The sequence below is a fragment of the Mus caroli genome, unplaced genomic scaffold, assembly GCF_978045245.1.
Source record: "Mus caroli unplaced genomic scaffold, Mus_caroli_1 scaffold_2, whole genome shotgun sequence".
Taxonomy (NCBI): Eukaryota; Metazoa; Chordata; class Mammalia; order Rodentia; family Muridae; genus Mus; species Mus caroli.
The window spans coordinates 169165458-169309636 of record NW_028227257.1 but is presented as its reverse complement, the minus strand read 5'-3'; the positions used below and the strand labels follow the sequence as shown (position 1 = coordinate 169309636).

At 41.7% G+C, this 144179-nt stretch overlaps 2 protein-coding genes across 2 annotated transcripts in view; both read left to right on the top strand.

Annotated features, from left to right (window-relative positions):
• The window catches only part of LOC147005968 (TBC1 domain family member 1-like), a 42636-nt gene extending 163 nt beyond the window's left edge, over nt 1–42473 (top strand). The window contains exons 1-6 of the mRNA XM_085835187.1: nt 1–2; nt 17227–17666; nt 29140–29228; nt 31062–31194; nt 38720–38811; nt 42339–42473. The exon at nt 1–2 is cut by the window's left edge and continues 163 nt beyond it. Of these exons, the coding sequence (XP_085691313.1) occupies nt 17331–17666; nt 29140–29228; nt 31062–31077 (441 nt within the window). The 5' untranslated portion in view covers nt 1–2; nt 17227–17330 and the 3' untranslated portion in view covers nt 31078–31194; nt 38720–38811; nt 42339–42473. The remainder of the gene's footprint in view (nt 3–17226; nt 17667–29139; nt 29229–31061; nt 31195–38719; nt 38812–42338) is intronic.
• A 17151-nt stretch (nt 42474–59624) lies between these two features.
• LOC110308162 (uncharacterized) lies at nt 59625–136194 on the top strand. The gene is made up of 19 exons (XM_085828685.1): nt 59625–59860; nt 65343–65457; nt 65612–65785; nt 67215–67321; nt 70661–70694; nt 71538–71727; nt 77104–77296; nt 82352–82430; nt 85921–86003; nt 89292–89415; nt 90968–91258; nt 92068–92270; nt 98552–98779; nt 103225–103452; nt 104460–104687; nt 105702–105929; nt 106937–107164; nt 108905–109904; nt 135457–136194. Exons 1-18 carry the CDS (start codon nt 59625–59627, stop codon nt 108936–108938), a joined length of 3003 nt encoding a protein of 1000 aa, XP_085684811.1. The 3' UTR covers nt 108939–109904; nt 135457–136194.
• The last annotated feature ends 7985 nt before the right edge of the window (nt 136195–144179 follow it).

The following is a 144179-nucleotide window of genomic DNA, read 5'->3' as shown; positions in this document are numbered from 1 at the left end:
AGGTATGCGGCGGCGGACTAGAGCTACCGTGGGCGGGCGCTCCAACTGCGGGATCGCGGCGCGGGGTGGGGGGAGGCGGACACCAGGCCGTTGGAGCGAGCGCCGAGCCACTTTTCATTCTTTCCTCCTCTCGGACCGCGAGCCAGCCTCCCAGAAGGCGTCGCGCCTGTTTCCCAGGCTGGGGAGACTGAGGCACAGCCCCAGGACCAGGTGTAGTCCCAGACTGTGGGACCGACCTTGCTATCCAGGATCCTCTTTGCTTGGGGCGGCTGGAGTGGGTCGCCGAGGATGTTGCCTGCCTTTTAGGTTTTAACCTGCTGCTTTCAGAGGACAAGCTCCGAGATCACGGTGTATGAAAATGTAAGTTTCTGTCTGCACAAAGTTTTATGACAGCAACACTCGCGCTTTCAGAGCCGAGCCTTAGAGATCCAGGCCTGCGCACAGTGGCTTAACCTGAAAAAGTTGCTGGAGTTGCCAAGATTCCCTCCAGCCTTACCTGGGTTCTGTGTGTTTTCACTTTTTGACTGATGGCTTTTCTCCAGCCATGAAAGATGCCCAGTTCCTTTTGTGGGGTCTCAGTCTGTCTGTCTGCCTGTCTGTCTGTCTCTGTCTCTGTCTCTGTCTCTGTCTCTCTCTCTGTCTCTCTCTCTGTCTCTCTCTCTCTCTGTGTGTGTGTGTGTGTATGTGTCTGTAGTTTAACTTAAACCTGTTAGCTTGTCTCTAACTCTTTATAGGTAATTAAGTAGGGGTTATAGATCCAGTTATGTGAGACGTTCAGTGTGTGTGTGTGTGTGTGTGTGTGTGTGTGTGTGGTGTGTTTTCCTAATTACATTTCTCTGAATGTAATGGGGGCAGATGTGGTTTCTTCGCCTTTCATTAGGGTAACAACGTGGAGACGGAAACTAGATAAGTGTTAGTTATGAGATGACACCAAGAAGCATCATTCCAACCCCGAGTCCTCACCAGGATCACTTCCAGAAGCTGTGGTTATACTTTATGTACAAGGTCAAAATTAAATACAACCTAGATGGGAAAGGTTTCCTAGGGTTTTTTTTTAAACAAACACACCATTGCTGTGCTTTTAGTGAGACATGAATTAGAGCGTTGGTACCAGTATGCATTGACTAAAAGGTGGGGCAGGGCTTTGAGGACAGTTTCTTCATGAATCTTCCTAGGGACACTTGTCTCCCGTCCCCCATACAAACGTACAAAGGACCGTCTCAAGCCTCATCATTTTTAGACTAAACCTGCAGACATTCCCCCAGCCAACAGCTTTGAGCTTGTCTGATGATTGACTCTTTGCCTCTGGGTATCTGTTGGTGAAAGCTGACCTCAGAAAACCTGCCTGCCCATAAGGAATGTGCCTTGGGCTGTTGCTAGTGTCACAGGATGTTGAGTATATGTGTATATAGCAGTTGACAAATGAAAATGGCAAGTGGCATATAAAAATGTAGGCAGGTTTGCTGTGTCTTAAATTCAAGCTCTTTCCATATGGGTTTGTGTCGTGTATTACTTTTCAGGTCCTGTGGTTTATTCAGAGAGTATGTGTTGGGTACTCTCTGTGTCCCAGGCTGTACTCATGCACTAGAGGTTCATTTCACACAACAGGTTTGTCCTTAAAAATCTGTGCACATTGAAGATTTTCATTTTTGTTTTTCTTTGAGACAAAGTGTCACCATATAGTCTTGACTGGCCTCAAACTTGTGATCTCCCTGCCTCTGCCTTCTGAAGTATGTGTGTTACGGGATGGAGGGGGGCGGGGCGAGGAGGTTGCACGTGTCTCTGTGCGTGTGTGTGTGTGTGTGTGTGTGTGTGTGCGTGTGTGTGTGTGTGTGTGTGGCAGGGCAGTTGTGTTTATAAACACAAGGAGATCCTCCTGCCTCTTCCTCCTATGTGTTTGGATTAAAGACATACACCACAATTGGCAGCTCACACCTAGTTTTATAAGGCAAATATTTTAAAATGCTTTAGGAAAGGGATAATTTTTTAAATATGTAATTGAATGCAAATTAATAAAACCAAGCTTTTTACATTTTGTCTTTGTCAATAGGCTCTTTTTTTTTTTTTTTTTTTTTTTGGTTTTTTGAGACAGGGTTTCTCTGTATAGCCCTGGCTGTCCTGGAACTCACTTTGTAGACCAGGCTGGCTTCGAACTCAGAAATCTGCCTGCCTCTGCCTCCGAGTGCTGGGATTAAAGGTGTGCGCCACCATGCCCGGCGTTGATAGGCTCTTAACATGTACTTAAGAGTGCATCTGCTGTATTCTAGGCTGTTGTGAGGAGCTGGGGTGGGGGGGGCGCTGTTCAATGGCAGAGAGGTAGGCCAGCTCCCTGTTTTTGTGGTCTTTCTAATCCAGAGAGACAGAGAAGCAAATGATAACCAAAGTAGTTTTAGTTGGTGGTCAGTGCTAGGAAGAGAAGTAGAGAAAGAAATGTGAGGACTGGCTGGGGTGGGGCCCAGCAGCAGGGAGCTGGTGCAGAGAGGTCCCTCCAGGTCATGAAGGGGATTGTAGGCAGGCCCTGCTAATGAGAGGTCTAAAGACTAGGCTGGGTGTGGACTTGCTGTTAATTACAGTAAGGAGCCATAGATGGTGGAAAGGAGCGGTGCTGTCCACTGCTGCTTGCTGTGGATAGGGTTTCTTGGGCTGTGCTCTGGGCTGCAGTGTCTCTGTTAGGAGGTGGTGGTGTTAGCCTAGACTTGGGTAGTGAGGAAGGAAGGCCACATTGTTCTTTCTCGGCATTTGAAATGATCTGTCTTGCTGGCTGTGCTCAGTCTGCTTTCCTGGAGCGATTTGTTGTTCAAGAGTACAAGTGTGTCTTGTTCTTTAATCAGCTGCTCCTAACCACAGCCTTCAGGCAAGTCCTGTCCTGGCTCCCAGCCTGTATTTGTTCACTGCAGAAGTGCTCTGTGGGCTGGAGTAGCCCACGTTGGGTGCCAGGGGTCAACTGGACTTGCTCTTCAGGTTAATAGAGCACAGCACGGCCACTTTCAGAGTCCCTTTCCTGGGAGGGGTCCACCTGTCTGCTGCCAATGTTTCTATAGGCAATGTTGCAGTCTTGCTTGAAGTCAGTCCTGTGTTGGTTTGTCCATGAGATATAGCCTTAAAGCACAGGCTCTTTCTTTATATTTATCCATGCTACATTTCATTAGTGGCTGCTTAAGTTTTTTTTTTAGGTATTTTCTATATTTACATTTCCAGTGCTATTCCCTAAAGTCCCCCATACCACCCCCCCAACTTCCCTACCCACCCACTCCCACTTCTTGGCCCTGGCGTTCCCCTGTACTGAGGCATATAAAGTCTGCACAACCAATGGGCCTCTCTTTCCACTGATGGCCAACTAGGCTATCTTCTGATCTATATGCAGCTAGAGACACAAGCTCCGGGGGGTACTGGGTAGTTCAAATTGTTGTTCCACCTATAGGGTTGCAGATCCCCCCAGCTCCTTGGGTACTTTCTCTAGCTCCTCCATTGGGGGCCCTGTGATCCATTCAATAGCTAACTGTGAGCATCTACTTTTGTGTTTGCTAGGCCCTGGCATAGTCTCACAAGAGACAGCTATATCAGGGTCCTTTCAGCAAAATCTTGCCAGTGTATGCAATGGTGTCAGCATATGGAGGCTGATTATGGGACGGATCGCCGGGTATGGCAGTCTCTAGATGGTCCATCCTTTTGTCTCAGCTCCAAACTTTGTCTCTGTAACTCCTTCCATGGGTGTCTTGTTCCCAGTTCTAAGAAGGGGCAAAGTGTCCACACGTTGGTCTTTGTTCTTCTTGAGTTTTATGAGTTTGACAAATTGTATCTTATATCTTGGGTATTCTAAGTATCTGGGCTAATATCCACTTATCAGTGAGTACATATCATGTGAGTTCTTTTGTGATTGGGTTACCTCACTCAGGATGATGCCCTCCAGGTTCATCCATTTGCCTAGGAATTTCATAAATTCATTCTTTTTATTAGCTGAGTAATACTCCATTGTATAAATGTACCACATTTCATTGAGAAGAGTGTTGTTCAGTTTCCACGTGAATGTTGGCTTTCTATTATTTATGTTGTTATTGAAGATCAGTCTTAGTCCATGGTGGTCTGATAGAATGCATGGGATAATTTCAATATTTTTGTATCTCTTGAGGCCTGTTTTGTGACCAATTATATGGTCAGTTTTGGAGAAGGTACCATGAGGTGCTGAGAAGAAGGTATATCCTTTTGTTTTAGGATAAAATGTTCTGCAGATATCTGTTAGATCCATTTGTTTCATAACTTCTGTTAATTTCACCATGTCCCTGTTTAGTTTCTGTTACCACGATCTGTCCATTGATGAAAGTGTTGTGTCGATGTCTCCCACTATTATTGTGTGAGGTGTAATGTGTTCTTTGAGCTTTACTAAAGTTTCTTTAATGAATGTTGCTGCCCTTGCATTAAGAGCATAGATATTCAGAATTGAGAGTTCCTCTTGGAGGATTTTACCTTTGATGAGTATGAAGTGTCCCTCCTTGTCTTTTTTGATAACTTTGGGCTGGAAGTCGATTTTATTCGATATTAGAATGGCTACTTCAGCTTGTTTCTTCAGACTATTTGATTGCAAAATTGTTTTCCAGCCTTTCATTCTGAGGTAGTGTCTGTCTTTTTCCCTGAGATGGGTTTCCTGTAAGTAGCAAAATGTTGGGTCCTGTTTGTGTAGCAGCCTGTTAGTCTATGTCTTTTTTATAGGTGAATTGAGTCCATTGATATAAAGAGATATTAAGGAAAAGTAATTGTTGCTTCCTATTATTTTTGTTGTTAGAGTTGGCATTCTGTTCTTGTGGCTGTCTTCTTTTTGGTTTGTTGAGGGATTACTTTCTTGCTTTTTCTAGGGCGTGGTTTTCATCCTTGCATTGATTTTTTTTCTGCTATTATCCTTTGAACGGCTAGATAATGTGTGAATTTGGTTTTGTTGTGGAATACTTTGGTTTTTCCATCTATGGTAACTGAGAGTTTTGTTGGCTAGAGTAGCCTGGGTGGCATATGTGTTCTCTTAGGGTCTGTATAACATCTGTCCAGGCTCTTCTGGCTTTCATAGTCTCTGGTGAGTAGTCTGGTGTAATTCTAACAGTTCTGCCTTTATATGTTACTTGACCTTTTTCCCCTTACTGCTTTTAATATTCTATCTTTATTTAGTGCTTTTGTTGTTCTGATGTGTCAGAAGGAATTTCTTTTCTGGTCCAGTGTATTTGGAGTTCTGCAGGCTTCTTGTATGTTCATGGGCATCTCTTTCTTTAGGTTTGGGAAGTTTTCTTCTATCATTTTGTTGAAAATATTTGCTGGCCCTTTAAGTTGAAAATCTTCATTTCCATCTACTCTTATTATTTGTAGGTTTGGTCTTCTCATTGTGTCCTGGATTTCCTGGATGTTTTGAGTTAGGATCTTTTTGCATTTTGCATTTTCTTTGATTGTTGTGCCGATGTTCTCTATGGAATCTTCTGCACCTGAGATTCTCTCTTCCATCTGTTGTATTCTGTTGCTGATGCTAGCTCGCATCTATGGTTCCAGATTTCTTTCTTAGGGTTTCTATTTCCAGTGTTGCCTCACTTTGGGTTTTCTTTATTGTGTCTACTTCTCTTTTTAGGTCTAGTATTGTTTTGATCATTTCCATCACCTGTTTGGGTGTGTTTTCCTGTTTTTCTTTAAGGACTTATAACTCTGTAGCAGTGTTCTCCTGTATTTCTTTAAGTGAGTTGTTAAAGTCCTTCTTGATGTCCTCCACCATCATCATGAGATATGCTTTTAAATCCGGGTCTAGCTTGTCAGGTGTGTTGAGGGTGCCCAGGACTGGGCAAGGTGGGAGTGCTGTGTTCTGATGATGGTGAGTGGTCTTGGTTTCTATTAGTAAGATTTTTATGTTTGCCTTTCACCATCTGGTAATCTCTGGAGTTAGTTGTTATAGTTGTCTCTGGTTAGAGATTGTTCCTCTCATGATTCTGTTAGCCTCTATCAGCAGACCTGGGAAACAGGCTCTCTCCTCTTGAGTTTCAGTGGTCAGAGCACTCTCTGCAGGCACACTCTCCTCTTACAGGGAAGGTACACAGATATCTGGCGTTCAGACCTCCCTCCTAGCACAAGATGAAGCCTGAAACAAGACCTGTCTCAGAAGCTGTGTTGCTCCGGCCTGTCACACAAGCTGTTAGCTTCTGTAGTCCAACACTCTCACCTGCACAGACTAGTCTCGGAGGGATCTGGGAACCAAGTTGGCTCCTCCAGGTGCTCCAGCAAAGCCCTCCCGGGCAGGGCAGACCCCTCTCCTCTGGCAGGGAAGGTGCCGGGATGTCTGGAGCCTGAAAGGGGGTCTGTCTCAGAAGCTGTCCTCTAGGGACCTTGGGGGTGTCTGCTGACTCCGCGCCCAAGGTGACCCGGTGCTGGCTCCGACCAGAAGGGCTGCTTAAGTTTAATAAAGAGCGAAGAACTCCTTAATAGTAGTCAAGCCATCCCTTGAACTTGGGAAATGTGCTGCCTCTGCTAAGCACAGCTAGAGTAAGCCATGCTTAGGTAGACCTGTGGGGGAGACTTTATCTCTGCCTGTAGTGATGTAGATTGTCTTGGGCTAATAACTCAAGCATAGGCTGTTCTTATGAAGAGAGAATGAAGAAATGCCGGAGTGGAAGACAGTCTCCAGCAGAATATAGCCCAGAGCAGGCCTCATCATGACAACAAGGTTAATCATACTCTGTTCCTTGTATGAGTTCACTAACTCATCTTAGACTGTGTGACTTACCCTAGTATTCCCCTTCTGTCAAAACCCTTCCACTCTGCCCTTTTCCCGGGGCATCTCTGATTAATCATTCGTTGGGTAAGTAGAGAATAAGGGGAAGGGTGGGGCAGGGCTCGGTTTGTCAGAATTGCCCAGGGAAAGCCTGGAGTATGTATGGTGTGGGGACTGCAGTCTCTTGTAGGTGGGGGACACTGGGCATCAGCTCAGGTGAGACTGGATAGGTGACCTGTGAAATGTGGCCTCCTTCAGAAAAGCTTTTATCCCAGGACAGTGGGGATCCTGTAGAGACCATAGCTTATCTTCCCTCAAATTGTAAGCTGTTGGTCCATTGTGTGAGGCGCCTTGTGTTGTAGTTATTAAATATTGTAGCTCTTCTGCTAGTCTGAAATCACTGTGAAAACCAGCATGGGGGGCTTTATTCGAGTGTGTATGAGTCACATGGGTGTCCCAGGTAATGTGGCTGTGGTTTTCTTGGTCTCAATGGGAATACTTCTAATGAGTGACTGGGTGATGTGGCTGGTCTGGGGACTGCACTATGAGAAACAAGGCTCTCATTTTCTTTAAAACATATGCCATGCCAGGCAGTGGTGGCACATGCCTTTAATTCAGCACTTGGGAGGCAGAGGTAGGCGAATTTCTTCCCTCACCAGCCACGACCCTGTGTGACCATGGTGTGAGGAATAACACCGTGTCATAAATTTGGCTTCTGTTTTAAGATGGTGTTCACAGAGCAGAGTGAAGAATAGTTGGTCACATTTCCCCCCAAACTATAGGGAAAGCTAGAAGTTGAAGCCTTTCTGTTATTTGTTTCCATTTTAACCTACAGTGTTTACCTGTAGCACACTGGAGCATTTTCAGGTATCTCTGTGAATTGAAGTGAATTGTTATATTTTCCATTTTATACATGTAAGGTAGAAAAACTAAAAGGTGCCATTCTTGTGCCATATATGTTAAAGGGCATCTGCAGGGTCCATGGAGACAAAGCAAGCAGGACGTGATCTCCAGTACAACATCTGTGGTGAGATGGAGACTTGAAGGGAGTTGATGGGAAAGCATTCTAGAGTGAGAGTTTCTTGCCTGACTCTCAGATGTGAACCACAACCAAACAGCAGACTCTTGAAGGGAGGTTGCAAAGATTCCAGCTGTCAGAGATGACACACAAGGCTGACAGTTGAAAATGCACAAAATCCTGCCAATTCTGTGTTGGATTAAGTTATGTACAAGGACTAACTGGACAATGAAGTGTAAATTGTTAAATTGTTACTTGTAACATTTGGAACAAGGTGTAATGTGCTTGCATTGATGAATTTATAGCATATGGAAGCCAATTTTGGTACTATAACTAATAAATACTTGAGTTTTGTTCACAATTTACTTTCTTCAGGAATTACATTTTGTCCTTTTAAGTGAGAGACTTTAGTTATAGCTTTCCATTTCGGCTGACTTTGGGATGGCAGGGATGGCTTTGGTCATACATATACTTATAACACACACACACACACACACACACACACACACACACACCATGGTTCAAAGGGAGATGAATGGTGGGTTATGGCACTGATAGGCACAACTTAACATTGTTGATCATATACCCTAGGTTCTCTGCACAGGTGCAGAATAAAACTTTGAGAATGTCAGTACAAAGCAAAGTGTTCAGTAAAGCAAGCAGGGAAGTTAAGTAAAACGATGGTGTTTCAGAAAACTGGAGTATTCTCTTCAGAAGACATGAAGAGATATCAAGAGAATCAGATCTTGGGGGTTTTTAAATAGCACTTTAATGGGCTAAAGTTAATGGAATCAGGGAATTATTTTTGACTATTGTTGGTTGGATGATGGGGGAAATTCTAGGAATGGAAGGCTTTTCTGTCTCTAAACATGTTTTTCCCAGATATATCTTAAGTCAGATGCATGATGTGAGCAGACAGTTTTGTAAAGCTAAGGACATGGAGATGTCATTATAAATACAACAAAGGACCTTATTGCTAAGACCTCTGGAGATTTTAGTCAGCCATGTTGTTCCTAGCTAGTTTTGAGTTGTCTTGCTGTACAGGGAGTATGTGGTTGTATCAGCCTCCAGGTCCCTTGTTCCTTGCCCCCCAGCCCTTGAGTCTATCCAGCCTTCTTTTGTCAGATTCTTTCCTGGGGTAATTCTCTCCTGGACTCCTTCAGTTCAGTGGTCATTAATCTGGGCTCAGAGGATAAGAGGTTGGATACATGCAGTTGGATGGGGAAAACAGTATATTACATCTCTATTTTCATCAACTTCCAACTAAAATCTACATTATTCCTTTGATTGTTAATGAACTTAGTAAGATTCATTAGCAGCTCCTGTAATCGTATTAACAAAACCACAGTACTATGATCTACTCTCAACATTTTTTTTTCTATGCGGTGTATGTGTAGGCCAGAGGTCAATACAGCTTCTATGTCTTTCTACTTTGTTTTTTTGAGACAGTTTCTCTCTGAGCCCGGAGCTCATCAGTTGGCTAGACTAACTTGCCAGGGAGTTCTAGGATTCCCCCTGTCTACATATATATTTCCATCTTCACCCAGTGCTGGGGTGAAAGGAGTTCACTGCCATGTCCAATTTTGCTAAGACACTGGATAGAGACTCAGTCTTCCTGCTTGGGTGGCAAGCACTTTACTACCTGAGCCACCCCCTGAGCACTGTATGCACTGCAGGCTGAGTCTCACAGCACTGTATGCACTGCAGGCTGAGTCTCACAGCACTGTATGCACTGCAGGGCTGAATCCCACAGCACTGTATGCACTGCAGGCTGAGTCCCACAGCACTGTATGCACTGCAGGGCTGAATCTCACAGCACTGTATGCACTGCAGGGCTGAGTCCCACAGCACTGTATGCACTGCAGGGCTGAGTCCCACAGCACTGTATGCACTGCAGGCTGAGTCCCACAGCACTGTATGCACTGCAGGGCTGAGTCTCACAGCACTGTATCTACTGCAGGCTGAGTCCCACAGCACTGTATGCACTGCAGGGCTGAGTCCCACAGCACTGTATGCACTGCAGGGCTGAATCCCACAGTAATGTATGCCCTACAGGGCTGAGTCCTACAGCACTGTATGCACTGCAGGGCTCAGTCCCACAGCACTGTATGCACTGCAGGGCTGAATCCCACAGTACTGTATGCCCTACAGGGCTGAGTCCTACAGCACTGTATGCACTGCAGGGCTCAGTCCTACAGCACTGTATGCCCCTCAGGGCCCAGTCCCACAGCACTATATCCACTGCACGGCCATTTGTAAGCCCCAGGATTCCCTTCTAACCACTACCATCAGGTTCACTCCCACCTATTCTGTATTCAGTGAATTGCTAGTGGCACATGCAGTTCAGAAAATTCTTTTCTTATATTTTCCCGTTTAACAAAGATGCATCTGGGGAGGAGCCAGATGGAAGAAATAAATAGACCAAGGTTTCCATTAGGGAAGAGACTGTTCTGTCCCACGTGCCTGGGTTCCCATGCCCTTTGGATGTTCCATCTCTGTGTTCACCAAATGGGGAGCCTCTGGAACCATTGTTTTGGGGGAAATTTTTGTAGGTTATATTAATAAAGTGTTACTAGTTCATTAATTAACTTGGTTGCAACCTTTGCCCAGTTAAGAGGTTATGATGGAACCAAATTTCTTTCCTTCCTTCCTTCCTTCCCCTCTCTCTCTCTCTCTCTCTCTCTCTCTCTCTCTCTTTGTTTCTTTCTAAAAAGAAACTATTTATTATAGGTTCTAGGACAGAAGATAAAATATTTATTGGGTTTATACAAAACTTTACCAATAACTATGTTATAGTTTTACACCTTTAGTGAACCTGTGGAGCTGTTACAGGTGAGGGATGTTTAGCCAGATAATTACTCCTAGTAGATATGCATGTAAACAGAACCAAATTTCTAAACCTCATATCATTCTATTGGTTCTGGCTTTCTGGGGACCCACCCTGAATCACTTATTAGCATAACTGTAGGTATGGGCAAGTGTCATATTATGAGTAACTAAGGACTTACCACTTGCCACTCAGCAAGTCCCAAGAATTCTGTATCATGAACCTCTTGCCTGGAGCCAGTTCCATCCCTCACTCTGTATTCTGTTATCTTGAGTCCTTGCCTGGAGCCACTGCCCTCCCTCACTCTGTATTCTGTTATCTTGAGTCCTTGCCTGGAGCCACTGCCGTCCCTCACTCTGTTAGCATTTTCACCCTGTACTACAGATGATACATTTTTGAAAATGCTCTGTGCATCATTATTTTGAGTGATATTAATTACAGTAGAATGTGACTCACCAGTGAGTATTGTTAAATATGGTAACAAAATGTTGTATCAAAATTATTTTTATTAGAATATCAAATTCCTCCTATTCCCTAGGCTACCATTTTTTATATACTGTAAAACTTAATTTTGAGAAGAGATAGGCTTCACCAGTCTTTGAAAAAAATAAAACTCAAGACTCAGTTTTTGTTTTTCGTGGGTTGTGTGTGTGTGTGTAGAAAATTACCTTGAGATATAGGCAGTGAGCCACATGGAGGAAAGAAGCCCTGTTACCTGTTTCTGGGCTTGGATTGTGGCTGATGTTCCAGGGCTTCTCTTCTCTGTGAAGATGCATTAAATGTGGATCATCTTTGGGGGTGTGGTCGCATATGCCTCTAGTCTCTCTTAGCACTCAAAAGGCAGAGGCAGGAGGATCTCTGTGAGTTTGAGGCCAGCCTGATCTACAGAGCAAGGTCCAGGACAGCCAGGGCTACACAGAGAAACCCTGTCTTCACCTCTGCCTCCTCCAGCCCCCCCCCCTTTTTAAAGGATGGATTATTGAAAAATGACAATGATTTTGTTTGTTTCTTTCTTGGTTCTTGAGAATTCTCGTGGCCCATGGTGCCCACCTTGGTCAGTTATTCTCCTGGGCTCAGTCTTCTCCCTGTGTAGCTCTTGGTAGCTCTGTCACTGACAGTTTGCCCACGTCTGTGAAATGTGGTTGGAACTCAACGCACAGTGTGGTTGGGGACCCACCTTGCAGTGTGGCTGCTTTTGCCCCATTCATCCTTGGCTGAAGTCTCAAATAAATTGATTGGCTTAGCCTTGCACAGAGGAGACGTTCCTGTGACGGAAAAGCCTCACCTTAGGGTCAGCCAGTCAGGCCCAGTCATAGGCACATGCTGCCATACCTGCTGTTTGCACAGGAGTTGGGGATCTAAACTCAGGTGTGATTGTATAGTGAGCACTTTACCACTAAATTGTCTCCCCTGGCCCACACTTAACTTTACTGAGTCACCTGTAGCCACAGTTTGTTTTTTGTTGTTGTTGTTTTTCGTTTTGGTTTTGGTTTTTCGAGACAGGGCTTCTCTGTGTAGCCCTGGCTGTCCTGGAACTCACTTTGTAGACCAGGCTGGCCTGGAATTCAGAAATCCGCCTGCTGCTGCCTCCCAAGTGCTGGGATTAAAGGCGTGCACCATCATCTCCCGGCTGTAGCCACACATTTACCTCATAAATGGTACATTTTACTCTTCTTTTTCATAACTCCGACTTCTTAGGAGACAGCCATTAAAGTGTTTCTCATCTCTCGTTTATAAGTTTGAGGGCCAGTGTTGGCGTGGTGGACAGTTGCCGAGAACTTCCCTGACATTTTTTTTTTTAATGACTCTGGGTTTTCTGTTTGTACAAACATATTCTGCATCTTCCTGGGATGTAGAAGCTACTGATAGAATTTGCCATTTCAAAAGTAGGAACGCTGAGTACTGTTTCTCTTTCACATGTGACAAAAGACAAAGGTGTTGGGGATAGAAAGATAAGGCAGCTATAAATGAGGGTACATGGCTCTGGGTTGAGGTGCACTCATTATCATTATCCCTGCCACATGCTTCTGGCCAGCCAGTGAGCTTGCTTAGACTCGTTTGGGAGATGGACTGAGTCCTTTGGTTAATGCTAAGCACTGAGGTACTGATTGACCCGGGGAAGCGGGGACAGACAGGATGGCCCTAACATCGGATCACTCTCTGTGCTATGTAGCAGTTAGCTTTGTGTTGTGGTATCTAGCTAGAGATAACATATGTGCATCTTATTTCCCTGGCTGGGAGCCCCGTAGGGTCACAGGGAGTCGCTGGAGGAGGTGTATTGAGGCCTTTGTAGTTGGGTTTCATAGTGTGAGCAGGAACTAGTGCACAAGGTGAACGGTCATGTTTGTTATGTATGGAGAGTGGTAGCTGGTGTTGGTTTTCCTGTTAAATAATTTATGGAGACCTGAGAAGATGCTGTCAGCAGTTTTGTTTGAAATGAAAGACATAGAGGGTGTGGTGAGGGAGAACTTGATTTAATGTAGATTCTCCCTTATGATCAACAAACAATCACTAAGCTAATTCTTACTATCAGCAGACTGTTTTTCTATTACTTTTTTTTAACAATATGAAACATTTCCTCTGAGGGACAAAGCATTATTTCCTGTCTCCTTTTTTGCAGTTTCAAAGTGGTTTCCCTGTTATGTAATTGGGAAAGTCATTATTGTTTTAAATAGAGACAGTAATGGCTTTTTTTTTTTCTAAACCAACTTTTAGCTGTGCTTATTTTATGCTGGATTCATTTCAGTGTTGTAAGTTTTTGTTTCTTCTGGGTGTCTTTGTCTCTTCCTTCTGTGCAGCCTCCTCTTCTAGGTTTGGAGCAGTTTATTCTTTCCAGGGAGGACCATCTCTGTGGCAGGGCAACTCATGTGTGGGTAACTCTGTCCCTGGGCTCTGAGTTCATTGGAGTGTCTCAGGTGCCTGTTCACCTCAAGTAAATCCTTAAGGCCAACAGTACTTACTTAGGCATGTACAGCAGAAATTCGGCAACCCTGTACCAGCCCCACTGAGCCCACCTACATCATCCCACTGGAATGACACATTGCTTCTTTAAAGTGACTTTGTTCAGTTACTTGCTGGCTTTTTGGACATATATACACTTCATAGCCTGGGTAGTTTTGTGGGTGTTCATAAAGTGAACACAGAGGTTTGAACCTCTTGACTTTCAGGATTTTGTAGGGTTTTTTGGCTAAGAGAGGAGGGATCCATCTTCACTGGTCACTGCAGGCCGTGTACAGGAAGCAGACGCTGGAGACTTTAGATTTTTAAAGAGTTGTTAAATAGCTATATGTTAACAGCCAGCAAACCGGTAATGCAAAATAAAAGTGCCTTTTCTTTATTCTAAAGATGATTTCAGAAGTGCCTTCCTAAATCTTTGTGAAAAAAATTACAGTTACAGTGTGCTTATAATCCCTTAAAATCCCCAAATCCTTCCAAAGCCGACCCAAGTGCTAGAATAGGGGCTTTATTTACAGAAGTATCGCTGATTCTTGAATATAGTTTTCCCTCTCTATGAATTAGTACTGACTTGTGCCTGCACCAAAACCTGCCTTTACTGTGCAGCCATTAGTATGAGGATCCTCTACACCTAAACAGGCCTGCTTCCTTAATTTGGGACAATTGTCTTAATTTCCTAACATTTTTGTCGTGGTTCCCATAGTATCAGAAACTCCAACCAAACCCAAATCTTTGTTAGATTTATTTATTCCGGGGAAACATTCTCAGCTCCTTTCCTCGGCTCTGTTAGTTGGATTTGCTCTATCGGCTTATCTGCAAACAGGAATGAAGTAGCTCTTAGCCCTCTGACTGAACTAGGCAAGATTTTCATTCAAAGTACCAGATCTTATCAGAGGGAATAATTCTCCAGTTCATTTGTCCCAAAAAGGTCTTTGTTTGTTTTGGCAGGAGTCATTGTCACGTGATATATATGTTCCTATAGCCCATACAGGCTGTTTTTTGGTTGTGTTTATTGTGGGCTTAATATAGACAACCCTCCTTTTACGTATCTGTGAGCTTCAAGCTCCAACCGGCCTACTTTCATGTGACTGGTCTCCCTGCCTTTAAGACATCTTCACTTCACCCTTGCCTTGCCTCCGTCCTGCCTCACTGTCTGCTCTTCTCTAGTCCCTTCAGTCTTCCAGGACCCCTTTGTTCCCTTCTGTTGCACCCCTCCCTGCATCCCACCTCCAGCTCCCCTCAACCCCTTCTCCTGCAGGAGCTGGTCTACTTTACTTCCATTGTACATGTACCTTCCTGATGTTGAGTGGCAGGAGGCTTGAGAGTAAATTGATGTCTAAATAGTGAGGCCCACCAGAGCAAGGAGAGATGGGCCTTGGTCTTTGAGTGAAGTCTCTCTGTCTTTTATTCTAATCAAATCACTGGAGAAATGTGTAGTTAGGAAAACAGTGGCAGCCTGAACTCTGACCAGGGTGTGGTGTGCTCCTCAGCTCCTTCTGACCCCGGAATGAAGGGGTCACTTGAGTGCCTTGGTCTGTATCTGTTCCATTCATTGCTGAGTTGCTGTTAGTTCATATGGCTTCATACACTTTCCCCCTCTTTGAAACACGATGAAAAACATCATTGCATTCTTGAGGTATTGGAAGGTGTAATGTATGGAAAAATTGGATATTTTTGCAGACTTCAGAAGATGGAATAAGCTGCATTTTTCTGCTCAGAAAGAACAGTTAATTGGGAAATATGTGACTCCTATAAAATAGTCTCACACCATCACTAAGAAAGTGGTAATACTTCCAAAGTATAATTCGGCAATTTTGATTTGAAGGAGCACCATTTTTACTGTGCAGAACTAACTTTTCCCTAGGAAATCTTGGGTGTTTCTGATCCTGTAAGCCTCTCTTCCCCAGAGAGAAGCCATGGCTTTTGTTTTTTGCTTTGATCCTGTGAGTCATTAGCAACGTTGTGGCTGTAGCTTAGACTTCCCACTGTTTCTTTTCTTTGTAATATCTTCTCTCCATAGCCGTTTCTAGGCTGCCACAGGATGTACACAGTGATTTGCAGTCTGGAATGAGCTATAGGAAGAGCATGTAAAGTCCTCATGCAGACAGGATTACCAGGCAAAACCTCGGCCTTGGACTATCAAGATGGCTCAGCTGGTGTGGACACCTGCTGACAAAGCTAAGGGCTTGAGTTCTGTCCCTGGGTCACTTGATGGAGAGAAAGAACTGAGGCCACAGGTTGTCTCTGACCTCCACGTGCACAGCAAAGAATGTACCCAGCGCCCCCTGCACTTGCACCCTATTTTAAAATCTAGCCATTTGTTTGTTTGTTTGCTTTTGAGGCAGTATCTCTGTGTACTCCTGGTTGTTCTGGCACCCTATGTAGATGAGGCTGGCCTAAAAGTTACAGAGACCCACCTGTGTCTCTCTCCGCAGTGCTGGGATTAAAGGCCTCTGCTACCGTGACCAGCAAAAAATACAGCTTTTAAATATTTAAATCTGTGTTTCAGTAATTATTTTTTTTAAAAAAGATTGTGTGTGTGTGTGTTTCCTACACATATGCTTGTGTACTTCATGCATGTAGTACCCAAGGAGACCAGAAGAGAGTTATTATAGATGGTGGTCAGCCACCATGATGCTGCTGGGAATTGAACCCTGGTTTTCTGAAAGAGCATAAGTGCCCTTACCTGCTGAGCCAACTCTCCAGACTTGGAATCATATTTTAAAAATATATCTCTGAAGATAACTTTGACTCTTCAGCGGGTCTTTGTGGCACAGAATACAAGCTTGCTTTCAAATGAACTGGAGTCATCTTTCTTTACAGTGCACACTGGTTGGAATTTTTACCTGAATTGGAAAAAGGGATTGGAATTTTCTGGTTAGGATGTTAAATAAACAGGGGCCTATAGGTGTTTGGGCATCAACCGGAAGCCTTAGACATAGAAAAATGGGAAATACTGGTCCAAATATATGTCCAGTCAAAGCAGAAACTGGCCCGGCAGTCAGAAGATTAAGCCCATGCCAACAAGTCCAGGGTTCTTGCAAACCATGACGCAAGTGCTGTGGCTGCTGGTCACTTGGCTCGGGTTGATTCCCTGTGGTGTCCCACCCCTCTTATATCTGAAGCTGCTGAGGAGAACCTAGCATAAGTGGACAAGATGGAGTAGCAGGGATGCCAAAGGGTGGGAGAGCCTCTCCTCTGAGATGTTTACATTGGGAAAGCAAAGCTGTTTGTGAGAAGCCTCAGTGGTTTACTGTGGCAGTAGGCATGGGTTCTCTGTCATTTTATCAATCCACATTAGGAAATACAGGATCAAGTCATAACTTGTTAGTTGCCAAGGAAAAGAACATTGGTGCTGTAATTTCAGTAAGTGTAAGAGCCTTTTGCCTCACCACATACTGAGGAAGGCTTTTCTAAGGACATTAGACTCTTCAGAGTGAGCTAGTATGTTTAGGTAACTGTATCAGAGACAAAGCCCAGTGGAGATGCCTTGAGGATCTTAGGGGTTACAATGTAAGCCCGCCCTGGGGCTGGTCATTTAACCTTAGAGAGTGCTGTGATCTGTGAGCCAGTACAGCCCAGCCCCTCTGTCAGCCAGGGTTCCCTGCTCTGGAAGCTGTGGTTCTGAGTTGTGACCTTGGTGTTTGGTCCCACTGCTGCCAGGTGTCTCTAACCACACCCTCTTTTGCACAGGTGCCTGAGATCATCATCTCCATCCAACAGGCCTGGAAGATTGCCTGCCAGGAAGAGCTGTGTTCCCCTCCGAGTTAGATGACACCTTTGCCAAAAAGTTGGAGATGCTCTTCTGTGGCCCGGTGACCGTGACTCACAAGAAGGCCCCACCCGCACTGATCGAGGAGTGTATCCAGGAGTTCAACCATGTGAGATGCGGTCGCAGAATGGACTGGGAAGAGCCCACCTGGCAGGCATCATCGCCTGGCCCCAGGCCCATGCGCAAATCCTTCTCACAGCCTGGACTTCGCTCGCTGGCCTTCAGGAAGGAGTTCCAGGACGCTAGCCTCCGCAGTAGCACCTTTAGCTCCTTTAACAATGACATTGAGAACCACCTCATCGGTGGGCACAAAGTGGTTCAGCCCACAGACATGGAGGAGAACCGAACTATGCTGTTCACGGTAAAATCTGTCGGTTTTTTGCAGCTTGAGGTCTGAAAAATCTGTCTTACACATCCATGTTTGTAGACACCCTTTCGTTGCAGAATATAGTTATATAAAAGAGGTTCAAAGAGGTTCAAGAGGGATGTTAAAGCAATATGTTTCAACACAATTTTAAGTAGGAAATTGTCCCGCGCTAATTTTCCCGCCAGCAAGAAACAACGCGGCACACAAACAGGATCCTTCTGTGGCAAGCTTTAATGCGTCTTGAGAGGGAGAGCATCAGCTTCTCAAGGCGGAGACCCCAAGCCCGAAAACCGCCTCCCTTAAATAGGAGATTTCTCTCGCCTCGGACGTGGCGATTCCCTATAGGCCAAATTCTTGTCACCCGAGGTGACGTTGTCAGGCGGGCACCTGGCACCATGAACGGTTAATGCCAGCACATGCGCGGATCACTTGTTCATCTCCAGAGGCAGGCGATGTCGGCGCCATCTTATAATGGCGACGATGTGGGGTGGCGCCCCACATCTCCCCCTTTTCTATACAAAGGCAAGCCAGCCACCCATTCAAGGAGGGCGGAAGTAGAGGCCGAATCCCCAAAGATAATTTAAAAACAAAAGATATGTGCAGGGGTCTTGTCTAGGCTCTAGGTGGGACCCGACATACTCCTGACCGATCTCTCTGTCGTTTTTCTTGAGGAAGGGACACTAGGACAGGCAACCCTTTTCAAGACGGCATGCTTCCCAGAGAGAGCGGGGGTATCTCTCTGTGCGATGCTTAGCTCAACAACCCTCATGGGCTGCTCAAACGGGGCACTCATCCTCGTGCGACGCATAGAGATGCTGAGGGTGCAAGAGCTGCCTGGCCGGCGACCGGCTGCTAACATCTACTGCCGTTTTAGTGCCGCAAGCCAGACTTCCGCTGACCTTCCATGCTCTAAGGCCATGAGTGCCTGAGTTATCATAATTTTTTCTCTCTATAAATTTTGCAAATTAGCCAAAGCATAAAGCCCAGTCCGAGGCAGAAAAATGCTCCAAACATTCCCACCCCCACCCACTCTTTAAAATAAGAAAATGCTGAAGAAATCCAGGAGGCGAGGCCTTTGGTGAGGGACAGGTCTAGGCGGGTGGAGTTGATTTGTAATATCGCTGTTCGGAGTTCCCGCAGGGTCTGGTCAAATTCAACTGTCCAATTCTGTAACAAATGCTGGGATAAAGCTTTAGAAAGATTAGCAGCCCGTGTGAAATTGTCATACTGTACAGAGGTCACACAAAGACCTGGCAATCTTCTTTCGCACCCTAATTGGGCAACTTGCCACAAAACATCTAATTGCTCTTGGACTAAATCTATGCGTTGATTCACTAGCAATAACCTGCCTTGAATCTAGGTATAAGCTAGATGTCCAGCCTCCATGGCCGTGGTCACCGTAGAGGACAATTTATTTATGGTGGCAGCCGACTGCACCGTGCCCGAAAGGGTCAGGGCCGAAGCAGTAACCGATGCTGTTACAGCGGTGGCTGCGATGATGCCCACAATTACGGCAGAAATTCCAAAATCTCTCCTTTCTCTGAATAATGCCATTGAACTTGGGGCCTCCACAGGAACAGGCACAAATCGGGGCAGGCGTGCTACCAGGGCCAAGGGGAACTCAGAAGCATTCCAGCACAGAACATAATAACATGGCTGCATCATACAATCAAGCTTATCGGAATTACTTGGCAAGGAAGCATTACTAACAATCTAAAGAAAAGGGGGCCATACGCATATTGGTGCGGGGGAATAGGATATAATAGGTTTGCGGATTATTGTGCTCTGAATGCCATGCTTATTGGATTTATTTAAGGGGAAGCTCAGACTTCCCTTTTCTACCTTCCCTCCCAGAAGCATGGATACAGGAGACAAGTCTGTGCAACTACCATTAATGCCACACAAGATCCAAAGGTCAAAAGGGCTCCCCGAAGAACCCAAGTTTTCTTCTTCATTGATGCTTACAACATTTCCTGTGTTATCTAATAAGGGTGGGGAAATGGAAAAATAATCTCTAATTTTTCCCACCATTCGAGATTGGCATCCTGACCAAGGCAAAGGGGAATGCGAGTCCTCCTTTGCATGGCAGAACGGGGCCAACTTTGGTTGTCTGAGACCTTCAGAATAATTAGCCCGGGGCCAGGTTCCAAATAATTCTGTAAAATTCCCGCCCCAATGTGTAGCATTTGTCCATCCATTAATAATATTTGACATAGATTGAGTATGTAACCCAATATAACTGGGCACCGTCCCATTGATGCTAAAGCATAGGCTACCCAGAAGGTAGTGAGTTCTATTATCCACTACTCGTTCTATTTGAGAATCCCAGGGCAAAAACGGAAGGCCTAATTCTTTATCAGTAGTAAACAAGCGAGGGAAAACTTGGGCGTTATACATCACCGGCATTGGAAGTGGGAAGGTTGACATGATTCCCCATCGAAACTCATGTGTCCTTATTGTTGGCGCTAGGGTTATCCACAGAAAGGTCAGGAGAATGATCATCTTCTTGGTTTATACTTCGTGTTAGCCGCTCCGGGATCCAAAAAGGATTTTGTTCACTCTGTGGAAAGACACAAACAGCTCCCCTGGATCTTATTAGGATAGGATCCGGGCCTTTCCATTGATTTGTTAACACATCCTTCCATTTTACCAATTCTTTTGGTCTCTTTGGTTCCGAGCAGTGGCGCTCTGCAGCGCTCCTTCCTGCATCGTCCAGGTTTAAGAAATTTAGAGTAAAGAGTGCCATGGATAGTGCCACTCTTGGGCCAGGGGGCAACTCTGTTATCGCTCCCCCTTTCTGTTTAAATAAATAGGATTTGAGCGTTCGATGAGCTCTTTCAATGATGCCTTGTCCTTGAGGGTTATAAGGAAGTCCAGTGATATGGGTCACCTGCATTTGTGCACAGAATTGTTTGAAGTTATTTGAGGTATAAGCAGGTCCATTGTCTGTCTTAAGACATTTTGGTCTACCCCAGGCACTCCAGGCCTCGAGGCAATGTTGAATTACATGAGATGTCCTTTCTCCTGAAAGTGGAGTTGCAAATAACACACCAGAACAAGTGTCAATAGACACATGAACGTATTGCGTCTTACCAAAAGATGCGATATGAGTGACATCCATCTGCCAAACTTGTAGGGGGGAGAGTCCCCTCGGATTGACACCATAATGAGGTGTGGGCAGAAACTGACAACAGTTTTGGCACTGTGTGACTATCTCGCGGGCTTCTTTCCTTGTTAAAGAGAAGCGCCGGCGAAGTGTTTCAGAGGTAACATGAAACTTACTATGAAAATTTTTGGCGGCCTCTAGTGGTGAGGATAGTGCTGTGGCCACAAGTCACGTAGCCTGATCTGTCAGCTCATTACCCTCTGTCATGGGGCCAGGGAGTCCAGAATGGGCTCTCATATGTACGATATAAAAGGGATGTTTTCTTTGTAATAGAAGGTTTCTAATCTGTTCAAAGGTTTGTGCTACCCTACTAGAAGGTTTTATTAGGCCCGCAGTTTCTAGCAGGCGAACTGCATTAACCACATACAAGGAATCAGAAATAATATTGAGCGGGCAATCAAATTGCTGTAAAACTTCTAATACTATCAAACACTCAACAATTTGAGGGGAAACCTCCGAATATTGTCTGATATGGGTAATGTTATTAACTACATAGGCCCCTTGCCCGGTTTTGGAGCCATCTGTATAAATTACAAGACCATTTTTAAGTGGGGAATGACTTGTTACTTTGGGAAAAACTAATGGATGGGTCAGGGCAAAGTGTAACAATGGGTGCTTTGGATAATGATTATCAAATTTTCCACTAAATGTGACACATAGAATGGACCAATCATTAGAAGCAGCAGCTAACACCTGTATTTGATTAGGGGTATAGGGAATGACAATGATATTAGGTTCAAGGCCGAAGTATTTGATTGTCATTTTTAATCCCTTTAATGCTAATTGTGCTACTGCGGCCGGATACCAATTGATAATCTTTGCAGGGGAGGCTTGTGGATGAACCCAGCATAGGGGCCCCTCTTGCCAAATGACAGCAGTTGGTAAGCCTCGAGTGTCCAAGATACATAACAAAACCGGCTTGGAATAATCTATTCTAACAAGCTGCGCTTGACTTATTGCTTTTTCTACTTTATTAAGTGCCTCCACTGCCAAAGGATTCAATTTTCTAGGAGAGGTGATATGAGAATCCCCTTCCAAGATATCAAACAGGGGTTTCAATTCTGTTGAAGGGATTTTTAAAAAAGGTCTAAGCCAATTGATATCTCCCAACAATTTTTGAAAGTCATTTAAAGTATGTAAATTATCCATCCTGATTTCTATTTTTTGTGGCTTAATAATGTTGGGCTGTATAAAAGAACCTAGAAACTGTCCAGAGTCTGCCAATTGCACCTTTTCAGTGGCTATATGTAGCCCCCATTGCTCTAATGTTTTCTGTAACACAGGAAAAACCTGTTGCAGTACAGATGGATTCTTATGGCAAAGCAGGACGTCATCCATGTAATGGATAGACACTATTTGTGGAAATTGTCTCTTTATCGGGGCGAGTGCTTGGTCTACATACAGTTGGCAGATAGTAGGGCTATTGGCCATCCCTTGGGGCAAGACTCTCCATTGATACCTCTTATCTGGCTCTGTATGATTGATAGAGGGGACACTAAAGGCAAAGCGAGGTCTATCCGCAGTGTGTAACGGTATGGAAAAAAAGCAATCTCTGATGTCTATAATGAGGATGTTCCAGCCCTTAGGAAGGGCGGACAGCATAGGTAATCCTCTCTGTACAGGCCCTAACAGGGACATCTGTCCATTTATAGCTCTTAAATCATGTAACAGACGCCATTTGCCAGACTTTTTCTTTATTACAAATATGGGGGTGTTCCAGGGGGAAGTAGAGGGTTCAATATGGCCGAGTTTTAGTTGTTCTGCAATAATTTGTGTTACAACGCTCAATTTCTCGGAGGTTAGCGGCCACTGAGGAACCCACACAGGATCCTCCGTTTTCCATGGTATAGGTCGTACTGCCTCAGTGGCGCCTAGGAAAAACCCAGGCCTGCTCTGTCCTTATTGGCCTTGTGTGAGATTGGGTGCGGTTCGCCTTGTTCATGGCGTCCCAAACCCTGGCCTTCTTGATAACCCATTTTCTCCATCATTTCTCTAAGACGTAATGAATAATCATTGGTCAGAGTCAGTCCTAAATCTGTCATGACATCTCTCCCCCAGAGATTTACAGGTAGGGGTAGAACGTAGGGGGAAAAGCATCCTTTTAAACCCTCTGGTGACGTCCAGACCAGCCGGTTGGTACTAATGTCTGGACTGGATTGATACCCCAGGCCTTGTAAAGAATGAGAAGATTTTGTCACTGGCCAAGCTTTAGGCCACCAATGTGTGGAAATAATACTCTTATCAGCTCCGGTGTCAAGAATGCCCTCAAAATTTTTACCATTTATGTTAAGGATTAATTTCGGGCGCGAATCAAGTGACAATGTCAAATAGGCCGAATCCATTTCTGAAGATCCCATAAGTTTTTTATCTTGATTGGGTAATTCTCCCAGCAGCGGGAGGAGGAGGAGCTGAGCAATCCTGTCCCCTTTTTTAATAGAAAATACACCATGAGGGCTGGAGCATAGAATCTGCATATTTGGGATGTGTTGATTATCTGTTATGCCTGGATGGACTATTAGTCCGCATGCGGTAAGGGCACCACGGCCAATGATAAGTCCCACCGCGTTGTCCGGTATGGGAGGCCCTAAGGGCATGGCAGGGACAGGTTGAACCCCCATCTGAGGTGTTAATAAGATTGAGGTGGTGGCGCACAAGTCCATTCTTGTGCCTTGGCTTGATCTGCCTCCTCGCTCAGGGAACTGGTCCCAGCGAATTGGGTCCCGTATTTTTGAGGGCCCCGGGGCCGGAGGCCCGCAGGCCCGTTTTTTGGCTCCTGTCTAACAGGGATAGCAGGCGGGAGGAGGTTGCCTTTAATGTCTCTAGTTGATCTGCATTGACTGACTGGATGGTAAGCCTTTCCACATCGGGAACATAGGGTAAGAGTTCTCTGGTTTTGCTTAGGTGCCCGGCAATCTTTTGCGAGATGCCCTGATTTCCCACAGTTGAAGCAGGTGCGACTGCTGCCCCCCGTAGGGGGAGGTCGCCTTTGTGCCTGTAAAATGGCTGCGGCGAGCCCAGAGTTACTCAACGGTCCACCAATCTCTCTACATATTCTAAGCCATTCTGACAATCCCTTGTTTTTCCTCGGCGCTATTGCACTTCTGCACTCCTGAGTGGCTTGTTCAAAGATTAATTGCTCTATAAAGGGTCCGGCACAATCAGGATCCCCGAAAATCTTTCCTGCTACCTCCATCATCCTGGCCACATAGTCTGAGAATGGTTCCTGAGGTCCCTGTATAATCTTGGTGAGCTGATTACTAGTTTCTCCTTTACGGTTGAGTGATTTCCATGCCCGTATAGCAGTACTGGATATTTGGGCATAAGCTCCCCAATGATAATTGACCTGATCTGCTGCATAAGGACCCTGTCCTGTAAGGAGTTCAAAGGTCCAGTCTCGTTGCTCTGGGGTCAGGGCTGCGGCATTAGTCCTAGCCTGGGCCTGTGCCGCCTCATGCCATAGGGCCTTCCATTCCATGTATTGTCCCATGCTTGGTAGCACAGCTTTCGCCACTGTTTGCCAGTCACTGAGCGTCAGGGCGGTTAATGCCAGTCGATCTAACTGCATTAGAGTAAAACTGGCATTTGCTCCAAACTTTCTAACTGATTCTGCAAGCTCCTTTATTTGGTTATAATCAACAGGAGCATATACTCTCCCACCATCTTGCTCATAGACAGGGTAAGCGAGCCTGAGCTTGCGATGCACCTTTTCAGGTAACAATGAGAAAGCTTTAGGGCGTATCTCATAAGGTGGTGGGGCAGAGGGAACTGTCTGTACGGGATTCCTGGGTAAAGCATTAGGTTTTGTTGAAATGGCAGGTTTAGAGGTCCGTTTATTTAACGGCCTCTCATCAGGATAATACCTCTCTCTCTCTCATATCTGGTTGCTTCCTCATCAAGTTCTTCCTCTTCCTCTGTATCTAGTCTCCCACTCTCTGCTCCGGATGACTCTTCAGAGCTTTGAATATTGAGTGCTTCAAGCTCTTGGGTTGGGTACAACCCAGGCTTAGATATAGGTTGAAAAATCGGTACTCCCTCGGAGTCCGATTCCTCATGTGGGGAGGCAGGTATACTGCTTGTTCCCCTCTCTCCCGCCCTCTTAGGCTTCCTGGGAGGTCCTTTTTCACTTTTATTCTTTGGGATCCTCTTCCTAGTTTGTGCACGTGCACCCATCCTCTCACTACGCTCAGATTCTGACATGCCATCCTGAACGGTCTCCAACGCTATTTGTCCCTTTTTTCTGACTTCCTCACATGTTTCATCCTCAAGGCAGTTTTTGATCATCTTCCAAACTGCTTTGGTGCCCATACGTAAGTCGGGGCACAAATCAAGATCCTTCCCCAATTTTTTCCATGAGGCCAAGGTCAAGGAGCCAGAAACGGCATACCAAGGGGCAACTCTATCTACCTCCTCAACAAAGTGCTTAAGAACCTTGTCCCCTAGCTTTAGGTCTCTTTTCTTAAGGAGATTTTCAAGTGATGTTTGGATTGACTGTGACGACCCCATAACGGGTCAAAAGTAACTGCAGCTTATCTACGTCCGCCTTAAGTCACTTTTAGAATCAAAAAGATGTCTTGGCGCGGCCCACGGCTTATCTACGTCCGACTTACGGCAACAGCAAGAAACCGAAAGTATGGCTCGCCTTTCTGCTCTTTTATTTACCAGAGACTAATTTGGCGCCGCAATGGAGTGCAACGCCGCTTATCTACAACGGACTGATATGCTGTTGGAAACTTGTTAACACCACCGCCTATGTTCACAGATATAACTGGCCAGGAGGAAGAGTAGAAGAGCTAAAATAACGATGATAATGGCCTCTGGAAATCCAAACCACAATCCGGACAAACCCAATGCCTGGGAAAGAGTTAAAGAAAAGAGTTCATGTTCAGGCATACCTTTCCGATGCGTAGTCTAGCCACAGTTCTGAACCCTCCCCGTCGCCGAGGGGTCTCCGAAGGTGCTGACGATGGTCTGGTCACAATTCCCGGGTTTTTCGGCACCAAATGTCCCGCGCTAATTTTCCCGCCAGCAAGAAACAACGCGGCACACAAATAGGATCCTTCTGTGGCAAGCTTTAATGCGTCTTGAGAGGGAGAGCATCAGCTTCTCAAGGCGGAGACCCCAAGCCCGAAAACCGCCTCCCTTAAATAGGAGATTTCTCTCGCCTCGGACGTGGCGATTCCCTATAGGCCAAATTCTTGTCACCCGAGGTGACGTTGTCAGGCGGGCACCTGGCACCATGAACGGTTAATGCCAGCACATGCGCGGATCACTTGTTCATCTCCAGAGGCAGGCGATGTGGCGCCATCTTATAATGGCGACGATGTGGGGTGGCGCCCCACAGGAAATGTTAATTTATAAAACACCCTTTGTTAATCAAGGTAACAGGATTTTTAAAAATAACCTGATATTTAAAACTTACGACCAAACTAAAACCCTAGTTTAGTTGCTTTGTTGTTTGTTGTTTGTTTTGTTTTTTAAACAGAAAATCGTTAAACTGATAGCCACAGGGAAGGAAAGGAATGGATAAGCCATACCCAGTCAGCTAAGGGGTTGCATGCTGGCTTGCGGTTTTCTGGATGGGTGATTTTCCTGGGTGGGAGTTGATAGGACTCTGCCCTTCCCTAAAGTGAGCTGTATGTCACCTTTCCCCTGGTGTCTTTCTGCCTCTTCTCACCTTAATAAAGGAAGTGAACAGAGCTGCCTTAGATGTAGTGTATAGCCTTACTGTGCTTAAGCTAAGGCAGTGAAATGGCCCAGGACTAGGGAAGCAGACACAGGTTAGTGTGGTGTGGATACAGCGGGCTTTAAAAGTCCAGATGCTGGATCTGGAGAGATGGCTCAGCCTCTAAGAGCACATCCTGCCCTTACAGAGGAACTGAGTTTGGTTCCCAGCATCCACATCAGGCAGCTTGCAACTGCTTATAATTTCACATGCACCCGTGTCCACACGCACGTGCGTGTATACACACACACACACACACACACACACACACACACACACAGAGTTAAAATATAATAAATTAATCTTTAAGAAGTCCAGATGCTATGTCAGGGTAATCTACACTAAGATGCTATGTCACTAATCTACACCAGATGCTATGTCAGGGTAATCTACACTAAGAATGCTGGGTGGGTGTAGCACTTGGGCTGCACACAGTGATCTGTGTGCTCTTCCCCAGACACTGCAGTGTTGTTGAGAAAGCTGCTCAGTGCATCTAAGTGGCTACAATCTGCTAGAAATGCATCTGCAAATAGTCTCTGACCCCACAGAATGTAGATTCCAGCAATGTAGACAGGCACCTGACGTACCAGTAATTACGATTAAGTTGACAGACACTACAGAGAAGTAGTGGACGCCATGGAAACACCTGGGGAATCAGGAGAGGCATCTTTGAGGATGTGATTCTCCCCAGGCAGAGGTTCCCTGGGGCTGATAGGCAGGGTCTCCTGGGCTCAGAGAGCAGCAGCTGAGATGTGAGAAGGGTGGGAAGGAGCCTCACTGCAGAGTCCTGAGACACTGCTCCACTGCTCTGCCTGGCAGCCCCTCAGCTATCCTGGTTTTACTTCCTTCCTTCAGGTCTCTCCTGAGGTACAGATGTGACACGGGAAGCAGTCGCCTCAGAGACCAATAGCACCTCACAGCCCTGGCTCTAAGATTAATTACAAGTAAACAAGTAAACAAGTAAACAAGTAAAGAACTTTGTGTTCCTGTGATCCCTGGAATTTCAGTCTCCATGAGGCTGGAGACCTCCGTCTGTTGTTCACCACCATAGTCACCAGGGCCTAGACCATGGTGCCCCAGGGTTCTCAGGTAGATTCTTAGTGAGATGGTCAACAGACTACAGAAATTGGGAAGGTGACTGGGGATGGGGCTATGGTGCTAAGTCAGGCTCCATTATTCACAACCTTATAGGTCATGCTCAGAATTTTGATTTTAGTCAAAAAAATTGGACAGTCACTGAAAGATTTAAAGTATAGCATTAAATAGCTCTGGCTATAGAGCAAAGAAATACTTAGGGAAGGAAAATGAACAGAGGTCTAAGAAGTCAATGTCCTAGTCAACGTGAGAGGTAGGGAGCTTAGAATATGAAGACAGTAGGGTTGAAGAGAGGTGGACAGAGGTGCAAGGCCTCAGGTAGATAAGGGTGTAAGGCCTCAGGGAGACAGAGGTGTCTCACCCAGACAGGCAGGGGTGAGAGGCCTCAGGTAGGCAGGAGTGAGAGGCCTCAGGTAGACAGGAATGGGAGGCCTCAGGTGGATAGAGGTACACAGCCTCAGGGAGACAGGAGTGCATGGCTGACATGGCACAGAATGGTGGACTAGATGTGAGAAGACCCCCAGACTCACATCTGACTTTAAATTGTCATTTGTTTCTTATAACCTAGCTATATCCAAATAAGAATGCTGCTCAGCTGAGAGAGTTTAAAAAAATGATGATGATCATCTTCATTATATAGATGAAAACAGAAGAGTGCTAAGATGAAATGTACACAATGTGGAGATGCAGTTACTGTTGTCGAGTAAGGGAGATGCTGAGTGGATGCCTCCCTAGGACAACCCAGAGTCTGGGCTGCTCGAGAAGTGTGCTGCTGTCTCAGTGATGGGGGTTCCTACCCTTGAGTTCTCTGCACCTTGTCAGTCCCGCTTGCCTGAAGGATACTTCAAAAATACTAACCTACAATCTGAACTACAGAATGCACGGTTGGACATCTTCATTAAGGGTGCAGTTACTTTTGGTTTACACCTCTGACTTGTAGTCCAGATCCAAGGGTAAAGAGCTTGGAAGAGGAGCTTGAGAGTTAAGAGTGCCCCGAGGATGTGACTGCTAACTTGTGGATCCCTAGGAGGGACTGAATCTGCAGAAACCAACACAGGGGAAGCAGGTTGTCAGCATGTGGAGGCAGAGCTCAGGCACCTTCCACAGCCAGCCAGGCAGCACAGCACTTGGCTACCCCAGGTGTTTTGGAAATTTTTAATAAGTGCTATTGTTTTCCGGAATATTCACTTGTATAGAAAACTATATGAAGGCGATGCGGGCTTTGAGGGTTGTTTGAGGATTACTACTATTAAGGTTTAGTTTCTGTGGTCTTTTCCTCTGAGAATACTGATGTATCTTGTCCGTATTTGTCTGCTGTCACGTGCATCAGTGGCATAAGCTGTAACCTCTGAAACTCCTAACAGTGATGTGTTGGAGTTTTATAAGAGCCCTCCAGTTTCCTCTACTTCCTCATAGGTCTTGACATGTATAATGAATTCAGTTTTTAGGAGAACCATGTCTTTCTTTTTGTTTGTTTTTTTAAGATTGGCCAATCTGAAGTTTACCTCATCAGTCCTGACACCAAAAAGATTGCACTGGAGAAAAATTTAAGGAGATATCCTTTTGCTCTCAGGTAAATTTACACGGATTATTGATTTAATTCGGCAGGGGAGGGGGATGGATTAGTGGGTTCCGAAGGGGAGACCTGGAAAGGGGAAAACGTTTGAAATGTAAATAAAGAAAATATCCTGATGTATGCAGTAGACATGCTATTGTGTAAAAACTAACATGCTTTTGATGCTTGATTGGTGGTCTTTGTCTTACAGTGTAAGGCAAATTATAATCTTGAAATGAACAATTTTGCTTTTTGGAGCAATGTACTGGAGAAAATAGGTCTCCCTTCCTTTCTTTTCCCTGTTATTGGTACTAATGCTTTCCAGGGACTTATCTGTGTATGCATGTTGTATTTATAATTGGTATGCATATGTGTGCCCATGTTTTATATATAATTGACATATATGTGTGCATATGGCTTATGCATAATTATATATGTGTATTTCATATATAAGGTGTAGAGAAACATATTTCTACTTTCTTGAAATTCTTATTTTTTTATGTTGTCATTATTTCTTCTGTAAACTATGAGAGATGATACTTATCTTTGAGGAGGTTTTTACCCAGGATGCAGTGTCTACTTGAAACTTTCAGTGTTTGATAGTTAGTCTTCCAGCTGTGATTCATAGACAGATTGGGGGGGGGGATCTGTCACTGTGATGAGCCAGATTTCTCCGCAAATAAAATACCATTTACATAACAGTTTGGTGACTTTTTTTTTTTCATAAACTCTAACTTTTCATGTCTGTAATAAGATGCAACAATCTTGGTTGTTTGTTAATCTAAAATGTAAGCTAGTTAAGTTATCAAAAAGATAATACTTTCAATTATGAAAATAAGCAACGTCCTTAAGAAGTTGAATAGGAAAGCCTTTTCAAAGAAGGTACTTTGATAAATGACATTCCCCATGCAGCAGCCTCTGTTATCGCTTAGTTTGTTGATGGGGGACACTGATTGAGATCAGGATATATCAGCAATTACTGACTGGAAATGCTTGCCTAAAAGTAATGTTTTCCACAGAATCTTGATTTACTCCTAATTATGTAGAAATATTAAAATGTTAGATCTTATCTAGATCTTATCCTCTCTCTCTCTCTCTCTCTCTCTCTCTCTCTTTTGATAAAGTGTCTCTGTGTAGTCCCTGCTGTCCTGGAACTCACTATGTAGCCATTCTGGTCTCTGAACTCACAGAGATCTACCTGCCTGCCTCTGCCCCCTGATCCCCACCCTGAGTGCTGGGAGTAGAGCTGTGTACCACTGCAGTGGGAGACCTTTGCCTTTTTTAGAGCTGTGTGGTGCTTTATTCTTTCTTAAAGAAGTGAGGTTGTTCAGATCATCTCAGCCTAAGTTATTAGCACCCATATTTCTTCTTGGTGATACTTTCAGAAGGCTTGATACATTGATAGTCACAGAAGGTACATCATTTGTATTCAGGTTTTCTTTCAGTTTCCTTTCCTAATACTGAGAAAAAGCCACTTACAGCTTTTATGCTGGTCACAGTTCTGGTAGTTGGTTTTAGTGGGGGAAGTCACCGTGGACACTTACACAGGTGCTCAGCTTCCTCTCTTTCTTGTTCAGCAATTATTTCCACTATTTCCTGTCAGTCTGTGAAAAATAGCCCAGAAAAAACAATTTACCACACGAAGTCTCTCCTATGAGCTTGCTGTTGCTGTAGGTTGGTCGGTCGGTCGGTCGGTCGGTCGGTCAGTAGGTCGGTCGGTCGGTCGGTCGGTCGGTCGGTCGGTCGGTCGGTCGGTCGGTCGGTCGGTCGGTCTGTCTGTTGATTGGTCGGTCGGTCAGTTGGTTGGTCGGCCCAGCTGACTTGCTGTTGACTCTTGACTCCTCTGCACAGGTTGAAGAGATCATGATGACTCTGAAGCAGGCTTTCACGGTAGCTGTGCTGGAGCAGACAGCTAAGGCACCAGCCAAGCTCTGTGAGGGCTACCCCTTGCAAGACCTGCACAAGCTCTGCGAGAGGATATAAGGTGAGTAGGGGGCACTTTTAGCGTGTAGCGCCAAGGCCTTGGGTGGGAGTGCTTGTGGCCCTACTCTGTAGGGCCATGTCAGAGGGATCATAGATGACCTCACACCGTGCAGTGGATGTGTGACAAGAATCTTTCCTGGGCATGATGGAGACAGAGCTAAGGACCCACACCCCCTCTTGCCATCTCTCCTCCAAGGCACCCTGGGAGGAATAAAGAGGTTAGGAATACATGTGGCCAAACATTTACTGAGCTGTGTGAGAATGGTGGGTCTTTCAGATTGAACACGACAGAGATCTAGTGAAATGAGACCTAAGAAGTTTACCATGTTTTCTAGTAGAGAGTCACCTGCAGTTCTGCCAGGGCAGTTTTAATGGAGGAGAGCAGAAAACGGGTTCCGACTGAGAAGTGAGTGGGAAGGAATAAAAACCAAAACCCCAAAACCATGGTGACAATCTTCACTAGAGTCTCTAGATGGTTATGAAATGTCACCATTTGCAGGATTTATTTAATAATAAGAGTTACTGTTTGGTTGTAAGTCTTTCTATCTAGGGGTATGGTTTTTGAGATTGTCACATGATTTAAGTTATCGGATTGTAGAAACAAAGACATGATCATCTTGTGTATCTAGAATACTTGTCACAAACTATAATTCGGTAAAGAAAAACTATACTGACATTTAGACCTAGTTTCTCTTTTTTTTTCCTAAGTAATTGTGGGAAACAGTGCTTAGATGTTTTTAAAAGATACTGTCAATTTTAACTTCATCATGGTGTGAAGGAGAAGTAAAATTGTTTATAATTTTATGAATAAGTTGAGAGGTTAGAGCCATCTAGGGATAAACTAGGGTATAGCAAGCCCCGGATCCACTGTCTTGACTACCAGGCAGGCTTTACCTGCAGCTACCCTCTCTCAGAAGAGGAAGGAGCAGGCTCTACCTACATTGAACCCTCTCTCAGAAGAGGAAGGAGCAGGCTCTACCTACATTGAACCCTCTATCAGAAGAGGAAGGAGCAGGCTCTACCTACATTGAACCCTCTATCAGAAGAGGAAGGAGCAGGCTCTACCTGCAGTGAACTCTCTCTCAGAAGAGGAAGGAGCAGGCTCTACCTACAGTGAACCCTCTCTCAGAAGAGGAAGGAGCATGCTCTACCTACAGCTACCCTCTTTCAGAAGAGGAAGGAGTTCTCTTGAGTGAGAACTGTTCAGGGTAGAGTGAAGTCTGGCCCTGGTCATCAGGGAGGGGCAGCAGATAGGGTGGTAGTGAGTGGTCAGGACTCCTTTGGAGGAATCTGGAAAGACGTATTGTGTGCCCTTTTTCTTCATTTTGCATCTAATTCTATCTGTAAGGAGATTTCTAAACATTTTGTAGGTGTATGGTTTTTGATATTGTCATATGATTTAAATTATCCAATTGTAGAAACAAAGGCATGATCATTTCTTATGTATCTCGAACACGTGTCACAAACTGTAATTCTATAAAGAAAAACTATATTGACATTTAGACCTATTTCTTTTTTTCCTAAGTAATTGTGGGGAAAAGTATACCCAGATATACAATGTATCCTTTTCACCTTTGTTTTTTTTTAAGAATCTGGTTCTTGAAGGTTCCCACTGCTCTCCTTTCATCTTCCTGAGTCACAGCTCACCCACCAGTCTCTCCCCCTTGTCACTTTGCCACAGCTCCAGGCAGCCACCGTTCTACTTTGTGTTTTCCTGTGTGTGTGTGTGTGTGTGTGTGTGCACACGTGCATGCATGCGTTGGGGTAATTTGTGGTGTGTGAATGTATACATATGTATGCCTGTGTGTGTAGAAGCCAGAGCAGGGACATGGCGGTTTTCCTCTGTCTTTCTCTGCCTTGTTGACTTCAGACAGGATTTCTCACTGACCCAGAGCTGGTTTTGGCTGGATTCGTCCTGCTGTTAAGTGCTGAGGGTCTGTTTGTCTCTGTTCCCGGTGCAGGAGTTAGAGGCCCGAGCAGTGCCCTGCTTTGACTGCAGGTTCAGTTGCTTACAGAAGTCTCTTACCACTGAGCTTTCTCCCTTTCTGATTCTACAAATTGAGGTAATCTAGGTACCTTGTAGAGTGGAATCAGTAGGATTTGGTTTCTTGGTTTTGGTTTCTTTCACTCAGCATTGCATCTTCTGGGTTTGCTCATTTTATACATATCAGAATCCTATTTCTTTCTTTGACTGAATAATATTCCATCAGCTGATTCATTTATTCACCACTGGACATTCGGGTTCTTTTTGCCTTTTCCTGTGTGAGCAGTAGTGCTAAGAATTTTGGTGTACACACATCTGTTCAGGTTTCTGCTTTCCATTCTTTAGAGTTAGTGGATTTGCTACTTCATATGGTGAGTGTTCATATGGGTTTCTGTTGCTGTGGTGAAACACCATGTCCAAAGCAATTTAGGGAGGAAAGGGTTTATTTGGCTTATACTTCCACATCAAGGTTAATTATTGAAGGAAACCAGGGCAGGAAATCAAACAGGGCAGGAACCTGGAGGCCAAAGGTGATATAGATGGGTGATATGGAGGGGTGCTGCTTACAGGCTTGCAATCCATGGCTTGCTCAGCCTGCTTTCTTAGAGCAACCATGATGACTGACCTTCGGATAGCACTGCCCACAATGGGCTGGGCCCTCCCCGATCAATCACTAATTAAGAAAATGCCCTATAAGCTTGCATATAGCCCAGTCTTACGGAGACATTTTCTCAATCAAAGTTCCCTCCTTTCAGACAACTTTTGCTTCTGTCAAGTTGATATAAAACTGGCTGCACAGTGCGTCTGTTTAACTTTCAAGCCTTCCTGTACTCTTCTATAATAATTATATTCCCATTATTCACCGATCCTAACTTCTCTGCATTCCCACAGAAATGATTTTTATAATGGTAGTTGTCCTAATAGGTATGAAATGTTAGCTGGTTATTTTGTTTTTATGAAATAAATTTATATAAACATCATAAAGCCTGAAAAGGCTAACTTTGGTCATTACAGTGCTCTTGAAAGAAACATGATTGATTCATTTTTAGAAAACATTTCCATGTCGTTACTGCTTGCTTATAGCATATAAATTATATCTGGAATGAGAGTTTTGCTTTAACGAGAGAGTGCAACTGAGAGGCTCCGGTATAGCAAGCCCCGGATCCACTGTCTGACTACCAGGCAGGCTCTACCTGCATCTACCCTCTCTCAGAAGAGGAAGGAGCTCTCTTGAGTGAGAACTGTTCAGGCTAGAGTGAAGTCTGGCCCTGGTCATCAGGGAGGGGCAGGAGCTGTCAAGATAAGGCAGATGATGGTAGAAATGCCCCTACAGGCCTACTCAGCCAGCAGTGACTTGGGCCTTACAGGCAGAGGAGATCTTGATCTGCAGAGCTGGCTCCTGCTGAGTTCCACTTGGTAAATCAGCATTGGGCCTGAGCATGCAGAAAGTTACAGCTGGAGGTTCTATTTGGGACCAAGGGTTTGCTGTTGTGGTTTGGAGAATAATCATTCAATTCCCTTTTACATGATAAAATCCAACCGCGGCAGAAAACTGTACAGCTATAGAGAGCATCCATTAATTAACTATTAACCAAAGCCACGAGGCGTCTGGGAGTGGGTGTTTTACTCACTGTGTGTGAAACATTACTAATGGAATAGATGGTGAGATATGAGAGGCCACCTTGGAAGAAGAACAGATTTGGGGTCCTTTAATTTCTATGGTTGCAAGTCCAATAAATAGAATGGAATGATTTCTCGGAAGCTGTTGTAAGGGTGGTCTTGGGTGGGGATGGATCTCAGTGGTGGCATCCTGACCTGGCATGCATGAGGCCCCAGGTTCTAGGCCAACAACTCCCACCAAGCATTTTGTCATTGCCAGTTGAGCATCCCCAATCCTGAAATCTAAAAGGCTCCAAAAGCAGCAAGGCTGTGGCTCAGTGGTGGAGTACTTGCCTTGCTTGCATAACACCCTGGGTTCAATTCCATATACTGCAACACCACCCCCTGCCCCCAAGTAAATTCTTCTATCAGGAAGTTATGTTCTGACCAAGAAGTCCACAAACTATAGGAAGGACCAGTAACATGACTGTTACCTCCTTCCAGCCTAGCAAGGCTGGCTGTGAGCATCCACAGCTTAAGCAGAGCCACCTGCTGTGCTGCTCCTTTGTTGTGCCACTACCTGCCTGAGGCCCAACCTGCCTCAGGCTGAACCAGTTCTCTTCCAAGATTTTCTGGAGTTAGCACAGAACTGTTATCTTCCCTGCAATCTTGGAGAGTTCCCACTAAAAGGCTGACCTATCTACTTCAAAGGAACTTTACATGCCTAGAGATGGGCCTCCCCTCTTCTTTATAAAGTGTGTTTGCTAACATTAAAGTTGAATCTTGATCAGACTGACTGTCTTGGTTTCATCTTTGTCTTATGCCGCCTAGCTCCCTCTTCTCTTCCAGATTCCAACATGCTTTCTCAGAACAGAACTCAGACATGTGAACCGCTGACCGGACACAACACATGACCATAAGAAGAAAGACTTAGAGAAAATTTTTCATTATTTTATGTATATGAGTACACTGTAGCTGTACAGATGGTTGTGAGCCTTCATGTGGTTCTTGGGAATTGGACATTGGACCTCTGCTTGCTTCAGTCAGCCCCGCTTGCTCTGGCTCAAAGATTTATTTATTTATTATAAATAAGTACGCTGTAGCTGTCTTCAGACACACCAGAAGAAGGCATCAGATCTCATTATGGGTGGTTGTGAGCCATTATGTGGTTTCTGGGATTTGAACTCAGGATCTTTAGAAGAGCAGTCAGTGCTCTTAACCTCTGAGCCATCTCGCCATCCCGAGAGTGTTTTCTTAATCAGTTGATGTAGCTGAGTTATGCCCCAGAATGTATAAAATAGGAGAAATACATGTGTATTTATTCTAAATACACAAATAATGTATGTGTGGGTACACCACATACTCAGTGTTAGCACAGTTTCTAAGAATCAAAGCTACTCTGGAGTATGTACTTGAATTTTATAACCATAAAACTGCTATGATACTTAAAGAGCATTTTGCTTATTTCCCAGTTGAGAGGAATAGGAGATTGCTGAAATTAATCATGCTCTCTCTGAAAAACAACATATTGAGTTGGGGTAGACGGGTCTACCATGGTGAGGTATCTTGAGTTTAGCTAGGCCCAGTCAGAGGACCTGACCATCCATATGGTGAAGAAGAGGCAGAGGCTTAGGATTCAGCCTGAGGTTTTCACTGTGTAGTCTAACTATTCTAGTCTAACTTTCTTAGAGGCCTGAAGCTTCCCTCACATGGCTAACAGTGCAGAGTTGTTGCTTAGACTAGATCAGGGACTTTTTCTTATATTTGGAAAGGTTTTTAGTTGGTTTTCACTGGGTACTTATTAAACTGAGACACCATTGTGCTTCAGTATTGAAGTATTGCTACAGAAAGCCTTGAGCCTGCCCCTCTGGCCTTTTCTCTACCTCATCCCACCTCTGTATTCACTTATGTCCTGGAGCCATCTGTGTGTTGGACCACATGATTCTACCAATCCATAGTGATCTGGTTCTGAAAGCAGACAACTCACCTCCTTAGTTGATAGGTAAGCTTGGACAAAATATATGATTTTACCATCTTGGTGTCTTATGTATACATTGAGATTACTAAAAACAGGGCTGGGAGGATGGCTCAGCAGGTAAGAGCACTGACTGCTCTCCCAAAAGTCCTGAGTTCAAATCCCAGCAACCACATGGTGGCTCAAAACCACCCATAATGAGATCTGACTCCCTCTTCTGGTTCATCTGAAGTCAGCTACAGTGTACTTATATGTAATAATAAATAAATCTTTAAAAAATAAAAATAAATAAACCATAATGTAAACATTTTTTTAAAAAAGATTACTAAAAAACAAAAAAAAAATCCCTACCTCTGTGATTATTTTGAGATCTCAACATAGGAAGTATTGAATGAAATGGCATTAGTTTTATGGTGGCCTTGTAGAGTTCATCTTGGTTTAAGACAAAATAAGGAAAAATAACATTCTGGAAGCTGAAGTGCCTGCTGGACTTTGCTTAGGGTCAGGACCTTGTGCCTGTGCAGCCAGTAAGGAGGGCTGGGCTGACCTCCAACTGAAAGAAGAGACAGGGACACTGGCTTTGGGATCAGACTAGCTACTGACAGACTTCTGGCCTCTCTTGAGTTCCCATGTCATGAGCCGTGGACACAGCACACTCAACTGTGCAGTGGAAGTATGTTTCCTGAGTCACCCTGCTGGCTCCATGCTCTGGCAGCCTTCTTTCTCTCCAGCCCTCAGTCATCCATGGAGATGCTTTGACCACTGCTCCTGCTACATAACTAAGTAGTCACAGTCTTTACTTAGCTGCCCCCAAGGGCCCTTTAAGCACATCCTGCTGTGCAGAACATTCCCATGCAGCCTTAGCTGCAGCTCAGGAGGTTCATTGTCTGACAGAGTGAAACAAACCTTTTAAATCAATTGAATTCCATTCTTTGAGTCTCCCTGCTCCCCACTCCAGCTCTCCATACCTGGTTTTGGTATGATGTAATGGTCGGTTTTATTTATAAAACCTACCCTGCCTCAATTCAGGGCCAAGAGGTTTTATTGGTGGCAGGAGTTTGCTCTTTGTCACCATCTTGAATAAAGGACTTTTGTTTGGCCTTATATTTCTGGTGGCCATCAATTATTTCACTATCAGCTTTGTCCAGTCCCTGAGCAGGCCTCCTTCCTCAGCATGGGGAAGACTTGGGCTAGCAGAAACTAGCAACAGGTCTTTATTCCGTGGAGGTCGGACTAACAAGTTCTCAGGCTTCACATGTTCTCTGACTCTATACCTGACATCAAAAAACCACAAACTAAGCCCTGTACTGTATTCGTGCAGGGATGGAATGTCTTGAGATTGTAATCGGTGCTGGGCTTTTATGTGGTCATTTTTATAGCGTTTCCTCAGAATCCTCAGTAATGGCCATGGTCTGGTCTTAAGACAATTAAACACTTGATGAGAGGAACAGAGTCAGCCACTCAAGGGCATGTATCTGTCGGAATGTAAGTGGAAGTCAACGGAGAAGTAGGATTCAGTTTCAAATCAGCACCAGCTGCTTGTTATTAGAGTGTATTCAGGTTCTCTTGTAGTTAGACGACTTTGTCATTATTGAAGGAAATGTTTGGGTTGCCTTCAGCATTTTAACACCAAACAGTAATCTGGAGCTGCGTGCACCTTGGGCAGAGTATCCAAGGGCCGCATTTGAAGTGGCTTCATAAAACTCTGTGTCCTTGGTCTTCCTGCGTATGAGATTTGGACAATATCACACTCGTGGAGTTGTCTTGAGAATTCAGTGAAATTCAAGTTCGATCTAGGAGTGCAGTTCCTCACACAGCAGCATTCAGTTAGTTCACAGTGATGCTGTTGTCAAATCTAGTGTCCTGAAGTGGGTGGGTGAGAAGGTGAAGGAAATGAGTTCGGGGGGGGGGGAATTCAACTCAGCACTCCCCCCACAGACACCTTGTCTTTTTCTCTCTTCTCTAAAGGAATTAATTCATCTAAAACCAAATTAGAACTCCAGAAGCACTTGACTACACTGACCAATCAGGAATAGGCCACCATGTTCGAGGAAGTTCAGGTACAGTAGCATGTAGCAGGGATGCACAGCAGGGAGCATGCTTGTGGAGTGTTCTCTGGGTGGTGAGGAGTCAGAGGTGTCACCACTCCCCAGGAGCGTGAGCCAGTGTCTTGTTAAAAAGTAGGTAGACCAGGAGGCAGAAGGCCACATGCTCTCCTTTGCTCCTGGGAGCCTCTGTCAGTCTCTTCCCTCGAAGTTACAAGACATTTGTACATGCGTTTGAGCACAATTGGCCCTTCTGTATTTTTTGTTGTCTGTTTTGAAAATATATGTGTCATACGTTAGAGCCTTAAACTGAAACACAAAAATCAAAACAGACTGAAACCAGCACACACAGAAGCACACACATGAGCTGCATGCATTAGACCTGGAAGTCTGCTTTTACCATGCTTGAAGCTGCTGCATCTGGGGAAACCAGGCCACAGTGTCAGGCCTGCCTAGGGCCTGCTTGTCAGGAGGGAGCTCAACATGGATTTCATGTCTGCCAGAACCTGGAGCCATTTTTGTGGGGTTTTGGCGAGTGCAGTAAGACAAAGAATTTATACATCTTTGCGTGTGTGTGTGCGTGTGTGTGTGTGTGTGTGTGTGTGTGTGTGTGTGTGCTGTGTGTGCCCACTAGTGCCTTGTCAAGTCCACAGTTAGGGGCCAACTAAACCAGACAAGCAGGTAGCCATGCCTTTGTTTTCATCCCTGTGGGGGAGGGGATGAAAAGGCTCAGCTTTCTTTCTGTTCTCACTAAAGTTCTTCAGTTCCCTTGTTCTATAGGCTTGGCATACATTTGTAGAAAGAATAGGAAGATTTTGTGGGGGCCTGTTTTCATTTATCAGATGGCCTCAAGGGTTGGTTTATTTGCCTGTGCTTTGCTTCTTATTCTTAATGCATTGCAGCTGCAGCCAAGGCCTTCAGTGTGAACCCACCTAGGTCAAGGTGCTACCAGGTCACTTGGGAGCATCTTCCTGGCAGGCAGTCAGGCAGGGAAGATGCATCTCCCTTCCTTAGTGGTTTTCACTTTGATGTACAACACCACATAGCTTCCCCTGAGCAGAGGGGCGATGCCTGAGGAAGGCAGTTCCCAAAACCCTCCTGCAAACAGGCTGTTTCATGTCCTCCTGCAGTAGCAAGGAGTCTAATGGACATGAACCCTCTCGTCTGTGAGCCGAGACATGGGAAAACAGCGCATAATACAAGTGTACTTGAAAAGCAAGGTTATTGTGATGCTATTGCAGAGTGCAATTTAGTGCTCTCCACAGCTCTAGATTGATGGCTCTGAAGAACAGAAGCAGTCATGTTGTTCACTGGCTGAGAAAACCCAGCTCATCCTTTACCTTCCACCGATGCAGACGTAGGCTTTTGTGAGAGAGACATATTTGATCTTCCATGATGGCATGTTGATGGTCTTCCTGAAAGGCTTTCATGGTTTTTCTAATCAGTGACTGTCCCTACTAACGTATTTGAAAATTCACATAGGTCAAAAAGGTCTTAGAAAAATGTGATGTAATCTTTCCTGGAGGGTAATTTATTTCTGAAAAGCTCTCCCAAAGGTCAATTATTATAAAGCCAATGTAATTACCGTTAACAATGATACATACTGTGTCGTTAGTAATGTTGCCTATCATACTAAGTGTTTCTTTAGGAGGAAGTTTAAATAATAACTAGGCAAATGTACTGGAGATGATGGTGGCTGACCTTGAACCCTCAGTCCTGGGCCATTTCACTGCCTTAGCTTAAGCACAGTAAGGCTATACACTACATCTAAGGCAGCTCTGTTCACTTCCTTTATTAAGGTGAAAAGAGGCAGAAACACACCAGGGAAAAGGCGACAGACAGATCACTTTAGGGAAGGGCAGAGTCCTATCAACTCCCACCCAGGAAAATCACCCATCCAGAAAACCGCAAGCCAGCATGCAACCCCTTAGCTGACTGGGTATGGCTTACCCATTCCTTTCCTTCCCTGTGGCTATCATTTTAACGATTTTCCGTTTAAAAAACAAAACAAACAACAAACAACAAAGCAACTAATCTAGGGTTTTAGTTTGGTCGTAAGTTTTAAATATCAGGTTATTTTAAAAAATCCTGTTACCTTGATTAACAAAGGGTGTTTTATAAATTAACATTTCCTACTTAAAATTGTGTTGAAACATATTGCTTTAACATCCCTCTTGAACCTCTTTTATATAACTATATTCTGCAACGAAAGGGTGTCTACAAACATGGATGTGTAAGACAGATTTTTCAGACCTCAAGCTGCAAAAAACCGACAGATTTTACCGTGAACAGAATACTTCGGTTCTCCTCTATGCCTGTGGGCTGAACCACTTTGTGCCCACCAGTGAGGTGGTTCTCATTGTCATTGTTAAAGGAACTAAAGGTGCTATTGAGGAGCATCCTGGAACTCCTGGAACTCCTTTCTGAAGGCCAGCGAAACAGTCCAGGCTGTGAGAAGGATTTGCGCATGGGCCTGGGGCCAGAAGCCAATGGCTGCCCAGTGGGCGCTTCCCAGTATGTTCTGTGACTGCAGCTCACATGGTTGAACTCCTCTAGACACTTATGGATCAGTGCGGGTGGGACCTTCTTGTGAGCCACGGTCACCCGGCCACAGAAGAACACCTTGAACTTTTTCTCGGAGGGTAACACAGCTCTTCCTGGCCTGCCTGATGGAGATGATGATCTCAGGCACCTGTGCAAAAGGGGTGTGGTTAGAGACACCTGGCAGCAGTGGGACCAAATATCAAGGTCACAACTCAGAACCACAGCTTCCAGAGCAGGGAACCCTGGCTGACAGAGGGGCTGGGCTGTACTGGCTCAGATCACAGCACTCTCTAAGGTTAAATGACCAGCCCCAGGGCGGGCTTGCATTGTAACCCCTCAGGGCCTCAGGGCATCTCCACTGGGCTTTGTCTCTGATACAGTTACCTAAACATACTAGCTCACTCTGAAGAGTCTAGTGTCCTTAGAAAAGCCTTCCTCAGTATGTGGTGAGGCAAAAGGCTCTTACACTTACTGAAATTACAGCACCTTTGGTTGTTCTTTTCCTTGGCAACAAACAAGTTATGACTTGATCCTGTATTTCCTAATGTGGATTGATAAGACGACGGAGAACCCATGCCTACTGCCACAGTAAACCACTGAGGCTTCTCACAAACAGCTTTGCTTTCCCAATGTAAACATCTCAGAGGAGAGGCTCTCCCACCCTTCAGCATCCCTGCCACTCCATCGTGTCCACTTATGCTAGGTTCTCCTCAGCAGCTTCAGATATAAGAGGGGTGCGACACCACAGGGAATCACCCCGAGCCAAGTGACCAGCAGTCACAGCACTTGCGTCATGGTTTGTAAGAACCCTGGACTTGTTGGCATGGGCTTAATCTTCTGACTGCCGGGCCAGTTTCTGCTTTGACTGGACACATATATTTGGACCAGTATTTCCCATTTTTCAATGTCTAAGGCTTCCGGTTGATGCCCAAACACCTATAGGCCCCTGTTTATTTAACATCCTAACCAGAAAATTCCAATCCCTTTTTCCAATTCAGGTAAAAATTCCAACCAGTGTGCACTGTAAAGAAAGATGACTCCAGTTCATTTGAAAGCAAGCTTGTATTCTGTGCCACAAAGACCGCTGAAGAGTCAAAGTTATCTTCAGAGATATATTTTTAAAATATGATTCCAAGTCTGGAGAGCTGGCTCAGCAGGTAAGGGCACTTATGCTCTTTCAGAAAACCAGGGTTCAATTCCCAGCAGCATCATGGTGGCTGACCACCATCTATATATAACTCTCTTCTGGTCTCCTTGGGTACTGCATGCATGAAGTACACAAGCATATGTGTAGGAAACACACACACACAATCTTTTCTTAAAAAAAATGATTCCTGAAACACAGATTTAAATATTTAAAAGCTGTATTTTTTGCTGGTCACGGTGGCAGAGGCCTTTAATCCCAGCACTGCGGAGAGAGACACAGGTGGGTCTCTGTAACTTTTAGGCCAGACTCGTCTACATAGGGTGCCAGAACAACCAGGGGTACACAGAGAGACTGCCTCAAAAGCAAACAAACAAACAAATGTCTAGATTTTAAAATAGGGTGCAAGTGCAGGGGGCGCTGGGTACATTCTTTGCTGTGCACGTGGAGGTCAGAAGACAACCTGTAGCTTCAGTTCTTTCTCTCCATCATGTGACCCAGGGATAGAACTCAAGCCCTTAGCTTTGTCAGCAGGTGTCCACACCAGCTGAGCCATCTTGACAGTCCAAGGCCAAGGTTTTGCCTGGTAATCCTGTCTGCATGAGGACTTTACATGCTCCTCCTATAGCTCATTCCATACTGCAAATCACTGTGTACATTGTGTGGCAGCCTAAAAATGGCTATGGAGAGAAGATATTACAGAGAAAAGAAACAGCGGGAAGTCTAAGCTACAGCCACAACGTTGCTAATGACTCACAGGATCAAAGCAAAAAACAAAAGCCATGGCTTCTCTCTGGGGAAGAGAGGCTTACAGGATCAGAAACACCCAAGATTTCCTAGGGAAAAGTTAGTTCTGCACAGTAAAAATGGTGCTCCTTCACATCAAAATTTCCGACTTATACTTTGGAAGTGTTACCACTTTCTTAGTGATGGTGTGAGACTATTTTATAGGAGTCACATATTTCCCAATTAACTGTTCTTTCTGAGCAGAAAAATGCAGCTTATTCTATCTTCTGAAGTCTGCAAAAATATCCAATTTTTCCATACATTACACCTTCCAATACCTCAAGAATGCAATGATGTTTTTCATCGTGTTTCAAAGAGGGGGAAAGTGTATGAAGCCATATGAACTAACAGCAACTCAGCAATGAATGGAACAGATACAGACCAAGGCACTCAAGTGACCCCTTCATTCCGGGGTCAGAAGGGGCTGAGGAGCATACCACACCCTGGTCAGAGTTCAGGCTGCCACTGTTTTCCTAACTACAGATTTCTCCAGTGCTTTGATTAGAATAAAAGACAGATAGACTTCACTCAAAGACCAAGGCCCATCTCTCCTTGCTCTGGTGGGCCTCACTATTTAGACATCAATTTACTCTCAAGCCTCCTGCCACTCAACACCAGGAAGGTACATGTACAATGGGAGTAAAGTAGACCAGCTCCTGCAGGAGAAGGGGTTGAGGGGAGCTGGAGGTGGGGTGCGGGGAGGGGTGCAACAGAAGGGAACAAAGGGGTCCTGGAAGACTGAAGGGACTAGAGAAGAGCAGACAGTGAGGCAGGACGGAGGCAAGGCAAGGGTGAAGTGAAGATGTCTTAAAGGCAGGGAGACCAGTCACATGAAAGTAGGCCGGTTGGAGCTTGAAGCTCACAGATACCTAGAAGGAGGGTTGTCTATATTAAGCCCACAATAAACACAACCAAAAAACAGCCTGTATGGGCTATAGAAACATATACATCACGTGACAATGACTCCTGCCAAAACAAACAAAGACCTTTTTGGGGAAAATGAACTGGAGAATTATTCCCTCTGATAAGATCTGGTACTTTTAATGAAAATCTTGCCTAGTTCAGTCAGAGGACTAAGAGCTATGTCATTCCTGTTTGCAGATAAGCAGATAAAGCAAATCCAACTAACAGAGGCGAGGAAAGGAGCTGAGACTGTTTCCCTGGAATAAATAAATCTAACAAAGATTTGGGTTTGGTTGGAGTTTCTGATACTATGGGAACCACGACAAAAATGTTAGGAAATTAAGATCAATTGTCCCAAATTAATGAAGCAGGCCTGTTTAGGTGTAGAGGATCCTCATACTAATGGCTGCACAGTAAAGGCAGGTTTTGGTGCAGGCACAAGTCAGTACTAATTCATAGAGAGGGAAAACTATATTCAAGAATCAGCGATACTTCTGTAAATAAAGCCCCTATTCAAGCACTTGGGTCGGCTTTGGAAGGATTTGGGGATTTTAAGGGATTAAAAGCACACTGTAACTGTAATTTTATTCACAAAGATTTAGGAAGGCAATTCTGAAATCACATTTAGAATAAAGAAAAGGCACTTTTATTTTGCATTACTGGTTTGCTGGCTGTTAACATATAGCTATTTAACAACTCTTTAAAAATCTAAAGTCTCCAGCGTCTGCTTCCTGTACACGGCCTGCAGTGACCAGTGAAGATGGTTCCCTCCTCTCTTAGCCAAAAAACCCTACAAAATCCTGAAAGTCAAGAGGTTCAAACCTCTGTGTTCACTTTATGAACACCCACAAAACTACCCAGGCTATGAAGGGTATATATGTCCAAAAAGCCAGCAAGTAACTGAACAAAGTCACTTTAAAGAAGCCATGTGTCATTCCAGTGGGATGATATAGGTGGGCTCAGTGGGGCTAGTCACAGGGTTGCCGAATTTCTGCTGTACATGCCTAAGTAAGTACTATTGGCCTTAAGGATTTACTTGAGGTGAACAGGCACCTGAGACACTCCAATGAACTCAGAGCCCAGGGACAGAGTAACCCACACATGAGTTGCCCTGCCACAGAGATGGTCCTCCCTGGAAAGAATAAACTGCTCCAAAAGTAGAAGAGGAGGCTGCACAGAAGGAAGAGACAAAGACACCCCAGAAGAAACAAAAACTTACTGAAATGAATCCAGCATAAAATAAGCACAGCTAAAAGTTGGTTTAGAAAAAAAAAAAAGCCATTACTGTCTCTATTTAAAACAATAATGACTTTCCCAATTACATAACAGGGAAACCACTTTGAAACTGCAAAAAAGGAGACAGGAAATAAAGCTTTGTCCCTCAGAGGAAATGTTTCATATTGTTAAAAAAAAGTAATAGAAAAATAGTCTGCTGATAGTAAGAATTAGCTTAGTGATTGTTTGTTGATCATAAGGGAGAATCTACATTAAATCAAGTTCTCCCTCACCACACCCTCTATGTCTTTCATTTCAAACAAAACTGCTGACAGCATCTTCTCAGGTCTCCATACATTATTTAACAGGAAAACCAAAACTAGCCCCCACTCTCCATACATAACAACCATGACCGCTCACCTTGTGCACTAGTTCCTGCTCACAGGATGAAATGCAACTACAAAGGCCTCAATACACCTCCTCCAGCGACTCCCTGTGACCCTATGGGGCTCCCAGCCAGGGAAATAAGATGCACATATGTTATCTCTAGCTAGATACCAGAACACAAAGCTAACTGCTACATAGCACAGAGAGTGATCCGATGTTAGGGCCATCCTGTCTGTCCCGGCTTCCCCAGGTCAATCAGTACCTCAGTGCTTAGCATTAACCAAAGGACTCAGTCCGTCTCCCAAATGAGTCTAAGCAAGCTCACTGGCTTGCCAGAAGCATGTGACAGGGATAATGATAATGAGTGCACCTCAACCCAGAGCCATGTACCCTCATTTATAGCTGCCTTATCTTTCTATCCCCAACACCTTTGTCTTTTGTCACATGTGAAAGAGAAACAGTACTCAGTGTTCCTACTTTTGAAATAGCAAATTCTATCAGTAGCTTCTACATTCCAGGAAGATGCAGAATATGTTTGTACAAACAGAAAACCCAGAGTCATTAAAAAAAAAAAATGTCAGGGAAGTTCTCGGTAACTGTCCACCACGCCAACACTGACCCTCAAACTTATAAACGAGAGATGAGAAACACTTTAATGGCTGTCTCCTAAGAAGTCGGAGTTATGAAAAAGAAGAGTAAAATGTACCATTTATGAGGTAAATGTGTGGCTACAGCCGGGAGATGATGGTGCACGCCTTTAATCCCAGCACTTGGGAGGCAGCAGCAGGCGGATTTCTGAATTCCAGGCCAGCCTGGTCTACAAAGTGAGTTCCAGGACAGCCAGGGCTACACAGAGAAGCCCTGTCTCGAAAAAAACCAAAACCAAAACCAAAACGAAAAACAACAACAACAAAAAACAAACTGTGGCTACAGGTGTCTCAGTAAAGTTAAGTGTGGGCCAGGGGAGACAATTTAGTGGTAAAGTGCTCACTATACAATCACACCTGAGTTTAGATCCCCAACTCCTGTGTAAACAGCAGGTATGGCAGCATGTGCCTATGACTGGGCCTGACTGGCTGTCCTGCCTAGCCAAAATAAGAAGGTCCAGGTTTTAAGTGAAGAGACCTTGTCTCAAAAAATAAGGAGGAGTGTTAATAGAGAAAACCACATGATACCAACATACAAAAATACACACACACACACACATATACCACATGTACACACCATGAACACAGCACATATAAATACATTATATATACCATGTACACACACAGAGTACACAAAGTTAATAAATTAGACTGTACAGTTTCTAAAACAATCTGACAAGTTGGGACACTGGTTAGCAGCACTAGTGCTGTTAGAACTCTTTAGCTTGCTGAATATAACCTGGACAAAACATGGGTCCTCAGTCTAATCCCTCCCACTGAATACACCAAATCTTAACTCAAAGTTGGTTGTGCACCAGAATGGTCAGTGTTCCTAAACCCTTATGTCTGTTGCCAGAGTCTAAAGGGGGCTGTCTGTTGGGAGGCAGGGCCCTAGCATCTGCATCTTTAGAAGAGACTCATCCCTTGTGCCATTTCCTAGTGTCAGCTGGGTCCAGGTCTTTATCACTTGTCCCTTATCAGACCCTAAGGTGAGGCTTTTCCGTCACAGGAACGTCTCCTCTGTGCAAGGCTAAGCCAATCAATTTATTTGAGACTTCAGCCAAGGATGAATGGGGCAAAAGCAGCCACACTGCAAGGTGGGTCCCCAACCACACTGTGCGTTGAGTTCCAACCACATTTCACAGACGTGGGCAAACTGTCAGTGACAGAGCTACCAAGTCTGACTACACAGGGAGAAGACTGAGCCCAGGAGAATAACTGACCAAGGTGGGCACCATGGGCCACGAGAATTCTCAAGAACCAAGAAAGAAACAAACAAAATCATTGTCATTTTTCAATAATCCATCCTTTAAAAAGGCGGGGGGGGGGGCTGTAGGAGGCAGAGGTGAAGACAGGGTTTCTCTGTGTAGCCCTGGCTGTCCTGGAACTTGCTCTGTAGATCAGGCTGGCCTCAAACTCACAGAGATCCTCCTGCCTCTGCCTTTTGAGTGCTAAGAGAGACTAGAGGCATATGCGACCACACCCCCAAAGATGATCCACATTTAATGCATCTTCACAGAGAAGAGAAGCCCTGGAACATCAGCCACAATCCAAGCCCAGAAACAGGTAACAGGGCTTCTTTCCTCCATGCGGCTCACTGCCTATATCTCAAGGTAATTTTCTACACACACACACACAACCCACGAAAAACAAAAACTGAGTCTTGAGTTTTATTTTTTTCAAAGACTGGTGAAGCCTATCTCTTCTCAAAATTAAGTTTTACAGTATATAAAAAATGGTAGCCTAGGGAATAGGAGGAATTTGATATTCTAATAAAAATAATTTTGATACAACATTTTGTTACCATATTTAACAATACTCACTGGTGAGTCACATTCTACTGTAATTAATATCACTCAAAATAATGATGCACAGAGCATTTTCAAAAATGTATCATCTATAGTACAGGGTGAAAATGCTAACAGAGTGAGGGACGGCAGTGGCTCCAGGCAAGGACTCAAGATAACAGAATACAGAGTGAGGGATGGCACTGGCTCCAGGCAAGAGGTTCACAATACAGAATTCTTGCGACTTGCTGAGTGGCAAGTGGTAAGTCCTTAGTTACTCATAATATGACACTTGCCCATACCTACAGTTATGCTAATAAGTGACTCAGGGTGGGTCCCCAGAAAGCCAGAGCCAATAGAATGATATGAGGTTTAGAATTTTGGTTCTGTTTACATGCATATCTACTAGGAGTAATTATCTGGCTAAACATCCATCACCTGTAACAGCTCCACAGGTTCACTAAAGGTGTAAAACTATAACAGAGTTATTGGTAAAGTTTTGTATAAACCCAATAAATATTTTATCTTCTGTCCTAGAACCTATAATAAATAGTTCCTTTTTAGAAAGAAAGAAAGAGAGAGAGAGAGAGAGAGAGAGAGAGAGAGAGAGAGAGAGAGGAAGGAAGGAAGGAAGGAAGGAAAGAAATTTGGTTCCATCATAACCTCTTAACTGGGCAAAGGTTGCAACCAAGTTAATTAATGAACTAGTAACACTTTATTAATATAACCTACAAAAATTTCCCCCAAAACAATGGTTCCAGAGGCTCCCCATTTGGTGAACACAGAGATGGAACATCCAAAGGGCGTGGGAACCCAGGCACGTGGGACAGAACAGTCTCTTCCCTAATGGAAACCTTGGTCTATTTATTTCTTCCATCTGGCTCCTCCCAAGATGCATCTTTGTTAAACGGAAAAATATAAGAAAAGAATTTTCTGAACTGCATGTGCCACTAGCAAATCACTGAATACAGAATAGGTGGGAGTGAACCTGATGGTAGTGGTTAGAAGGGAATCCTGGAGCTTACAAATGGCCGTGCAGTGGATATAGTGCTGTGGGACTGGGCCCTGAGGGGCATACAGTGCTGTAGGACTGAGCCCTGCAGTGCATACAGTGCTGTAGGACTCAGCCCTGTAGGGCATACAGTACTGTGGGATTCAGCCCTGCAGTGCATACAGTGCTGTGGGACTCAGCCAGCAGTGCATACAGTGCTGTGGGACTCAGCCCTGCAGTGCATACAGTACTGTGGGATTCAGCCCTGCAGTGAATACAGTGCTGTGAGACTCAGCCTGCAGTGCATACAGTGCTGTGGGATTCAGCCCTGCAGTGCATACAGTGCTCAGGGGGTGGCTCAGGTAGTAAAGTGCTTGCCACACAAGCAGGAAGACTGAGTCTCTATCCAGTGTCTTAGCAAAATTGGACATGGCAGTGAACTCCTTTCACCCCAGTGCTGGGTGAAGATGGAAATATATATGTAGACAGGGGGAATCCTAGAACTCCCTGGCAAGTTAGTCTAGTCAACTGATGAGCTCCAGGCTCAGAGAGAAACTGTCTCAAGAACACAAAGTAGAAAGACATAGAAGATGTATTGACCTCTGGCCTACACATACACCACATACAAAAAAAAATGTTGAGAGTAGATCATAGTACTGTGGTTTTGTTAATACGATTACAGGAGCTGCTAATGAATCTTACTAAGTTCATTAACAATCAAAGGAATAATGTAGATTTTAGTTGGAAGTTGATGAAAATAGAGATATAATATACTGTTTTCCCCATCCAACTGCATGTACCCAACCTCTTATCCTCTGAGCCCAGATTAATGACCACTGAACTGAAGGAGTCCAGGAGAGAATTACCCCAGGAAAGAATCTGACAAAAGAAGGCTGGATAGACTCAAGGGCTGGGGGGCAAGGAACAAGGGACCTGGAGGCTGATACAACCACATACTCCCTGTACAGCAAGACAACTCAAAACTAGCTAGGAACAACATGGCTGACTAAAATCTCCAGAGGTCTTAGCAATAAGGTCCTTTGTTGTATTTATAATGACATCTCCATGTCCTTAGCTTTACAAAACTGTCTGCTCACATCATGCATCTGACTTAAGATATATCTGGGAAAAACATGTTTAGAGACAGAAAAGCCTTCCATTCCTAGAATTTCCCCCATCATCCAACCAACAATAGTCAAAAATAATTCCCTGATTCCATTAACTTTAGCCCATTAAAGTGCTATTTAAAAACCCCCAAGATCTGATTCTCTTGATATCTCTTCATGTCTTCTGAAGAGAATACTCCAGTTTTCTGAAACACCATCGTTTTACTTAACTTCCCTGCTTGCTTTACTGAACACTTTGCTTTGTACTGACATTCTCAAAGTTTTATTCTGCACCTGTGCAGAGAACCTAGGGTATATGATCAACAATGTTAAGTTTTGCCTATCAGTGCCATAACCCACCATTCATCTCCCTTTGAACTATGGTGTGTGTGTGTGTGTGTGTGTTATAAGTATAGGTATGACCAAAGCCATCCCTGCCATCCCAAAGTCAGCCGAAATGGAAAGCTATAACTAAAGTCTCTCACTTAAAAGGACAAAATGTAATTCCTGAAGAAAGTAAATTGTGAATAAAACTCAAGTATTTATTAGTTATAGTACCAAAATTGGCTTCCATATGCTATAAATTCATCAATGCAAGCACATTACACCTTGTTCCAAATGTTATAAGTAACAATTTAACAATTTACACTTCATTGTCCAGTTAGTCCTGGTACATAACTTAATCCAACACAGAATTGGCAGGATTTTGTGCATTTTCAACTGTCAGCCTCGTGTGTCATCCCTGACAGCTGGAATCTTTGCAACCTCCCTTCAAGAGTCTGCTGTTTGGTTGTGGTTCACATCTGAGAGTCAGGCAAGAAACTCTCACTCTAGAATGCTTTCCCATCAACTCCCTGCGAGTCTCCATCTCACCACAGATGTTGTACTGGAGATCACGTCCTGCTTGCTTTGTCTCCATGGACCCTGCAGATGCCCTTTAACATATATGGCACAAGAATGGCACCTTTTAGTTTTTCTACCTTACATGTATAAAATGGAAAATATAACAATTCACAGAGATACCTGAAAATGCTCCAGTGTGCTACAGGTAAACACTGTAGGTTAAAATGGAAACAAATAACAGAAAGACTTCAACTTCTAGCTTTCCCTATAGTTTTGGGGGAAATGTGACCAACTATTCTTCACTCTGCTCTGTGAACACCATCTTAAAACAGAAGTCAAATTTCTGACATGGTGTTATTCCTCACACCATGGTCACACAGGGTCGTGGCTGGTGAGGGAAGAAATTCACCTACCTCTGCCTCCCAAGTGCTGAATTAAAGGCATGTGCCACCACTGCCTGGCATGGCATATGTTTTAAAGAAAATATGAGAGCCTTGTTTCTCACAGTGCAGTCCCCAGACCAGCCACATCACCCAGTCACTCATTAGAAGTATTCCCATTGAGACCAAGGAAACCACAGCCACATTACCTGGGATACCCATGTGACTTATACACACTGGGATAAAGCCCCCCATGCTGGTTTTCACGGTGATTTCAGACTAGCCGAAGAGCTACAATATTTAATAACTACAACACAAGGCACCTCACACAATGGACCAACAGCTTACAATCTGAGGGAAGATAAGCTATGGTCTCTACAGGATCCCCACTGTCCTGGGATAAAAGCTTTTCTGAAGGAGGCCACATTTCACAGGTCACCTATCCAGTCTCACCTGAGCTGATGCCCAGTGTCCACCACCTACAAGAGACTGAAGTCCACACACCATACATACTCCAGGCATTCCCTGGGCAATTCTGACAAACCGAGCCCTGCCCCACCCTTCCCCTTATTCTCTACTCACCCAACGAATGATTAATCAGAGATGCCCCGGGAAAAGGGCAGAGGATGGAAGGGTTTTGACAGAAGGGGAATACTAGGGTAAGTCACACAGTCTAAGATGAGTTAGTGAACTCATACAAGGAACAGAGTATGATTAACCTTGTTGTCATGATGAGGCCTGCTCTGGGCTATATTCTGCTGGAGACTGTCTTCCACTCTGGCATTTCTTCATTCTCTCTTCATAAGAACAGCCTATGCTTGAGTTATTAGCCCAAGACAATCTACATCACTACAGGCAGAGATAAAGTTTCCCCCACAGGTGTACCTAAGCATGGCTTACTCTAGCTGTGCTTAGCAGAGGCAGCACATTTCCCAAGTTCAAGGGATGGCTTGACTACTATTAAGGAGTTCTTCTCTCTTTATTAAACTTAAGCAGCCCTTCTGGTCGGAGCCAGCACCAGGTCACTTTGGGCATGGAGTCAGCAGACACCCCCAAGGTCCCTAGAGGACAGCTTCTGAGACAGACCCCGTTTCAGGCTCCAGACATCCCGGTATCTTCCCTGCCAGAGGAGAGAGGTCTGCCCTGCCCGGGAGGGCTTTGCTGGAGCACCTGGAGGAGCCAACTTGGTTCCCAGATCCCTCCAAGACTAGTCTGTGCAGGTTAGAGTGTGGACTACAGAAGCTAACAGCTTCTGTGACAGGCCAGAGCAACACAGCTCCTCAGTCTATCAGCCTCTAGATTTTAATGGCTGTTTTGATTTCTTTAGGAGTTATAGCATTAGTTAGTTTCCCTGATGTTGATTTAACTTTGGTGAGTATCTATCTAGAAAATCACCTGTTTATTTCAGATTTACCAGTTTTGTTTCAGAAGATGCTTTTCAGGTAAGACCTAATGATTTTTAAGTTTTCTCAGGGTCTGTTCTTAAGTTTCCCTTTTGATTGTTTTTGTTAAAATGGATATTATCTCTCTGCCTCTTATTTAGTGTGGATAGAGGTTTGTCTATCTTGTTGATTTTCTAAAAGAACCATCTCTTTGCTTGGTTGACTCGTTGTCCTGTTGTCTTTGTTTCTAATAGATTGATTTCCATCCTGAGTTTGATAATTTTTGGTGTCTACTCCTTTTGGGTGTGTTTGCTTCTTTTTTTCTTTTTTCCTAGAACTTTCAGGTGTACATTTAGGTTGTTATTACGAATAATCTCCATTTTTTTTTAATGAAGGCACTTAGTGCTATGATCTTTCCTCTTAGCACTGATTTCATTGTGTCCCATAAATTTGGGTATGTTGTGCTTTCACTTTCATTTAATTCTATAAAGTCTTTGATGTTTTTCTTTACCTCTTCTTTGACCTGCTGGCCATTAAGTAGAGAGATAAACATTTGTTGCTCTTGTCAATGCTTCTGGAGCCACCAAAGTCATCTTCCTGTCCTGGTGACTCCAGATAAATCCCCATAGACCACAGTGGGGGTTCAGTGGCTTTTTTTCCTTAGAAATGAAGGCAAAGAAAGGGCAGGGTGATTGAGAAGTTTTAGGAAAGTGTCCTTGAGACTAAACCAGTGCAGACTTGAGGAGTCTCCAATAAAGGCCATGATAAGTTGAGCTAGCAAGCCAATTTTCCAGATCAGGTCTTGTGCATGCACAGCAAGTATGCTGAGAACCTCTATCATAGTTGTTGGACTTCAGCTCTCCCATTGGTCAGAGTGCGCATGCCTGTGTTTAGATGCGTTGCTTGGCAACAGTGGAACAGCCTTCAGTTGACCCTAGAACCCATGCTACCTGGACTATATCCTACTGACCTTCTTTGTGGGAGCTTTGTCCTGGTTTTGCTGGCAGTGTTGACAAGATTTACTCTCGGATCTACATCAGTGTGTTGATTCTGAGAGTGGCCAAGGGCCAAGAGGGAGGGGAAGGGCCGGGGTGACTCCGGGTGGGTGGGTGGGTGGGTGGGGAGCTCTGCCATGAGTTTCCTGTGCTGCTGGAACCAAAGGCAATCCTCCACCAGCCAGAGGGAGTCCTTCCCAGACCCTGGGAGGACACAATGGAGTGCTACTAGCTTCCATTCCCTCAGACAGCCCAAAAGCTACAAAGCCTTCAGAAAGATCCACAAGGCTGCTAGCCTGGGTCATGTTGCCACGGTTCAGCGCAGACTCGAACTTGGGCAAAATGGCATCAATGACCGAGACAAGAAAAACAGGTGACTGGGGCTGGGAGTCAGGGGAAAGGGGCAGGCTGGGAGGTAGGTGGAGAAAGAAAGTGTCAGCTTCCCTAAGTAGCCCCAAGGACTAGGACTAGGAGGGATCTGCCAATGTTTTCAGTGCTGGTGACCTTTGTCACTAAGGTGTCCTGGTAATCTCAGTACTTGGCAGTTCTTCTATTGCTCCATGAAGTCAGAGGAGGCAGGCACTGCAGACCTAGAGCTGTGTACCACAGAACTCCCTTGGTTCTTGAATTTCTTAATGTTTTGATATCCAACCCTCCTCTTTTCCTGTTTCTCTCCCAGGCTCTATAGTAGGTGACTTTACTTTCATGCACGTGTTAATACATTTTATTCCTTAAATCTCCCAAGTAACTTGCTTTAAGTCATAAGCACCCTTTCAATTTGGAGTCTGAGTACACTCATGGGAAGTATACAGAGAACCAACGTGTACTCCTGCAATGCTAACTTTACTCTTTGGAGTCATTTTCAAAGGCTAGCTCTAGTTGAATTTCAGGCTTTGGAAACTATGGTCTCATCTTGTAGCCCACGCTGGACATTCAGGACCACATGATTTATCTTCTGGAAGGTTTAGCTTTCCTTGGCCTGTGGATAGCCACACAGGCTGCATCCCCTTTACTCCTACCTTACCTTGATATTTCTTTGTGTTTTTCATCATCTGAAAACTACATTATAGTTTTGGTTTCCCTCAGCAATTTTGTATGGAGTTTTTTGTTTCCCATCATTTTCTCAATCTGTACATCACAAAAAAATCATAGCTGATATGCCATCCTAGTCAGATGGCAACTGGTTTTTTTTCCTTATCTGTGATTTCTGCCATGAACACATAAATTTTCTTGGAAAGAGCCAGATTATGAGAGAGGGAGAGAGAGAGAGAGAGAGAGAGAGAGAGAGAGAGAGAGAGAGAGAGAGAGAGAGAGAGAGAGAGAGACAGAGAGACAGAGAGAGACAGAGAGAGACAGAGACAGAAAGAAAGAGAGAGAGAGAAGGAAGGAAGGAGGGAGGGAAGGAAGGAAGGAAGGAAGGAAGGAAGGAAGGAAGGAAGGAAGGAAGGAAGCAAAGAGGCCCGGAGGTCTCATAGAGATGGAGGAATAGGAGGTGGAAGGAAGATGATGTAGAATCACATGGCCTGAATAAGCTGCAAGTAGCAATGGGTGTTATACCTGGGGAATAAAGTAGTAGAGTGATAGATCTGCCCAATCTAGGCAGAGCTTATAAATACAATAACTGAGTTGTGTATTTTTTTATATGGGGTAAGAAATTACTACAACAGAACACATGAGACTCTCAGAGTCTAGGCATTTCCATGGTGGTCTTGAGCAGGTCCCCCTCTCCTCCCTGAGCTTCTGTTTCCTTAGGACAAAGGAATTCCTGTTTTGTTGTGTTTTGTTTCATTTTTCTTGAAAACCTCTCTTCAAGAAAGACTAGGATGCATAGAAGATCAGCATTGCTTTCTACAAGTGGGTGTGCCAGAGTAACTTGTCCTTCTGCCCTTGAAGCACAGGAGTTCCTTCCAGGCCTCTAGCTTTCTGGAGGGTTGGGGGATGTGAAGCAGACCACACTAGCACAAATCCTAGTAGGGTCACCCTGCCTCTCCCCATAGGTCTTCAGGGAGGAGTAGTATGTGACTCCAAAAGGTGTTGAGATTTTCTCATGTCTCCTGAGTATAGAGGCTTCAGCGTGTTCTAAGAGCTCTTTAGGTCTATCCTCAGGGTGATCCACAGAATTGAAGGAGGTAAGAAAGGGATAGAGTCCCTCACCTTGGGGCCCAGGGCCACCTTAGTGACCTGCTACCATTTCTCCCCATAGGCCTGGACTCAGTGTCTCTGGAACCCTTTGCACTGTAACTTTTGAGCTGGCGTCCAGGGCCTTAAATCTTAAATAGCCTTCCTTACACATCCCACACATGTACACATACCAGGAAATACATAAGTACATGCTGGCAACATGCACAGAGTCCAGCTCCCAGGGTGAGAGCAGGGCTGCAGATTAGCCAAAAAGCAAACATGTTTTTCTTTGTCTTTGTTGTCACTGAACTGGGTAGGTTTTTTTAAATAGGTTTAGTTGTCTGAGCTGGGGCCAGCAGCTTCAACCTGAGGATCTGAGTTATTTCAGACTTACACCTATGGATCTGTGGTATCTCTACTCATAAATGGAATCAGCTGGGGTCAGGTTGGTCAAAATCTTCCCCCAGGACTATGCCTACATGCCCCACCAAAGCTGGTATGAGCTTTGTCAGCAAAGGAATCAGCTCCAAATATACACCTGACTCTAGATCACTTCCCTAGGACATGCTCCATTCCCCTGAGTCCCGTGTTTCATGTTAAGGAGTGTGGATATGTGACACTGCCTTCTAACCGCCACCCTCATCCTTCCTTGAGGAACATGGTCTTACAGGCCAATGTGTGTTCAACTAATTGGACTCACATGAAATGGGGCACATTAAGGTGGCCCTAGATGTGTGCATGTATTATGTGTATGTATGTATGTGCTTATATACATATCCATACACACACATATTTGTGTATACAGATACATACATACATAAATACATACATACATACATACATATATACATACATATATGTTGAGGCCAGAGGTCAATATCAGGTATCTTCCTCTTCATTCCTATCTCTTTCTTTCTTTCTTTCTTTCTTTCTTTCTTTCTTTCTTTCTTTCTTTCTTTCTTTCTTTCTTATGTTCTTTCATTTTTTCTCTCTTTCTTTGTTTCTTTGTTTCTTTCTTTCTTTTTCTTTCTTTCTCTCTCTCTCTCTCTCTCTCTTTCTTTCTTTCTTTTTTGAGATATGGTCTCTCACTTAATCTAAAGCTCCACCCATTCAGCTATTCTAGCTGACCTAAGAATTCCAGGGATTCTGCAGTCTTTACTTCCCAAGCACTGGAATTACAGACTTACATCATTGCACCCAGGTTTTTAACAGCCTGCTAGGGACATGAACTCATGTCATGATTGAGCAGCAAGCATTGTAAAGATCGATCCATTTCCCATTAATCCAAGACTTGCATGAGAGTCAGAGGGTTCAGGGTCAAAGTTAGAAAGAGGAAACACCTCTGTGCTCTCTGGAACATTAAGACACAGAAATCAAACTAGATCTAGTGAGAATCAAAGTCTGGGACAGGCAAGCAAAACCACGACGAAGAAAGAGCCAGGTACATGGAACAAAGAGAAAAGCAGTAATATTCTGAGGTACAGCTAGACAGATGCTGGCAATGGAAAAAGTCACATACTGATACACATACACAAACACATACACACACACACACACACACACACACACACACACACATCCCAGGCATGTGCTTAGACAGCCAGCCTGAGACTTGCTGGGAATAATTTCATTGGGATCTCGGCTGCCTAGGCAGCTTGGAGCTTCTACCTTGTATATCAGTCAGTTCCAGATGTAGACGCTGTCTGAGGGTTTTGTATGTGTGAGAGGGTGAGAAGAGGGGTTTGGGGGTGGTACTCCAGAAAACGAAAGGCCTCAGTAGGCAGAGGAAGATTTGAAGGTCTTAGGGGGGCACTCCAGAAATCCATACCCTAGGATGCTAGAATGCAGGGCTGGTTCCTCCCAGGCATCAGTCTGGAACTAGAAACCAGCTCACCAAGTCTGCTTAAGTCCCTGACGGCCAGGTGACCTAGGGATGTCACCTGTTGTTCTCATTCAGTGTGTGTGTGTAGATTGACAGGCTTTCAGGCTTGGCCTCCTGGCTTTCTTTTTGAACTTTTAATACTTTCTATAACTGTGTGTGGTGTGTTGGGGTGGGATGTGTATCTGGGTGTCAGAGGACAATGGTTTGGAGTCAGATGTCTCTTTCCACCTTCAAGAGTTCTGAGGACAGATCTCTTGAGGTCACCATATTTACAGAGCCAATGCCTTTATCCCCTAGCCCACTTCCAGTTTGTCATTAGTCTGCTCCCAGGAGACCCTTTCTGTGTCCATCTCTGACTTGTGGGATGTACTAGCCACCCCTAGGACACCAGAATACTGTCCTCAGTCTTCTTGGCTGGTTTTCTTGTGGGACCTGATGATGATCTTGGCCCTTGAGTGTGGATTGCCTGGAACTTGGGAACCTAGGTCTATCAGCCTCTAGATTTTAATGGCTGTTTTGATTTCTTTAGGAGTTATAGCATTAGTTAGTTTCCCTGATGTTGATTTAACTTTGGTGAGTATCTATCTAGAAAATCACCTGTTTATTTCAGATTTACCAGTTTTATTTCAGAAGATGCTTTTCAGGTAAGACCTAATGATTTTTAAGTTTTCTCAGGGTCTGTTCTTAAGTTTCCCTTTTGATTGTTTTTGTTAAAATGGATATTATCTCTCTGCCTCTTATTTAGTGTGGATAGAGGTTTATCTATCTTGTTGATTTTCTAAAAGAACCATCTCTTTGCTTGGTTGACTCGTTGTCCTGTTGTCTTTGTTTCTAATAGATTGATTTCCATCCTGAGTTTGATTATTTTTGGTGTCTACTCCTTTTGGGTGTGTTTGCTTCTTTTTTTTTTTTTTCCTAGAACTTTCAGGTGTACATTTAGGTTGTTATTACGAATAATCTCCATTTTTTTTAATGAAGGCACTTAGTGCTATGATCTTTCCTCTTAGCACTGATTTCATTGTGTCCCATAAATTTGGGTATGTTGTGATTTCACTTTCATTTAATTCTATAAAGTCTTTGATGTTTTTCTTTACCTCTTCTTTGACCTGCTGGCCATTAAGTAGAGAGATAAACATTTGTTGCTCTTGTCAATGCTTCTGGAGCCACCAAAGTCATCTTCCTGTCCTGGTGACTCCAGCTAAATCCCCATAGACCACAGTGGGGGCTCAGTGGCTTTTTTTCCTTAGAAATGAAGGCAAAGAAAGGGCAGGGTGATTGAGAAGTTTTAGGAAAGTGTCCTTGAGACTAAACCAGTGCAGACTTGAGGAGTCTCCAATAAAGGCCATGATAAGTTGAGCTAGCAAGCCAATTTTCCAGATCAGGTCTTGTGCATGCACAGCAAGTATGCTGAGAACCTCTATCACAGTTGTTGGACTTCAGCTCTCCCATTGGTCAGAGTGCGCATGCCTGTGTTTAGATGCGTTGCTTGGCAACAGTGGAACAGCCTTCAGTTGACCCTAGAACCCATGCTACCTGGACTATATCCTACTGACCTTCTTTGTGGGAGCTTTGTCCTGGTTTTGCTGGCAGTGTTGACAAGATTTACTCTCGGATCTACATCAGTGTGTTGATTCTGAGAGTGGCCAAGGGCCAAGAGGGAGGGGAAGGGCCGGGGTGACTCCGGGTGGGTGGGTGGGTGGGTGGGGAGCTCTGCCATGAGTTTCCTGTGCTGCTGGAACCAAAGGCAATACTCCACCAGCCAGAGGGAGTCCTTCCCAGACCCTGGGAGGACACAATGGAGTGCTACTAGCTTCCATTCCCTCAGACAGCCCAAAAGCTACAAAGCCTTCAGAAAGATCCACAAGGCTGCTAGCCTGGGTCATGTTGCCACGGTTCAGCGCAGACTCGAACTTGGGCAAAATGGCATCAATGACCGAGACAAGAAAAACAGGTGACTGGGGCTGGGAGTCAGGGGAAAGGGGCAGGCTGGGAGGTAGGTGGAGAAAGAAAGTGTCAGCTTCCCTAAGTAGCCCCAAGGACTAGGACTAGGAGGGATCTGCCAATGTTTTCAGTGCTGGTGACCTTTGTCACTAAGGTGTCCTGGTAATCTCAGTACTTGGCAGTTCTTCTATTGCTCCATGAAGTCAGAGGAGGCAGGCACTGCAGACCTAGAGCTGTGTACCACAGAACTCCCTTGGTTCTTGAATTTCTTAATGTTTTGATATCCAACCCTCCTCTTTTCCTGTTTCTCTCCCAGGCACTATAGTTAGTTGACTTTACTTTCATGCACGTGTTAATAAATTTTATTCCTTCAATTCCCCAAAGTAACTTGCTTTACGTAATAGGCACCCTTTCAATTTGGAGTCTGAGTACACCCATGGGAAGTATACAGAGAACCAACGTGTACTCCTTCAATGCTACCTTTACTCTTGGGAGTCATTTTCAAAGGCTAGTTCTAGCTGATTTTCAGGCTTTTGAAACTATGGTCACATCTTGTAGCTTATGGCGGACAATCAGGACCACATGATTTATATTCTGGAAGGTTTAGCTTTCCTTGGCCTTTGAATAGCCACACAGGCTGCATCCCCTTTACTCCTACCTGACCTTGATATTTCTTCGTGTTTTTCATCATCTGAAATCTATACTATAGCTTTGGTTCCCTCAGCAATTTTGTATGGAGTGGTTTGTTTCACATCATTTTCTCAATCTGTGCATCACAAAAAATTCACATCTGATATGCCATCCTAGTAAGATGGCATCTTGGTTTTTTTCCTTATCTGTGATTTTTGCCATGAACTCATGAAGTTTCTTGGAAAGAGCCAGATTATAAATATGGTACATGTAATAATTTTCACAACCTATTTGTTCTGTATATTGATATACTCTCCAAACACCCAATCCCTTTAGATTCATAAAACAATTGTAAATGAAAAGCTGAAGTTTTGTTAATTAATCAGGTTATTATATACACAAAAACAATTAGTCATCGTTATTTATTTGCAGTTTTCTGAAAATAAGTTATAGAATATGTTTATCTCCAATGCAGGCTTGCTTTCTTTCCATTTATACAAGTTTTTCAAGAGGTTTAATGGCTGCAGTCATAATAGTGAGCAGGAGAGTATAACTTTAAACTTGAAAAGCTGTCCATTTAATTGGTTATTGGCTGTTGTTTTGATGTATATTGCTTTTATTTAGGAATGGGTGCTGAATTCCTGATCTCTCCAATATTTTAATCATGAAGGGATGTATTTTTTCAAATGCTTTTACAGAACCTAATGAGATGACCATGTGATTTTTTTAGTTTGTTTATATAGTAGATTAAATTAATGGATTTTTGTATATTGAACCAAACTTGCACCCCTGGCATGAAGCCTATTTGATCGTGGTGAATGATGTTTTTGTTGTGTTCTTAAATTTGGTTTGCAAGAATTTTACTGAGTATTTTTGCATCTATGTCATAAGAGAAATTAGTCTGAAGTTGTCTGTTTTGCTTGGGTCCTTGTGTGGTAATTGTATCAGAGTAATTGTGGTTTCATAGAAAGAAGTGGGTAGTATTCCTTCTGTCTCTATTTTAGGAAATAGTTTTAGGAATATTGGTATTAGCTCTTCTTTGAAGGTCTCATAGAATTGTGCACTGAAACTCTCTGGCCCTAGGCTATTTTTGTTTGGGAAGGTTTTTGTTGTTGTTGTTGTTTTGCTTTTTTTAGATAACTTCCTCTATTTCCTTAGGGGATATGGTCCTGTTTAGATAGTTTACCTGCTCTTGATTTAACTTTGGTATGTGGTGTCTGTTTAGAAAAACCATCCATATCACTTAGATTTTCCAGTTTTGTTGAGTGTTGGCTTTTGCAGTATGATCTGATGATTATTTGAATTTCCTCAGTTTCTGTTGTTATGTCTCCATTTTCATTTCTGATTTTGATAATTTGGATACTGTCACTGGGCCCTTTGGTTAGTTTCGCTACATATTTTTCTATCTTGTTGATTTTTCTCAAGGAACCAGGTTTTGGTTTTGTTGATTGTTTATATCATTTGGAGAAGACTAATATTCAAAATATATAAAGACACTCAAGAAGCTAACCACCAAAAACCAAACAACCTAATGAAAAATTAGCTATTGATCTAAATAGAATTCACAACAGAGGACTCTCAAATTGTCAAGAAACACTCAAAGAAATGTTCAAAGTCCTGAGTGATCAGGGAAATGCAAATCAAAATGTTCCTGAGATTCCACATTACACCAGTCAGAATGGCTAAGGTCAAAAACTCAGATGACAGCATATGTTAATGGAGATGTTGACAAAGAGAAACACTCCTTCATTGCTGGTAGGACTGCTAACCAGCACAACCACTCTGGAAATTAATCTGGAAGTTCCTCAGAAACCTGGAAATATATCTACCTGAAGAACCAGCTATACCACTCTTGGGCATATATCCAAAAGATACCCTACCATGCCACAGGGGCAAATGTTCCACTACGTGCATAGAAGCCTTATTAGTGACAGCCTGAAGCTGAAAACAACCCAGATGTCCCACAGTGGAAGGATAGATACAGAAAATGTGGTTCATTTACACAATGGAGTATTACTCGGCTATTAAGAGTGAGGACATCTTGGGTTTTGTAGGCCCATGGATGGAACTAGAAAATATCATCCTGAGTGAGGTAACTCAGACCCCAAGGGCATGCATGGTATGAACTCACTATTAAGTGGATATTAACCAAAAAAGTACAGAATACCCAGTATACAATCCTCAGAACTCAAGAAGTTAACAAGCTGAAGGGCCCAAATGAGGATGCCTCAATCCTACTTGGGAGGGAAAAGAAAGCAATCATGGGGCCAGAGGAAGGGACCGGGCTGGGAGAGGGGATTCATCTCATCTGTAGACATGAAACCAGACAGTATTGCTAATGCCAAGAAGCACTTGTTGACAGGAGCCTGATATGGCTGTCTACTGAGAGGCTCTGCCAGAGCTGACCAATACAGATGTTGAAGCTCCCAGCCAACCATTTTTAAACCAAAATTGCTGAAGGGATTTGCAACCCAATAGAAAGGACAATATCAACCAAACAGAATCCCCCTGCCCCCCAGCTCCCAGGAACTAAACTACCAACCAAAAAGCAACCAATTTGCTCACTGTAGGGTATCATTTCTCAGCCAATGGAACACTGGCACCCACAGTGTGTCTTTTCATAAAAATTAACAAAGAATACCCCATAGACACCCCACACAGCAAACCTGATGTGGGAAATCCCACAGTTAAGGCTCTGATTACAGGTGATTCTAAGTTGTGGCAAGTTGTCATTTAAACCAATTCAACATAGCTTCCTGAATATTGAAGTACATATTTATTTCAATAAATGACAACATGAATAACCTATATTGCAACTATTTAAATGAAAAACTTTTCTTAAATGTGTCTTGAAGTGGAAATAATAAAACAGAAATTTAAAGATTTAATAACATCATTTATCCAGAATATACATAGGAACACATGCAAGCACATGCACACACACAAACACACACACACACATATAACACACATGCCTACAATGCAAACAGGCACACACACACACACACACACACATGCACACACACATATAACCTTAATCTTACATTCACACACAAATATATAGACACATTCACACTCACACATGCCCACAATGCATAGAGGCACACACACTAATAAACACATGCACACAAGCACATATACCACCATGAACACCCACTCACATGAGCACCCATATGTACACTCATGACATACATGCACACACTCATGAACACCCACATGCACACATCCAGACACAAAGACACATATACACTCATATACACCCACATACACTCACATGCACACAAGCATACACAAACAAACACTAACACAAATAAGCACTTTCATATGCACTCAGAACCTCACAGACACACAGACACACACACACACACACACACACACACACACGACAATTTATGACTATTGTCCAAAGAATTAACCTAGAGTAGCACCAAATGCTAATGTAAAGGTTTTGCAGTTAATATATTCATTTGCAGTTCATATATTCTTTTGTCAATGTTATTTCCTCATTATGGGAAGAGAATCATCACAGAGAATATGTTAATTTATACTTCGAATGGCCTGATGATAAAACAACTGTAAGTGCAGTCTTACTCATTCCATGATTTATGGGTTGTGTGTGATAATTAATAGAATTGATATATAAATTTATTAAAATGCTCCAACATTTTCAACATAAGTCATTGAACTCCTAATCTTTATCTATTATCTTTACTCAGTAGTTCACCAAATTCACTTGGATTTTCTGTTATATAGTATATTTATTCTATGGCTTGTAAATGCCTTTCCCTTTTTTTTTTTTTTTTTTTTGGTAGTTCTTTTTAAAATTAATTAATTACACTCCAGATTTTATTCCCCCATCCTGGAACACCCTTGGACTGTTCCACATCTCATACCCCCTTCCCAAACCCATGTCCCATGAGAATGTCCCCACTCCTCCAACTCCACCCAACCAGACCTCTAAACTCCCTATAGCCTCCAGTCTCTTGAGGGTTAGGTGAATCATCCCTGACTGAACCCAGTCCCGGCAGTCCTCTGCTGTATATGTGTTGGGGGCCTCATATCAGCTGGTTTATGCTGCCTGGTTGGTGTCCAGTGTTTGAGAGATCTTGAGGGTCCAGGTTTATTGAGACTGCTGGTCCTCCTACAGGGTCACCCTCCTTTTCAGCTTCTTCCAGCCTTTCCCTAATTCAAGCACAGGTTCAACAGCTTCAGTGCAGATTTTCTTTAGCTGAGTAGAAAGTTTAGAGAAATGGGTCTAAAGTCCAATAGAAACTTTACCTCTTTCCTTTCAATTAGCAGCATTTCTGAATTAAGAAATTGTAAAGAGTAGTTACTTTGAAAAATCATACCAGTATCTGAAACTACTATCCCATAATTGAAACTTCACATTTCTTCCTCCTCTTCCTCCTCCTCCTTCTCCTCCTCCTCCTCCTTCTTCTTCTTCTACTTCTTCTTCTTCTTCTTCTTCTTCTTCTTCTTCTTCTTCTTCTTCTTCTTCTTCTTCTTCTTCTTCTTCTTCTTCTCTTCTTTTTTTTTTTTTTTTTTTGAGACAGGGTTTCCCTGTATAGCCCTGGCTGTCCTGGAACTCACTTTGTACACCAGGCTGGCCTTCAAACTCAGAAATCCGCCTTTAATCCCAGCACTCGGGAGGTAGAGGCAATGGAAATGTAACTAACACATCAAGCATTCAGCTCAGTGATGGTATCCTTGCCTCCTAAATAGGAATGTATGGGCCATGTTTCCACACTGGAAGCAAAAAATTTCTTTGACTTGGCTGCCCCAAGTTAATGAGAATTACTTGAACAATTGTGTGGTTTTGACCTATTTTTGTTAAAATTCTTAAAAATTCTTCATTTTCACAGAACTATGTTACACTTTGCTTGTGTGCATGGCCATCCAGACCTGGTTGCCCTTCTAATAGAGCAGAATTGTGACATTGATCTCCGAGACAGTGACAACAGCACAGCACTAATTAAGGTAGACAGCACCCAGCAATTTCAGGGTGACACAGATTCAATAGGGATTCTGGGAAAAAAAACATGATCTCAGCTAAATGCAAATAATTATTGAAATCTATTGAATTTTTGTTTTTCTCTTGTTTCCCATCTATTTTTTGATTTAATACCCACAGGCTTCACAGTATGAGCGTGAAGAATGTATGGCCATGTTATTAGAACACGGTGCTGATCCAAATGCTAAGGAGAGAAGTGGGAACACAGCACTGCACTATGCTGTTTGGCATAACAACATGTCAATGGCAGCGAAACTGCTGGCCCATCATGCTGACATCACTATAAGGAATGAGGTACAGAAGACACAGCTTTGATTTACAGATTATTTGCTACATACTTTAAAATATTTCATTGGGATCCTGATGCAGCTTTGACATGAGAATCTCTCAAATGCTAGATGTAATAAGTGAATTTTATAAATCTCACAAAATTAAGACTTGTCTAGATGAGTCAGATTTGATGGGAACTCCTTCTTCCCAAGCTTTCCTTCCCTGAAGCACTTTCTCCTCCTTTACTCTCCTGATGAACATTCTAAAGAGAATTATTACCTCCATCTGTGGCAAGTCTGAAGGTCTTTACAATTTCCCTATGGGTACTCTCTTAACTGTAGCTTTTCAGGATTTCATGTTGTCTTATAGTTCTAATGCATGAACAAACATCAATAAGATACCGGGTTTCTATATTACAAGTGCCTAAATTATGAATCTTTCTGTCAGTTTAATCCACATTGTACCCATCTCAGCATGTCAGTTCATTTCATAGAGTTCTGACAACACTGGACTTTCAGTTGTAATTAGGTAACTAGAGAGTTGTCCCTTAATTTATGAGACAGAATTTTACACAATCAAGGTTGGCCAGGAACTTGTTATGTAATGAGGATGACATTGAACTTGTATCTTCCTTCACCTCTGAAGTGATGGCTTTTGGACATTCTCTACCATGCCTGGCCTATGAAAACTCACAGTTGACTTTGATATTCATTTCCAACTAAATACTTATTTCAGTGACAATGCAATATAAGTGAAGTAAATACTATTGGAGAAGTTGTCCAGGGCACATTTTCAATTCACTGAATTTTATGCTGATTTCCATTACAGCTTTATTGTAAAGAACTAGACTAAAAAGTCTAATTCCCCAAATTTAAATCATAGTTGAAAAGTTTTCAATATTTTTCTTGAGAGATTATTTAACTGCATCTCTAGCACAGGGTTTAATCCTTCATATTTCAAAGAATATTATTTTCCAGAATATGATGTCTAACATAAATGCCATGTTCATTTGTTAGAGAAATAGTATTAACATGCGTACAATAGGTCCAGTATGGAAGAAATACTGTGACATGTGTTATCCTCTCTGCGTGGTGCTTTTTTGGCAAACATTCTCTGCTTCAGTGACTTGGAGCTGACAGCATTTGAGAAGCATTTGCGTTCTCACCAGGCTATGGAAGGAACTGTTTAGACTCTACTAGTGGTATAAGGAACCCATGGCAGACATTTTGTTTCAAGTGGTTCACTAAGGCATAGGTTGTGAATTAACTGATACAGGTATCAAATATACTCTGATGGCTTATGAAGAATGGATCTGTGTGAGAGCACTATGTTTGAGAAGGTCAAGAATGTGGCTCACAGACCCTCAGAGGATGTGAGCTTCACTGTGTCTTCCACATGATTGTCCATTGAGAAATATCAAGTTCTGAGAGTTATAAATTATTATTTTTTATAGGATAGCTTCACACCACTTAAACTGGCTCAATTAAAAAACCATGACAACCTGGCAAAACTTTTAGAAAAGAAGGAAGAGAAGATAGAGAAAGTTGATGAATTAAACAGGTAAAGTTACTAATTCTTTTAACTTTATGTTTTTATGGAATTCTATAGTGTGCACAATCCCTGAAGCCCTGTTGCTGGAATTTCCAATCCTATTACATAGGTATAAAACCCCACGTAATCCAGATATTATAGTTATAAGCTATATGTCTGGATTGGGCAGTTCTGGCACTGTACTAAATTACTCACCAGCTATGAGACCCCTTGCTTCTTGAGGTTTCTCCTGACCAGGGGGTTCTGGTTCATGGTGGCATCTCCTCCTCTCCCTCCATCGTCTCTTCTCCCCTCACCTTCCTCCTCTCATCCTACCTATCCCACTTCCCACTCTTGAGTCTCCTTTTCTCCCTTTCCTCTACACTGCCCATCACTGGCTTAGCCTTTTTTTTTTTTTAAAGTATAGATTTTGACGTCTATATTCTGATATTTGATTGAAAATGAATAGCTCAAACATTACTTTTAAAAATCTCTTTTATATTCATTTCTTTAAAAACTGCTATAGTAAATAAAAGTACATTTTGAAAAGAATTTCTTCTCTTCAGTGACTGTTTGCTTCAAAGTTTTTTGTTTTTCTTTGTTTGATAGTCAACCCCTAACATTCTCAACACTCATAACTTTGGCAAGTGGGGATTTCCTTAAGATTTTGATCAGCCACAGTGAGTATTAGGACAGCCACAGACAAAACCCAAGTCTATCTTCATGCACAAAAGCACACAAGCGCACATGTACACACACACACATGCTTGCATGCATGGAGACACTCAATCATGTGCACGCACACACATGCAAGCACACCTGTGCACACAAATACACACATAGACACATGGGTGCACACACAAACACACACACAGACACATACAGACACACACACACACACACCCTATTGGTCATTGAGCCTATCTATATTTCAATAACTTGTGCATTAATAGGTTGCATTGATCGAGCATTTAATGTGAAAACCACTGGAGAAGCATAGGCTAAAAAAAGAAGAAGGACTCTGGTTCTCCTCCAACTATTTCCACTTCACTGAAGACACATGAGAAATTTTAGTGTTTTCTAATTTATGTGGACTGGAATTGGTAGGACATATATAGAAAAGCCGAATGCAGTTTGTAATTTCATGTTTTTATAACCCCTGGAATTCCTCCCAGAAACTAATATATCCATTTATTCTTAAATTTCCTCTATTTTATCTTTCAATTTTTTCAACTGTTTCATGGGACTCACTGTACATTTTGGAAAAAGTGAAGCCATGAGTTCTTTTTATATGCATGGTTGATTTGAAAATGATGATGGCTAATTCAGTGTTGCAGAACTTAGTTTTGCACCAATGCCAGGGGTGGTTCTCAGACCATTTTCAATTCACCTATCAAAATTATGTGAGTCAGTAGCTGGACACCATTGTAGCCTACGGAATGGTGCTTTTTGGGAAAGTTTTATTCTTCCCCTCTGCCATTGGGTGGACAAGGTTTCTAGGCAACCTCCTGTTTCTGTCTCCCCAGGGCTCGATTTCTAGTGCACACCACACAATCACACTTGGCTTTTTTTTTTTTGTGCCCCAAAATTTCTGGCAAATCAAACTCAGGCCCTCACACTTGCAACTTAGGGACTTAACAACTGAACTGTTGTGTCAATCCACATCTTTTTTGATTTTGAAAATAAGAGTGCTTTCTACCAGTTTCCTCAACATTGAAGAGGCTGAGGCAGGTGAATTGAAAATTTGGGCTTTGAGATACTTTCTAAAAAAAAAAAAAAAAAAAAAAAAAAACAGTTGAAAATGTCAGATTATTACGTATAGCTTTTACTGAAATGGTATGATAATTTCTGGTCATCTTCTATTATTTCATTGAAATCTCCTTGAAGTTGAAATGTAATTTTTCATAATGTAGTATGGAATAAATTATGGTTTCAGAAATTCTGAGTATGAATTCAAAATCTGTTACCTATTTACATGGTCTTTCTATGTTTAATTTTTACAATTATAGAATCTGAAATACGTTGTGTTTGGAATTAAAATAAATATAAAGCAAGTCCAATGCTTAGAACAATTGGCAGTAATTACATAGTAAGGCCTAAGAACAGGTGACCATTTCCATTTTTTTTAAGTTATCCCTTTCTTTTTTTTTTTTGGGTGTTTATTTCATTTACATTTCCAGTGCTGTCTCAAAAGTCCCCCACATGCTCCCCCACCCACTCCCCCACCCACCCACTCCCACTTCTTGGCCCTGGCATTCCCTTGTACTGAGGCATATAAACTTTGCAGGACCAATGGGTCTCTCTTTCCACTGATGGCGAACTAGGCCATCTTCTGATTCATATCTAGCTAGAGACACAAGCTGGGGGGGGGGGAGTACTGTTTAGTTCATATTGTTGTTGCACCTATAGGATTGCAGATCCCTTCAGCTCCTTGTGCACCTTCTCTAGGTCCTCCATTGGGGGCCCTGTGATCCATCCTATAGCTGACTGTGAGCATCCACTTCTGTCTTTGCTAGACCCTGGCATAGTCTCATAAGAGATAGCTATATCTGGGTCCTTTCAGCAAAATCTTGCTAGTGTATGCAATGGTGTCAGTGTTTGGAACCTGCTTATGGGATGGATCCCTGGATATGGCAGTCACTAGATGGTCCATCCTTTTGTCTCAGCTCCAAACTTTGTCTCTAACTCCTTCCATGGGTGTTCTGTTCCCAATTCTAAGAAGGGGTAAAGTGTCCACACTTTGGTCTTTGTTCTTCTTGACACATATAAGGAGTACAGTAATATTAATAAAGTAGGTTTTACTAAATATGAGACTTATTTTTCTGAGAATGACATTGGAAATGTTGGTCTATTTACCTCTATTAAACAAAGCATCACATATTATGTTTTTCCCCTGTTCCTAACGAGCATAATACTGGATTTACATTTATTACTTAAAAATGAATATTATCATCATTATTTTAAATTGTATGCTCATGTTTGCGCTTGTAGTTGAGTGTGCAGATGTGTGCAGGTGGCTGAAGAAGGCACAGGTATTAGATGTCTCTGGAGCTGGAGTTAGAGTTGGTTGTGATGCAAACAGCCACACAGAGTCCTGGCTACTGCACTCAACTCCTCCTGTGCAGAAGCTGTACCTGCTGTTAACTGGAGCTGTGTCTCCAATTGTAATTTCCATCTTTTTATGATTATAGTAGTGGTATAAATTGTATATCAATGTTCCTCTTTTTTTCCAAAGCTTGTTTCCTTTGTAGGAAATATATAACTTTATTTGTAATACCTGGTAAGTTTTATGGATAGGGGAAATAAACTTTTTGTGTGTTTTATTTTACAAATTTAATATTCATCTGAAAGGATATCATTTTTTTGTAGGTCTTCAAAGAAAACTTCCGATGTAAAGGAAGAGGTATGGGAAATTAATTTAAAATCATATTTATTAAGATACAACATAAAAGTCAAACTAATACATTATAAAGTGAGTTAGAAATATGGGATCCACCCCATAAACAGCCACCAAACCCAGTCACTAGGCAGATGCCAACAGGAGTCTGCTGACAGGAGCCTGATACAGCTGTTTCCTGTGAGGCTTTGCGAGTGCCTGGCAAATACAGAAATGAATGCTCACAGTCATCCATTAGACAGAGCACAAGGTCCCCAGTGAAGGAGCCAGAGAAATAGCCAGGGAGCTGATGAGGACTGAAGCCCCATAGGAGGAACATCAATATGAACTAACAGTACCCCCAGAACTCCTTGGAACTATACCACCAATCAAAGAAAACCCATGGTGGAACTTGTAGCAGAGTATGGCCTAGTTGGTAATCAATGGGAGGAGAGGCCCTTGGTCTGGGAAGGCACTAGGCCCCAGAATTGGGGAATGCCAGAACCAGGAATGGTTGTTGGTGGGTTGGGGAGAAGGGGAGATGGGAGGGGATCTGGGATTTTTCAGAGGTGAAACTAGGAAAGGGGATAACATTTGAAATGTAATTTAGGAAAATATGTAATAAAAAAATAAAAAAAAAAATAGGAAAAATAAAATAAAAATTAAGATTCTTTTGTTATATTCAAATATTTCTTCCCAAAACATTTGTAAAGTCACCAATAGTAAAGGTGTCTTTCCTGTCAAAATTAGGTCTTTCAGAAGCATCTTGCTTGTTACTTATGTAAAACATGAGTATTTGTCTCTTCTTTATATTTAGTATATGCGGTACACAACATGAAGAATCTGAAATTGCTATTTTTCAATTTGTAGGTCAATGAACAAGGAAATCTTGTGTTTGACAAAGAACAAGGAGATCTTATGTGTGACAAAGAACAAGGAAATCTTATAGTTGACCTTAACAAACTAATATCACCATGTGAGGGAAACTTAGAAGACTGTGAGATGATCAGTTTCGACACTATTCTGCAACTTATTGAACAGCTCAGGAGGCAGAGCAAAGGTAGGGGTTTTGCATGCAGCCTCTGTGTGTGGTATTGATGAGTGAGAATTAGAGTATTGCTCATGACACAGGCATGCTTGATATCAAAGAACAGGAAACTAGTCACCACATGCACTGCCACCAAGCCTTCTGAGCTTCAGTAAGCAAGCATGACACTCTGACCTTGGGGTTGTTACATTAGATTCATGTGTTACAAAAAATGGAACAGGCCAGCTAGCCAATACAGTAAGCTGGTGGGCTGTGCCTTTTCGTTATTTCTTCATGTGGCTGGAGGATTGAAGCAGCTCTCTGGAGTCACTTTGGTAAAGGATGCTGAATCCCTCCATGATGGCTCTGCCATATGATAGTTTGAGGAGACACTCTAAGACTACAGCTGTTGCTTTATTGGCTCCTCTCTTATACTTGGCTTATGTTAACGTTGTCTTCTATAATCTTTAAAAAATATTTGATTTTTTATTAAGTGTGTGTGTGCATATATGTGTGTTTGTGTATACCTCGGTGTGAGCATCTGTTTGCATGCACAGACTAGAGGAGTAGTTCAGGTGTCCTGCTCTATCATTACCCTGTTTATTCCTTTGAGATGGTATCTCATTGAGGTTGAAGGTAGGTTGGCACACCAGCACTAATAATCTTGTTTGCTGCTCTCAAAGTCTGGGCTTACAGGCACATGTGAGTCATATGTATTTTTGTATGGAGATTTGAAATCAAGTTCTCATGCTTGCACAGCAAACACCAGAATACACTGAGCTAGCTTCCTTAAGGTTGATGTATCTAATTTTTATCTGCTCCAATGATTTACAATATTGTGGGATGAGGGTGTCAATGTATTTGTATATGTGTGTGTTTGAGTGCACATGCATGTGCGTATGCTGCATATCTGTATGTGTTCCTGTAATGCATCTTCCTCAAGTGCTCTCAATCTCATTTCTTTATTTTTAAAAAACATTTTTCTTTTTTATCGAAAAATATTTTTCATACACTATATTCTGATCAGGCTTCCCCTCTCCAACTCCTCCTATGCCCTGCCCACCCTCCTACTCACCCAACCCTGCCCACCCTCCTACTCACCCAACCCTTCCCACCCTCCTACTCACCCAACCCTGCCCACCCTCCTACTCACCCAACCCTGCCCACCCTCCTACTCACCCAACCCTGCCCACCCTCCTACTCTCTCAACCCTGCCCACCCTCCTACTCACCCAACCCTGCCCACCCTCCTACTCACCCAACCCTGCCCACCCTCCTACTCACCCAACCCTGCCCACCCTCCTACTCACACAACCCTGCCCACCCTCCTACTCACCCAACCCTGCCCTCTCTCCTACTCACCCAACCCTGCCCACCCTCCTACTCACCCAACCCTGCACACCCTCCTACTCACCCAACCCCGCCCACCCTCCTACTCACCCAACCCTGCCCTCTCTCCTACTCAACCAACCCCGCCCACCTCCTACTCACCCAACCCCGCCCACCCTCCTACTCACCCAACCCCACCCACCCTCCTACTCACCCAACCCCGCCCACCCTCCTACTCAACCAACTCGAAATATTTTGTCTCTTTCTTTAAAAAAAAACAGCCAACTCAAGAAAGAAACACAGAATACACAAATATAAAACCTATAAAAACACAAAAATAAGAAGAAACCTTTTTTTTTTTTTTTCTTTTTGGTTTTTCGAGACAGGGTTTCCCTGTGTAGCCCTGGCTGTCCTGGAACTCACTTTGTAGACCAGGCTGGCCTCGAACTCAGAAATCCGCCTGCCTCTGCCTCCCGAGTGCTGGGATTAAAGGCGTGCGCCACCAAGCCCAGCAAGAAGAAACCATTTTACAAAAAAAAAAAAAAAAATTGAGTTTGCTTTGTGTTGGCCAGCTACTATTGGCATGAGATCGTCCTTCTAGTGTGGTGAATATATCCCATGAGAGTATTGGAGAAAGTTGATTTTTCCTTTGCAAGCATCAGATGCAGATAGCTTCTTGACAGGAGGAGCCTTTGCCCACTTTCCTCTCTTAGCACTGGGACTTGAATTCATGAAAGCCCTGTGTGTACTGCCACCGTCTCTGTGAGTTCACACGTGTGACAGTCCTGCTGTGTTTGGGAGACAATGTTTCCTTGGAGTTCCCTCTGGTTTACTCTTTTTCCACCTCCTCTTCCTCTGTGTCCCAGACCTGTGGGGAGGGTCTGATGAAGGCATGCCACTTAGTACTGAGTGCAACACATTCTCAAGCAGGCAGCACAGTCTCTTCTATGTAAGGCACTGAGGGGCACTGTCCTGTGCCCCTCTGGGTGATTTGAAGGTTCAAGGACTTTTTTTTCCCTTTTTTATATTAGGTATTTTCCTCATTTACATTTACAATGCTATCCCAAAGGTCTCCCATACCCCCCACTCCCCTACGCCCCCCCTCGAACTTTTTGGCCCTGGCTTTCCCCTTTACTGGGGTATATAAAGGTTGCAAGTCCAATGGGCCTCTTTTTCCAGTGATGGCTGAGTAGGCCATCTTTTGATACATATTCAGCTAGAGTCAAGAGCTCTGGGGTACTTGTTAGTTCATAATGTTGTTTCACCTATAGAGTTGCAGATCTCTTTAGCTCCTTGGGTACTTTCTCTAGCTCCTCCATTGGGGGCCCTGTGATCCATCCAATAGCTGACTGTGAGCATCCACTTCTGTGTTTGCTAGGCCCTGGCATAGTCTCACAAGAGACAGCTATATCAGGGTCCTTTCAGCAAAATCTTGCAAATGTATGCAATGGTGTCAGCGTTTGGAGGCTGATTATGGGATGGATCCCCAGATATGGCAGTCTCTAGATGGTCCATCCTTTTGTCTCAGATCCAAACGTTGTCTCTGTAACTCCTTCCATGGGTGTTTTGTTCCCAATTCTAAGAAGGGGCAAAGTGTCCACTCTTTGGTCTTTGTTCTTCTTGAGTTTCATGTGTTTTGCAAATTGTAACTTATATCATGGGTATTGTACGTTTCTGGGCTAATATCCACTTATCAGTGAGTACATATCATTTGAGTTCTTTTGTGATTGGGTTACCTCAGTCAGGATAATGCTCTCCAGGTCCAACCATTTGCCTAGGAATTTCCTAAATTCATTCTTTTTAATAGCTGAGTAGTACTCCATTGTGTCAATGTACCACATTTTCTGTATCCATTCCTCTGTTGAGGGACATCTGGGTTCTTTCCAGCTTCTGGCTATTATAAATAAGGCTGCTATGAACATAGTGGAGCATGTGTCCTTCTTACGGGTTGGGACATCTTCTGGATATATGCCCAGGAGAGGTATTGCTGGATCCTCTCGTAGTACCATGTCCAAATTTCTGAGAAACATCCAGACTGATTTCCAGAGTGGTTGTACAAGCTTGCAATCCCACCAACAATGGAGGAGTGTTCCTCTTTCTCCACATACTCGCCAGCATCTGCTGTCACCTGAATTTTTGATCTTAGCCATTCTGACTGGTGTGAGGTGGAAACTCAGGGTTGTTTTGATTTGCATTTCCCTGATGATTAAGGATGATGAACATTTTTCAGGTGTTTCTCAGCCATTCGGTATTCCTCAGGTGAGAATTCTTTGTTTAGCTCTGAGCCCCATTTTTTAATGGGGTTATTTGATTTTATGGAGTCCACCTTCTTGAGTTCTTTATATATTTTGGATATTATTCCTCTATCTGATTTAGGATAGGAAAAGATCCTTTCCGAATCCGTTGGTGCCCTTTTTACTTATTGACGGTGTCTTTTGCCTTACAGAAGCTTTGCAGTTTCATGAGGTCCCATTTGTCAATTCTCGATCTTACAGCACAAGCCATTGCTGTTCTATTCAGGAATATTTTCCCCTGTGACAACATCTTCAAGGCTTTTCCCCACTTTCTCCTCTATAAGTTTCAGTGTCTCTAGTTTTATGTGGAGCTCCTTGATCCACTTAGTTTTGACCTTATTACAAGGAGATAGGAATGGATCAATTTACATTCTTCTACATGATAACCACCAGTTGTGCCAGCACCATTTGTTGAAAATGCTGTCTTTTTTTTCACTGGATGGTTTTATCTCCCTTAATGAACATCAAGTGACCATAAGTGTGTGGGTTTATTTCTGGGTATTCAATTATATTCCATTTGTCTACATACCAGTACCATGCTGTTTTTATCACAATTGTTCTGTAGTAAAGGTTTAGGTCAGGTATGGTAATTCCACTAGAGGTTCTATTATCCTTGAGAAGAGTTTTTGCTATCCTTGGTTATCATTTGAGTGTGTAATATTTGTTTTATGTCTTTCTTCTTTCTCCATTACATTCTATCCATTTCTTCTGAATTCTATATATGCATTTTATATTGCTTATAGACAGCTTGATCCTCCCTTTGTTGTTTGTATATTCATTAGGTAAGCCACAACAAATGTTATCCTTTCTATACCTTGGATGTGCCCAGTGTATTGCCTATTCTCCATTACTAAAGCATGACATTGCTTTTTGCTAACTATGGTTCTGTGAATTATTCCTGGTTCAGTTTGGCATATGGGAAGACATGCCCTCTTCCTGGCACTGTGGGGACACCCGATGGTCTCCTTTAATTGTGTGAGACACTGAGTGTCTAATCCCCAGAATATTTCCTGGAGTACTCATGTTGTTGTGTGCTCTGTAGTATGTTCACAATGGCCTAGTCAGATGCCCAGAGCATCGTCTCTTCTTTGTGTCTTTTTTCCAGACTTCTGACCTGTGATTTTTGGCTGCCTCATTCACCAGCTCAGCTCCAGAAGTCTGGCGGAGTCAGAACAGCTTTGTCCTCATTCTGTTCTAACCTAGTCTGAACTATCTCATAGCATAGAGATAGAGAATTGGAGTAATATCATCTAACTATTTTAGTGTTTATTAGCTAACAATTTCTGACATGTCTGAAGTATGTAATCTTCAGTTTTTAAAACACATTTATTTTCCTGATTTGTGTTGTTTGAGGTAGGAATCAAAATCAGCACCTTTTACTTGACCTTGGGTGGAATTGGAGGGCAGTTGCATCTAGGCACTTGCTGTAGACCACTGGCTATGTGCCTCCTCACACTCTGACCAGCTATTTCTTGTTCTCACTTCATGCCTATTCCTCTCTTCCATTAGGACATATTCCTGCATGCCTATTTGACATTAAAACTGTGTTTGATTTCAGTATCATCAGAGTCTGTAATGTTTGTGTTTATGTCTTTCTTCTCTTCTCTATTTGGTTTTAGGCAAAATACTTTAACTGTCTTCTCTTTTTATTTGTAGATTGTACCATGTATTCCACTGTGTCCTCAGTATACCTTTCTGCATTGCACCATAAGTTTATGTGAAACTCTATTCTGTTTTATTTATGAAAAGTGCTGCAGTACTTAAATTGTGCTTTTTATCCAATACAGATTCTGGCAGCCTAGTGCAAGTCTGGTTTACAGTTTGTTCATATAAAAGATCAATGGAAATTAAAAAACATAATTGTGAACAAATCACAGAAGAAAATGAAAGTTTACAAAATTCTATTATTGCAGTACAAAAAGAAAGTACTCAAATTGAGTTTCAAAAGATTATGTTGGGATCAGATATACGCAATATGAGGTATGATGCTCCAATTTTTGAGAAATATTTTAACTGTTTACATTAGAGGATAAATAGAACATTTGTAGTTTGTCACTAACTTTTTAAATGCTCTGTAGAGGAAAAAACTTTTCAGATTTGGGTTTTATTATATTACTTTTGATAGATATCCTTATATAATGTAGGAAGCCATGAATTTGTGATCTTCTGGACTCAGTTGGTTGATTTTTGGGGTGACTGTCTGGATGCCTCTGTGGATAAATGAGATAATTGTTAGCCTTGTGGAATGTGAAAATAATGTAATTAACAAATATCATAATTATGACTATTTTCCATAATTATATATGTATATATCCTTTGAAATCATACTTTTGATATCTACAGAGGAATTTCATTTTTATGAGAGAATAATTAAAGTATTAAAATGTATTTTACAATTATGCTGCAAAGAATACACTTTCTTAAAAGCTTCAATAAATATTGAATTATTGAATACACATTTGAATAAGTTCTTTAAAATTGATTCATTTAGCTAAAGGATATAAATCATATTAAAGGACTTGACTGATATAATTGCTCCAAACAAAATTTATATTAGTTTAAAATTCCACTGATAGAATATGAAATGATAGTTTTCTTAATCCAGAAAAATTCATTTAGTATTATTCTGCTTTGTATTGAACCTAGAATTTTAAATAAAATAGTAAGGTATCCCTCTTTCACAGAGATAAGCTTAGATATTATTTCATACTGACATGAGCAAAGTAAAACATGATTTTCTAAATAGATTATTCAACATTAAGTCATAGGAAAATTTAAATTTGAGACACATTTGATACTTTGTAATTAATTACTGGATTTATCAATGAATTTTAAGGCTATGTAAAATTATATGATAATTGACAGAGTAATTCTGAAAAAAATAAAATAGAAATAAAAAAAATTGTGAGAATGCATTGGAAATGGGCTATATGATTTTGGTTTCTAATGTGCACAATGCTTGAAAAATACTTGAATATGCTTTATTACTTTGTGAATCATTTTGGTGGATAATTATATGAAGTTTAAAGTCTACTTTTATAAAATGTATAAACTTGTGTGAACAGAATAACTTTAAAACTAATATTTTTATTAATTCCTTGTCATTTTTAGATAACGTATTTTAATTATTCATTCTCTACACCACTGGTACTTCTCAACCTGTGGGATGTGACCCCTTTAGGGGTTAAATGACCCTTTTAGATGGGTCATCTAAGACCATTAGAAAATATTACATAACTAAACACACAATACATAAAAATACATACATTACAATACACAAAATAGTAAAATTACAATCATGAAGTAGAAATAAATGTAATTTTATAGCCTGGGGTCCCCACCATATGAGGAACTATATTAAAGGGTCACAAGATTAGGAAGTTTACAATTTAGGACCTGCCCTAGTCAGAGATCCATGCTCCTTCCAGTTTGCACCTGTTCTCTGAGCAGAACCTGTACACTGGATCTCCACCCAGTCAGCCCCACCCAGATGCAGCTTAACCCCCAGGAGTTCTGACACATCCAGTATCATTGAATCACAGGATCACAGGCTTCCAGGAGGGACAGGTTCCAGTCAGAGACAGTGAGGCCAGTTAACACCAAAGATAACCATATGGTCAGAGGCAAGCAGAAGAACATATGCAACAGAAATCAATACTACTTGGCAAAATCAGAACTCAGTCCTCCCACCACAGCAAGCCATGGATACCCCCAACACACCTGATAATCAATATTCAGATGTAAATTCTCATCTCATGTAGATGATAGTGAACTTTAAGTCCATAAATTACTCCCTTAAAAGAATATAAGAGAACACAGGTAAACAAGTAGAAGCCCTTAAAGAGGAAACACATTAATCCCTTAAACAAATACAGAAAAACACAATCAAATAGGTGAAGGAACTGAACTAAACTGCCTTACACTTTGAGGTACTGCAGTTATAAGTATTTCCCACCATGGATGTTAAAATAATACTGCATGAGAACTGACTTTAATTGACTAAGGAATATTGATTCCACAGTATCCTATTTTCACATCAGTGCTTGTGATACTTCCCATGGTCTTATCCATTACCTCCTGCTTAAGCTGAGAGATCCTGAATGTACTGTGTTACATGATCATTCCAGCAAAGCAGTAAAGACCATAACCCATACGTTTTTACAAATGTACAAAATGGCTTGCTCAATGGAATCTGTGAACATTCATGATGTAGTGTGGTGTGTTCAGGGCTTCATGCTTCTCATATGCTGTCATGACTCACTTTCAAGTCATATAATAAATGACTCAGTGCAATGTATGTAAACTCACTGTCACACTACCTAAAAGATGATCAGTTGCAATCATATTAATGGACACAACAGTTATTGTATGTAGCTCACACAGTGATGGGTAGTCTTCAAAGGATTTCCATTTGAAGTTGCTAATTTGAGTTAGAAACTTCATGTCCATTGCTCAGACAAAACAGTCAACACCACAAATATTACCTTGTCTGAGCCACAGTACATAATGTATGTTTAAATCATAGTGAGGTGGATATATATAAACAAAAGTCATTATAGGGGATTTTCCTGCTTAAAACTTTGCAAATTTATCCAAGGACTGTGCAGTAGTCCTTGACTATGGGTCCTTAAATATCACTGAAATTACACAGATAATGTGACATTAGGCATTGTGGACATTCCTACTACAGTTGCTGAATGATATTATAGGTGTACTATAATTTACATAGCCACAGCAACATGCAAAAAAAAAAAAATTCCTGGCTGTGTTCTAATTTAACATCAGCACAATGTGTGGGGACGACATCTTGATCCAGAATGTAAAAAAAGTTAATTTTCCTGGTTCTTTACAAAGGTTCATTGGGGTTCATAGGGTGTGAGACATTCTACCTATCATGTTGGACAAGTCAATGGAATAGGTCTAGGGGTAAAACTGCAAAACATTAAAACATGGTGCCTATTTGAGATTCAAACTGTAACCCTCTGCTTCTGACCCCCACAGGCCAGCGGCCATCTCAGAATGTATAATTTACTTAGTCTAAGTTCAAAGCCAGATAATATTAGTAGTTTCCATATTATTCATATTTCATCCATAGTTTACCCTTGAACCTCAAGACCAATTCCTAGTTTATAAAACTTCAAAAAATTTGAAAATTACATAGGTTTTCATGTCTATTACCTAACATATACCAAAAGATAATAATAGAGAAATATTAATGAATGTTATACCAAGTGCAGATTGAAACCCAGCAGGACAAACGTAAGAAACACATGCTCCATATACACAGTCTAGGGTACCAACTACACTCCACCAGGACTGGGCAGGCCTGCCTCTGCAGTGCCTTGTAGCACATGTGGTCTGACTCTTGGGACAGTTCCACTTATTTGCTGATATTTCTCTCACTTAAAATCTCCTATTCCTGACACCTGCATCATCCTATCACTTCTTAGTGTCTGACAACTTAGGATTCACCTACACTGCTTAACACACAAACCACTCAGATGTCCTCTATCTGAACTCTAACAGCTAGCTACACATGGCCTTGCCTTACTGGCTTTTCTCTGCAATATGACTTTATCCCACCACTGCCATGTTATGCTTGTATTTTGACATACACTGCAAGACCATCACCAGAATGGTTACTACGAAGTGATTTTTGCAGCTCAAGTACTGCCCAGGCCTGTGGTTACAGGGAAGCCATACCTCCAGACTCACTTCCCTATCTGGCTTTTTGTAGCAAAGTGTCACAGAGGATGTCTTCATGGTGCCCTTGAGAGTCACTGCTATCCTAAAGAATGCATTGGCACTTTGTCTTACTTTTAGGCTTGGACTTTTGAAGGTTGGCCTTGTCTCAAAGGCAGCAGTCTTAATGCAAACTGTTCTAACCTGTTCTCAGTGTGGCTGGGCCTTTTACCTGGTTCACCATCTTGTATAAACACCAGGATGACACGCCATTTTTTACTAAACTGCACACTTTTGACCCACTTGTTCTCCCTTTTTACTTTCGAATATCACTGTAAGCAAAGCTAAAACCATGAGTACTAACAATGTGATAGCCTGAACTCTAATGATTTTTGGAATATTTCCTCTACTAAATAAACTTATTGACTACTTTTAAACTCCAGGACAAAATCTAATGTGTATGGCCTCAGGACCACGCTATAGAAGAGTACTTTATTCTACCTGAAGGCTCATGATCTGCACTGTTGTAAATGAGTTCTTGTCTTATGAACTCATGCAAGAGTGGTTCATTAGTCCAGCCTTATTTTGAGCCAACTGTAAACCACAGCTCCCAGGTTTTCCAAATGCTCACAAATCAAGTCTCCAAGTCTAAGAGAAGCACATGGGCAGTTTCATCACAGAAGTGATGATGTGGCACCAACTTCCTTTTTAATCACTTTCCGCACTACTGAGGTAATGGCTCAGAAGTCAGCGTGATAGAATAAACGATACTGGCTCAGCATGTCAGAGAACCTCTGGTCTATCTATCAGGAAAGATCAGATGGCAGCCTTCTGTCTTTGGCAGCAGAACCACTGGGCACCACTGACTATATTGCGTGAGGTATTTTATGAACACACAGACTTTGCATCAAGAGCTTGGGATATGAGAGTCACTCACAGAGGTCTATAATGAAAGCACTGTGCTGAATAGCTCTATTGTTTATAAGAAAGTAATGAAGAAAGAGAAGTTGCTTCATTCATATAATTACGCACTTTGGAAATCAGGAAAAAAATTCTGGTCTTAGTTACTTAGAGTTCAAAGTTTAAATTGGTGGATGGTTCTCACTCAATGTGTGTATGCTTTGTATGCATGAAAGTTTAATACCCACTAAGACAAAAACAAAAACTGAGCATTTCTTCAAATTATTGCTAAAGTTTATACAGATAAAGGGGCACACAAAAAGTGATACAGTTTCCAAATCACTATCTTTCAACATTTCAGAATTTGTGTAATCATTCACATGTTTTTTCAGAAACTCATTTGGTATTTCTAATGTAGCCAGTTATGCACAATCATTCTAAAACATTTTTTAGGCTCACAGCTGAAAATTCAGACCTAGAAGCTGCAAAACAACGCCAAGCAAAGGAGAATGAACAGCTTCCAAGAACCCCGGTAAGTGCACACTTGTGAAGTCCATTTTGTATTAATTCTGTGAGACTCAAAAAAAATTTTCCTGTGTCCAGCAGTGCCATATAACCACACTTTAGGAGATACAAATATTCTCCCTGCTCAAACATTTGATGTGCTCATATTGTTACTATTTGTTCGGAGTCCTTAAGTGTCAGTTACATTCTCTGTCCATGTAGCTGTGCATTAGTAGTAGGCTCTCCACTAAGGATATCATCCATTTAGTCACAGGTTCTGGGCTCAGAAAAGGTTCCAGGTTTGGGTGTGACATATAGAATGGGCCTTACATCCAATTAGAAAATGGTCAATTATTTTCAGGATATTCAAGAGTCTTATTTACCACCAGTTATGTTCTGCAATGCTAGTCAGTTGTAAGCAGCAGGGTTCATATCTGTGTTAGATTGCTGATTTCTTTTCTCCTCTAGCAGTCTGCATTGCAGCTCCTAGCACTATGAAGGCTAGATAGCTAGTGGGAACAAGGTTTCCAGGTTATATTATTGATTTCAACATGTTATATTTCAACATATAGGGTAACTTTTTTTTTCATTCTTTTTATACACGGGTCTATGTGTATACCTTAGGAAGCTTCTATAGTATCATGCTACCATATGACATTTTTGGAAGGTTTTTAGTATTTGTTCTCCCTCTCTTTTTTAGTAATTAGTTTATTTATTCACATTTCAAATGTTATCCCCCTTCTTGGGACCCCCTCCATGAGCACCCCACCTCTGTATCCTCCCCTGTGCCTCTAAAAGTGTGCTCCCCCACCCACTCACTCATTCCTACTTCACCCTTCTTGCATCCCACTTCTCTAGGGCATCAAGCATCCACATGAACAAGCCCATACCCTCACTATGAGGCCAGACAAGGCAATTCTGTAACAGGGGCCATGGACTAGCCCTTGTATGCTCTTTGGTTGGTGGCTTAGTTCTTGGGAGCTCTGAGGTGTGCAATTAGTTGATAGTGATGTACATCCTAATGGGTTGCAATCCCCTTCAGCTTCTTCAGTCCTTCCCCTAATTCTTCCCATAGGGGACCCCAGGCTCAGGGCAATGGGTGTAAATATATGCATCTGTCTCAGTCAGATGCTGGTAGAGCATCTCAGAGTACACCTATGCCACACTGCATGCACATCTTGTCATTATCAATACTGTTAGGGTTTGGTGTCTGTGTATGAGATGGATGCAAAGTTGGGACTAACTCTGGATGGCCTTTCCTTCAGTCTCTGCTCCAGTTTTGTCTCTGCATTTTCTTTAGACAGGAACAATTCTGGGACAAAATTTTTGAGATGTGTGGATTGCCAAGTCCCTCAGCTCAGGAACATATCTATCTACTTGATGTGGTCTATTCAGGTTCCATTTCCCCACTGATGGTCATTTTAACTAAAGACATCCCCATCGTGTCCTGGGACCCTCTCACTTCCCTGGTGCCTCTGATTTTCTATGAGAAATGAAAGAGAAAGGAGACAAGCATAGAGAGACTTGAGATAAGAAGTCAAGGCTAGTAGTGTGGATTGACTTGAAGCTCACATTTGCAGTCACTCAGTGCCAATTGTGAACAGGATACCCAAGTGATGCTTAGTCTGCCAGAGAAAGGGATGGCTTCTGAGCTCACCAGCAGGTGCTATTAGGGGTGAGTTAGATTAGAACATGTCTTGTTGAATTGGATAAGGTCCCAAGAAGAGAGTAGGCAAAACCACTTTTTGCGTGTCTTAAGGTTTCTATTGCGGGAACAGACACTATGACCATGGCAACACTTATAAAGGACAAAAGTTCTTTGGGACTATCTTACAGGTTCAGAGGTTCAGTCCAATACCAAGGCATGAAGCATGGTAGTGTTTAGGCAGGCATAGTGCTAAAGAAGGAGCTGAGAGTTCTCCATCTTGATCCAAAATCTGTCAGAAGACTGGCATCATCAGGGAGCTAGGAGAAAGCTATTTTCAGAAATGGGTGAAGCTTCAAAGCCCACTGCCACAGTGAGGCACTTCCTCCAACAAGGCCAATCTACTCCCAATAGGCCTTGCCTCTTAAGAGTGCCTCTCCCCAAGAAACAAGCATCTCCCAACCCCTACACTGTGAGTAAAGAAGATCCTCCCCAAAGTTCCTGGCAATGTCAGGGCTAGGGTGCTTTTGTGATGAGAAACGAGGGCTTGACCAGACCAGCAGAACCAGTTGGCACTCCAAGAGGGTCATAGGGTCTTTATCTCCAAGTAGCATAGGCATGGGAGTATGAATATTCTTTCTGCTGAGGAAGAGCAACTATCCATGTGTGTCTACAGATGATGGGAAAGGTCAGAACACAGCAAAACAAGGAGATGAGTTCTGCCAAGTGAGTGCCATAAGTCCTGGGAGGTTGAGGGTACAACATGTGAGATCTCTGCTTAGGATGGTTAGAGGCATTGAGTCCTTCAGTATTGAGGGTAATGGTCTTGGAGACTTAGTAGGGTTGGGATAGCCAAGGAAGGAGCAATAATTAGGACCATTAATTATAATAGCAACAAGGGTAAAGGTGGTCCTGAAGAAATAGGAGGGTTAGTGTACCCAAAGGAAGTAGGAGGGTTAGTGTACCCAAAGGAAGATAGAATTCAGGCTCCTACTGGTCATGGAATAACTCTGCCAGTGACTCACAAGCTCTTTCCAGGGAATGACACTCACAGGTTAGAGTGGGGAGTGGAGTTTATGCCTGGGAAGAACTATGGAGTCCTGGAACCACAGGTTAGAGTTCAAAGTGGGTGTGTGGACTCTGTTTGTGCAACTGGAATATGGTAATAGGATGGAATGTTACTGTGGCAAGCAAGGAAGATGGACACTTCTAATAGCAGAACCCTGGTGAGTCTTGAGGGAGAGAGGGTTAGAGTGTGAAGAGAGGGGGACTTCAACCTGGGAGGTGCTGTCAGAATCCTAGAATAAAGGTGTATAGTAGAGAATAGAGAAACAAGGTGCCCTTTACTGAGGAAGAGCCAGAGGAAGAGTCCCAGAAAGAGGGCTACATTAGTGAGCTAGGAAAAAAACTTGCTGTGTTTAACAAACAAAAATTGTAAATTTATATTTCAGAAGATGTCATAATGAAAATCTCATATATCTGAGCTCTTCTGTAAAAGGTTATTACTGGGGGCCAAAGAGATGACTCAGTGTGTAAGAGCACTTGCTGCTCTTACACAAAACCTGGGTTCAGGTACCAGCATCCACACAGCACCGCCCAGTTTTTTGGAACTCCAGCTCTTTTGGGATCTGGTAACCTCTTCTCCTCAGGTCTGGCATTAGCTAGACCTGAGCCTACAGAACTACATCTTGCAAAACACCCATACACATAAGACAGTTGTAAAAACAATTATTTTGAAATCTCTATTCATAGGTATCAATTTCATAAAATATTTTCTAAAATTGTCTAAGCATATTATGCATGGTAAGTAATATTTCTAAGAAAGAAAAGTGGATCTCTACATTTAAATTTTTATTCATATATATTTTCCAAGTCTGAAGAGTTGTACCATTCATTGACACAGATTTTGGATGAAATGAAAAGGAAAACTATTGAACTAGACAAAGAAATAGCCAGGTAAGACATTCATTTGCCAAAGCACTCACCCATGATTAAAGAGTGATTTTACCAAAACCTAAATATAAATTTCTATCATATCTGCATGATTATAATAAAACAAGCAGATCTATTTTAAAATTCATATAAGAAACTGATAACATTAATTCAAATTTTGGAAGGCCAATATTATTTACTCATATCTGTGATGATTTTGACCACAATAAGTGACAGTGAAAGTGCTCTCTAATGTCAACTGTAATCTCCCTAATGTATTTTGGATTTGTATTTTGAAATATGTCTTTGTTCTTTCATTCTATATTTCAGCACATTAATACCTATATCTTGTTTGTGTGCTTATTATAAAAGATCAAAATTTACATGGGTAAAATTGGGTTTTCTTTCACATTTAAATAGTTATCATGATATTTTATTCAGATAGACTCATGAAAAATATACTAATTTTCCATGTTCATAATCCAAATATGCATGAAATATAAACATGGTTCAACCTGATGAAGCTAAGGTAAAAACTTTAAGAAATATACATTTAGGTTTATATAAACTAAGTAACATACATGTGACTTATCTTCTATATAGGAAATGTTCCATGGTATCCAACAGAGCTCAAAATCCACAAGTATTAAATTTTCATGTAAAACAACTAACCTGTATCTTTTTTTATTTAAGATATCTATAAATTATATGTGATCACTAATTGTCCTGGTTGGTTTTGTAAATTTGACATAAACCAGACATATCTGAGAAAGCAGAATCACAATTGAGAAAATGCCTCTATGAAGATTTGCCTATAGAGAAGCTTGTGCAGATATTTTCTTCATTACTGTTGAGTGTGGGGTAATCAGATCATTGCAGATAGGTTCCACCACTGGCAGGTGATCCTGGGGTATAAGAGAAATCAGGTCACACAAAATATGAGCAGCAATCCCATAAGCAGCTTTCCTTTCTGGCCTCTGTGCTGCCTAGTCTTATGTTTACTTGACACAAGTTATAGTCATCTAAGAGTAGGGAGATTCAACTGAGAATGACTCCAGAAGATCTAGTTGTAGATAAGCTTGTAGGACAATTTTATAGTTAGTGATGGAAGTGGGAAGGCCTATCTCCTTGTGGGTAGGGCTACATCTGGGTCAGTGGTCCTGGGTTCTATTAGAATGCAGGCTGAACAAGCCAGTATGCAGCACCCTTCCATGGCCTCTGCACAAGTCCCTACCCCCAGGTTCCTGCTCAGCTTGAGTTTCTGTCCTGACTTCCCTCAATGATGAACAGTGATTTGGAAGTATGAAGTAGATTAACCCTTTCCTTCCAAGATGTTTCAGTTCTGGTGTTTCATCACAGCAATAAGAGCCCTAACTGGATAACTAATATATCGCTCAATGACTATTATGCTCTGTTATTTTCGGAACATTGTCAAATGCCTGTGCATTCTTAGCACAGGAGAAGTCTTAGTTTACATCTTTTAGAGGTCCTGAATATAGAATCCACAGACATAGAACAGATCTCTCTCTCTCTCTCTCTCTCCCTCCCTCAATCCCTCTCTCTCTCCCTCCTTCAAGCCCTCTCTCTCTCCCTCACACTCTCTCTCTCTCTCTCCCTTCCTCCTTGCCCCTTTCTCTCCCTCTTCCTCTCTTGCTCCCTCCCTCCCTCCCTCCCTGTCTATGAATGAATATACAGAATGATAAATAACATGAAAAACTTTGGACTTGTATTTCTATTACCTGAAAAAAAATACAAAATTTCTCATAACTTTTGAGTCTCCTAAATAGCAGGCTGCTTTTGTTTTTATTTTAATTTTGATTTCTCTGAAGTATAACTAATAATTTCCTGTGATTTAACATTATGCATACAATATTGCGTACTCTGCATTTTGTGAAAAATGCACTAAGAAAACTCCACTATCTGGTCTCTAGATTTCTTCTTAAAAACTTGTATTAGTTACTCACCTGGTGCTAAGATAAAATACAATGACCAAAGACAACTTCAGGAATAAACGGAGTATATTTCCAGAGGGACAGAGTCCACAATAGCTAGGAAAGCAGAGCATGACTTCAGAAAGAGGAGGCTGGCTGACCACAGTTCCATACATTCATAGCAGGTAGACAGAGAAAGGGACTAGGATGTGGGGTAAGTGTATAAACCATGCCCTCCTCGATGGTCTACTTCCTTCAAAAAGCCTCTGCCTCCTGAAGTTTCTGCAACCTGACCAAGCAGCACCAGTAACTGGAGCCCAAGTGTTCAAACACTTTTTCAAACTACCATAGATATTTTCAAGTCTTTCCTGTATTTCTAGATTTGACCACCTATATCTTAAAGCACTGCCTGGACTCTCTTCTTTCCCCAGTTATCCCTAAAAGACATTTTTTTGTCATCATTCTAAATTTTAATTTGTTTATTGGAACTTAACCAAGGTGCTTACATACTTGGTTCCACTATGTGGAATGCATTGTTTTTATTTATATGTGTTTGTGTATCTTGGATGTATGTATTCATTTGTGTGTATGTGTGATCTGAGCCTCCTCCCATCCAGCATTAGACAAGAAAATGTTCCTGCAGTCATGTCTACATAAAGGTATGATAGATACATTTTCTCAGTAAAGTTTCGCTCTTGTCAAATGAAACTTGCTTCTGTCAACTTGATAAAAGTGAACAGCACCAACAAAAACAAAACAAGACAACAACAAAATTAACCAACAGAATATTGGTATCTAATTTCAGTTCCTAGCATTCACCTTCAAGTAGCATCTAACTGCCTATAACTCAGCTTCTGAAATTTCAGTATTCCTGACCAATGAGGCCACTTGCATTCCCGCGAACATATTTACACACAGACGCACACATACACAGTCAAATCAAAAAGAAAATAATAAGTAAATGATTAATTTGATATATGAAAATATAATACATGATATTTATTACAATTCTACTTATGATTCCTATATTAATACTTTATTTACCCTTTATATTTCTACATTTTTATTTTAAAATTCAGGTTTCAATCTCATAATATTTTAAAGTAGTCACAGAATCATATTTATGAGAATGGTTCATAAACATAAATTTTTCTTTCATATGATAAAACATATTACCTACATAAAATATAGTAAATGTTTATAATTTAAAAATTCCAGTTATTAGCCAGGCATATTCTCATATCTATAATCCAAACACTTGTGAAGTAGTCTGGAAGATCAAGTGTTCAAAAACAGATTGCCTCAAAAAACAATACAAATACACATGAACACAGACACATACAATAATAATAATACCTTACTTGTTTTACGTATTTTCTAGCTTTAATAATCTGTGCCCAATGATGGAGGAAGACTCAGATGCACATAAAAATGGAGAGTTTTCAGATTCCAGAGCTTCAAGTACAACTCTCTGTGAAAATATGGTGTTTAAACTAAGAGAGGAGGTACATTTAATTAATTTGGGATAAAAAAATCATCTAATTTAGTACAATGTAAATATAAAGAGTTTGGAAATTTTTGAAAACATGAGGTCATATTAAAAAAAAACAACTGTCCCTTTAGATTGAAAATGTGTCCTATTTGTGTCTTAAAATTTCTATGCTGTTCTAAACCCATTTGGTATGCATGCTCCTGGCCAAACTTGAGTCACAGGAACCAAGTTCCAGACTCTATAAGTCCAGAAACAACAATTTTTGTGCATATTCCTCCTTCTATTGAAAAAATATGGTTCAGTCTGGATTTTATTGATCATGACTCATGAAATAATTTTTAAACTCATATGAAGACATCATTGTGTATACCTCTAAATTTCAGAGATTTGATTCATCAAAGATAAATAATTTTTCAAATATAGTTGGAATCAATAAGTTTCAAAAGTAGTTTTTATGACATGGAAATAAATTTCAGTCTAGAAGGAGATGAGATGGACTTTTCCACAGAAGCAAGGAGAAGTAAACATTAGGAATCTTGGAAAAGAGAAAATAAATCCAATTTTCTCAAATTAAATATAAGCTTGTATTTTCTTCATTTCTTGGAAGGGATATATACTCTAGCTTTATTTTTCTTATTTAACTACTTTTTTTCCATTTCAAATGAGTTTTCCAGTTAAATTGCCTTTTATTATCTGTGAGGAAGAAATAAATGCTTGTTCTTAAAATTGAATGTATATTTTATGTTGTCAAAATTAATTTTCAATTAATTAAAATTAATTAATTTTAGTAATTAATTGTTTTTATTTAATTTATTAATTTAATAGTACTAGTAATTAGTAAATTGATTTATTCAACTTTTAAGTTCATGTATAGGAAAATATACTTTAAACTTTACTCATCCACCACCCAGCCTTAGTTTCACTTCTATATGCTTGCTGCCTTTTTCTAATCCACATGTCACCTGACAGTACCTTCCACTATCTTATGAAACAGAATGTTGTTATATAATTTAACAAAAAGGTCTATATTACTTCATGTTGTTTTATGTACCTTCATTTGGTAGGGTTTTTCATGCATAAACCAGAATAAACCGATTATAAAAAAAAAAAAAACTAAAGAAATGCCTGTTCTAAGAAACACAATGATTTGACAGTCATACCAATATTAAATTAGCTAAAAGACAGATAAGAACCTCACTTACGTACCTGATAATTAATGCTTAGGGAGTTTTCCTGATCTGATTGGGAAAACAGTTTATAGGTTTTCTCTCTCTCTTTCTCTCTCTCTTTCTCTGTCTGTCTCTGTCTCTCTCTCTCTCTCTGCCTCTCTCTCTCTGTTGTTTGTTTGATTTGGTTAGATTTTTTTAGATTTAATGTTATCAATAATTCATTAATGTAATGAATGAAGGTGTGAATTTGCCAACCATGTGTAAAGTCTGGGTTCATGCTGAAATTGATGAAATTCATGATGAATTCAACTGAGTTCATGCTGAAATTCCTATTGGTGGTGTGCTATTTTTTTCTGCCTGCTGCATGACTAGACAATATTAATTGTTTTCACTCAGCTTGAAAGTATCAAATCAAAACTACAACAAGCACAATCCCACTGGAAATGCCTGAATGATGAAAATAATGCCCTGCAGCAGAAGTCAGCAGAGATGGCAGCAGCCCAGGAGAAGTGTGAGATACTAGAGCACAAAGTACAACAGCATGAAGAGAAAATACTCAGCCTAAAAACCCATATGGACCAGAACATGATAGAGTGCAGCGAGGTAGAAAAGCACAGAAAAGCCATTGAAAGGCAACACAGGTGTCAAGTAATGGAAGAAATAAACGCAGTGAATCAATTATTACAGGTGAATACAGTCATCTGTCATGTGCTGTAATTAACTCCACCTCAAATTTCATTTTCAATGTATTGTGTTTATGATTGTATGTGTTTCTTCTGTGTTTCATGGGAACTTCTGTTGTAGATTTTTGGAAAAAGAAACGATCCACTTTTATTGATAATCATCTTAGATTTGTCTATTAGTGCAAAAAGAATTCATCTTTCAGAATTCCTGTTTTCAATAGGGAATCATGTGATCTTTGAGATTACTTGAAAATTTGTGAGAAAGAAAATAATTGTGATGTGGATATGATAATGAACTTCAGTTGTTTATATGTTCCATGCTTTACTATAAAATTGTACTATATTATTAATTTTGGAATTATTATATGGATACTTCAGGGATGAGGATGTAGTGCTATGGTTGGATAGCTCTCTGTCATCCACAAGTCCCTGGGTTCAGTCTACAGCACCACAGGAAGAATTCTTTAAAAAATTCTGCTTAAATGCACTTGATGTTGTTGAATAGTATTTGAACTCCTACCCCTTTCTCTTTCATTTAAAATATTCTTTGCCTTGTAGATTGAAATGTAAAGAAAATTACACAATAATTTGTTGGATAGTTATGTTTCAAATAAGTGTTTCCTTTATTTAGAATAAATACAGTGATATTTGTAATTTAAACAGAATTTTCTTTTATTTGAAGTCATTTGGTTTGATCTTGGTAATTTCAAATATGCATACTGGGTATTTAGATCAAACCAACCACTCTTCCTAAACCCTTTGAACTCTCCTTGGATGTCCTATTTTAAAATGTGTCTTTATAATGTTCTTTAGAAAGAGGCTGACTATGACCAACAGAAAGAGAATGAAAGACAGGAGTATATCATGTCAATGGAGCGCAGAAATACTGATATTAAAGCTGAGATGGTGGACATACAATCTAATACAATTTCTTTGAAAAAAGAACTGAAAGTACAGAAAAAACTCTGTACAGCTGAACTGAAAAATGAAGAATTGTTAAAATATGAACTTGAAAAGTAAGTCAGAGCAGTAAGTCTAGAAGCCTAGAAAGCCAGTGGATTGAAATTAAACTGTATTCTGTAGTGAAATGACTCACATGCTTATTAGGATCTGGAAGAATATTACCTTCCAGAAATAATATCCTTAATGTACTTCCCATTAAAACACTTGTGTAGGACAGGCAGCATTCCCCAACTGCTGGGCTAAGTTCAATGAAACTCTCTTTCTCTTTAATAATAGTATAAGCTTGGGATAGCATTGGAAATTTAAATGAAATAAATACCCAATAAAAAATTAATAGTATAAGCTAATTAGAGGTGTGGACATTCAACTAAGTACATATGCACATTGCTAATTTCCAGTTCCTAATTCATACAGCTGTAATTTTGGGATTCTTTTCATCAATGTTTACTAAAGTAGAAGTGTTTAAAGGAAGGTTATCATAGAAACACAAAGGATGTAGCACACACCACAAAGTCTATTTTTCTGGCTCTTGGGATGTTATCTCTCTGTAATAGGCAATTTGTGTGTTACATGGAGGAAATCTGGAGTTTTCGCTAAGTTTCTTTAATGAATGTGGATGCTCTTGCATTTGGAGCATAGATGTTCAGAATTGAGAGTTCATCATGGAAGATTTTTAACTTTGATGGGTAACAAGTGCCCCTCCTTATCTTTTTTGAGAATTTTAGGTTTAAAGTCGATTTTATTCGATATTAGAATGGCTACTCCAGCTTGTTTCTTTAGATCATTTGCTTGGAAAATTGTTTTCCAGCCTTTTACTTTAAGATAGTGTCTGTCTTTGTCCCTGAGGTGGGTTTCCTGTATGCAGCAAAAAGTTGGGTCCTGTTTACATAACCAGTCTGTTAATCTATGTCTTTTTATTGGGGATTTGAGTCCATTGATATTAAGAGATATTAAGGAAAAGTTATTGTTGCTTCCTGTCATTTTTGTTGTTAGAGTTGGGATTCTGTTTATGTGGCTATCTTCTTTAGGTTTGTTGAAAGATAACTTTCTTGCTTTATCTTGAGCTTAGTTTCCCTCATTGTGTTGAAGTTTTCCTTTAATTATCCTTTGAAGGGCTGGATTTATGGAAAGATATTGTGTAAATTTGGTTTTGTCATGGAATACCTTATTTTCTCTGTCTATAGTAATTGAGAGTTTTGTTGGGTATATTAACCTTGGCTGGGATTTGTGTTCTCTTAGGGTCTGTAGGAAATCTGCCTAGGATCATCTGGCTTTCGTAGTGTCTGGGGAGAAGTCAGGTGTAATTCTGATAGGTCTACCATCATATGTTACTTGACCTTTTCCCTTACTGTTTTTAATATTCTTACTTTGTTTTGTGCAATTGATGTTTTGATTATTATGTTACAGGAGGGATTGCTTTCCTGTTCCAAACTATTTGGAGTTCTGTAAGGCTTCTTGTATTTCCATGGGTATCTCTTTTTTTAGGTTAGGGAAGTTTTCTTTAATAATTTTGTTGAAGATATTTACTGGAGCTTTAAGTCGGAAATCCCCCTTCTTGTCTGTACCTATTATCCTTAGGTTTGGTCTTCTCATTGTGTTCTGCATTTCATGGACATTTTGTATTAGGATATTTTTGCATTTCCCATTTCCTTTAATTCTTGTGTCCATGTTTTCTATGGTATTTTCTACACCTGAGATTCTCTTTTCTATCCCTTGCATTCTGTTGGCTATGCTTGCATCATTGGCTCCTGACTTCTTTTCTAAGTTTTCTATTTTCAGAGTGGTCTCCTTTTGCGATTTCTTTATTGTTTCTACTTCCATTTTTAGATCCTGGATGGTTTTGTTCAATTCTTTCACCTGATTGGATGTGTTCTCCTGATTGATTTAAGGGAGTTATTTATTTCCTTCTTAAAGCCCTCTACCATCATCATGAGAAGTGAGTTTAGATCCATATCTTGTTTTTCTGGTGTGATGGTATTGCTATGGTGGGAGAGTTTGGTTCTGATGATGCCAAGTAATCTTGGTTTCTTATGCTTGCCCCCTGCCATCTGATTATTTCAAGTGCTTGCTGCCCTCAATATATCTGATTGGAGCCTGTCTTTCTTGCAATCCCAGTTGATTCAGGATTCCTCAGAGTCTAGCTTACTCTGTGATCCTGTGATTTCGGGATCCTGTGAACCTGAGATTCTGGGTGTGTCAGAGTTTTTGGCAATCAAGCTTCCTCTGAGATCCCGAGATCCTGGTGTGACCAAGCTTCTGGTATCCTGGGATCCTGGAATCCTAAGATCCTGGGCATGTTACAGTGCCTGTAAGTGGTGTCTCCTCTTGGGACTGTGGGGCTCTCTGGTGTGTTCAAAACCAAGGTATACCAGCACTGATCAGAAGGAACCAGAGCTGCTGGTCAGGGAGTGGTCCTGTGTCCTTGCTCCTGCTGTCACAGACCCTTCAGGTTTGGTTTGGAACAGATGTTGTGTTCCACTCACCAGTGATCCTAAGATCCTGGCCATACTAGGGTGCCTGTGGTGTTGGGAGTCCTCTGGGGAATGTGGGACTGTCTGATGAGTTCATGCCCAACATGTCCCAGAGCTGGTGCTAACTGGAAGTTTCTGCTTCTTTTTCTTCTCCATCATCAGGTATGTACTTAAGATATTATTAGAACATGATATTTCCAGGTTTTTCTTTTCTTTCTTTTTCTTTTCTCTTTGTTTAAATGTAGGCATTTAGTGTTATGAGCTTTCCTCTTAGCACTCCTTTCATTGTGTCCCATATGTTTGGATATGTTGTGTCTTCATTTTCACTGAATTTGGGCGAGTCTTTTATTTTTCCCCATGTGAGAGTGGTTTATTGTGCAGAAGTAGAGGGGCGACAAAGCGGGTAGAAGGGCAGAGAAGAGGAACAAAGAGAAAGAGGAGAGGGACAAAAATGAAAAGAAAAAGAAGACAAGTCTTTAATTTCCTTTTTTATTTCTTCCTTGACCAAGTGATCATTGAGTAGAGAGTTCTTCACTTTCAATGAATATTTGGGATTTCTCATCTTTCTGTTGTTAGAGTCTAGCCTTAATCCATGGGGATCTAATATGTTTCAAGTGTTTAGTTCATTCTTCTTGGATCTGTTGAGGTTTGCTTTCTGCCTGATTATAACACCAATTTTGGAGAAGGTTCCACAAAGTGCTGGGATTAAAAATATTCTTGTGTGATTTTGGTGAAAGTTTCTGTAGATGCCTGTTAGATCCATTTGATTCCTATCATCTGTTAATTTCATGATTTCCGTGTTTAATTTCAGTCTTGATGACTTTTCCATTCATGAGATTGGGGTGTTGAAGTCTCCCACTATTGATTTGTGGGGTTTGATGTGGGATTTAAACTTTAGCGGTGTTTGTTTTTCACATGTGGGTACTCATGTGTTTGGGGCATATCTGTTCAGAATTGAGATATCTACTTGGTAGATTTTTTCCCCATTCATTAGTGTGAAGTGCCTTTCTCTGACACTCTGATTAGTTTTGGTTGAAAGTCTATTTTATTATATACTATATTGGAAACTCCAGCTCTCTTTTTATGTATGTTTGTATGCAAAGCTTTGTTCCAGCCCTTTCCTCTGAGGTAATAGCTGCCTTTATTACTGAGATTTGTTTCTTGTATGCAGCAGAATGATGGATCTCTTTTTGAATCACTTCTTTTAGCCTCTGTTTTCTTATTGAGGAAATAAGTCCATTGATGTTGAGACATATTAATAACCAGTTATTATTTCCTGTTATACTGATGATGGTGCTGGTAGTGTTTGTGTAGTTGTATGGGCTTCCCTTGTTTTTTCTGGCATGTAATTATTTATTTTCTGTGTGTACTTGAATGTATTTATCCTCCTTGCTTTAGAGATTTTCTTCTTGTATTTTTTATAGGACTGGATTTCTGGATAACTATTGTTTGGATTTGAATTTGTCTTCAAATATCTTGTTTCCTCTGTCTATGGTGATTGAGAGTTTTGCTGGGGAGAATAGTCTAGGTAGGCTTTTTTGAGACATTGTAAGGTACCTGACCATGCCCTTGTACAGATTTTAGAGTGTCTCTTGAGAAGTTTTAGTGTGAATCTGATAGGTCTGGGTCTTGCACGTGAGAACCTTCCTCTTATTCTATTGCTCCTTTTCTTAGGTTAGGTCTTTTAATGGTATCCCAGATTTCCAGGATAATTTGTGTCAGGAAATTTTTTGATTTAACATTTTCTTTGACTGATTTTTTTCTTCCTTTTTGTTAGATTTAATTTTACTTGCAATTCATATTTTTACACTCCATATTCCATTCTCTGCCCCTCCCCATCCACCCTCTGACTGCTCCTCATCACACACCTCTTCCCCACCCCACCCCATCTCCACGTGAATAACCCCATTCCCCAGCTCATCTGACCTCTATACTCTTGGGGGCATCCAGTCTCTTGAGGGTTCGATGCATCATATGTGAATGAACAAAGACCCAAAAGTCCTCTAGTATATGTGTGTTGAGGGCCTCATATCAGTTGGTGTATGCTGTCTGATTGGTGGTCCAGTGTTTGAAAGATCTCATGGGTCCAGATTAATTAAGACTGCTGGTCCTCCTACAGAATTGCCCTTCTCCTCAGCTTCTTTTAGCCTTCCCTAATTCAACAACAGGGGCCAGCTGCTTATGTCCAATGGTTGACTGCAAATATCTGCATCAGACTCTTTCAGCTGCTTGCTGGGTCTTTCACAGGGCAGTCATGATAGATCCCTTTTTATGAGTATTCTATAGCCTCAGTAAAAGGGTCAGGCCTTGGGACCGCTGTTTGAGCTGAATCACACTTTGGGCCTGTTGCTGGAACTTCTTTTGCTCAGGCTCCTCTCCATTTCCATCCCTGCTACTCTTTCAGACAGAGACCTTTAGGGGTCAGAGGTGTGAATATGGGATGGGATTTATTTCTTCTATTATATTTTCTATGTCTGAGATTTTTTCTTCCATTACCTGTATTCTGTTGGTTCTGTTTTTAATCTGTTGTTCCTCTTCTCTTCCTTGGTTTTCTACCTCCAGGATTCCAACAGTTTGTGTTTTCCTTATATCTCCACTTTCACATCTTGTAGAGTTTTATTTATTTCTTTCACTTGTCTAGTAGTATTTCCCTGTATGTTTTTAGAGGATTTTGTTGTTGTTGTTCCGTCTTTAAAGACCTCCACCTGTTGCGTTAGATTTTCATATATTTCTTTATGGTATTTATTCATTTCTTATATAAAGGCCTCTACCATTTCTATAAGATTGAATCAAAGGTAATTTTCTTGTCTTTCAGAAGTGGTAAGCTATCCAGGACTTGCTGTAGAAGGGTATTTGTGCTCTCAAGGTGTCAAGTTAGCCTGGCTTTTGTTAATTATGTTCTTTTGATGGCTGCTATCCATTAGTATGACTTTGTTCCCTTGATGTATCTTTTATAGTAGGTATTGGGGGGCTTAAACTCAGTAGTACTGGTATGGTAGGCCTCTGATTGATATTCTTGGATTGTATGGTTCCAGATCTGCAGGTCTGTGTGGTTAAGTAGCTGCAGATCTATTGAAGGTGTACAGAGAGAATGGGGGAGTAATGATGTTCCACTGGGATAACAGGCTGCTCAAAGCAGCTGAGCTTGCTCCAGCAGATTCAAAAAGCAGGGGAGATGAATGGGAGAAAGGAATCTTACCTGTATGCTTGAGGCTCAGCAGATACAAAGGAGGTGGGCAGACAGGTGGCAGGAGAATGGAGGTCCAGCTGGGATATGAGTCTGCTCAGGCAGTTTAGACATACTCTTTGTCCTATTGATTTTTGCTTGTATGTGTGGTTTCTGACTTTGTGAATGTGTGTGTGTATACTTTTTGGTCTGCTTTGTTGCTTACCTTTCACAAAGAAATAGAAGGAAAAGGCATGGAGTTGGGTCTGTAGGGAGGGGATAAGACCTTGGAAAATTTGAGGGTGGTTAAAATTAGGACCAGTTTTCAGTGCTTTTTATTAAAAATAAAAATGTGTATCATATATCATTGTTAGACACTGAAATTATAAATAGTATAAACATGTTAAGTTTTCTAAAACTTTCTGTATATCTGTGATAACTAAAATGGTTTATTCAATATGATACCAATATAATAAAAAAGTATATGACTGATGGGAAAAACAAATCACCTTTGAATTGTTTGAACTAATTACACAAATTTAAACTTGAATTAATTATGGTGGGTATTCTCTGAAATATTTTTACTGATAAAAGATTGTTTAACGGGAAATTCCTCTTCTTCTTAAAGCAATTGTTAAAATATAATTTTGGGAGCCATTTAGGAAACGTATGAGACATGGCATATTTTCCTCTGCAGTGTTTCCAGCATTCAGCTGAAGACACAGCCCACCAAGTCCTGGGCTGTCACTGAGAAAAGGACGACCAGACCTTCACAAGTCCACACTGACAACACATTTGCCTCAGTGAGAACTTGTGACAGGAGTCTTCAAAGTGATCTTGGATTCAACAGAGTAGGAACACATGTTGAGGACAACAATTTAAGTCCATTTTCGAGGAGGAAAGCTTGGTGGGATATCTTAACAAGGTTAGTTCTGGTTTTGCCTCTCTACAGTGTTTCAGGTTTTTGATAGTATTCTATTTTAATTTTGATGAACAACTGAATTGGATAGGTGACTCAAAAATTCTCATTTTGTAGACATGCCCCTTTGTTAACCTGAGTCAGTAAATAGAACAAAATTAGTATATATTACATTTCTTTCCAAGTGGCATCGGAATTAGATTTTAGAGTTTGTTGAGAAGACAGAGTGGGGAGAGGTTCTTGCCAGCATTTAACAATAATTGTAGCTCCATGGTCCCCGTGTCATGTGAGGAGTGAATCTCTTCAGTGTTGTCCTCTGGATATGACAGGGGAGGTGTGACATGCACCTTTAGATAAATCAAAGTATATTTTAATCACATGCAGTTTTAGCTTGAGGTGACACTATTTTGTCTAGACCCTAAGGTTTTAGTGGTTTTATGAACAATTTCTTGGGTTAATATCTATCATTTTCAGTTAATTATTAAAATTAAACTTTCTTTTTTTTATTATAGAGTGGGTTCTTATTTTTTATTAGCTATTTTCTTCATTTACATTTCAAATGCTATCCCAAAACTTCCCTATACACTCGCCCTGTCCTGCTCCCCAACCCACTCACTCCCACTTCTTGGCTGTGGCATTCCTTTCTACTGGGGTTTATAAAGTTTGCTAGAGAATGGGGACTATCTTCCTAATGATGGCTGAATAGACCATCTTCTGCTACATATGCAGCTAGAGATATGAGCTCTGGGGGTCCTGATTAGACCATATCATTGTTCCACCTATAGGATTGTAGACCCCTTTAGCTCCTTGGGTGCTTCCTCTTGCTCCTCCATTGGGGGTTCTGTATTCCATCCTATAGATGAAAGTTAAACTGGTAACCACATGTGCATAGTTGAATTTAAGATTTGTATGAACACATGAATTAGAATAATTTAAAAATATAAAACTGTGTTTAAAGAACAAATTTGACATATTCTTTTTTTTTTAATTCTTTTTATTTATTTATTTATTTATTTATTTATTTATTTATTTTTTATTACATTGACATATTCTTAAATGAAAGGAATCCCTTGAATTTCACTTTCCTTATACCACTTTAATTCATTTTGTTGATTTTACTGTTTATGGAACCAAGGAAAATTCTGATCTATGTATGTAACTGGAAGAATAGCTGAGTAATTTCTAGAGACACTTTATATGAAAAATTGTACATTTCTTCTTCTTTTTAATTGAAAAATAAATTTATCATGCAGTATATATATTTTTTCTTTTCTTTCTTTATTATATATTTTCTTTATTTACATTTCAAATGTTATCCACTTTCCTAATTTCCCCTCTGAAAATCCCCTATCCCTTCCCCCCTCACCCTCCTTCCCAGCCCACCAACTCCTATTACTGGCCCTGGCATTCCTCTATTCTGGGGCCTAGAGCCTTCATAGGACCAAGGGCCACTCCTCCCATTGATGACCGACTAGGCTATCCTCTGCTACATATATAGCTAGAGCCACAAGTTCCACCATGTGTTTTCTTTGACTGATGGTATAGTTGCAAGGAGGTCTGGTGGTACTGGTTAGTTCATATTGAATTTCCTCCTATGGGGCTTCAGTCCCCTTCAGCTCCCTGTGTATTTCTCTGGGTCCTTCATTGGAGACCTTGTGCTCCATCCAATGGATGACTGTGAACATTCACTTCTGTATTTGCCAAGCACTGGCAGAGTCTCACAGAAGACAGGTATATCAGGCTCCTGTCAGTAGGATCGAATTGGCATCTGCCTAGTGACAGGGTTTCGTGGTTTTTTATGGGGTGGATTCCAAAGTTGGGCTGTCTCTGGATGGTCTCTCCTAGCCAGAGCAATTGGACAACAAAAGGAGATCAAAGAGATAAAATAGGAAAAGAAGAAGTCAAAATATCACTTTTTGCAGATGATATGATAGTATATATAAGAGACCCTAAAAATTCCACCAGAGAACACCTAAACCTGATAAACAGCTTTGGGGAAGGAGCTGGATATAAAAGTAACTCAAACAAGTCAATGGCCTTTCTCTACACAAAAAATAATCAGGCTGAGAAAGAAATTAGGGAAACAAAACCCTTCTCAATAGTCACAAATATTATAAAATACCTTGACGAGACTCTAACTAGGAAGCGAAAGATCTGTATGATAAGAACTTCAAGTCTCTGAAGACAGAAATTAAGAAGATCTCAGAAGATGGAAAGATCTCCCATGCTCATGGATTGGCAGGATCAACATTGTAAAAATGGCTATCTTGCCAAAAGCAATCTACAGATTCAATGCAATCCCCATCAAAATTCCAACTCAATTCTTCAAGGAATTAGAAAGAGCAATCTCCATATTCATCTGGAATAACAAAAAACCTAGGATAGCAAAAACTCTTCTCAAGGATAAAAGTACCTCTGGTGGAATCACCATGCCTGAACTAAAGCTTTACTACAGAGCAATTGTGATAAAAACTGCATGGTACTGGTATAACGACTGAAAAATAGACCAATGGAATAGAATTGAAGTCCCAGAAAGGAACCCACACACCTATGGTCACTTATTCTTCCACAAGGGAGCTAAAACCATCCAGTGGATAAAAGACAGCTTTTTCAACAAAAGTTGCTGTGCACAACTGGTGGTTATCATGTAGAAGAATTCGAATTGATCCATTCCTATCTCCTTGTATTAAGGTCAAATCTAAGTGGATAAAGGAACACCACATAAAACCAAAGACACTGAAACTTATAGAGGAGGTAGTGGGGAAAAACCTCGAAGATATTGGCACATGGGAAAAATTCCTGAATAGTACAGCAATGCCTTGTGCTGTAAGATCTAGAATCAAAAAATGGGACCTCATGAAACTGCAAAACTTCCGTAAGGCAAAATACAACATCAATAAGACAAAAAGGCCACCAACAGATTGGGAAAGGATCTTTTCTTATCCTAAATCAGATAGAGGACTAATATCCAATATATATAAAGAACTCAAGAAGGTGGACTCCAGAAAATCAAATAACCCCAATAAAAATGGGGCTCAGAGCTGAACAAAGAATTGTCAACTGAGAGATACCAAATGGTTGAGAAACACCTGAAAAAATGTTCAGCATCCTTAATCATCAGAGAAATGCAAATCAAAACAACCCTGAGATTCCATCTCACACCAGTCAGAATGGCTAAGATCAAAAGTTCAGATGACACCAGATCCTGGCGAGGATGTGGAGAAAGAGGAACACTCCTCCATTCTTGGTGGGATTGCAAGCTTGTACAAACACTCTGGAAATCATTCTGGCGGTTTCTCAGAAAATTGGTCATGGTATTACTGGAAGACCCTCTCCTGGACATATATCCAGAAGATGTTCCAACTAGTAAGAAAGAAACATGCTCCACTATGTTCACAGCAGCCTTAATTATAATAGCCAGAAGCTGGAAAGGATCCAGTTGCCCCACAAGAGAGGAATGGATAAAAAAAAATGGGGTACATTTACACAATGGTGTACTACTCAGCTATTAAAAGGAATGAATTTATAAAATTCCTAGGTAAATGATTGGACCTGGAGGGCATCATACTGAGTGAGGTAACTCAATCACAAAAGATCTCAAATGATATGTACTCAATGATAAATGGATATTAGCTCAGAAATCAAAAATACCCAAGATATAAGTTACAATTTGCAAATACATGAAACTCAAGAGGAACGAAGACCAAAGTGTGTGGATACTTTGCCCCTTCTTAGAATTGGGAACAAAACACCCATGGAAGAAGTTACAGAGACAATGTTTGGAGCTGAGACAAAAGGATGGACCATCTAGAGACTGCCATATCCAGGGATCCATCCCATAAGCAGCCTCCAAACCCTGACACCATTGCATACACTAGCAAGATTGTGCTGATAGGACCCTGATATAGCTGTCTCTAGTGAGACTACGCAAGGGCCTAGAAAACACAGAAGTGGATGCTCACAGTCAGCTATTGGATGGATCACTGGGCCCCCAATAGAGGGGCTAGAGAAAATACCCAAGGAGCTAAAGGGATCTGCAACCCTATAGGTGGAACAACAGTATGAAGTAACCAGTACCCCGGAGCTCTTGACTCTAGCTGCATATATATCAAAAGATGGCCTACTTGGCCATCAGTGAGTGGAAAGAGAGGCACATTGGAATTGCAAACTTTATATACCCCAGTACAGTGGAATGCCAGTGCCAAAAAGTGGGAGTGTGTTGGTAGAGGGGTAGGGGGGAGGGTATAGGGGACTTTGGGGATAGCATTTCAAATGTAAATGAGGAAAATACCTAATAAAAAAAGAAATTGTTATGGTGGGTATTCTCTGAAATATTTTTACTAGTAAGATTGTTTATAGGGAAATCCTACTTCTTCTTAAAGCAATTGTTAAAATATAATTTTGGGAACCATTTAGGAAACATATGAGACATGGTATATTTTCCTCTGCAGTGTTTCCCGCACTCATCTGAATACACAAGCCACCAAGTCCTGGTCTGTCACTGAGAAAAGGATGACCAGACCTTCACACATCCACACTGACCACACATCTGCCTCGGTGAGAACTTGTGACAGGAGTCTTCAAAGTGATCTTGGATTCGACAGATTAGGAACACATGTTGAGGATGACAATTTAAGTCCATTTTCGAGGAGGAAAGCTTGGTGGGATAGCTTAACAAGGTTAGTTCTGGTTTTGCCTCTCTACAGTGTTTCAGGTTTTTGATAGCATTCTATTTTAAGTTTGATGAACCACTGAATTGGATAGGTGACTCAAAAATTCTCATTTTGCATACATGCTCCTTTCTTAACCTGTGTCATTAAATAGAACAAAATTGGAATATTTTACATTTCTTTACAACTGGCATCTGAATTAGATTTTTAGAGTTTGTTGAGAAGACATATAAGTTACAATTTGCAAAACACATGAAACTCAAGAAGAACGAAGACCAAAGTGTGTGGACACTTTGCCCCTTCATAGAATTGGGAACAAAACACCCATGGAAGGAGTTACAGAGACAAAGTTTGGAGCTGAGACAAAAGGATGGACCATCTAGAGACTGCCATATCCAGGGATCCATCCCATAAGCAGCCTCCAAACCCTGACACCATTGCATACACTAGCAAGATTGTGCTGATAGGACCCTGATATAGCTGTCTCTAGTGAGACTATGCCGGGGCCTAGCAAACACAGAAGTGGATGCTCACAGTCAGCTATTGGATGGATCACTGGGCCCCCAATAGAGGGGCTAGAGAAAATACCCAAGGAGCTAAAGGGATCTGCAACCCTATAGGTGGAACAACAGTATGAAGTAACCAGTACCCGGAGCTCTTGACTCTAGCTGCATATATATCAAAAGATGGCCTAGTTGGCCATCAGTGGAAAGAGAGTCACATGGACTTGCAAACTTTATATACCCCAGTACAGTGGAATGCCAGTGCCAAAAAGTGGGAGTGTGGGGGTAGGGGGTTAGGGGGTAGGGTATAGGGGATTTTGGGGATAGCATTGCAAATGTAAATGAGGAAAATACCTAATAAAAAAAAGAAATTGTTATGGTGGATATTCTCTGAAATGTTTTTACTGGTGAAAGATTGTTTATTGGGAAATCCCACTTCTGAAAGCAATTGTTAAAATATAATTTTGGGAGCCATTTAGGAAACATTGTGATATGACATATTTTCCTCTGCAGTGTTTCCAGCACTCATGTGAAGACACAGCCCACCAACTCCTGGTCTGTTACTGAGAAAAGGATGACCAGACCTTCAGACATCCACACTGACCACACATCTGCCTCAGTGAGAACTTGTGAGAGGAGTCTTCAAAGTGATCTTGGATTCGACAGATTAGGAACTCATGTTGAGGATGACAATTTAAGTCCATTTTCGAGGAGGAAAGCTTGGTGGGATAGCTTAACAAGGTTAGTTCTGGTTTTGCCTCTCTACAGTGTTTCAGGTTTCTGATAGCATTCTATTTTAAGTTTGATGAACCACTGAATTGGATAGGTGACTCAAAAATTCTCATTTTGTATACATGCTCCTTTCTTAACCTGTGTCATTAAATAGAACAAAATTGGAATATTTTACATTTTTTTACAACTGGCATCTGAATTAGATTTTTAGAGTTTGTTGAGAAGACATATAAGTTACAATTTGCAAAACACATGAAACTCAAGAGGAACGAAGACCAAAGTGTGTGGACACTTTGCCCCTTCATAGAATTGGGAACAAAACACCCATGGAAGGAGTTACAGAGACAAAGTTTGGAGCTGAGACAAAAGGATGGACCATCTAGAGACTGCCATATCCAGGGATCCATCCCATAAGCAGCCTCCAAACCCTGACACCATTGCATACACTAGCAAGATTGTGCTGATAGGACCCTGATATAGCTGTCTCTAGTGAGACTACACAAGGGCCTAGAAAACACAGAAGTGGATGCTCACAGTCAGCTATTGGATGGATCACTGGGCCCCCAATAGAGGGGCTAGAGAAAATACCCAAGGAGCTAAAGGGATCTGCAACCCTATAGGTGGAACAACAGTATGAAGTAACCAGTACCCCGGAGCTCTTGACTCTAGCTGCATATATATCAAAAGATGGCCTACTTGGCCATCAGTGAGTGGAAAGAGAGGCACATTGGAATTGCAAACTTTATATACCCCAGTACAGTGGAATGCCAGTGCCAAAAAGTGGGAGTGTGTTGGTAGAGGGGTAGGGGGGAGGGTATAGGGGACTTTGGGGATAGCATTTCAAATGTAAATGAGGAAAATACCTAATAAAAAAAGAAATTGTTATGGTGGGTATTCTCTGAAATATTTTTACTAGTAAGATTGTTTATAGGGAAATCCTACTTCTTCTTAAAGCAATTGTTAAAATATAATTTTGGGAACCATTTAGGAAACATATGAGACATGGTATATTTTCCTCTGCAGTGTTTCCCGCACTCATCTGAATACACAAGCCACCAAGTCCTGGTCTGTCACTGAGAAAAGGATGACCAGACCTTCACACATCCACACTGACCACACATCTGCCTCGGTGAGAACTTGTGACAGGAGTCTTCAAAGTGATCTTGGATTCGACAGATTAGGAACACATGTTGAGGATGACAATTTAAGTCCATTTTCGAGGAGGAAAGCTTGGTGGGATAGCTTAACAAGGTTAGTTCTGGTTTTGCCTCTCTACAGTGTTTCAGGTTTTTGATAGCATTCTATTTTAAGTTTGATGAACCACTGAATTGGATAGGTGACTCAAAAATTCTCATTTTGCATACATGCTCCTTTCTTAACCTGTGTCATTAAATAGAACAAAATTGGAATATTTTACATTTCTTTACAACTGGCATCTGAATTAGATTTTTAGAGTTTGTTGAGAAGACATATAAGTTACAATTTGCAAAACACATGAAACTCAAGAAGAACGAAGACCAAAGTGTGTGGACACTTTGCCCCTTCATAGAATTGGGAACAAAACACCCATGGAAGGAGTTACAGAGACAAAGTTTGGAGCTGAGACAAAAGGATGGACCATCTAGAGACTGCCATATCCAGGGATCCATCCCATAAGCAGCCTCCAAACCCTGACACCATTGCATACACTAGCAAGATTGTGCTGATAGGACCCTGATATAGCTGTCTCTAGTGAGACTATGCCAGGGCCTAGCAAACACAGAAGTGGATGCTCACAGTCAGCTATTGGATGGATCACTGGGCCCCCAATAGAGGGGCTAGAGAAAATACCCAAGGAGCTAAAGGGATCTGCAACCCTATAGGTGGAACAACAGTATGAAGTAACCAGTACCCGGAGCTCTTGACTCTAGCTGCATATATATCAAAAGATGGCCTAGTTGGCCATCAGTGGAAAGAGAGTCACATGGACTTGCAAACTTTATATACCCCAGTACAGTGGAATGCCAGTGCCAAAAAGTGGGAGTGTGGGGGTAGGGGGTTAGGGGGTAGGGTATAGGGGATTTTGGGGATAGCATTGCAAATGTAAATGAGGAAAATACCTAATAAAAAAAAGAAATTGTTATGGTGGATATTCTCTGAAATGTTTTTACTGGTGAAAGATTGTTTATTGGGAAATCCCACTTCTGAAAGCAATTGTTAAAATATAATTTTGGGAGCCATTTAGGAAACATTGTGATATGACATATTTTCCTCTGCAGTGTTTCCAGCACTCATGTGAAGACACAGCCCACCAACTCCTGGTCTGTTACTGAGAAAAGGATGACCAGACCTTCAGACATCCACACTGACCACACATCTGCCTCAGTGAGAACTTGTGAGAGGAGTCTTCAAAGTGATCTTGGATTCGACAGATTAGGAACTCATGTTGAGGATGACAATTTAAGTCCATTTTCGAGGAGGAAAGCTTGGTGGGATAGCTTAACAAGGTTAGTTCTGGTTTTGCCTCTCTACAGTGTTTCAGGTTTCTGATAGCATTCTATTTTAAGTTTGATGAACCACTGAATTGGATAGGTGACTCAAAAATTCTCATTTTGCATACATGCTCCTTTCTTAACCTGTGTCACTAAATAGAACAAAATTGAAATATTTTACATTTTTTTACAACTGGCATCTGAATTAGATTTTTAGAGTTTGTTGAGAAGACACAGTGGGGAGAGCATCTTGGTACCATCTAACAACAATGATTGCTTCATGGACCCCATGTCATGTGAGGAGTGAATCTCTTCAGTGTTGCCCTCTTTATACAACAGGGGAGGTGTGACATGCACCTTTAGATAAATCAAAGTATATTTTAATCATATTCATTTTTAGCTTTAGGTGACACTATTTTGTCTGAGGTTCTAGTGGTTTTATAAACAATCTCTTGTTTTAATGTTTGTCATTTTCAGTTAATTATTGAAAATTAAACTCTTAACCACATGTACATAGTTGAATTTAAGATTTGTATGAACACATGAATTATAAAAATTTAAAAATATAAATATGTGTTTAAAGAACCAATTTGATATATTCTTATATAAATGTAAGCCTTAAAATTTCATTTTTCTTATGCCACTTTATTGCATTTTGCTGATTTTACAGTCTATGGAACCAAGGATAATTCTGAGCTATGTATGTTTGAAAGAATAGCCGAGTATTTTAGAGACACTTTAAAAGTAAAAAAGTACATTTATTCTTGTTTTATTTGAAAAATAAATTGTTCATGCAGTATATTTTTATCATGGTTTTCTCTTCCCTATCTCCTTCCCAATCCTACTCTCCTCTAACCTAGGCAAATCCTCATTTTCTCTCTTTAGAAAACAAATGGTCCACCAAAGAAACAAACATACCAAGATTAAAGAAAGCAAACTGATAAAGTAAAAATACATCGCCCCAGGACCCTAACATCCATGAAAAAAATTACTAGAAACACAGACACCCATGCACACATCTGCATTCGTGCATGTATCCAAAAGCACACAAAACTCATTAATGTTGTTAACGGTTTACATAACTGTAGATGTTACAAAGCAAAGCGTTCACCTCATGCAATTATCTCTCAGTTCGGGATTCTAAAGTGTAACCCAGACAATATTTCAAGTGGAGATGTCCTCCTGGACAGCAGAAGAAACTTTTGATATTATCCACTAATAATGTTAATTTCTCTCCATCCCATTTTGTTTGAAAAATTTCTTAGTCTAGAATTTGCCTAAGACATCACTGCATTTAGCAGCACACAGTAAGTATGCTCTGCCACAGTTTTATTGCAAAGGCACAGTAAATGGGGATTCTATTCATGCTGATAATATAATTGCTGAGATGGTACAATTAGGCAAAGAAAAAAGTGCAATTACATGGATTGTAAATCTGTTGAAGTTTTATTTTTATTGTGTGGCTCTACTACTAAAAGCACTGGTTCACTTCAACCAGTGCTCTTGCCATAGAGTCCTTTCACGGATTCCTTATACACACAACAGCAGGTCATATTTTTGTAGAGAGGCCCTTTGCTTCATATTTTTTTCTTGGCTTTATGTATAAAATGTAAACCACACAGTGGAAAATCTAAAGGTGTCTAGGACAGCATTGCACTGAAATGACATCTTTAAAGGTTTTAATTACATTGTTGTATACTTTAAAAAAGTGAGCTAACGGAGTTTTCATTGTAACTTTTTCATTTTTTTTTGAAGGCAGGGTAATGGTCTAAGCTTTCCAATGGCATAACACTGCTCCACTTCAAACAGACCTTGAATGAACATGCAATTGTTAAATGTTGTAATATAGGCAATTCTCATCAGTCATTACTGCATAATTCAGGTAATGTATCACTTTACAGGGGCATGATGAATTCTGGTATAAACAAAGATTGGATCCAAAATATTTTGAAGGAATATTTCTCTTAATATTTTCAAGGAAAGAGATCTGTGGCACTTGCAGTTTTATTGGATTAGTTATACTATGCTGGACGTCATAAGGAAGGTTGAACATGTCCTTCTGTCCATGTGTAAGGCACAGCTCCATAATGCAATCTCTGCTGCATGCCCTGCATAAGATACTGTGCTGTATTTCATCAAAATCTTATAGTAATGTGCAGCAGCTAGCTGTCTAAGTTGATAGTAAATGATGTGACGTTCAGAGTAGACATGATATACCAGGAACCTGGGCTTGCTAGGGCCCTTAGTGTGCCTCTTTGAATCTCTTCATTGTTAAGTTCTCTCCTATTGGATTTTGTCTAAATCTAAAGAGAAATTATTATAAAAGTTTACAGCTCTGCCTCGTGATATTCTCTTCACCTTCATCAAGCCTCACTGCTTCTGTTAGTATCATAGATGTTTGATCTTTGACTCTTAATTTCTGTGCTGTGATCATTGGCTATGACACTCAAATTCACTTGCAAATGTCAAATTTTGCTTTTCACATTTCTATGTAGCTAAGCTAATTCCTTAGTTGTTATTTTTTAAGTTTTAAGATCCATAATAAAATTCTCCTTAGCATATTTGTGAATTTTATAGCTAATATTGTGAGTTATATTTATATTTATCATGTAGAGTTGTTTTTAATAACTGGAGTTATTTTTTCCTTTGGTTCTGGAATATGTGGATTCCTACAAAATATATCCAAGCTTCTCTGCTGAGTTACTCTTCCTTCTCTGATATCAAGGCTTAATAATGTTCTACAGCTTCATCTAAGGTAAAATTAGCTCATTTCATATTTTGATTAAATAGTACTTCAAACTGGTATATCTTAAATTGTCATGACAATCAATAAGTCCCATTTTGTGCTTGATGGTATAACCAGACTCAGGGTCTCATGGGTCCCCCACAACTGCAGTGATTCACATCCTTGCAAAACATTCATGTATACATTGATACTTTTGTTTGCTTTTGACCAAGGACCTTGTTCAGTGTATTCGCAAACCCACTCACTGTCTTTCAGTTTCAGCCTCCTAATCGTGCTTTGGGATTCGGGATGTTGTTACACAACAAATAATTTTTAAATGAAAATAATTTATTTAATTCTGTGCTTTTTAAATGTCCATTCAGTTTCTCAACTATTATTCTAAATATTTCATTCAAAACTGCCAAGACCCCAATATCCACAAAATTATAAATTGTTTCATAAGGGAATATTGTCTTTGAACAAAATATTGATTTAAACTCCTTATGAACTAACAGCTGGCCGGGTGCATTGTCAATGGAGCACCTGTCAATTCTGAATTTTCAGTCTAATTACTATTCTAGTTCTTGGCCCTAAGGACACATTTGCATGGGACTGACTCTTACCTTAGTTCAATGTTTCATACTCTCTTGCTATTGCTTTATTTCATCTAATCTATAAACCACATAGTTATTTTATCCTGTAGCATATGTAGATAAGCTCTTGGTGGCACAATCCTGTCCCCAGCCATCCAAGGCTGAGGCTAAGAGTTGAGCACTTCAAGCTAGATGCCATGCTGACCAGGGAGACCATACACCTCAAAATGAAAAATATGAGATAAAACGTTATGAATTTGTTGGACATATTTTAATTAATTTTCTTATGTCTCTCACAAAGTTTTTCGTATGTGTTTTCTCATCTGGAACTAATACTTGAGTGTCTCAGTCATCACATTACCTCAATTTTAATTGGAAAAAAAAGAGGATAATTTTTATTCTGATTGGACACTTGGGATTTCTCTTTTTGAGTTAGTATAGTGAGAGTGGGTCTAAAACCTTAAAACTTCATGGTTTTGTTGTGTCCACAGAAACTTCAAAGTGAATGCTTCACCACTAAGCCCAGTTTCTCTTGCTCATTTGTACACAGATTTTAGGCAGACCTCCTTGGGATTTATACATTGTGTTGTGAGTCATCTTTTCTCTCAATAATGATGTATACACATGATCCAAAGCCATGCTTGCGTTGTCATTTTATATAGGGATCTCGACATACTATGTGGGGTAGTCATGAAAACCACCAGGAGACCTGGTCTTCTGTAATTCCCATTGCTACTCCGTGAGTTCTATCAGCTTTGTCAGCTTACATTCATTTGTCTTCATTTTAAGCAAGGAACTTTGCTGACTAATTGAGAATGTTGGTTGAAGGTGAGAAGATGTTGTCTCTAGGAATACTACCTACAGCTTACCTCATGCAATTCAGCACACATGCAGGAGACAAGGAAATTGGGAAGACAAATGGGTTCATTAGGGCAGCCACTCCCCATCCCTATCTCACAACAGAGAGAACTTGAGAGGGGAGGAAAAGGAAGACCTCCTGTTCCCTGGCAGAGGGATAGATCCTTGAGAGTGGATCCTTAAAGAGAAGTCTGAGACAAAGTGAAGTAATCTGGGCTAGGTTAGTATTTTATATTTGTAGACCAGAAGGGCCCAAAGTTCTTCTGCCCCACCCCATATCTTCATTTGCTCTATCACAGGTACCTTTTGTTACTGGTGTTGTTAGACACTTGTTTGTCTCCTGTGTACTCTGTTATAGCTTTAAGTTTGATTTCTAGGAACAAATCACCAAAAAAACAGAAGTTTTAAAATAAATAAGAGGCTGGGTTTATCTCAGATGCAGAAATATGGTTAATTGTATTTTCCCTGACAATTGCCCCTTTTATGATGGTGCATCTTGCCCAACCAAATGAACACTATGCTGCTGTGATTGTGGATGGTTATATATGAATTTACCAAAAAGAAAGGAAAAAGGCATACGTCAAGACACTAAGAAGATGTACTGGGCAAATTCTGCAAGATCATACAACTCTATGAAAGGGGAAATCTTTACTTTTACTAAGTATTTTAGGTTAGTACAAAATAGTATTTTCATATGTGTCTACCATACTTTGTTCTTATACATCCCCCAACACACACTGACTTTCCCCATACACAGAGTAGAGCTCTGAACTAAGCAAAGCCTGCTCCTACTGAGACTAACAACATGACAGCATTAGTGCATCACCATCACCATCACCATCACTGTCACTAAGTACTTATTAACTTACAATCCCTTGGCACTACCCTCTATTCAAATAAAACAACTTGTGGGAAAATTGAAACTTACAATCTGAAAGTGAAGGCATTCAAGGAAACTCATAATGACATTACTAGAGAGGTTGCTATTTATTTAGTTTAAATAATTTTAATTATTTACATTCCAGTAATTGCCCCCACTCACTCTCTTCTCCTACACATCCTCATTCTATTCTTCCTCCCTCATGCCTCTGAGAGGGTACTTTGCCCCTACCAGACCTCCCCTTTTCCTGGAGCCTCAAATCCTTCAAGGGTTCAGCACATCCTTTCCCACTGAGGTTAGACCAGCTACATATGTGCCAAGGGCCTTGGACCACATTTCTGTGCTCCTGGTTGGTGGCTCAGGCTCTGGTATCTTCTGGGGGTCTGGAATAGTTGAGAATGCTGATCTTCATATGTGGCAGCTCTCCCTTCCAGCTTCTTCAATCCTTCCCTAATTAAAACTTAGGGATGCCCAACATTAGTCCAGTTGTTGGGTATAAGTATCTGTTTCTGTGTCAGTCAGCTGCTAGTAGGGCCTCTCAGAAGACAGCCATGCCTGGCTCTTGTCTGTAAGCACATCATAGCATAGTAGTGTCAGGCCGTTCTGGCCTCCCATTAGATGGATCCCAAGTTGAGTTTGTCATTCGATTGCCTTTCCTTCAGTCTTTTCTCCTTTTTTGTCCCTGAAGTTCTTTTAGACAGCAAAATTTCTGGGTCAGAAATTTGAATGTGTGTTAGTAACACTTTCCCTCTACTTGAGTCTCTAACTCCTAGAGATAGCTCTTCAATTTCTCTTTCCCCCAAAGCTAAGGTGACCCCCAATAAATCCTGAGAGTGTATAACCTCCCCGATCTCTTGAACTTTCCACAGGGTCCTCATATTTCCCATTCCCCAAGGCTGTTTGTTTCCATTCATTCCCTTGGACATCTGGGCTTCTCTCCTTTTCTTCCCCCATATCTGATCCTATTTATCCCCCACCTAGATCCCTCCTTCCCCCCCTCTGCATGCTGTGGTTATTTCCTTCCCTCTTCCAAGTGGGATTGAAGCCTCCTTATTTGGGCATTTTTGCTTGTTACAACCTAAGGTCTGTAGGTTGTATCCTAGGTCTTCTGTACTTTTTGGCTAATATCCACTTCTCATTGAGTACATACCATACATGTCCTTTAGGGTCTGAGTTACCTCATCCAGGATGACATTTTCTAGTTACATCCATTTGCCTGCAAAATTCATGATGTCCTCATTGTTAATAACTGAATAATATTCCAATGTGTAAATGAACCACATTTTCTGAATCCATTCTTAGGTTGAGGGACATTTGTGTTGTCTCCAGCCTCTGGCTGTTATAAATAAGGCTACTATGAACATGATAGAATATGTGTCCTTGTGGTATGTTGGGGAGTCCTTTGGGTATATGCCCAAGAGTGGTATAGCTGGGTCATCAGGTAGAACTATTTCCAATTTTCTGAGGAACAGCCAGATTGATTTCCAGAGTGGTTGTACCAGTTTGCCATCCCAGCAGCAATGGAGGAGTGCTCCTCTTTCTCCACATCCTTGCCCACAGTACAGTCACTTGAGTTGTTGATCTTAGCCACTCTGATTGGAATGATGAAGAATCTCAGGGTCATTTTGATTTAAACTTTACTAAGTACAATAGTGATAGTAACTGCATGGTATTGGTATAGAAACAGACAATTCAATCAGTTGAATCAAATTGAAGACCCAGAAGTAAATCCATAGACTTATGATAATGAAACAAGAAAAATATACAGTGGAAAAAAGGAAGCATCTACAATAAATGGTGCTGGTCTAACTGGTAGTCTGTATGTAGGAGAACAAAAATAGATCTACATTTATTACCTTGCACAAAGCTCAAGTACAAGTGGATTAAGTACCCCAACATAAGACCAGATACACTGAGTCTAATAGAAGAGAACATAGGGAAGAGCCTGAAACTCATTGACACAGGGATAAATTTCCAAACAGAACAACAATGGCTCAGGATCTAAGATCAACAATTGATAAATGGGACCTCATGAAACTGAAAAGCTTCTGTAAGGCAAAGACTGCATCAGTAGGACAAATTGGCTTCCTTCAGACTGGGAAAAGATCTTCACTAACTCTATATCCTATAGGAGGCTAATATATAAAATATGTAAAGAACTCAACAAGTTATTTTTATTTTTTTTAATTTTTAATATTTTTTATTACATATTTTCCTCAATTACGTTTCCAATGCTATCCCAAAAGTCCCCCATAGCGCCCCTCACTTCCCTACCCACCCATTCCCATTCTTTTGGCCCTGGCATTCCCCTATATTGGGGCATATAAAGTTTGCAAGTCCAATGGGCCTCTCTTTACATTGATGGCCAACTAGGCAATCTTTCTATACATATGCAGCTAGAGACAAGAGCTCCGGGGTACTGGTTACTTCATCATGTTTTTCCAACTATAGGGTTGCAGATCCCTTTAGCTCCTTGGGTACTTTCTCTAGCTTCTCCATTGGGAACCCTATGATACATCCAATAGCTGACTGTGAGCATCCACTCTGTGTTTGCTAGGCCCCTGCATAGTCTCACAAGAGACAGCTATATTTGGGTCCTTTCAGCAAAATCTTGCTAGTGTATGCAATGGTGTCAGCGTTTAGAAGCTGATTAAGGGATGGATCCCTAGATACGGCAGTCTCTAGATGGTCCATCCTTTCATCACAGCTCCAAACTTTGTCTCTGTAACTCCTTCCATGGGTGTTTTGTTCCCAATTCTATGAAGGGGCACAGTGTCCACATTTTGGTCTTCATTCTTCTTGAGTTTCATGCGTTTAGCAAATTGTATCTTATATCTTGAGTATCCTAAGTTTTGGGCCAATATCCACTTATCAGTGAATACATACTGTGTGAGTTCCTTTGTGATTGTGTTACCTCACCCAAGATGATGCCCTCCAGGTCCATGCATTTGGCTAGGAATTTCATAAATTTATTCTTTTTAATAGCTGAGTAGTACTCCATTGTGTAAATGTACCATAATTTCTGTATCCTTTCCTCTGTTGAGGGACATCTGGGTTCTTTCCAGCTTCTGGCTATTATAAATAGGGCTGCTATGAACATAGTGGAGCATGTGTCCTTTTTACCGGTTGGGATATCTTCTGGATATATGCCCAGGAGAGGTATTGCTGGATCCTCTGGTAGTACTATGTCCAATTTTCTGAGGAACCGCCAGACTGATTTCCAGAGTGGTTGTACAAGCTTGCAATCCCACCAACAATGGAGAAGTGTTCCTCTTTCTCCACATCCTCGCCAGCATCTGCTGTCACCTGAACTTTTGATCTTAGCCATTCTGACTGGTGTGAGGTGGAATCTCAGGGTTGTTTTGATTTGCATTTCCCTGATGATTAAGGATGTTGAACATTTTTTCAGGTGCTTCTCTGCCATTCGGTATTCCTCAGGTGAGAATTCTTTGTTCAGTTCTGAGCCCCATTTTTTAATGGGGTTATTTGACTTTCTGGAGTCCACCTTCTTGAGTTCTTTATATATATTGGATATTAGTCCCTTGTCTGATTTAGGATAGGTGAAGATCCTTTCCCAATCTGTTGGTGGTTTTTTTGTCTTATTGATGGTGTCTTTAGCCTTGCAGAAGCTTTGTAGTTTCAGGAGGTCCCACTTGTCAATTCTCGATTTTACAGCACAAGCCATTACTGTTCTATTTAGGAATTTTTCCCCTGTGCCCATATCTTCAAGGCTTTTCCCCACTTTCTCCTCTATAAGTTTCAGTGTCTCTGGTTTTATGTGAAGTTCCTTGATCCACTTAGACTTGACCTTAGTACAAGGAGATAGGAATGGATCGATTTGCATTCTTCTACATGTTAACAACCAGTTGTGCCAGCACCATTTGTTGAAAATGCTGTCTTTCTTCCACTGGATGTTTTTAGCTCCCTTGTCGAAGATCAAGTGACTGTAGGTGTGTGGGTTCATTTCTGGGTCTTCAATTCTATTCCATTGGTCTATTTGTCTGTCACTATACCAGTACCATGCAGTTTTTATCACAATTGCTCTGTAGTAGAGCTTTAGGTCCGGCATGGTGATTCCACCAGAGGTTCTTTTATCTTTGAGAAGAGTTTTTGCTATCCTAGGTTTTTTGTTATTCCAGATGAATTTGCAGATTGCACTTTCTAATTCGTTGAAGAATTGATTTGGAATTTTGATGGGGATTGCATTGAATCTGTAGATTGCTTTTGGCAAGATAGCCATTTTTACAATGTTGATCCTGCCAATCCATGAGCATGGGAGATCTTTCCATCTTCTGAGATCTTCTATAATTTCTTTCTTCAGAGACTTGAAGTTTTTATTATACAGATCTTTCACTTCCTTAGTTAGAGTCACGCCAAGATATTTTATATTATTTGTGACTATTGAGAAGGGTGTTGTTTCCCTAATTTCTTTCTCAGCCTGTTTATTCTTTGTGTAGAGAAAGGCTATTGATTTGTTTCAGTTAATTTTATATCCAGCTACTTCACCGAAGCTGTTTATCAGGCTTAGGAGTTCTCTGGTGGAATTTTTAGGGTCACTTATATATACTATCATATCATCTGCAAAGAGTGATATTTTGACTTCATCTTTTCCAATTTGTATCCCTTTGATCTCCTTTTGTTGTCGAATTGCTCCGGCTAGGACTTCAAGTACAATGTTGAATAGGTATGGAGAAAGTGGACAGCCTTGTCTAGTCCCTGATTTTAGAGGGATTGCTTCAAGCTTCTCACCATTTACTTTGATGTTGGCTACTGGTTTGCTGTAGATTGCTTTCATCATGTTTAGGTATGGGCCTTGAATTCCTGATCTTTCCAAGACTTTTATCATGAATGGGTGTTGGATCTTGTCAAATGCTTTTTCCGCATCTAACGAGATGACCATGTGGTTTTTGTCTTTGAGTTTGTTTATATAGTGGATTACGTTGATGGATTTCCGTATATTGAACCATCCCTGCATCCCTGGGATGAAACCTACTTGGTCAGGATGGATGATTGTTTTGATGTGTTCTTGGATTCGGTTAGCAAGAACTTTATTGAGGATTTTTGCATCAATATTCATAAGGGATATTGGTCTGAAGTTTTCTATCTTTGTTGGGTCTTTTTGTGGTTTAGGTATCAGAGTAATTGTGGCTTCATAGAATGAGTTGGGTAAAGTACCTTCTGTTTCTATTTTGTGGAATAGTTTGTGAAGAACTGGGATTAGATCTTCTTTGAAGGTCTGATAGAACTCTGCACTAAACCCATCTGGTCCTGGGCTTTTTTTAGTTGGGAGACTATTAATGACTGCTTCTATTTCTTTGGGGGATATAGGGCTGTTTAGATCATTAACCTGATCTTGATTCAAATTTGGTACCTGGTATCTGTCTAGGAACTTCTCCATTTCATCCAGGTTCTCCAGTTTTGTTGAGTATAGCCTTTGGTAGAAGGATCTGATGGTGTTTTGGATGTCTTCAGGATCTGTTGTTATGTCTCCTTTTTCATTTCTGATTTTGTTAATTAGGATGCTTTCCCTGTGCCCTCTAGTGAGTCTGGCTAAGGGTTTATCTATCTTGTTGATTTTCTCAAAGAACCAGCTCCTTGATTGGTTGATTCTTTGAATAGTTTTTCTTGTTTCCACTTGGTTGATTTCGCCCCTGAGTTTGATTATTTCCTGCTGTCTACTCCTCTTGGGCGAATTTGCTTCCTTTTGTTCTAGTGCTTTTAGGTATGTTGTCAAGCTGCTAATGTGTGCTCTCTCTAGTTTCCTTTTGGAGGCACTCAGAGCTATGAGTTTTCCTCTTAGAAATGCTTTCATTGCGTCCCATAAGTTTGGGTATGTTGTGGCTTCATTTTCATTGAACTCTAAAAAGTCCTTAATTTCTTTCTTTATTCCTTCCTTGACCAAGGTATCATTTAGAAGAGTATTGTTCAGTTTCCACGTGAAGGTTGGCTTTCTATTATTTATTTTGTTATTGAAGATCAGCTTTAGTCCATGGTGATCTGATAGGATGCATGGGACAATTTCAATATTTTTGTATCTGTTGAGGCCTGTTTTGTGACCAATTATGTGGTCAATTTTGGAGAAGGTGCCATGAGGTGCTGAGAAGAAGGTATATCCTTTTGTTTTAGGATAGAATGTTCTGTAGATATCTGCCAGATCCATTTGATTCATAATTTCTCTTAGTTTCTCTGTGTCCCTGTTTAGTTTCTGTTTCCATGATCTGTCCATTGGTGAAAGTGGTGTGTTGAAGTCTCCCACTATTATTGTATGAGGTGCAATGTGTGCTTTGAGATTTACTAAAGTTTCTTTAATGAATGTGGCTGCCTTTGTATTTGGAGCATAGATATTCAGGATTGATAGTTCCTCTTGGAGGATTTTACCTTTGATGAGTATGAAGTGTCCCTCCCTGTCGTTTTTAATGACTTTGGGTTGGAAGTCAATCTTATCAGATATTAGAATGGCTACTCCAGCTTGTTTCTTCATACCATTTGCTTGGAAAATTGTTTTCCAGCCTTTCATTCTGAGGTAGTGTCTATCTTTTTCTCTGAGATGAGTTTCCTGTAAGCAGCAAAATGTTGGGTCTTGTTTGTGTAGCCAGTTTGTTAGTCTATGTCTTTTTATCAGGGAGTTGAGTCCATTGATATTAAGAGATATTAAGGAAAAGTAATTGTTGTTTCATGTTATTTTTGTTGTTAAAGTTGGCATTCTGTTCTTGTGGCTGTCTTCTTTTAGGTTTGTTGAGGGATTACCTACTTGTTGTTTCTAGGGCGTGGTTCCTGTCCTTGTATTGGTTTTTTTCTGTTATTATCCTTTGAAGGGCTGGATTTGTGGAGAGATAATGTGTGAATTTGGTTTTGTCGTGGAATACTTTGGTTTCTCCATCTATGTTAATTGAGAGTTTGGCTGGGTATAGTAGCCTGGGCTGGAATTTGTGTTCTTTTAGTGTCTGTATAACATCCGTCCAGGATCTTCTGGCTTTCATAGTCTCTGGTGAAAAATCCGGTGTAATTCTGATAGGCTTGCCTTTATTTGTTACTTGACCTTTTTCCCTTACTGCTTTTAGTATTCTATCTTTTTTTTTTAATTTTTGATATTTTTATTACATATTTTCCTCAATTACATTTCCAATGCTATCCCAAAAGTCCCCCATAGCGCCACCCACTTCCCTACCCACCCATTCCCATTCTTTTGGCCCTGGCATTCCCCTATATTGGGGCATATAGAGTTTGCAAGTCCAATGAGCCTCTCTTTCCATTGATGGCCGACTAGGCCATCTTTAGATACATATGCAGCTAGAGACAAGAGCTCCGGGGTTCTGGTTAGTACATCATGTTGTTCCAACAATAGGGTTGCAGATCCCTTTAGCTCCTTGGTTACTTTCTCTAGCTTCTCCATTGGGAGCCCTGTGATACATCCAATAGCTGACTGTGAACATCCCCTCCTGTGTTTGCTAGGCCCCGGCATCATCTCACAAGAGACAGCTATATTTGGGTCCTTTCAGCAAAATCTTGCTAGTGTATGCAATGGTGTCAGCGTTTAGAAGCTGATTATGGGATGGATCCCTGGATACAGCAGTCTCTAAATGGTCCATCCTTTCATCACAGCTACGAACTTTGTCTCTGTAACTCCTTCCCTGGGTGTTTTGTTCCCAATTCTAAGAAGGTGCACAGTGTCCACACTTTGGTCTTCATTCTTCTTGAGTTTCATGCGTTTAGCAAATTGTATCTTATATCTTGGGTATCCTAAGTTTTGGGCTAATATCCACTTATCAGTGAATACATATTGTATGAGTTCTTTTGTGATTGTGTTACTTCACTCAAGATGATGCCCTCCAGGTCCATCCATTTGGCTAGGAATTTCATAAATTCATTCTTTTTAATAGCTGAGTAGTACTCCATTATGTAAATGTACCATAATTTCTGTATCCATTCCTCTGTTGAGGGACATCTGGGTTCTTTCCAGCTTCTGGCTATTATAAATAGGGCTGCTATGAACATAGTGGAGCATGTGTCCTTTTTACCGGTTGGGACATCTTCTGGATATATGCCCAGGAGAGGTATTGCTGGATCCTCCGGTAGTACTATGTCCAATTTTCTGAGGAACCGCCAGACTGATTTCCAGAGTGGTTGTACAAGCTTGCAATCCCACCAACAATGGAGGAGCGTTCCTCTTTCTCCACATCCTCGCCAGCATCTGCTGTCACCTGAACTTTTGATCTTAGCCATTCTGACTGGTGTGAGGTGGAATCTCAGGGTTGTTTTGATTTGCATTTCCCTGATGATTAAGGATGTTGAACATTTTTTCAGGTGCTTCTCTGCCATTCGGTATTCCTCAGGTGAGAATTCTTTGTTCAGTTCTGAGCCCCATTTTTTAATGGGGTTATTTGACTTTCTGGAGTCCACCTTCTTGAGTTCTTTATATATATTGGATATTAGTCCCTTGTCTGATTTAGGATAGGTGAAGATCCTTTCCCAATCTGTTGGTGGTTTTTTTGTCTTATTGATGGTGTCTTTAGCCTTGCAGAAGCTTTGTAGTTTCATGAGGTCCCACTTGTCAATTCTTGATCTTACAGCACAAGCCATTACTGTTCTATTCAGGAATTTTTCCCCTGTGCCCATATCTTCAAGGCTTTTCCCCACTTTCTCCTCTATAAGTTTCAGTGTCTCTGGTTTTATGTGAAGTTCCTTGATCCACTTAGACTTGACCTTAGTACAAGGAGATAGGAATGGATCGATTCGCATTCTTCTACATGTTAACAACCAGTTGTGCCAGCACCATTTGTTGAAAATGCTGTCTTTCTTCCACTGTATATTTTTAGCTCCCTTGTCGAAGATCAAGTGACCGTAGGTGTGTGGGTTCATTTCTGGGTCTTCAATTCTATTCCATTGGTCTATTTGTCTGTCACTATACCAGTACCATGCAGTTTTTATCACAATTGCTCTGTAGTAGAGCTTTAGGTCCGGCATGGTGATTCCACCAGAGGTTCTTTTATCCTTGAGAAGAGTTTTTGCTATCCTAGGTTTTTTGTTATTCCAGATGAATTTGCAGATTGCACTTTCTAATTCGTTGAAGAATTGATTTGGAATTTTGATGGGGATTGCATTGAATCTGTAGATTGCTTTTGGCAAGATAGCCATTTTTACAATGTTGATCCTGCCAATCCATGAGCATGGGAGATCTTTCCATCTTCTGAGATCTTCTATAATTTCTTTCTTCAGAGACTTGAAGTTTTTATTATACAGATCTTTCACTTCCTTAGTTAGAGTCACGCCAAGATATTTTATATTATTTGTGACTATTGAGAAGGGTGTTGTTTCCCTAATTTCTTTCTCAGCCTGTTTATTCTTTGTGTAGAGAAAGGCTATTGATTTGTTTCAGTTAATTTTATATCCAGCTACTTCACCGAAGCTGTTTATCAGGCTTAGGAGTTCTCTGGTGGAATTTTTAGGGTCACTTATATATACTATCATATCATCTGCAAAGAGTGATATTTTGACTTCATCTTTTCCAATTTGTATCCCTTTGATCTCCTTTTGTTGTCGAATTGCTCCGGCTAGGACTTCAAGTACAATGTTGAATAGGTATGGAGAAAGTGGACAGCCTTGTCTAGTCCCTGATTTTAGAGGGATTGCTTCAAGCTTCTCACCATTTACTTTGATGTTGGCTACTGGTTTGCTGTAGATTGCTTTTATCATGTTTAGGTATGGGCCTTGAATTCCTGATCTTTCCAAGACTTTTATCATGAATGGGTGTTGGATCTTGTCAAATGCTTTTTCCGCATCTAACGAGATGACCATGTGGTTTTTGTCTTTGAGTTTGTTTATATAGTGGATTACGTTGATGGATTTCCGTATATTGAACCATCCCTGCATCCCTGGGATGAAACCTACTTGGTCAGGATGGATGATTGTTTTGATGTGTTCTTGGATTCGGTTAGCAAGAACTTTATTGAGGATTTTTGCATCAATATTCATAAGGGATATTGGTCTGAAGTTTTCTATCTTTGTTGGGTCTTTTTGTGGTTTAGGTATCAGAGTAATTGTGGCTTCATAGAATGAGTTGGGTAAAGTACCTTCTGTTTCTATTTTGTGGAATAGTTTGTGAAGAACTGGGATTAGATCTTCTTTGAAGGTCTGATAGAACTCTGCACTAAACCCATCTGGTCCTGGGCTTTTTTTAGTTGGGAGACTATTAATGACTGCTTCTATTTCTTTGGGGGATATAGGGCTGTTTAGATCATTAACCTGATCTTGATTCAACTTTGGTACCTGGTATCTGTCTAGGAACTTGTCCATTTCATCCAGGTTCTCCAGTTTTGTTGAGTATAGCCTTTTGTAGAAGGATCTGATGGTGTTTTGGATGTCTTCAGGATCTGTTGTTATGTCTCCTTTTTCATTTCTGATTTTGTTAATTAGGATGCTTTCCCTGTGCCCTCTAGTGAGTCTGGCTAAGGGTTTATCTATCTTGTTGATTTTCTCAAAGAACCAGCTCCTTGATTGGTTGATTCTTTGAATAGTTTTTCTTGTTTCCACTTGGTTGATTTCTCCCCTGAGTTTGATTATTTCCTGCCGTCTACTCCTCTCGGGCGAATTTGTTTCCTTTTGTTCTAGTGCTTTTAGGTATGTTGTCAAGCTGCTAATGTGTGCTCTCTCTAGTTTCCTTTTGGAGGCACTCAGAGCTATGAGTTTTCCTCTTAGAAATGCTTTCATTGCGTCCCATAAGTTTGGGTATGTTGTGGCTTCATTTTCATTGAACTCTAAAAAGTCCTTAATTTCTTTCTTTATTCCTTCCTTGACCAAGGTATCATTGAGAAGAGTGTTGTTCAGTTTCCATGTGAAGGTTGGCTTTCTATTATTTATTTTGTTATTGAAGATCAGCCTTAGTCCATGGTGATCTGATAGGATGCATGGGACAATTTCAATATTTTTGTATCTGTTGAGGCCTGCTTTGTGACCAATTATGTGGTCAATTTTGGAGAAGGTACCATGAGGTGCTGAGAAGAAGGTATATCCTTTTGTTTTAGGATAGAATGTTCTGTAGATATCTGCCAGATCCATTTGATTCATAATTTCTCTTAGTTTCTCTGTGTCCCTGTTTAGTTTCTGTTTCCATGATCTGTCCATTGGTGAAAGTGGTGTGTTGAAGTCTCCCACTATTATTGTATGAGGTGCAATGTGTGCTTTGAGATTTACTAAAGTTTCTTTAATGAATGTGGCTGCCTTTGTATTTGGAGCATAGATATTCAGGATTGATAGTTCCTCTTGGAGGATTTTACCTTTGATGAGTATGAAGTGTCCCTCCCTGTCTTTTTTGATGACTTTGGGTTGGAAGTCAATCTTATCAGATATTAGAATGGCTACTCCAGCTTGTTTCTTCATACCATTTGCTTGGAAAATTGTTTTCCAGCCTTTCATTCTGAGGTAGTGTCTATCTTTTTCTCTGAGATGAGTTTCCTGTAAGCAGCAAAATGTTGGGTCTTGTTTGTGTAGCCAGTTTGTTAGTCTATGTCTTTTTATCGGGGAGTTGAGTCCATTGATATTAAGAGATATTAAGGAAAAGTAATTGTTGTTTCCTGTTATTTTTGTTGTTAAAGTTGGCATTCTGTTCTTGTGGCTGTCTTCTTTTAGGTTTGTTGAGGGATTACCTTCTTGTTGTTTCTAGGGTGTGGTTCCTGTCCTTGTATTGGTTTTTTTCTGTTATTATCCTTTGAAGGGCTGGATTCGTGGAGAGATAATTCGTGAATTTGGTTTTGTCGTGGAATACTATGGTTTCTCCATCTATGTTAATTGAGAGTTTGGCTGGCTATAGTAGCCTGGGCTGGAATTTGTGTTCTTTTAGTGTCTGTATAACATCCGTCCAGGATCTTCTGGCTTTCATAGTCTCTGGTGAAAAATCTGGTGTAATTCTGATAGGCTTGCCTTTATATGTTACTTGGCCTTTTTCTCTTACTGCTTTTAGTATTCTATCTTTATTTAGAGCATTTGTTGTTCTGATTATTATGTGTCGGGAGGTATTTCTTTTCTGGTCCAGTCTATTTGGAGTTCTGTAGGCTTCTTGTATGTTCATGGGCTTCTCTTTCTTTAGATTTGGGAAGTTTTCTTCTATAATTTTGTTGAAGATGTTTGCTGGTCCTTTGAGTTGAAAATCTTCATTCTCATCCACTCCTATTATCCGTAGGTTTGGTCTTCTCATTGTGTCCTGTATTTCTTGGATGTTTTGAGTTAGGATCTTTTTGCATTTTACATTTTCCTTGATTTTTGTGCCGATGTTCTCTATGGAATCTTCTGCACCTGAGATTCTCTCTTCCATCTCTTGTATTCTGTTGCTGATGCTGGTATCTATGGTTCCAGATTTCTTTCCTAGGGTTTCTATTTCCAGCTTTGCCTCATTTTGGGTTTTCTTTATTGTGTCTACTTCCCTTTTTAGGTCTAGTATGGTTTTGTTCATTTCCATCATCTGTTTGGATGTGTTTTCCTGTTTTTCATTAAGGACTTCTACCTGTTTGATTAGGTTATCCTGTTTTTCTTTAAGGATTTGTAACTCTTTAGCAGTGTTCTCCTGCAATTCTTTAAGGGATTTTTGTGCTTCCTCTTTATTGTCTTCTACCTGTTTACCAGCGTTCCTTTTTATTTCTTTAAGTGTGTTATTAAAGTCCTTCTTGAAGTCCTCTATCATCATCAGGAGATATGCTTTTAGATCCGTGTCTAGCTTTTCCGGTGTGTTGGGGTGCCCTGGACTGGGCGAAGTGGGAGTGCTGGGTTCTGATGATGGTGAGTGGTCTTGGTTTCTGTTAGTAAGATTATTACGTTTACCTTTCGCCATCTGGTAATCTCTGGGGTTAGTTGTTGTCGTTGTCACTGTTTAAAGATTAGAGCAGAAGCTGTGTTCCACTCACCAGCTGTCTCAAAATCCTGTGGCTGGGGTCGTGGGTAGCTGGCCGTACCCCGGTGCTGGTCCAGCCGGAAGAGGCCTGTGGTCCTACTCAGGCCGGTTTTCTGCTTCCCTAACTAATGCAGTCTCAGGTCCCGCGCGCAATTGGATTGGAGCAGAAGCTGTGTTCCACTCACCAGAAGTCTTAAGATCCTGTGGCGGGTGATGTGGGTAGCTGGCGAGTGTCTGCCGACCCTGCGCCCTAGCTTCCCAGGTGCTTTTCTGACCGGAAGAGGCTTGTGGCCCTATGTAGGCCGGATTTCTGCCTCCCCAACCAGAGCAGTCTCGGGTCCCGCGTGATTGGACTGGAGCAGAAGCTGTGTTCCACTCACCAGCAGTCTCAAAATCCTGTGGCGGGGGTCGTGGGTAGCTGGCAGGTGTCAGCCGACCCTGCGCTCTAGCTCCCCTGGTGCTGATCCGGCCGGATGAGGCCTGTGGCCCTACTCACGCCGGTTTCTGCTTCCCTAACTAATGCAGTCTCAGGTCCCGCGCGCAATTGGATTGGAGCAGAAGCTGTGTTCCACTCACCAGAAGTCTTAAGATCCTGTGGCGGGTGTTGTGGGTAGCTGGAGAGTGTCTGCCGACCCTGTGCCCTAGCTTCCCAGGTGCTTTTCTGACCGGAAGAGGCTTGTAGAATTCTATCTTTATTTAGTGCATTTGTTGTTCTGATTATTATGTGTCGGAAGGAATTTCTTTTCTGGTCCACTCTATTTGGAGTTCTGTAAGCTTCTTGTATGTTCATGGGCATCTCTTTCTTTAGGTTTGGGAAGTTTTCTTCTATAATTTTGTTGAAGATATTTGCTGGTCCTTTGAGTTGAAAATCTTCATTCTCATCTACTCCTATTATCCGTAGGTTTGGTCTTCTCATTGTGTCCTGTATTTCCTGGATGTTTTGAGTTAGGATCTTTTTGGATTTTGTATTTTCTTTGATTGTCGTGCCGATGTTCTCTATGGAGTCTTCTGCACCTGAGATTCTCTCTTCCATCTCTTGTATTCTGTTGCTGATGCTCGCATCTATGGTTCCAGATTTCTTTCGTAGGGTTTCTATCTCCAGCGTGCCTCAATTTGGGTTTTCTTCATTGTCTCTACTTCCCTTTTTAGGTCTTGGATGGTTTTATTCAATTCCATCACCTGTTTGGTCTGGTTTTCCTGCAATTCTTTAAGGGATTTTTATGCTTCCTCTTTAATGTCTTCTACCTGTTTAGCAATGTTCTCCTGCAATTCTTTAAGGGATTTTTGTGCTTCCTTTTTAATGTCTTCTACCTGTTTAGCAGTGTTCTCCTGCAATTCTTTAAGGGATTTTTGTGCTTCCTCTTTAATGTCTTCTATCTGTTTAGCAGTGTCCTCCTGTATTTCTTTAAGTGTGTTATTAAAGTCCTTCTTGATGTCCTCTACCATCATCATGAGATATGCTTTTAGATCCGGGTCTAGCTTCTCTGGTGTGTTGGGGTGCCCTGGACTGGGCGAAGTGGGAGTGCTGGGTTCTGATGATGGTGAGTGGTCTTGGTTTCTGTTAGTAAGATTATTACGTTTACCTTTCGCCATCTGGTAATCTCTGGGGTTAGTTGTTATCGTTGTCACTGTTTAAGGATTGGAGCAGACTCTGTGTTCCACTCACCAGAAGTCTTAAGATCCTGTGGCAGGTGTCATGGGTAGCTGGCGGGTGTCAGCTGACCCTGCGCCCTAGCTATCCCGGTGCTGGTCAGACAGGAAGAGGCTTTTGGCCCTACTCAGGCCGGTTTTCTGCTTCCCTAACTAATGCAGTCTCAGGTCCCGCACGCAATTGGATTGGAGCAGAAGCTGTGTTCTACTCACCAGAAGTCTTAAGATCCTGTGGCGGGTGTCATGGGTAGCTGGCGGGTGTCAGCTGACCCTGCGCCCTAGCTACCCTGTTGCTGGTCTGACCGGAAGAGGCTTGTGGCCCTACTCAGGCCGGTTTTCTGCCTCCCCAACCAAAGCAGTCTCAGGTCCCGCGCGATTGGACTGGAGCAGAAGCTGTGTTCCACTCGTCAGAACTCTCAAGATCCTGTGGCGGGTGTCGTGGGTAGCTGGCAGGTGTCAGACGACCCCGAGCCCCAGCCACCCCGGTGCTGGTCAGACAGGAAAAGGTGTTGGTTCCTTTTTATCAACTTGACACAAACTAAGAATCATCTGAGAAGAGCGACTCTTGATTCACGAACTTTCTTCATCAGATTGGCTTGTGGGCATGTGGGACATTTTCTTATTTGCTGATTGCTATGGGTGGGCACAGCCCACTGTGGTGGGGCTGCCCCTACTCCGGTGGTTGTAGGTTATATACTAAACCAAGCTGAGCAGGCCATGGAGAGCTAGCCAATAAGCCATATTCCTCCATGGCTGTGGCTTCAATGCCTGCCTCCAGGTTTCCATCATCTTAAGCTCTTTCCCTGCCTTCCCTCGTTAGTGGACTGTGGTGTTGAAGTGTAAACCAAATAAACTCTGTACCCCTCAAAATCACTTTTGGTCAGTGTCTTACCACAGCAACAGGAACCAAACTAGGACATCAAGGAACAGACATGTTTGTTGTAAGGGGCACCCTGACTGCAACATAACCCGGTGAGTATCATCACAAGGCTGAGGATGTGTGAGGAGTAGAGATCTTGAGTGACAAGGGGAAGTAGCAAAGAGGGGATGGGATAGACTGGACCCATTTTGTGAGACCCCTTTTGTTATTCTTGCAGAAGTAATTCACCATGAGAGGAGTATTTATCACTTCACGAGGGAGCACTCAATCCAACCACCCGACACTAGGCTTTGCCTCTTAAAGGTTCCAAACCTTTTTAACACCACCACTTTGAATGCCAGTCTTCTTGAACATGACCCTAGGGCATCCACTCAAACCACATTGAGCCCTGGTAGCCTTCTGCCAGGATTTGGGCAGATGACAGCTGAAACTGCCCAGGCTGGCTATTGAAAAATTCTATCCTACCCTCTGTGGTTTGCTAGGATGGGGTGCTGTGGAGCCAGGAAGAAAGAGGGCTCCCACTGTGCAGCATGGCACAAGAGAAGTGCACAGGCTTCTCTTGTTCTTAGCATTCCTGTACTTCCCCCACATTTTTGTTCTTCAACCTAAGATGGAAACAGCTTTATATCCTCACACAATGTGGAGGACATTTGGTATCCTGCATTATGAAAATTACAGTCACCAGATTTTTAGAAACAGAAGAAACTTGGAATATGATCTCATTTTATTCTCCTATAAGAATAAACTTCAGATTTGGAGAAGTTAAGAGACTTGCTTTTTAAACTTCACTCTTGAAAGTGTTCTCATGGGGGAAGTTGAGGTTCTTTACAGCCTGTGGATAGGAGTCAGGGGCTTGGACTGTCCCAAATCTGTCACTTAATTTAGACAAGCCACTGCTCTAGAACCTAGTCACTTTGTTTCATATATGAGGTAAATTCCTAAATGGCTTAAAAGGACCTGGCTCTCTTTAAAGTTTAATGATCCTAAGTGCATCCTTTCAGGGGTAGCAGATCTCCTTAACAAGAGTGTTGAAAGGGTTCCTGGAAAAGCATGCTCTTGTGTTTGGGTGGCTATGTTTAAAGATTATCTGGGAGGCTCAGGCTTGCACACACATGACTTTACTAACAAGATCCTAGGAACAGGTGGAGATGTTTACTGCTATGGGTACAAGACAGAAGGGACCTCACAATAGGTAGTTCACTTGGGAGTTTGAAATGCAAGGGTTAATTCCTGAAAGTTAGGTAACTTGGGATAGTTCTGAAAACAATGCGGTGATTTGCTAATATTATGGGATATTTCATTTATTTCATGACACTTTTGATTGAACGATAATATGATCATTTACCTAGCCGAAGTTATTCTGAATCCCATTGTGTTAGTTACTTTTCTTGTTGCTCTGACAAAATATCAAGCAGAAGCAACTGAGGGGGGAAGACTCCATTTTGGATCCCAAGCTCAAGAAATACCAGTTTATCATGGTGGCCAGAGTTGGCCAACCTGTGTTGCTGTGACTGACAGGAGGAAAGGGGCCAGCCTGTGCTGCGGGAAGCATGGCGGGGCTCTTTACATCTTGACAGAATGGGAAAAGAGCATGGGCTGAAACCAGAGGTGGATATAGCCTTAGTGTCCCATTCCAGAGCCAGCTCTTCCAGTGGCTGGGCCACACATCCCAAAGGTCATACAATTTCCCCAAACCACAGCACCCACTGCTCAGAACAGGAGCCTGTGTGCTTCAGTTGATATCCAAACTGTAACACTTACGTTAGGAGAATCTGAATTACTCAGAAATAATTATGTGTGATATCGATCTTTAGCTTGATTCTTTTTTTCTGAGCAGTATTAAGGTCTAACTGCTTTCACCAGAATCCCACGCAGGTGGCTGGAAAGGGAAGCATCCAAAGCATTCAAATGCTTTTGCCAATAAAATGGCAGAACTAATTAGACGAGTGATTGTTTACTGGGGGACTGAAATGACAAGAAGGCAGAGACGGATTCTGTCATGCTTGCTGCCACCTGATTTATAAGTGCATTACCTAAAATAATTGATAGACCTCAGGTCTGCCCTTTGTACTAATTCTAGAGTTTCTTTAAACACGTCTTGAGATTAACAGCTGTCCACAGTTATAACTTAGGGCAGATTCAGTTACAGGGCTGGACGTCAAGCCAGGCTTTTACCTGAAAAGGGGGAGAGAACATCACTTCCTGGATTATATGAACTTTTAAGGCTATCTGTTACATGAAAGGCTGTATGCTAGAGTAGAGGATGAGAGGGAGAGACTCCCATTTTCATGAAATGTTTTCAGGCATTTATTGCTTTATTGTTACATGACTATCTTTATTTTTTAAAGATAGCAATATTTAAATTAAATAATATTGCTTTCTTGTTGGAGGTTTGAATATTTAAGATAAATTGAAAAGCTAACCTATAGCACTGGGGCTTGAGAAGGTCCTCAGTTAAGAGTTCATACCACTCTTTAAGAAGACTAGAGCTTGATTTCCAACACCCACTTTGGTTGCCTGACAACTGCCTGTAGCTCCAGCTCCAGGAAGACCTGATACTTTTGACCTCCAAGGGCCCCTGCATTCATAGGCTCATACCCACATACACACACATACTTAGAAATAACAAAAATACATCTTAAAAATTAGTTCTAAGCTATGTTCAAAATACAAAGTGTTACTTTTAGAATACATACATATATATGGATGTTCATATATATGAAATATGGGAAAACAGAGTAAAGAACAGAATTCATTTTGATCTTAGAAAAGGTTTAGAATTTGAATATTGATTTTTTTTCTAACCCCAAATTTTAACAGTTTATAAAACTTGCAATCCTGTTAAAGGATGCCTATTCAGACTCTTAAAATAAAGACAATGACAGGCCTCAGAGTTCAGTAACGGAAAGGACATGCTGCTGGTGGCTCTGAGCTACTGGGAAGAAAGAGGCTGTGGTTGCTTCAGCAGTGATGCAAATATTTAGGTTGGAATCAAAAGATGAGAGTGGGGCTGGTTGAGAGATGATTCTTCTCTGTGGGCCTCTCATGTTTGTACACATCTCCCGAGCAGGGATACCGAGTGCCTTTGTTCTGAACTACATTTCTCATCATGTTTCTGCCGTAAACATCTATGGTTGATAGAAACAGTGACTTCCTCTGGTGCAAGGTGGATGTACCTCTCCCCATAATGCAGTTCTCTAAGCCCAGCTTCTTTTACTGTGACAGGTGTCATCTGGACCATGGAAGTTGGGAAATTAGCATCAATGCTGACTCTGGTCATTGCTGTTGGTCCTTTACCTTCCACGCAGGAAACTTATTTCTTCCCTCAGCAGTTTAACTGTGAAGGCTTGCTTATCAGCTACAAGCGTATTCATGTGCACATACCCACACACATATGCATAAGTGTATGTGTGTGGCCCCTTACAGTCAATGATAAGCCTGATGTTCCAAAGAGGGTAATGGAACAGCGTGTACTGTGGCACCAGGCCATGAGAAACCACATCTTAGATGGTGACTGTGACTGGCTCTCTATCTTAAGAGCCAAAAAGTGTGTGGAAGAGGACATTAGAGGGAATATAAGGTGGGGGAGTCCAAGAGAATGTGCATATGTGGAGCTCATGGCCCGTGAGGACTGGTAGAATAGCCGAAGCATTCCCTAGGGGAGGGAAAGGTCAGATATATTTATATGATAGAGTCAGGACTGATGGGATCGGGGAGGAATCTCAGAGCCTGTGGTCAGTCCTGTCATATCCATCCCTAACGCTGCCAGAAAGTCCAAGTGGTAAAAGCTTGGTCTTTGAGAAGCCACTTCTAGGAGATGATGGGACTGTTAAAGGTGAGCCTTCTGGGGGTGGGGAGGTATCTCTAAGATACTTAAGATGTGCCCTTGAAGGAGATGGTGGGACCCCAGGCCCTTCCTTGTCCTCTCATTTGTTTGTGTGAGTTAAGTGATGTAGCTGCCACACCTTCCTGCTAGAATGTCGTCTCTTAAGAGTAACAACATAGCCAACCTGTCACAGTCTGAAGGTCTGCAGTCTTAAGCTAAGGCAAAGCTTTTCTCATTCTAAGTTGGTTGTGTCAGGCGTTTGCCCTAGGAGTGGAAAGCAGTGAACTGTGTGACTGGACAGTGATGCTCTTTACTGAGATGCAGGGGGAGAAGTTCTGGGAAGGGGGGATAAGACTGAGTTATAAAACAGCAACAGTCAGGCTGAGGTGCTTATCAACAAAGAAGGTGAAATAGAAGTAAGAATGGCTGATCTTGAACTCAGAAAAGTGTCTGGGAGGAAAAAATATCTGGAAATTATTAGAGTGTCTATGGTCAGCTCATTTTGTGTATGGGGTTAGTAGTCAAGAGAGTAGCCTCTGGGACCTGATAAAAATTCTTCCATGTCACTTTGTGACAAGCTCTTCAAGAACTTTGATCTCCTGGTTCATAAGAGTCACCTTAAGACAACACATAGCGTGCGTAAAATTGCCAGTAATGTTATTTGGATGTGTTTGTTGGCACCAAAAGATAATGTTGTCTAAAGAAAAAGTAGGTGTAATAAGGGGAAAGAGTAGGGTCAGAGGTCGGGGGCCTTCAAATAACCCGAAAAGAAGCACCAGGCAGTTAAGGCAGGAGCCAGAAGAGTCTCAAGAAGGGGAGTGTACAAAGGCTGGGGTCAAGTAAGCTCTCGCCATGCAAATGTGAGGACCAAATTTATGATCACCAGAACCCTCATACATGCTGGCTGGACATGTAATTACCTGTAATCACAGCCTGGGAAGGCAGAGACAGGGGATCCTCAGAGCAAACTGGTTATGGAAACTATATTGGGAAGCTCTGGGCTTGATTGAGAGACTTTACCTAAATTTATAAGCTGGAGCAGAAGTGGAGGATGACTGTCACCATCACCATCTGTCCTCCATGTATACTCCCACCCACCTACGTCCACTGACACACATGCAAACACATGTACACAAGACGTATGAAAATGAGGAAGAAATAAAAAAGAAAAAGGGAGGTGTGGTCTGCCTGGAAAATCCATCGGAGGGAGCAAGACAGTGGAAGGACCACTTTGCTGTTTCTGGATTTCACAACCTGGAATACCTGAGTGGCTTTAACACATAGATTTCTCAGTGTCATTCCAGTGTAGGGGAGGATGCAAGCAGAAATGGATGGGCAACAGAGAGAGAAGGCAGCAAGAGAAAACTATCTGGGAGAGATTTGTGTGAGAAAATGAAATGGAAGGCTTGAGGCAGAGGGTAGGTTGATGTCAAAGACAAAATGCCCGTTCTTCTCATCTTTTGTTGTCATCAGCCTGTGAGGACAGGGGAATAAGTCTCTCTTACTTTAAGATAACCATGAGGCTCCACTCTGTGCCAGACTCAGTGTCAGGTAGTTTAAAACATCCTTGAGGAGGCCCTACTTGTATCAGGTGGTGGGGAGTCAGAGTGAAGAGGACAGGACCAGTCCCTTCCTGGAGATTCTTCTGTGTTGGTCAATACTCTACAGGAAGGCACGGACTCAAGGCTGGGTCAGGGTAAAGGTGAATAGAGGTTAGATGCTATTGGCAGTTGAGTTTAGCACAAAAGGCCTTTGCCATCCCCTGGGATGAGCTGTAAGATGCATCAAGGGTAGATGCTGATGATACAGAAAGGAAGTTAATCAAGAGAGTTTGGGTTTGGAAAAGATACTATTGACATCTGTTGGTAAAGTGACAACGGTTAAAGTGTGGGCTTCCAGTGAGCCAAGCAAACTAATCTTTAGCTTAGTGTTTAGAATGTGAAAAGTACAAGGATATCTTAATAGAGTATGAACTTGTGAGCTTGATCCTCTCCTGTGTAGCCTGTAGTTTTGTGTGCATTGCTTTGTGTTCCTGGCTGGTTGCACACACACACACAAACACACACACAGACACACACACCCTTACACCTGCCCAGAGCTATCTTGGATCCATGGATAAAAGGCACATACACACTTTAGCTCATTTTAAACTGGCTTATTGGTTCTGTGGCTAAGCCTTCTGTAGCTAGCCCTTACCTTCACTCCTAGCTCAACACCTCTACATCTGCCCTCAGCTTAGTTGCTCAGTTACCTTCTCCGAATCCCATTGGTCTTGCTGCCCAAGACAACTTTTGGGCCGTTTTCCCTTTCTCCCTAGATTTTGGAAGATCTCCCCTGTATCTCCAAGTCTGTCCTGTCGCTCTCCCCCAAGTGTCTATCTCCCCCAAGTTTCTCTTCCTCTTTCCTAGCCTGCCTGAACCTGGAAGTCCTACCTCTTTCTTTCTGCCCAACCATTAGCCACTGGCATCTTTACTGATAGATCAAAAACCAATTGGGGGCAAGGACCTTCAGCATCAGAAAACATAGATTCTTGATCAAAGCGTCAGAACCAACCCCCCTACACCTGTGGATCACACCCCGTTTGCGGTGGTCACATGTCAGACATTCTCCATATCAGACATTTACATTATGATTCATAACAGTAGTAAAATTACAGTTATGAAGTAGCAACAAAATAATTTTATAGTTGGGGTCATCATGACATGAGGAACTGTATTAAAGGGTCACAGCATCAGGAAGGTTAAGAACCACTGATCTAGACAGACTCCAGAAGAGCCCCTTGCATGTTGAGTATGGGAGACTCTGCTTTGCCGAGCCCATACCCACGTGTTCAGGTATATCTCAGTTTCTTTCCATCTCCTTTCTTTCTCCTGATGCTAGTGCTTGAAATTTATATTAAAATATCTTAATAAATGGCACGTCTTGGTGCTGGAGAGATGGCTCAGTAGTGAAGAACAGTGACTGCTCTTACAGAGGACCCAGTTTGGTTCTAAGCACTCACATGGAGACATATAGCCATCTATAATTCTAGTTATAACTCTATGTCCTTTTCTGGCCTTCATGGGTACCAGACATTAAATGTTATACGCATACATATATTCAGGCAAAACACTCATATACATTAAAACATAAACAAAAGAAAACCCCTCGAACTTTGCTTCATAAATCAAGTAAAGTTAAATAAGATGGGTATGTCCTGGGGCTATAGCTCAGTAGTAGCCTAAGAATGAAAGAGGTCCTAGGTTTTTGTTCAAAAAGTCAATTTGAAATTATTGTAGGTGATTAGGTCAACTGTTAAATGGGTCTACTTCAGAAAACTATAAAGAGGGGTGGCTGATACTTTTTCCCCTTATAGGATTCCTTTTAGGGGTGGCAAATTGTATTGTCTTTGTAAAATCCCATGGCATAATTTTAAAGTAATCCACCAGACTGTAACTGTCAGAGCCATCTCATTTTCTCCTGTGCTCTCAATATATGTGGTGTGTGTGTGTATGTGATTTACTCATTTTATGTGTGAGTGTTTTGCTTGCATGTGTATCTGTGTATCATGTGTGTGCTTAGTGCCTGCAAAGGTGAGAAGGAGGAAGCAGATCCCTTGGAACTGGAGTTACAGATGGCTGTGAACCAACATGTGGGAGCTGGGAGCTAAGCTGAGGTCCTTCATTAGAGCAACATGTGGTCCTAACTCAGAGCCATCTCTCTAGCCCCATCCCCTGCACCATGCTTTTCCTGCACCCTGACAACAGAAGGCTCATATTCTCCAACAGATCCCCAGGAGGGTCTTTGTGCCCCACAGTGAGTGAATGTGACAGTTACACCCTTTTTCGGTGTAACTGGTTAATTTTAGGTGTAATACAATTTCAGGAAATCTCATTCTAGGCAGGGTTTAGTTGAACGAGTATCCATTTCTTCTTACAGTTCGGTTTCAGACTGTTAAATTCTGGAATAACAACGCTGCAATCAGCTATCACTGTGGCTTCATTAAATTCTAATGCCCTGTTTTCTTCTCTCCCAGGATTCTGCCCTCAGAAGCATGTTAAATAGATTACTTCGTTTGAAGTAGGAAAATAGTAGCATGTTTTCCTGGCTCTCCAGACCTCTCCCAGGATGGAGGCAATCACATTCACAGTGAGGAAGCATCTGTTCCCTAAAGAAGTCTCCGTGGACTTTGGCTTGCAGCTGGTGGGCTCCTTACCCGTGCATTCTCTCACCACTATGCCCATGCTACCGTGGGTGGTAGCCGAGGTACGAAGACTCAGTGGCCAGTGCTCTAAAAAGGAGCCTGTGACGAAGCAAGTCCGCCTTTGGGGTTCGCCCTCCGGACTGCAGTGGGAGCCTGACCTGGAGTAAAGTCAACCATGGGACCCACTCATCTGTTCCAGCATCTTTGAGTGCAAGCCTCAGCGTGTGCACAAACTGATTCACAACAGTCACAACCCGAGCTACTTTGCTTGCCTCATTAAGGAGGATGCTGCACACCAGCAGAGCCTCTGCTGTGTTTAAAGCGGACGATCAAACAAAAGTTGAGATGGGGATCAAAAGATGAAGCGGCCAGAGTTTGTGCGGTGCCACGGTCGGGATGCTGGTTTCAAGTACACTGGGAGTAATGAGGAAACGCTGCCATTATACAGAGGTTGCTTAACAGAATTTGGGACTTAAGGGACAGTTTATAGTGTTTGTCGAAGGATGTTTATAATGTATATTTAAAATGATAAGCTTTGGGGTTCAAGAATTCAACAGAAAAAAAAAACCCTGATTACATTTATAGATGAGAACTGAATTGTCAGGACTCTTGTTCCTCGTGGCTTTTGTTTAGAAACTTCAGTGTCTCTCGAGGCATGTGAGCCATGGGTGATGGGGGTTAAAGTAAAAAGAAAAAAGAAAAAAAATATATCATGGCCCAGTGCTTGATGTTGCCCAAGACTGAGTTTCTCATAAGCGACTAGGTGAAGGCCAGGCTATTCTATTGCAAACTGTGTTTTGAGTAGCAAAGTTCTAGATTGGTGAAAAAATTAAGTTATTAATAAACCACTAAGACAAATAGTTATTTAAAACCATAGAAATATACTTTTAGCTACTTTCCCAAAGGCACAGAGAGCATTTACTCAGACAAAGGTCGTTGATGAGAACAGGAGCTATGAGTCTAAGCTTTGATACAATCAGGGCTCCTTTGTGCCTTTTTCCTGTCACCAACTTCTGGTCAGATCCAATCAACCAGGTATTATGATGTGTCTGAGAGGAATGTATGAGGTGAGGTCAACACTGCTATTTCCTGTCTACTTTCTGCTTGCATGGTGACCAGAATTTTTTGCAGTTCTTTGCAGGGCTCACTTCAAGTCCCTCATCCATTTCATAAATATCAGTGTATGTAAAAATGAAAATAGGATCTATGTAAGTAGTTTCTCAGCTGGACCAGTGGAGGAAAATATACTTTAGTACAGTACACAAGAGACAGTCATGGGTCCTACAGCTAACTTCATGAGTGGCTTGAAGAATATGTTTGCTGACTCAGGAGCTAGGCATAAGCATCCTGGTGTGAATGGAACTGTATAGGTCACTTGTACCAAGCGAGGATGCTAAGGAAATGACAGTACAGTCTGTGATTCTCAGGCTTTCCTTTCTGTCCTTTCTTTTTCTTTCAGTCACAGAGGTTGGTCTTGAACTGCTAATCTTCCTGCTTCCACCTCCAACATGCTGGGGTTACATGAGTGCCCCACTATGACCAGCTAAGTCTTCCTAATTTCAAGTTTAGAATGTGAATAGAAATGCCAACATTTTCTATTGCTTCCTACCAGGTTCTTTTGCATACTCTCCAGGCTATAAGAATATCCTTTGGAAATGAATGTTCTTGATGCCAAGTCGACCTTGACCCTCCATGGCCTCAGGTTCCCTGTCAGGGGGTTCAGCTAATAGCAGAGAGAAAAATATTTGCCAAAAAGCTGCAACCATGCTGAACATGTACACTCTTTCTCTTGCCCTTAATGCTCTGTATAGCAATTCACAGAGCACCGGCACCACACCAGGCATTGTATGTAGGCAATCAAGAGGTTATTTGAAGGATATAGGAGTTGATATGGAGGCTGTTTGCAAACTCTGATATTTGAGAGACTAGAGCATCTGCAGGTTCTGGAGTCTGTGGGGATCCTGGAACAAGTCCCCTGAGGATGTTGAGGGACAGCAGGGGATTTGTGGAGTTTCACTTTTGTTTGCTACTTTTACTCATTGACTCTGTGGCTGCTGCTCTCAGAGCTAGTGTCTCAGAGGCCATTAGCGGAAGCAAGGAGGAAAGCAGACATTCCAGGAGGGATCCAGGTCAGTGGTGCATGTGAAGAGCATGGCAGACAGGCAGGATGAGGTCTAACACACACCCTGAGAGGAGCGAAGAGGATTCTTTTTTTCTTTCTTTCTTCTTTTGTTTTTGAAGCCAAGTTGAGGTGGTGCTAAAAGCCACCTTCCTACCCAATACCCTAGGACTATGTATGAATCAGGTAATGTTGACGTGCCTCATCTCAGATCCACCCCGGAGATCCACCCTTGAAAGTTCAGAGAGAGTACCTTCTGGATCCCAATCCTGTCTGTTACCTATAAACTAGTGACCTCGGGCACCTGAGTGTGTTTGCTCATCTGTAAAATGGAATGATTATAGTAATTTTCTCATGCAGTTGCTGGGAGGCGTAAGTGAGGTAGAATGGGATCCGAGACTCAGTGTGCTGCCTGGAGGTTATGAGCCATTGCCTAGCAGACAGCAATCCCTGGCTTTTGTCTCAAGCACTGCCAAGAAAAGAAAGAAATTGACCATAGTAATAAGCATTTATGGCCATGAAAAGCACTTACTCGAGAGGGCTTTAAAATTATATTCTATCTCTTTATTTTGTGTGCACTTGATGGGGGAGGGGGTATATGCCATGGAGTATGGGTAGAGACCAGAGGAAAACTTTGAGTTGTGGCCTCTCCTTCTACCCTTGGGTCGCAGGGATCGAATTCAGATCATCAGGTTTGGCAGCAAGCTCTTTTGCCCACTGAGCCATGTCCCAGGCCTCTGTACTCAGGAAAGTTTTATAGAGGCAGATTAAGTAGCAATCTCCAAGTGTTTGGAGAAAAGTGAGTATTGTGCATGGAAATGTGAGTCTTCTGTCTTCAGCTCTCTGGTGATATGTTTGCCAGACTTGACCAATATTTTTTAAGCTCAACTTCCACAAAACTTCCCAGACATTTGTGAAAAACGCTGGCCAGTCACTTGGACACGCCGAGAGAGAGAGAGAGAGAGAGAGAGAGAGAGAGAGAGAGAGAGAGAGAGAGAGAGAGAGAGGAGAGAGAGAGAGAGAGGAGAGAGAGAGAGAGGAGAGAGAGAGAGAGGAGAGAGAGAGAGAGGAGAGAGAGAGAGAGGAGAGAGAGAGAGAGGAGAGAGAGAGAGAGGAGAGAGAGAGAGAGAGAGAGAGAGAGGAGAAAGAAGAAGAAGAAGAAGAAGAAGAAGAAGAAGAAGAAGAAGAAGAAGAAGAAGAAGAAGAAGAAGAAGAAGAAGAAGAAGAAGGAAGAGGAGGAGGAGAAGGAGGAGGAGGAGGTGGAGAAGGAGGAGGAGGAGGAGGAGGACAAGGAGGAGGAGGAGAGAAGAAATGAAGAAGGAGAAGGAGAAGGAGGAGAAGGAGGAGGAGGAGAAGGAGGAGGAGGAGAAGGAGGAGGAGGAGGAGGAGGAGGAGGAGAAGCACAAGGAAAAGGACAAGGAGAGAGAGAGAAGAGAAGAGAATAGAAGAGAGATATTTATAACAAAATTCTGTAACAGAGGCTTTCAGCCTTGCTCCAAGTAGAGAACTAGTCTTTCTCTATATTCTAAATGTTCTAAAAAGCCATCTTGGTAGTATAAATTAATTCTTAAGCTCTTTTTGTCTTGTGTACAGTTTTTACCAACGTGAGTTGTCATTAGATGATAAATTGTTGCTATCCCACTCATTTTATTTGAGAGAGTTGTTCACAGCATAGCTACTTAAGTTCACAGCAGAGCTACTTAAATTGTTGCTATCCCACTCATTTTATTTGAGAGAGTTGTTCACAGCATAGCTACTTAAGTCAGGCATTTTGTTCTTGTCAGAAATAGAACAGTAAATGACAGTGGCCCTGATTCTAACTGACATATCTACTATGTTCACAAGACACCTGGAGACATGTCTCCTAATAGGATTATCTGTGGTAGGAGCATGATAACCCGCACTGGCATTTCTCTTGACTGTTCTGTAATATTTTCTCAGTGCAAGAATTCCCCAGATTAAGGAGTCTTCTAAGTGGATGAGGTCAGCCTTGATCATGCTTGCCAAAGCAAATGTACCTTCGCTGCCATGGGCATAGACATAGAACTCCTGCTTGAGAGGAAATCCTTTGATCAGCATTGAGTTAACTTACTGAAGAACATCTAAGGAGAATGGGCAGAGGATTATTTTACAGGTAGACTGTGATAGGGCCTTTTCCTTGTGTGTTCCATAGGATGTTCTGGAATGGCTTCACAGAGCAAAGAATCTATGACCAAGTAGCACCTGAAACGTTTTTGCCTGAGGGCCAATGTTCCCTTTGAAATAGTCATCAGTCAGGTGTGGTGGCTTGTTTCTTTAATCCAGCAACTATGAGGCAGATCCCAAGTGGATCTCTTTGAGTTTGAGGCCACTTAGCCTACATAGGTAGAAACTCCCCCAGTCCCTCTGGTTTTTTGAGAAAGGGTTTCTCTGCATAGCTCCTGTTGTACTGAAACTCACTTTGTAGACCAGACTGGCCTCGAACTCATAGATCTGTATGTCTCTGCTTCTCAGGTTCTAGGATTAGAGGCATGCGCCACCACTGCCCAGCTGAGAGATCCTATCTCAACAAAACAAAGTCAAAGTTATCAAGTAGCCTAACGAGTATTAGTTGTTGTGGCTCATTGCTATTAATACTTGCTCTGTTAGAAATTGAAACTGAGATACTGACTTTAAATTTATTTAAACGGAAAAGCAAAGAGCTCCTTATCTGTTATTATAAACAACATTTTAGGGATTGTAATGATATTTTCCAAAAAGCGTTTAGCAGTTAACAGTGGCTGAGCCGGGCGTGGTGGCGGACGCCTTTAATCCCAGCACTCGGGAGGCAGAGGCAGGCGGATTTCTGAGTTCGAGGCCAGCCTGGCCTACAAAGTGAGTGCCAGGACAGCCAGGGCTACACAGAGAAACCCTGTCTCGAAAAAACAAAACAAAACAAAAAACAAAACAAAACAAACAAAAAAAAAAAAAAAAACAAAAAACCAGTGGCCGGATTTTATTGTTTCCGATCTCTGTAATATCTATTTAGGAGAAGATGGTAGCTTAGCTTGCCATCTTAGCTGCTCTCCATCCGTTCTTTTGTAGTACATCATTTCCATCTAGCATCTGAAGAAAAAGTGGCTTCAGGAAGATAGGTAGTGAACAAACTGAAAAGCTGCGGTGACTTTTCCTTAATCCTACTACAGCTCAGCAGGTGATACTTTCTTAAAGCTTGGCTGCAGTGTAAAATCTGAGTCCATTTTAGGCTCTCTACATATGCTTCATATTAAAACCCATTGGTTTATCCTGTGGTTTAATGACGTTTTATGCATCCATGATTGTGCACCATTGTGCACTGATTCCTTAGAAACTATTGTCTCTTTAAGTAACCTGTTGTGCGACCTAAAGTATGTGCACATGTGTGCAAGCATCCACAGAGGTCAGAAGAGGACATCTGGTCTCCTAGAGTGGAGTTACAGACAGGAATGAGCCACCAGACTTGGGTGACTGAAGATCAGTGGGCGCTCGTCACCTCTGAGCATCTTTCCAGCCTCTTGACGTATTTTTGTCGTTTTTATTCATATGTATTTGTGTGCCTGTGTGAATGGATGAATGCCATATGTGTGTGGATATCCTCAGAAGCCAGAAGGGGGCTTCAGATCCCTCAGAGCTGGACCTACAGGTGGTTGTGAGCTGCCCCTCACACAGGGTACCGGGAACTGAACTCAGATCCTCAGGAAGTTCTCTTAACCACTGAGTGGCCTTTCCAGCACCTTAGTGGTGTCAAGTGCTTTTAATTGTTCCTCATCAAATTGGAACACAGTCTTCAAATACCATTTGTGGCTCTGCTTCTGGTTTTCTGGAGTTGTTGTCCAGTCTGGGCACAGCGTGGTGTTTGATAACTGTGATAGGACAGGTGTCACTGGGGTGGGCGATGTCCCTAAGCTCCCCCTTTCCATTCTTGCTAGGAGATGTTTGTTATTGCAGCCTCTCACCTCTGTCTCTTGAAGGGGAAGTCTTCCTTTTCTGTTACTAAAAGAGATGCTAAGTTTGAGTAGCCGATGTGGGGGACACAAGGTGTAAGAACTGGGGTATGGAGAGGGTCAGTGGAGTGAAGCTGGGTACCTTGTAGGAGATGCATGTCTAGAAGTCTGTTTGGAGAAGATAGATGGTGCTGGGGAAGATGTATTTGTACACTTCTTACAGCCTATGAGAGAAAAGGATTTTCTTTTCTATGGCAACTAAACTAGAGGTCCTTTTATAATTTCTTATTTGTTACTTTCTGTGTACATGAAACAGTGTGTACCAGATTGGGTAGAATAACCTTATGGTTAGTCCTCTCCAGCTTTATGTGGGTTGGAGGGATTAAACTCAAGTTTCCAGGCTTGTGCTGCAAGCATCGTTACCCACTGAGACATCTTGCTGACCCATAAACTACACTGCTCAGAAGTGACTGTGTAGGCACCCTTACAGTAATTTTAAGGCTCTGTAATCATTCATAGACTTAAAAAGTAATACATGATGTTACCTTTTGACATTTCTGGTACAAACAAAACCAAAGGACAGTGCATCTTTGCTTGAGACTCTGTAAGTCCAGCATCTTTCTCAGGAGCCCCATGGGGACTAAGAACACTGCCACCCCCACCCCTGCTCTGAGTTACCTTGCATTAAATAGGAGGGTGGTATGAAATTGATTTTGGCAACTAGGTCGACTGATACTTTAGTCTTCCTGGGTTACTACTTTTCTCATTGTTGAGATAAAGGACTTCAAGAGTGGAAGATTTACTTCAGTCCACAGTTTAAGCAGGGATAGAGTCTATTGTGACAGTGACAGTGTGGGGTCAGGAGTGTGTGGAACTGGTCTCATTGGGTCCACAGTCAGAGAGAGAGAGGGATGATAGCGTTTCTTCCTGCCTCCTCCTTTATACTCTGTCCAGGATCCTACCCATTAACCCTATGAACATACTGCCCACATTCAGGGAGGGTCTTCCTTCCTCAGTTAACCTCGGAAATGTCATAGATATCTTCAGGGACATCTGCTGAGATGAGTTTCTTTATTGATTGTAAATAATAAGGGAACAATGAACCCTAACACCAACTCACTTACATCAAAGCCAGGGTGGCTTTGGCTACTCTGTTACTTAATTTAAAACAGTTAAGGTTGTTTCCTTCTGGTGTTAGCTTTGTTTACATTTTACCCAAGGGCAACTTGTGCTAAAACTTCAGCATCTGGGCCAGGTGTGGTGGTGTAGACTTTTTTCTGATCTTTGTAAGTATGATGTCAGCCTGGTCTATAGAGCAAGTTCTAGGTCAGTCAGACCTACACAGTGAAACCATGTTTCAAAACAATCAAATTTACCATCTGTTTGGAATGTTAAGCTATCAATTTGTTATCCACACTACAGTTTTCCGGACTCTTAAATAGAGTCTGGCTACCCGAGGGCCCCTTGCATGGCTGATCTGTTTGCCAGCTTAGCCCTCTCCTTGCCTAAGATGGGCAAAGGCCACACTGAGCCTTGTGTCCCCAAGTCCAATGACCCTGGAGAACACAGTATATACATTTTCAGATACTCTTAGCCATTCTCCCTGCTACAGTGACTTTACCTGTGCCAGGAGTTCAGCTGTTTGTCTCCTTTTTCACTGTTGAGGAAAGGGTTCTCAGAAGGTTTCTTAGTCCTGTTCTGAACTCTTCACTATCCAATACCGACTCATTCTCTGAAGTCTCCTTTGGAGTGACTTGTCATCTAGGACTTACTGTGCAGTTGCAGGGGACAGTGTAGTATCCATGCCAGCTAAAAACTAGTTGACTGACTGTCCGGCCAGACAGAAGTCAGCTGCTGGGTGCCAGGGTTGGCAAGGATTCTTCTCACCTGTAAATAGAATGTCCAGGACTTGGTGAACTCTGAAGTATTTATTGGAAGGCTTCTGTTCACGACACTGGATTGATTACATAATTTATTTTTGACATTGAAAAATGAGTCTGAGGGCTTTAGAGGCATGGGCTTCAGGAGACGCACTTAGTCTTTAATTCTTTTTAAGTCGGATTTGTTTTGTTTTGTTTTGTTTTGTTTTGTTTTGTTTTGATTTTCCTTTTTCAACATGAGCTAAGTGCTTGCAGTTTTAGGCAAATGCTTTTCCTAAGAATAGATTTTACAAGGTTGTTGAACCTAAAGTTAACTCGTATTGTAAAAGGACGTATTTATAGTTTAGACCTTTCCTTTCTCATAGAGTGGCCACATGGCTACTGAGACAGTGACATGTGGCTGTTCTGGAAGAAGATGCCCATCAGTGGAAGCACCATTTGCATACTGAGGCACAGTTTGACAAACAGAAAACAGAATGCATGATGTCTCAATAAGATTCTGTGATGGTTATGTCTTGAAAATAGGTTTTGTATATTCAGGGCTAAGTTACATGGACCAAAATTAAGTTCCCTTCATTCATTTTATCATTTTCAGATATGTTTACCAGATAATTT

What these genes read in the sequence shown, in the direction of transcription:
- LOC110308162 (XM_085828685.1), top strand. Translation starts at nt 59,625, where the DNA reads ATGAGTTTCCTGTGCTGCTGGAACCAAAGGCAATACTCCACCAGCCAG. An exon ending in TCAGATATACGCAATATGAG is followed by an intron (nt 77,297 to 82,351) that starts GTATGATGCTCC and finishes AACATTTTTTAG; the next exon opens with GCTCACAGCTGAAAATTCAG. An exon ending in TGGTGGGATAGCTTAACAAG is followed by an intron (nt 103,453 to 104,459) that starts GTTAGTTCTGGT and finishes TTTCCTCTGCAG; the next exon opens with TGTTTCCAGCACTCATGTGA.